The sequence below is a fragment of the Tripterygium wilfordii genome, chromosome 16 (assembly GCF_013401445.1).
Source record: "Tripterygium wilfordii isolate XIE 37 chromosome 16, ASM1340144v1, whole genome shotgun sequence".
NCBI classification, from domain to species: domain Eukaryota; kingdom Viridiplantae; phylum Streptophyta; class Magnoliopsida; order Celastrales; family Celastraceae; genus Tripterygium; species Tripterygium wilfordii.
This window is the reverse complement of record NC_052247.1, coordinates 2,454,645-2,573,514: the sequence shown is the minus strand read 5'-3', so window position 1 is coordinate 2,573,514 and position 118,870 is coordinate 2,454,645. Positions and strand designations below refer to the sequence as shown.

The following is a 118,870-nucleotide window of genomic DNA, read 5'->3' as shown; positions in this document are numbered from 1 at the left end:
CATTGTTCCACTATTGAGATGACAAAAAGAAAACATTATAAAAATAAATAATAAAACAAAAAAGAAATAATGGTAATACGTTAAACATTCCAACAACCAAAACGAAATAAAGGGGATAAAACAAACTTTGAAAGTTATAGCATCATGAGTTGGTCATAATGGACCTGAATATAAGATTAAACACAATATTCCGAGGCAAGTCCAAATTATCTACCTCACGGACTCCTCCATCTTCCTCAATACAAAAAACTCAAAGAAAACATCAAAGAACTCCAATTCACAACCCTTCACAAGTGTCAATCATCACAGACTAAACATCTATCATATCCACTTTAGCATCCTAGGCTCCTAGCCCATCTATACTACCATTTAAAAGCAAAAGATTTTAGAGCTTATACTTTGAGCCATGTGGCACCAAATAAAAAACGAAACAATAAAAAAGGAAAAAAACATTAAAAGTAAAGTTCAATTAGAATTCTATAACCTTAATAATAATTAAAAACCAATAATAATTTGTTAGAGCTACATTACTCAAAATATTACCCCAATATTTAATTTGATTATGCTATTTCACTTATAAAACAAGAAAATAATAAAAAAATTTAATAATAACAATTCACTTAGAATTCTACCTATTAATAATACTAAAGAAAGTAAAAAATTCATAGTAGTTCTATTTAGTTAAATTTTGTTAGTTTATTTGTATATATTTTTTGATTATATATACAATAATTATCTATTTAAAGCTATTTCTCTGAAAAAATTATGCCTAATAGATTCGTGTTTACAAAATAAACTTTTTTATTCATTATCAGCTAGAATTTCAGAATTTATATTTGCAAGTCCATCCTGCATATTGTGCGAACTCCCAACTAATCTTAATCTCAATAGAATATAATTTCAAGAAATTCCAAAGGTACTTTCCAAACATATTAAAAGCCCACATATATCAACATGATTTTAATGCATGAGCATGTGTAGCACTTAAAAAAATAAACATGTAACTCACAATTTGAAGAGAGCCTGTCCTAATTGCCTTTTATTTATCATCTTTCCAAAGCTATTGCCTAAAAATTTGCTGTGTGGTCATGAAAGCATTTATGCAGTAGCACTAAAATTTTAAGACCAAAATAACAAACATATTCACAGATGTAGATGCTTAGTTCTTCATTACATACTATCCAATAATTCGTACTCCATTCGTGGAGGGAATGCATTCTGCAGGAGCTCTGTGACAGATGGACGCTCAGAAGAACTAGATGACATTAAACGCTGCAACAGCAATGCTTGTTCCGGAAACTCGGCAACCCAAGTCTGAGGAAGTTCCCCTTTCTGTTTCAAATCAGATAGAACGATATGTCTCTCCATTGCAGTAGCAAAAGGGTGCCAAAGCTCAAAGAATACAACTCCTAAGCTGTACATGTCAGCCTGAATTATAAGACGAATCAGAAATCACACCAAGATAAGCAATGAATGGAGGTAAAAGCATAAATACCTGACAAGAAATCTACCTTTTCATTAATCTTCGGCCAGCCCTGTTCTATTTCAGGAGCAGTGTAAAAGTAGGTACCTACTTGACCAGTAACCCCAGCACCATCACCAGAAACTCCGGCTGTATCGGTAGGAAACCCCGAATCCTGATCCAGCTGCTCTAGTTTCAAGAACTTAGCTGAAAAACAAAAATCCAAAACATGAAGTGTGATATACCTGATCATCTGCATGACCTCAAATCACTTTCAGGTTAACAAGGTAAATATCAATTCATTTCCTGATTAACAAAATTTCATATTACAGGGAAAAAAATACAATCTTGAAACAAATTAGTAAAAAGTCCTCTGTGTCAACTCATTCTCTTTTCCACAGCAAGATCTAGCACGGGTTCAAAATAGTCTATGATGATTAAAAACTGCACTGGAAGTTCAAGTTGAAAGCCATGATTTATGAAATCACGAATATTAATCATTCCAAGACAGAGCATGTGAAAATCAAAAAATTGTAAAGGCGATGATATCCCTTATACAAGTAGACAAATAACACTCATAACATCCCTCTGTATTGCTTTTGGGTGGCCCACGGTGCCCTGCAATGAAACTCTTCATTCAAAAAAGTAACACTCATGACATCACTATAATATAACACAACTGCACAGTACGGGTAAACTAAACCAAATCGATGAAGTTTTCTTCTCAAATATCTTGTTCAGTTTGTTTTAATATATGTACGAAAGACTTTTTTTTTCTAACTTTTGGTCCTTTTAAGGTTCCAAAATATGATCAAACCAAAGAGAACAATTTGTTACACGAAATGTGATCGACATACTTAAACACAGATATATGATTGTACATATCCATTAAAAAATATATTATACCATGTCATCTATATCATCATATCTGCAGTACGCATGCTTTCTTGCGTAGGATAAACATTCCAACATGCTTAAGACATTTGGCTTTGTTAGAATACGTATAAGTGATGTAACTAATCTTAACAAGGAATTGGAGTGGGAGGTCTTGGGTTCAAACCCTAGCTTCCGCAATTTAAACCCTCATTTCTTGTTGCCCCAAGTGTGGGTCTTTGTTTGTGTTTGTTGTTGCCCCAAGTGTGGGCCTTGTATGAGAGTAGCACTAGTGTTGAGCCTCATTTCTTGTGCATGTGTTGGGCTGTCGGATTACTCAGCCCACACGTGAGAGGGAGGGTTAGAATAAGTATAAATGATGTGAAATTCTACAACACAACAAGTTAACTTATGGGGTTGAATGACAAAGTAACTAATTTTAACAAGCCTAAACCGACTTCCAACCAAACAGATCCAACAATAATTTTTTTTTGGTATGGAAAATAATTTATTATAGGCACACAGGAGGTGCACAAGAAAATTCACTGAGGCTCGATAAATTGCCTCATGCAAATTGTCACGAGAATGGGAAAACCGAATCTTTTAAGTAGCAAAGAGGTTATCAGCATGAAATTGAATTGAAGAACCAATGTTATCAAAGGGTTGAAGGTCCCTCTACTTCCATATGGTCCAGAGACTAGCCAGGTAATTCAAAGCTACTAATTCATCTTCCACAGAAAAGTGGTTAACCAATTAATACCAACAAGGTTACAGAAAATATTCCATATGTTTTGAGACCAGGGACAGTTCCACAGGATGTGATCTATAAAATCAGAATTTGATCCAACAAAATCAACAATAGATGAATAAATAGTTTCTTCCCAAACCTAAATCATCAACTTGTCTGTTAGACCTCATGTAGAAAATTTATTCTTTCTCGCTTAAGATCTCAAATGCACCAATACACCTGTTATATATTTACCCATGGTAGAAACTTGGAAAGGAAATCTTAAGGGGTCAGATATGCTTGCATCTTAATGTAAGTTCAAAGGAATTTGTTGAGACTTTAAGGGTATATAATGCCTCTTTAATCATAGCAATCCCAAAAAAAAATGATGGAACCTCAATCATAAGTTTTTCCCATGATACCTCCAATCTCGTAACAGAAAATTATATGCAAGATGTGCAGACACTTTCTATATTTTCTTGACTTCCTTGAATAATTTATGTAATTTGCACTAAGTTTCAAACCTTATTTTACCAACCTAACCAAACTTGAAACAGTACACCTTAAACCTCAGCTCTTTCATCTGTGTTTCATTAACATAAACAAATGGGTCCAGCTGTTCTCTGCTACTGTTCAACAAATGGTTTTTACTCATTTCTCTTCAATATGTACCATACCTTGATAAAATTCCTAAGCCCACACATATTATCCTCCCTCTACATCCATCAATGTGCCCGTTAAACAACCTTAGTAAATAAATTTCAGTGACAGAGTATCCTCAAGGAGTAACTCTTTGTTGTTAGCAACTAGATAGCTGTTATAGTCACAACCTTCCCTCCCAAATCATTCCAGAACCTATATCAATCCTTAACCCAATAGCCATTAAAGTTACAATAGTTGTGGAGTCTTAACATGCCATGTCACTAAGTGTAGAAGCAAGACCTAACTAAGGGTGGAAGCAAGGTAGATAATAGAGTATTGAAATGAAATAGAAACACCCCTTGATGTATTCCTAGATTACAGGTTTTGCACTTCGAAATGTTGTTTGAAAGGCTTCCACCGCCTTCCTGCCACTTAATTTTTTTTTTTCTATACAACCGAAAAAAGGTATTTAACAAACTTGGCAGCTGAACAACATAGAAAATATTAAATAAGAATATATCGTACAACAAAAACAGTATGGATTGCATATCTTGTGTGCTCAGGCATAGATGTATTGCATATCCCATATGCTCAGGCATAAACGTAAGGGAAAAAGTAACAGAAAAATCATGTTAGAAAATCTGGATCTTACCAAGACCGAAATCCCCAATTTTGATATCATTGCGAGCATCAAAAAAGATATTACTTGGGGTTAAGTCCCGATGAATGATTCCTTGACCATGTATATGAGCCAAACCTTCTACTATTTGCCGAAACCAATGCCAAGCTAATTCTTTGTCAAAATGATCATATGATTCAAAAACCTGGCGAAGAGTCCTTCAAACCATTCATATAAACCAAATTAATAAAGTACAGTAGAAGAAACCATGACAACAAAAAAATCTCCAAAAAGAATGTGTAAATTTTAATATTCATGGAAATAAGCTGGAGCATTGAAGCGGCAAAACTATTCATAAGTTTGAAAATAATTTGCAGATGCAGAAACTTTAGCAATAATGACTTTTTGTTGACTTTTAAGTCTTGGGAATTATCAAGAAGCGAACAGTTTTTTAGAATATCTTGGGAATTATCTTAGCATCTATTAATAGTTTGACTGTCTTTTGGACTTTTAGTTTCTATATATAAGTTTGTTCTTCCATATCTTAGCATTCAATCTTGACATGTTTCAATTTCAAATCATTAACAAATTATTGAGAATGCTCATGAACCACCTTCTTCAAATTCTTTTATTTTTCTTTTTTGGAAGTTAAAACAAACCTAGATTGAATCTCTATTATAAAAGGACAATATGGAACTTACACCAACAGATAATGTGCAGCTGCATAAAGTCAATAAAACATTCAATTTGATAAAAATCTAAAATGAAACAATTTTATTTATCTTAATATCCACTGGTCTTCCCCAAAGACGAACGTGTGGTCCAATGGTAGAGTTGTGAGGGTGCAAGCTAGAGGTCATAGGTTCAATTCCAAGAAATAACTTGATGTAGTTTTTAAAACTAGTGATGTAGGATCTATTTAGGATTGAGCAAGCCAAAAACTCTTAACCGCCAAATTAATCCCAAAAATCAAGAACCCTAGAACAAAAATTTCCCAATTCCTCGGTTTTTAAAACTGAAAACAGAGTATCACACTGAATCTCTCAGGTTGGATCAGATAAACTCACATTCCCCTCTAAATCTCTCACCAAGTGTGTATCAGTCTCTCACTGAACATGTAAAGAATCTCTCCTATTGTTACTTTGTATAAAAACTCTCAATATTATTCTTTCATCTTTGATAAATTACATCCATATATATAGACTCCTAATAATCCTAATTATACAAAAACTTCCTTCAAATAGTACTAGGATTCGTAAAGGTAAACTAATACAACTCTATTATACCTATGACTTGACTTGGGACGATAATCTAATGAAAGACTAATAGAAATATTTTAAACATCAAAATTCCAATACACCTGGAAATCCCGACGATACCCTTACTAAGAAAACTAAAAGTAACTTAGTTAAAATAGACCCAATAAAAAACTAACTTATGAAAACATAAAATTAGGTAAATATTAGTTAGAATTAATGACTTCTAGCTTCCTACCTCACAATCTCCCCACATATTATGTGGGGGGTAAGGTCTGTGGTATCCTTGAAGCCGCCCACTACGGAAGCCTTATGTATGAGAGTTGTTTACCTTATCTTTTGGTCATCACTATACGTCAAAGACCTTACACTCAGCTAATAATTCTTTACATTTCAAAAGCCCGTGCTTTGTTAAATATATATATGTGCAACACTTTGCCGCTGGCTCTATGAGAGCTTTATACTTAAGTGCATGTAGAGCTGCAAACAGTACACACTTTATAAAACCTTCATTCATTGCTAATGTACAAAGTGAGATGAGAAAAAAAAAATGTAAGCTAGGGAAGAAGGATAAAGGAGCATAAATAGAAGAGTAAAAAAACACAACAGAAACATATAATTGTTTTACCTTGGGCAATATTCCATTTGAATATACAGATACGTTGACTCAGATTTATTTTCCTGCCCGGGGTTATCTGACACGCTAGAGTCCCTGAAGCTGAATGTGGAGCTCACAGCAGTTATTGAACCCCGAGCGGTGTCACCGAAAGGACCAGTAATTCCAGTTTCAAACCATGCCTAGAAGAGACTTGTAATGATTACAACCATAATAGCCACCCAAGTATAAGCAAAAGAATTTTTCGATGTTTTAGCCTCAAAAAAGATAAATAAATTTAATGTCATTACTTATTACAGCATTCTCTACAAGTAAATGCTGTAAGTACGACAAGAGAAAACAAAAAACCTTCCAAGAAGCAAAAGCCATAACTGAATGAGTTAGCAAACCATTAGATGAAAACCTAAAATATCAATTACCTGATAGTAACGGACCACATGGTGGTGCTGTAACCTTGAAAGTGTGGCTACTTCTCTGTTTAACTCGCAATAGTTGATAGAAACAACGTTAAAAATGGCATCAAATCCCAAAATCAAAGGTCGCAAATTATAAAGCAATGGTTAAGAAGATTATGACATAACAAAATAGGTTTTACACTCAAATGAAGATGTTTCAATGACGCAAATCACAAACAGCTGAACCATCATACGCACATAGAGGCATAATGGAATTAACTGTTCAGGGTAACAAAAACTGAAGATCAAGCAACAAGATAACAAGTAATTTTATATGAACAATAAAAAAAGAAGCACAAAGCAATGACATGAAGTTAGAAGCTGTAGTAGTAGCTACCAACTATCTTCAGAAGCAACATGTAATGCTAACAACAAGACAGGAAAATAAAAGTGGGAAGGAAGACGTAAAATCTACCAGAAAAGTGTGGGGCAGAAAAGCCACAAAAGGTCAAAGGGGAGAATAAATACAAGATCTTATTTCAAATTCTAACATGCAAAGACCATCATTATCAGCCTTTTGTGGCAGAAAAGCCACAAAAGGACAAAGGTCAGAAAAATACAAGATCTTATTTCAAATTCTAACATGCAAACACCATCATTATCAGCCTTAATCCCAATGCTCTAGCATCCCCAGATCTTCCACAAAATTGTTACACTTGATCAAAAAAGCACCATATTCAATTAGACAATTATTCATCAGAAAAAGGTGCATAGGAAAGACAGTCATTAAAAAATTATTTTAAAAAAAAAAAGCAATTTCCACTTGCTGGGAAAATGGGTTAAAACTTCACTGGTTTTGCAAGAGGTGTAGAATTCCACCAAATCCTTTAAGTCATAGTTGATCAGGTATAACTTCGGAAAAAAATTGGAAACTTTACACTTTTCCAATTCCCTTAAAAGGTTTAGAAATAATATACCTCAATATTCGTTCATTAACTGGTAAATTTTTGTCCTTAAGACGGATTTTCTTCACAGCATACTGCCTTCCATCCAGCTTATTCTTGCACAATACAACATGGCCGAAACCCCCGTGGCCTATCACAAAGAGAAAGGAAGACCTTTAGTAGAGTATAAGTATGAAGAAATACAACCTATGAATATTGATAAGTCATGTTCTTTTCATTATTATTATTACAAGCGTGAGAGGATACTGTACCTTGTCATCCTGGTTCAAGTCCTAAGGATATATATAAAATTAAGTACATATACATGTATATATATATATAATTATATATATATCTCATATTGAGTAAACCAACTAAATACTAAACCTTTCCAGCTTCAAATACCAAATGGAATAACAACGTCATAAGAAATGGTTGCATCCAAACTTTTTAAGGAAATTCAAAATTTAAGAATTTTCTACCTTACCTCAAAAAAATATCAAATATCCTAATTCCTAAAGTATGAACACATTTGCTTTACCCTCTTATGTGCAAAATTTCAATGAAATTTTCATAGTATCAGCAATATTTTTAACTGAATTATTATTAAAACAACACAAAATTAAGTGTAAAGATATAATTGAACTTATTCAGTTAATTTTATACTAGAGAAATAAATACCAAGGGAATGCAGCTCCTCAAAGTCGCTAAGATATCGAGAGCTTGGGAGAGATGTATTTGGCCCTTCAGAATCAGTTACAGGTTTCCAAAATTGAGATACTCCAGATGAAACCTTTATAAAAAAACAAGAAAACATATAGCAAATCAATCAAAATCTAAAGTCAAAACTCAAGAGAGAGACTTGAAGTGACTAACAAATAACTAACCATATGCTTGTGGAAAACTTGATCAAAGGTTTTGCTAAAGAGTGAAGATGGCTTAGAAGCTAAGTCCCGCACCCATTCTGAAAAAAACTGAACCAAGTAATCAGAGAACAGTTCAATCGAGATAATATTATGAGTGAACTTTTTAGAATATTGAAGAAAAAGACTAAAACTTCTTCATGTTGAGAAACAGAATGGTTCAAATTGCATACACCGAGATCGCATAGTTCAGAGGCTATTTGTGGCAAAGCATCAGCAAATGGACTTTTAGAAGCACATGCAAGGCGAAGCAGGTGAACCTGAAGTAGAGGGATACAAAACACAGTCTATTACTAGGATTAAATAGAACATTTATCATAGGGATGATAGCAATGGAATAAAAATTACCAGTAATAAATCCCTTTCAACATTCTCAGATGTTTGACCATAACCTAAGGAAGCAGGAGACAATGACAGTGAACACTCACTTTCTGAATCACCATCATCCTCTGTCCTATGCTCCTGCAGAGAATCATGCTATGAAATCAAGGATGTTCTTTCTTTTTTATGAGATGTAAAGGTAAACAACACCCATGCACATGGCTCCTGCAATGGGCGGGGTCAGGGACATACAAGATGTACATAGACCTTTACCCCAAATAAAATGTAAACAATAATTTTATTGATAGGGGCAGCTTATATGCAATATTAGGTTTGATAATCGTACATTCATCTATGGCACCATTTCTACCATACCAAATCTTTATAGACTTTAACCAACTATACAAATGATTTATGAAGTGGAATAGTCACAAGCATAACTACTACAGATGTGGTGAAAATGAAATTAGAATGACTTTTCTGGCAAGCAGTTAGGCAAAAGAGTCACGGGAATTTTTTTTCTTTATTTCGATGATCTAACGCTTCTCTTTATTGATTTGTTAAAACATGACATCCCCATATTACAGAAATTTACCAATTTATAGATCAACATGAGAATTTGCTCAACCTGAAAATTGCAGAGATTAAATGAAGCAAGTGTATTTATCATCTTTGTCGCTCTATTTCAATCATTAGCTACAGCTAAAGTTCTGATACGGAGACCCATTAATTGTCAAATGCGGGATACCACAAGAAAAATCAAAAGTTACAAAGATGTACCAAAAGATTTATCAAGATTACCCAGATAAGGAATCAAAGAAAAATTGCATCATTATCTCATCAAAGAAAAAATTATGTTAAGTGCCTTCCATAAATTCTCCTTATTTCCATTCAACTCAGTGCTATTGCTCACCTAGTCTCCACTAATCCTATCTCATCCATCCTTCTTTATCACTTCCACCCATATCTTTTCAGCCTCCCACTTCTATACTTCGCATATCATAATTTTCTCTCTCTCACGTATTGGAGCGCTCCTATATTTGCGCTACACATTCCAGAGCCAATTTACACTATTCTCTCTTACCTTCAATCAAAGCAATCTCTACCTTAGATAGAATAATGTTAATTGAGATCCTGTATTTGCTTATGTTGCTGCAGATCTAGCAACATTCTTATCATAGCTACATTTATTTTCTAGGCATGTTACCTGCTAACAAAAAAAAACGGTGAATACTTCCCCTTTATCTAGCCAACTTTCATCCTATGAGATGCATGCTCTTCAGTCACTATGTCATTTTGAACTATTAATTAAGATCCTGCACATTTGAACACCTTTTCCATTCATTTTACCATCTCCTCTTCTCCTCTCCTATCTATATTCAATTTGCGCATTCTATGACATGTTCAAGTCCTGTTCAGTCTAATAAACCTAGATTCCAAGACATGCCTCTATGTTACAACTTTTAACTAAATTCTGGATATAATCGCAACCAGAAAGACTCGGTCATATGCAAACAACAAACAACGAAGGACTTCATCCAGAGAATACTTTCTGCTAATCGAGAAAAATATATTTATAATCTAAAACTTCAAAAAAGAAAACTGTTTGTACAAGATAAAATAATTTTCATGCTTTGAGCAGCCTATGGCATGCAATATCATAATAATGCAATTTGAATTAATTACCTCTTTCTCTTCTTTTGCAGAATTCCATACAGGTTCCTCGATCAGAGATCTACATGAATTAGAAGATGAAATGCTTGTATCGTCCTCTTCATTATCTTCTTCAAGTGTATCTAGTTTTGAAATAGGAGGTTGCACCGGACCCTGCTTTGTATCTTGCACTTTCAATGGCTGTGCATTCTTATCAAGCTTGTTTGCATGAGAATCATCATAACCAACTTTTGAATCATTTAGGACCTGAGATTGTACAGTAGAAGCAGCCACCTTATTTTCATCCATTTTAATACTCCAATGCCATGACTCTCCTGAGCCACTGAAGAGGTCTAGAAAACCAAAAACAAAAGGACCCCTAGCATAGCCACTCTTGTTACTTGAAATTGTAATGTCATCTTGAACAAATTGGTCACCGCACTTTGCAATGGAGCTTGGAACCTGCCAAATGTGAAGACAAGCCAAGCGAAAGTGACAACAGAGGAAAGAAACCGAAAAAAAAAAAAAAAAAAAAAAAAAAAGAACATTGCTTGTGTCCGCATGCACGAAAAGGTTAATATATTTATATTCTGTGTAATATCTATACCCAAAAAGACAAATGAACACCAAAAAAATGCTTACAGCTATAGATAGAGCGTTCACACACTCAAGCACCCGACCACAGACTACTAATTTATTCTCATGTTTTATGAGTTATTTTGTGGGGATGGGGGGAGTTGGAGAGAGGGAGGGGAATAGTAGGCAAATTACAGATTCACAAAAGAATCACCGAATTGTTTTTCCGGTTTAACCTAAGAAGAATAACCGGATTATTTGTTGTCAAGCCTACTCAACTGTTAGATATTTGAGCCAAATTCCAAAGATAGAAATGATCATAACCTAAATGGAAGCATCAGCAAGAAGATAAAATAGCATGAAGTTATGGAAAAATGTATGTGAAATTATAATCCCTCGAAATATTCCCTTGCAAGTTAATTACGCCATAGATGCACATTGCACAAAGCAAGCAAATAAAGTACTCCATGCCTGTGAAAAGGGAACTACTGCTTAGTGCTTACAAGTTTTTGAAGACCCAATCGTTTAGTAAATGCATCATGGCAGAATGCACTAACAAGGACTTTAAGCACAAGACAGGAAATGCCTTACATTATGTCCTAGTTCACTATCAAATGAAGAAAAGAAATCTGTTGACTCTGGTGCAATCAAACCAAGCAAAATTAAACTGCAAATAATTACCCTTTTAAGCCTTCCCTCAATTTTCTATCAAAAAGGTCCCCCGACAGTAAAATAAATTTTATCCAAGAAAAATTGCAACGTATCTCTTTAGCATTGAGAACTTGAAAACGAAAGGTGTCATAAAAAGCACATAAAGAAAATTTGACAATCCCTATATTTTTTCACAATAAAAAGAAACTATGAAACCTTTAAGATGTTAAATGTAATGACGAAAATGGTGTCATAATTATATGAAATCAGCACCTAACTACAAACCCTATTCAACAAAAATGAAATAAATTGCCAAGCAACCAAACAATGTAAAAAGAATAATGTCTGGTACAAATACAATGAAAAATAATCCAACGCCGTAGTTCAGATTGAGGGAAGGGCTTACAGTATCATTTGACTGACCCAGTCGAACAACTTCAGAGAGGAATTCTTGGGCAGCCTCTACCAAATTGAAGATCATTACCCGACCTTCTCGAGAATTAGAATTTGCCTAAAAAGATATAAAAGAACTATCATATCACAGAATAAGATGTTTGAAGAAGAAGCAGTACCAATAGCATGAAACCATCTTACCATCACCAAATAAGAGACAATTCATCGAAATAAACTAAGTGTGCATGTGTCAATTTATGCATACACACATATGCAAAGTATATGTGCTAAATCCATTGCTCGGTAACAATGGGAAATGTGGCCCTTTTACTCAAAGCAGCTAAATGGTGAAAGATTTTGATTATCAACAATCTTTGGTATAGAGGAATCGCCTTGACCTGTAAATATTAACTATGCAAAGAATGGAAGAATCAATTAACAACGACTTCATCGTAAATGGGTAAGAAAGTTGAGAAGATGATTTAAGAATAAATGTGGGTAATATTTGGGTCATTAGTCATTACAAATGGAGCTTTATTCTTGGACTTCCAATAGTGAAGCACAACAAAAGGCCAGAAAAGGCATTGAAGATATAGTCCCATGATCTGTCTTTGATTCATTTGAGGAAGAGGAAAAAGACGATCTCTGAAGTGAAAGAAATCCCAATAAGGGTGGTCAAGAATCGTTGGTTGAATACTCTTTATTTTTGGTTTAGTGTTAATATATCCTATTCTTTGTAATTTCTCTCTCATGAAGGGTGGTACTCTCTTGCTGCATTTCTTAATAATAATATATAATTATTGTTCAAATTGAGACAATGAACGAAAAGTTATCCAAGTGAAACGCAGGGATTTTACAGCTTGACGGTTAACCCAAAAAAGTGTTAAGAAAATGAACGTCCTTATTTATTTGCATTGCATGTATATGGGTGCAGGTACCATGGAAGTCAAAAGGATCAATTTCATGCATCACCAAACGAATTTAGTTAACGACAACAACACCTGCTCGTGAAGAAGGGATAGCAGTTTATCAACATCACTTTTTGTCACACCTTTCTCTGGAGTAACCAGCAACTTTGGGCACTTGTAAGGATACCCTGGCAAGCACCTGAGAAAAGAAATAAAATAGAAATAGAATGCAATGACGAGGTATGCGTAGACAGAATATGGAAGTCACAATAGGTGCAACAACACTAACCTCACTGAAAGAATAGCAGAAACATCAAGATCCTCGTAGCCCATATCCTTCGAGTGTGGCCTGTTCAAATTACCAATATTGAAAACTTCACAGAAAAAGAAGCTTATTATGGAATATCAGGCAATACAAAAGTTATAAGAACCTGAGCTTAATAATAACTTGAGGAGCCAATCCCATTACAACTGTGCAGTCATCTTGAAATATTGCAGACCTAAAATTGTGCAAAGGCATCCAAAAAATGAAAAATCATATGCTGCACAGGCCTGTACACTAGTGGCAACTTCTATGAGAGGCAAATGCACCGCCTTATCCCTACATTGTAGAGGAGCTAGGTCCAAGATCTAAACTGTTCTAATAATGCAATTTTACAGGGAATTTAAAGCAACAAATATGACCATAGATGCAAAAGATCAAGTGTTTTACTTTAAGTCCTCGTGAATAAATAAAAACTTTAAGGAAACATGAGATAAATAGGACATTACGAAAACTAGAAGCACATGTCCGATGCTTCAATAAGGGCATCAAATTTCTAGATAATACAGGTCATATGCAGAAAGAAGAAATAATACCACGTTTTGGGACACCCCAAATGCACCTAAATGCTGTAAGAAATGCAAGAATGAGTATAAAAGTTTATGCCCTAACTCAAATTGTCACTCTAAATCAATACAATAAGATGTTAGTCAGCCACTCCACATAACTTTTTTTTTTTCTTTCTTGTTTGATAAGTCATTTTGTTTTATTGTTGTTATCATTATTATAGGCTGAGAGGGGACACTCAGCTTAACGCATTAAACTCATTTCATTACAAATTCAAGGTTGGAATATACTTCTAACCAGATATCAAGTAAACTGATGAAATAGCATAAGAACTGCCTCTCCCAGTTGATGAGATCAAACAATCGATGCCTTTAAAATGCTATAGTCTTACCCACATCACCTACACCAATACTTTAGTTGTTATGAACCTGGCATTAAAATCTTTCATTCTTAAGCTGTACAATCATGGTCAATTAATTCAATCCTACATGTAAGCCATGGACTGAAAATGAACCCAGATTGAAAATCAAACTCAATTCCAGACAAAAGAGTTCAAGCTTCCAATTTGAAGTGTGAAAACAATAAATCACTTACAAGGCAGTGATCTCGTCAGCAAGAAGCTCGTTATCTTCATCGGCATGAAAAGCGTGATCCTTTCCCTTGCTTCTCCTCCCACTCCCACTCCCACTCCCACTCCCCCCTCCCTTCTTCTTCTTCCTTGAACTATGCCCCATTTTTCCACATACCCACAAACCCTACACCCCCTTTTTCTGTGTCTGCGTGCCCCTAAACCACAATTCAAGATCTCGCTGGATGAAAACGTAATGCGCACGTCGGGTCTTCAAAACCCGTAAAACCTCAATTCAATTAATCCCCAAAATCACTCAAATCACTTTTTCGCCGCCTTTAATGGCAAGCCATAAAAACAGAGAAGTCAATCGTTACTGTTCATAAATTGTATTAAACATAAAAGAGGGATAATCCATAAACCCTACAAGCAACAGTAGCCTCCGTTTGGTTTGGAATGTTTTTTTTTTTTTCTATTTTCAAGTAATTTTATTTTCCTCTTTTTTTGACATTATTTTCTGTTTTTCGAAAAATAAAAATATAAGAATATGAAACAAATATACCAAACAGATAGCATCGCATAAATCCAGATTAAATATATTGTTCCAAAAAGATTGTTGTGGATGATAACGAATAATGAGAAAATTAAGAAAAAGCAAAAAATTATAGAATTTGGCTGATTTAATTCAAATTTTATGAGGAAAAAAACAAGTCTTAATAAAGAGAAAAGTAATATATATAACGAGAGAAACTGAAAAAAATAAAAAATATTATTATTATTAATTGTAATGCAAAATTGAAAATTAGTTTGAGATATTTTATTTGCATACTATCAAAAATTTGAGCAAATTATCACACAAATAGCACGTGGATAACAACTACAGACACCCACAAATGCTATGTAACAAAGATTTGACCGACTTTGTTAGATAAATTATCACAAACACATACCGAAAATTAGATATACAGTTTTAAGGAAATTTTCAAACAAAAAAAGGACTTGTTTTCACTCGATAGTAGTTAGTAGTGGGTTGAAACGCCAAACTAGTATAGTTAGTAATGGGTTGAAATGCCTATTTTACAAGGGTTGAAATGCCCTTTTTTGAAACGGTAAGGCACTAAGGGTTGTGGGTTTTGTTTATGTGTATAAACTTTACAATTTTCAATCTAATATTTTATAATTAAAAGTCATTTTGGTTTATTCATTTTTGGTATAAAATTATAAAATCTTGGTGTAAACTAATAAGATTGGATTAATTGGTATAAACTTAATATTTGAATGGTGTGTAAATAAAATTCCTCAATTTGTTTAAAGGAAACTAAAACCATTATTGTAATTATCCTTTTATAAAACAAATTAATAGAGAAAGGGGGAGGGGGCATTGATTTCGAGAGTTACAATTCAATTTGAATTTTAAATCTCCTCTTCTTTTCCTTTTTTTGTCCCCATGGTTTCCAATTAGCATTACGGGAAGGCAAAAGTGGAACTAAACTAGGCACTTTTCCCTGATTTTACAGTGCCTCAACTCAATGGTGGAAAATATGGACTATGGAGACGAACAATTATTGCTATTGTATATGCAGATACATGATCTTAAAAGGAAAGTTTACAAACCAAAAACTTGTCTACAGAACTCTTTTTCCTTGTAAGGTGTTAACAAATCAAGGGAAAAAGTCCTAGCCTTAGATGGCAAGGTCCCTTGCCTTGAAAGCCGCATGGGTTCTAGTCCTCCTGCCTTAAGGGCCACGCGACAATGAAGTCAAGCTCCCAAAATTTACTGGGTCACCTAGTGCGGAAATCCTCATGGCATTTTCCTGCAAAATAAATCAGGGAATAAAAAGAATTGAGTGTGAATGAATAACTTCTGGTAGAAGGTTTGTTTTCCATCTGAAGGCCAAATAGCACGTAATTCAAAACTTCATTGGACCCTAATGCATCCATGGTAAGCTACATTGAAGTAATAGCAGCTTCACCAGAGCAGTTCAGTAGCCGAAATATCAGTGACGTCCAATAAGCACACTCAAGCCACAAAGAGACGTTAAAATCTCCATGCATGCTACAATGTTTAGTTTGGAAGAGAACATATGATGCACTTCTTTGTTTTTCCTTGGCATTGATGAAAGTTACAAATTACAAGTAATGCACAACAAGGTCCAAAAGAGAAGAAAAGGTAATGAAAGATAAAGGTAAATGAAGTCAAATTTGAAGTGACAAGTAAAATAAAAGCCTAAACCATAAGTTTCTTCTGGGAACTACAGCTTACCAAATAGACCCCTATGCACAGGGACAGAGTCTCTTGGTATGACGATGCGAACCATCACAAGAAAGCACTGAATGGGTCTGAGTATATAAGCATGCTCCTGGATTCTGAAAAGTGCAAAGGTGATATATAATAAGAATTCTTCCAAAGAAAAACTAATCTCAACAAAAGGGGTTTCATCCTTTTTATCAACAATTTAATTTATTAAAGAGAAACAGACCATAAAACGTGCTTGCTTGAGATCTTGAAGTAATTAAGAATCACTAAGAAAGATTAAATGGACATGGTTGCATTTTCTCATCTTCCAATGAAAGGAACTGGAAAACTTTTTTCCAGAATAGGATAAAGCTACTACACTCCCAAATACAAACACCAAACACCCAAACTCTGGATAATACCTTGAATAAATTCAGAAATTTCCTGACTAACATCCCAATTCTATTAAAAGAAAAACAGTAGCAACTTTGCATCAATTTGATATAGCCGAACCATCAGTAGATTACACTTGGGCGTGCCTTGGGAGTTGGGTGCACATACCAAATGTTTCGGAGCATCATCAACAACTTCAGCAGGCTGGTCCACTCCAACGCTTGCTAAACATGCGCTTTTGCAACCCAAAAATTTCTGCATCCTACAACAACCAAAAAGGTCAAATGAAATTGTTTTTTATATCTTCGTTTGTTCTGGAAATTGCAATTTTATTGGAAAACAGAAATCAATAAAATGAACTAATTCAGATATGCAAATCAAATCCATAGAAATGTCCCAACCACGCGCACCCAAAAGATCAAGTAATAACTAATGGATCATGTGTATCGTTTATGTTCAACTTGATCTTAGCAACAAAAATACAAAATACAGGCATTCTAATGTGGTAAGAAAATTGAAGTAACCACGCATCAAGCATATCCTTTACATTCAACTTGATATTCAAAACTTACAAAATATGAGATGAAGGCATTCTAATGCGGTAAGAAAAATTGAAGAAATAAACCAGGCATATCCTTTACATATTCAACTTGACTTCAGCTACAAAAATTGCAAAATATATAGGCATTCTAAAAATTGATGTACTTACATATCACACTGATTAAGTACCAAAAGCTTGTTTAGGACACATGATTGTCCATTTGACTTGCAAACTGAATCACACGATTCGCCTTGCCTGTTTATCATTTGATAAGAAATTTAGTTAATAAGATCCAGTTAAATATTGCATGTACTAACCGAAACAGGGAAAACTGCACTCACTTTCCAACAATTACATTGATACCAGCTAGTCTTGCGTCAATGTTCATGATAGCTGCCCCTGTTGCAGTAAAAAGTTGAAACAGATGAAATAGGGTTAGAGACAACTGCTATTTTATCATTACAAAAGTAAAATTTTAAACCAACCTGAAGAATTTGAAGGCTGAGAAAAGCAATGGTGGAAATCGCTAAGATAAGCATTCTCATGGACCTGAGAAATATGAAACAGTACACATCTAGAATCATGACTTCAAAAAGACAACAAATGTTTATTTAGTAATTTAAGCGGGATAGCATAGATACAAAGTCACGCACCTACGACAATGTTTAATGAAGTGAAAAAAATGATAGAAAAGGAGAAATGATGGTCCCCTAGGACAATGGTAAACAAATGAGGCTTAGTGACTCAAAATAAAATGATTAATGACTAGAAAACAATTCAAATATAAATAATAAATAAAAACTTTCGATTGTTCGTTTTCCTTTCTGAAGAATCTTTTTCCACATTTGAACTAGCACTACTTATGCATGATCTCATAATGATGCCAAAGTTCACTACATGTTTAAGTCAAAAGGATTTTCCAATAAAATTAGTAATACCCACTCAGTTCTCTTTGCAAATTCTTGCAACTAGGAAAAACAAAGATGACCAATATTCCATAATTGTACAGTATGAGATGTGGTGGGACCACTCCTAGGATATATAAAATCAGCTCATTTCAGATCTCATGATAACAGCAGATACATGCCAAAATCACCACCTCAACAGCAGCTTATGTCGTTTAAAATCATAACTTCAAGAGAAACAACAGAACAAAGAGTAGTACTAACCAGACTTTCAGAATTATGACGGCACCTTGCAGTACAGAAATCAAATACACCAGCATAAGTTGCTGCCAGAAACCAATATAAATATTTATCATGCTTAGAAGTCCTAATTAATCCATTTCAATTATATAAAAGCATTTCATAAATGGCATTTCACTGGAATATGTCCTGAAAAAGACTACAAGATATAACTGCTTAATTATTGGACGAGCAACTGCATTAACCAAAGACTTCCGATAGAAATATATTTTTATCCATGACATGGTATAATTTACCTGCAGTGGCCGGTTTAGCTATCTTCACCTTCAATATTTGTTCCCTTCTTGTCTGCAGAGTAGATACAAGCTATAAGTGTCATTTTGCAGATTACATGAATTTAAGGGGTAAAAAGGAAACTGAATGAGCAAACGAGAAAAATACCCGTGCAGGATTCAGGCAGCACGTAACACAAAACTCATAAGAATTGCAACACCGTGAGATAAGATTGCAACCACTGTGGACAAGAACAAAAGTCTCATAAGTTTGCCTAGTACTTGCACTTCAGGTAAAACAAAACTCAAAACCAGCTCTGCAAACTCACTGACAAGAGAATTTCTCTCCCCTTTGAGGACAGCAGCGGGATGAGGGATCCACTGATAAAGCATCACATACATGGCCTATGGTACACATGGAAACCATGAAACTAAGCAGGTAAAAATAATCAAAGCAACAAAGTGGGCTTTTACACTGAGCAATTCAGACTTAAAATGTAGTGTATCTAAAATGAAAACCAATAGCAATGGTATTAGATGTGCTGATAAAAGCCATAAGTCATCAAAAGTAGATGACCACAAAATTAAGGAGCAAAAAGTTATGTGAAATTACTCCGGCAACAAGGATTTGGACACATCTTTATGACAATTATACCACATTATTATCGCACTCGTGAAGTAAGATAGAGACCCATACTCGAAACATTTATGGAGATGAACATAAAACTACAAAGAAAGGACGGAACTAGGAGATAATGAAAGGAGGAGAAAAGGAAGAAGATGGATGGATGTTACAACAAAGAATATGAGCTCTATAGATTAATGAAGATTATAGCTCTAGATAGCAATAAATGGCGAAAGAGAATCCACGTAGTAGATTTAAACTGGTTTCTCCTAAGGATTCATGTATCTAGTTGAGGGTGAAACCTTGGCCAAGTGCTACTGTCGCTTCACCGCCACAGGTCACGGATTCCATTCGTAAAAAATCATCTCTGCTACGTAGGGTAAGGATTTGTGTATTTGACCCTTTCCTGAGGCAAGCTCCACTATGGTCCCTTGTGTAGGGGATTTGTTAACTTATTCCATTCATGTAGCAAGCCTCAAACTGCTATTTGGAATAACGACCAAAGTGATTACGATGATCATGGAATTCTATTGGAGGCTCTAATATTAGCAAGAGACCTGAAGATTATAACCTTTTGACCATTAAAAAGATAATAAACGTCAATTACAGTAAGCGAATGAAAACCTCACAAAATAGAGCACTCACCATTATCGTCAGATAGCAAATATCTTCCTTGAATTGTAGTTCTACAAATTCGCTTATCTTGCAATCCAATATCCTTCCTGCAATGTAAATTACAAATGATAATTAAAGAAAGCCCTTAATTCAACTGAACTTTTGATAGAATGAGTTTAATAGGGCCGAAAGAGAATCCATAACGCAATAACTTCCAAGCAAGTATCTTCTATGCAAATAGAATCTATCAACATGAATAAAGAACTTAAAGTCCTGACAGAATATGAGTTTCTTGTAAACAAAAGGCACAACAAAATTACAGAGTGAGCATACAAAAGAAACATCCAAAAGAAGAAAGATATTGAAAAGAGAAAAAAAAAAAACTATACATTCCAAGAAGCAAAGAATACAAGTTTACGGAATGGAACATCAGAAATTCGAATGAGACTGATGCATAAGAGTCATAAAGAAACAAATATAGTCAGGCTCAACAATTATCATTGTCTAGTGTTCAGTGACGCTCAAGAGTAGCGAAGGAACCCTGAAATCTTCTGCTATTTCTCTAACCAAAAATCAACAAAAAGGAAGCAGACACTATTCCAGGCATCTTCTTATTCCTCTGCTCTCTCCACACCCGGACAGTACCACAGCTCCTTAACAAACCAAGGCAACTTCTGAACCAATCGAAAATGATTCATAGCGTTCCCAACCCTTTTGCATATATAATATCGCAATCACGACTTTACCCTTTCTAGTTAGAATTTCTACCACAAATAGGGTGAAGTATTGCTATAAAGGCAAAAATGGTGGCGATCTATATATATAGTTCACAGATATCAAAATTAACAGAAGATTGCAGTACCTGATTGCTGAAATTGTGGTAAAACAATGGAGGAAAACGAATTGAAAGAATATCCAAGACCACCTCATCGAAGATTTGGACATTAACAAGGAGCACAATCTAAAATTCTCTAAGCACATCAACTCGTCGCCTTAGTTAATGGCTGTGCCGGAGACGAGCACATTCATGTATATTCAAAAATTTGTGGGACTCTACGATTGCTGTGATCTCCGAGGACGTTCCGATCTGAGAGAGGGGAAGGAGACGAGAGAGGACAGCTCTCATGAATTTCGTGAAAATCAGAATTTTGGAAAGAATATAATCTATAAAATTCCGGATCTTAAGTACGGGCGGTAAAAAGATCGGTTACGGGTAAGATCCGGATTAGACTATCATAGAGTTGATGGGTGGTAGACCGTACACGTACGCCTCATTTTTTAAAGTGATGCGCGAAACAGCTTTTTCCGTTATAACTCACCTCACAGCATCGCACATTATCTCACAACAGTTGACAGCACTCTCAAACATGCCCTATGTTTCGTCTATCCCATTACCACATTGATTCCACGGAGATGGAATATTTCCGCGGTTGTTCTTGTTCCCTCTGCATTTGTGTTTGTGCTATAGAGGAATGGCATTTCTCTTGAAGACCAAAACAATAAGGTAAACAATACATATACCAATGACAGAGAAGGAATGGCATTTTTTTTTTATCTAAAAAGTTGCATTTTCAGATAATGAAAGAGTTGGGACATGATGGTTCAGGTACTTCCACAACTCCTTTAAGCATATGTAATACCCTTCTCATGGTTGGCCTTAGAGAAGAGTCTTCTTGAATACACCATATGGCAATCATGACAAACCTCTTCAGCTTCTCCATCTCATTCATGGCCTCTGCGTCATCTTCATCAACACGCACTGTTATTTGACCTATCTTTTAAAAAAAAAAAAAAATGACAATGGGTGTACTCAGAAACATATGAATTTTTAATGGATTTTTTAGTAATGGGGTGTAAATGGGAAAATGATGGGTACATCTAACCCCGTCCAAAGAGTTTTATGAAATATTTACGTAATTGATCAAATTTGGATTTATTTATTTTAATTTCATTTATTTTTTGCGATATAATATTGGATGAATGGACATACTTTTTTTCTTAAATAAAATTTTAATTAATTGGATTTTTTTTTGGTACATTGAATGGGGAGGGGGATCGAACCCTAGACCTAATATTTAGGTGTGGGAATGTATTATGAGCTAAGCTGGAGGTTGTTCGTTAATTGGAATAATTATAAAACCTTACATAAAGTAAAATTCAAAATAAATATGGATATAGTTATAGTTATAGTGACAAATACAAACACAAGTTAACACTTAATAATGATACAAGAAGTCTTTTTGGTAGAGCGGTTTGATTGATTTTCAATGCTAGCGGAAAAGCTGTGGAAAAAAGGTTGAGCTTAAAGCTCTTAAATATGCTGTGAGGTGTTTGGTGAACTAAAAACTGACACTAGCAAAAAAATTGTTGAGTAAAAGTATTATCTTAAATTTAATAATAATTTTTTAATCATTTTATTAATAAATTTAAGCTAATACATATAATTTATTATTAAAATTAATTATAAAGTGTTTTTATATCAAAACTGAAAATGTTAATTAGTAAAAGAAATAAAATAATAAAATATAATGTTGTAAATATTAATACAAATTGTTAATAAAAAATGGTTAAGTAAAATAATAATGTAAATATTTTTTTAAATAAAATTAACAAAGAAATGTTCAAATGTTAAGCCAAACAGATGTTAAGTAAAAAATAGTAGAGTATAAATTGTGTTTTTCAGTAATGTTAACAGGCATGTGGGCCCAACCTTTATTAAAAAGTAACAAATTGTAATAATTATTGTGGGATCCATAAAAAAATATGAAAAAAAATAAAACCAAAGCTCCTATCTGGAGTTTCTGGGATGACAGCAGATCTGTTGTCCGCTGCACCTCGCTTGGTGCAACGAAAGTCGAAAGTGGTTCCGTCAGCGCCTCAGCGAATCCACTTTGACTTCCACTGTACCAAACAGGCGGAACATTCAAGTTGAGAAGAAAAAAATTTATAATAAATCAATAACATCAAATAATCTCAAAATTAGTTTGTCCCGTACAATTACTATATATTATCAATCATATCTCTTGATGAAGATACATTAGTTATATATGCGAAATTTGAATCCGCGATTAAACGAGACAAGCCTTTTGTGTTTGGACTCTTTACCCAATTTTAAATTTGATAAAATTTATGTGTTTATACCTGAATTTCGATATATTATTGTTGTTCAAATTTGATTTAATTTGAATCAAACAAATTGAGTCATCCGGACAGAGGTAATTTTGCTGCTTTTGCCACCCCCTTCTTAAGGTTAATTCAAGTCGATGCCTCAATGGTTGAGATTAAAGTATTTGATCCAACGGGTAAATAGGACAAAGATGGGACAAAATGGGCGTGGGCCTGTCGTCACCAATCTCTCAGTCTGTAAAATGCCAACTAACCACCACCTTCATATGCTCCGACTAGTGCTCTCATGCCGAAAGGTCACGGCCCAAGTCACAGACCCGGCAACTTCCACCATCGTCGCTATGGCTTCCTCCACCGAGCCCGAATTCCTTCCTGAGTTTCGCGCCAAGCAGGAACGGTTTCCACGGCTCCGCTTCTTATGGGATGCCAGGACGGCCACCCGGGTTGGGGAGAAGCTTGCCTTTCGCTTGAGAGAGATTGGCATTCCCGGCGTCCACATCGACGCCGATGAGGAGATTCTGAGGCCTGTACACTACAGGAAGAAGGCGTTGCCGTTCTTTGATTCGGTTAGGCGCGCCGGAGTGGAGATTCATGGAGCCGAGAGGCTAGGAGAGATTGGGCCCGTGACTGTCAAGGTTTGAAGACAAAAGGGTGCGTTTAAGAATCTGGAAATTCATCGATTACCTCTATATTTTTCTACTCTATTTAAATTATTTGTACGAATTTTATTTTAGACTCCCAGCTAATATACTCCATTGATGATAAACTATGCTTTTCTCTTGATACGACACTTTGTGTACTAAATTTGTGATAAAAGATCATACTTATTAGTGAAAACCATATTTACTGAAGATTCAGAATACTTTTGCTTACCGGTGTGATTGATTTACTTGCTATAGAGATCAAATATAATTGTGAACCTTACTGGAAATATTTTTGCCTTGGCTTGCCATGAGCCTATGCAATTTCTGGGATTGCATGTTACTAAATTTTGAAGCTTTTGCTTATGTGCTTGATGTTCTTGCAATGTTGATACAAGGCTTAAAGTGATTTACTTAGCTGGTCCTATATCACAGAGTTTAGGTGTAAAAGCCTAGAAGGATAAACAAGGATTTAATTACTTTCAGAAAGCAAAAATCACTATAAAACAAAATATTGTATTTTTTTTTGGAAAGATTTTTTTTTTCTTAATGGCACCAAGGGGGTGCAACCCAAGAGCGAACTTGATTACACAATTTTGATATAATCGAAAATATTAGAACAAGTCCTAATCGACCAGTGCTTAAGCTTTGAAAGTCAATTATCCAAAAAAATCCCCATCGAACACTCCTTCTTGAGGAAAATTCTAGAGTTCCGCTCCTTCCAGATTAACCAACAGGTGCCCTGAAAAACCATAAGCAGATACTTGGCTTTGGATTTACAAGAGGTGAGGAGCTGCCAAGCTTCCATTTCCAAGCTCAAATTACTACAGGGGACCCAATTGACTCCCATAAGACTCCACACCATGCTCCAAACTTTAGAAACCCAAGGACAATGCAACAAGAGATGAGAGATTGTTTCTTCCTCTTGCTTACAAAGGACACATCTGTTAGGGCCTCTTTTCTGTAAGTTGTCAATGGTGAGAATTCTACCCCATAAAGCCTCCCAAAAGAAGAAAGATACCTTAGGGGGACAAGGGCTATGCCAAACACAACTCCAACGCAAACTAGGAGGCTTCACAATATGATTAGAATAAATAAGGTGAGTGTAGTAGGATTTAACCGATAAAGCTAAATCGGGTGAGAGAGACCAACACATCTTATCTTCCCCAGTGAGAAAGCTTGGCAAACAATCATATAGAGTCTTCCGGAAAGAAATAAAAAGGTCAATCTCCCAATCTTGAGCCTCCCTAGAGAAACACAAGGACCAAGAGCCTCCATCAATAAGATCACCACTTGCTCTTGCACTGGGCAGGGTCAGGAGATGCAGGATGTATGCAAACTTTATTCCCATGTAATAAGTGGAGTGACAGTTTTCAGGAGTTGAACTTGTGTACTTTAGGTTGCAATTACACCCCTACACATAATTTCGGTATGCTAATAGTTTTGATCTAAGAGAAGTGAATCTTCTGAGGATAGTTTGGAACATGTGAATATCCAAGTTATCATGGTTATGGCAGTTTTGGAGGCTTGACAACTCGATGGTTGGAGTTGTTTTTTGTATGGTTAGCTGTCAAATTACTGCATGGGATGGTGTTATTCTCTAATCTCTACATAATACTAGAAAAGTGATTGAAGTTTGGAGTTCTCGTATTATATGGTCAGGATTAAGTATTTGAAGAAGGGAGGTGGAGGTGATTTCATGACTGGCTTTGCTTTTCTTGACCTCTCTTCTACCCTGTCTTAAGGGGAATCTGTGAAGGTGGGTGACTAACTGACTATTGATGTTGGTGTAGAAGATGCATATTCCCTCTTTATCTCTATTTTCTTCTGTCCCTTCTTCCTTCCGTCTTCTTGGTACTCTTCCTCTGTCTCCTTTCCTTTAATCCAGAATAGTCTTAATTAATTTATTTTCCTCGTCTCCCCTAACAAGTCTTCAGATCACTAAACTTTGGAAGACAATAAAATTTCAAGAGAGTACTTATATTGGAATGCTATTTTTGTTTTTTTCTCTAAGGTTTGATTGGTTGAGTGAAAAAAAAAATGAGAGTGAGGATGGACAATAAAATGAATGATGATAGAAGTGAATAAAAAAGGGGAGCTATATTATGCTTTTGGGGTTGGCGTTTCAGGCTCTAGTGTTTGTGGTGTCTTTTTGGGAAGTTTAGGAGTTTTCCAAAATGTTGATCAATGAAATCTGGTGGAGCAACGTTACTTCAAAAGAATGGGTATAATAGAATACTATAGATATAGAAGAAAAAGAAGAAGAGATCAGTGGGGCAATAAGAAAGAGTGCGAAGGGAGAGGAGAAAAGAAATACAAAAAATCAGAATATTCAGAATAGTCATCGTGTGACAAAGAAAAGGGGAAACTCAACTTCTTTTGCATTTCATGGTGATTCTTTGTCTTGGTTGCACCTTGACAGGTCGTCTGTTGGGATTCGTGAGGTTTAAGGAGCGAGTGGTTTGATGTAGTAAAGAGTGAAAAAAAGTGAAGAAAAGTAAAAAAAAAAAAAAAAAGGGTGCAAAAAGAAAGGGAGAGATAGAGAGTAAGGAGGCTGTAGCATACTTTCCCTTTCAGTTGTTTTTGCTTCTCTGTTGTTTTCCTTGTTCTTCCCTGTACTCTTTCTCTGAGCGGCACTGTCTTTTTGCCCCTGGATTAAAATTACCTTTTGCACCCAAAAAAATATAAAAACTAAAATAGTAGTGTGGTGGTTCAAATTTACTGTTCATTGAAATTTGCTTTTTGCAGCTGTTGATGGCAACAAGGGTGTACCTTTCTTCCATGATTTGAGTTCATGTGGTGGTTCAATTTATCTGCTTATGGCTGCAGCTTCTGTTTTTTTTTTTTTTTTTTTTTTTTTTTTTCAATCGTGGAGCATATGCACATTGTTGGTAAATGTTGTTTTACATGGGATTATAGGCTTATAGCTTAGGCTGATGCAGCTTTTAGTACCATATCAAACTATGATTTTCTTGATGTGATTTCTAGGTAGGATTGTCTTTCACTCTTTTGGATATATCAATAAACTTGGTGATTGTCAAACATATGTTGTAGAATTTCATACATTTTATTTTCATTACTGAATTTAACACATAAGGGGGGAGAATTTCATACATTTTATTTTCATTACTGAATAATATAACACATAAGGGGAGAAAAAGAAGAGAAACAGAGAAGGATTTTATTTGCATCTGCTTCCATATTACTGAGCAACAAATAAAGTATTGACTTTGCGTTTACGGTATGATTTTCATTTCCTTCAATCTTTCCACCCAAACTGGTATATTCTTTAGAGTGTTAGCAAACCCAAAGAACCCGAATTCACGACTCTTGTTCATGCTACTAACATGCTGAAACTCAAAGTTCAAGACTGTAGAGAGAGCATCAAAGCAAGTGATTTCTTCCATCGTATTCTTTTGCAGCCCGTGCTTCTCCACAATCTCATCCCACACTTTTCCTTTATCCTTGATCATTGCAGCAATGTCAAACTTTTCCGTTCCATCAAAATCCACAAATGGGACACCAAAGATCTCACAAAACACCTTCCATAAGCTTTTCCATGTAAAAAAATCACCATTAGTGCAGTTGAAGGCTTGATTCTTCGCCTTTCCGGTAACAGCTGCCCATATATGCTGCTCTGCTAGTACCCGCGAATCAGTCATATCGCAGAAGTGCTCCCAGGTGTACCGATTGCCAAAATATCGAAACGGCAACCCCTGGTGCTGGCATATAGTGGCGTACACAGATAATGTCAGCAGTGTGTTATGGATGCTTCTTGTGGATGCACCCATGATTATCGACGAACGATGCACAGAATAGGTGAACGATGACTCTGAAGCGACTAGGTCTTCTAAGGCATAGTAGAAGTTGGGGTAAGGCAATCTAGGAACATCTTCTTGGAAAGGTGATTCATGATGAACTAACTGGTTTGCCAGTGAAGGATCAAATATAGGTCCCATATAATGTTTAGTACCTGTTTGCAGAGTCAGGTGCCTTAGCCGTGAAGGTACCGCTGATTTGAGCACTTGAAGTACATTTGTGAGCATCATTAAATTCATACTTATGTTAACCTCCTCGCTTTCTCGGAGCTGGTAGGGTACCCAAAATACATGGGTGACTTCATGCGCAATTGGAGAGAGTTCCTTGGATGTGTTTTCATAGTTGAGGACATCGAAGGTTATGTAACGATCAAGCAAAGAGGAGGGAAACCCATCCGGCATAGGCCTCCTTGCAGCACCGTAAACCTTCCACGGGCGATGAAGGGCTGTCGGGTTCTTTAGTGCTTCAACGAGGCTCAAGCCTGTCAGTCCTGTGACACCAACAATTAGTGCAACTGATGTATCAGGTCTTGCTTGTTCCATGGCTTGAAAATACTTGCACAACAGATAGATTTTGTTTAAAGCTTGTGACTTGTGCTGCAAATGTAAGCTAGTGGATCATATGTAAGCTGACCTTATCCTGAATTCTGATATTTTACAGCCGTATCATTTGTCTTTATCTTTCAAGCAGACAAAGAAGAACCATTAACAAATGAAAGCTACCGGCATCGTAGTAGACAAGCATTAAGCAGTCATTCTCATGACTTTGTCTAACAATACTGATTATTTTACAGGTTAGAAGATGACTTAATGGACGGCAAAGATACTTCTTCATATTGATGGGACATTTTTAAATAAGAACGTATATGCCTCGCCAAGGGTATAATTAGCCATCTTCCTATGTAGCTGAATTATACATACTTTTTTTTTTGATAAACATATATACATACATCTAACAATATGCAAACAACACTTCACACATACCACCCGTGAGTATTACATCACAGGTAAAAAGGCATGTGGAAGTAGAAGCTTATATATTGAAAGACACACACACATCCGATGTGGGATTTGTTTACAGACAAACCCACATCACTCAACACTTTTTTTTGATAAACATATATACATACATCTAACAATATGCAAACAACACTTCACACATACCACCCGTGTGTTAAAAACTTAAAATTTTTTGTTTATGTAATAATATTAATCATGTGGATGCTCACATTACATTATTAGTGGTAGTTAGTAGGAGGCTAATTAAAGTAGTTAGTACTTTAATCACAATATCTTTTTTTATTCCTAACCCGTGTAACACGACTAGGGATGGCAACGGGGTGGGGCAGGGGTCGCCTCGCCCCCGCACCTCCAGGTGGTGCCCTGCGCCCTGGCCCGCCCTACCCCGCCCCTATTCAACACTTTGAAAATTGCAAAATTAAATTTGCATATCCTAGGATTACCTGAGACTTCTAGGTGGGAGAGTAATGAACTAACCAACAAGCCAAAACTACTTTCATATTACATTTGTCAACTAATTAAATTATTATCTTTACATACCATCTATTATATTTTTAACACAATTAAATAATTTTAGTTTTTACTTAATGGGTATTGATTTTAAATTTTATATTATACACATCTATAGTTTTAAATTGTTTAATTTTATACTTTATTTTATAAAATCTTAGGGTCTTAAGATTTTATCAATATTTATGAGTAGAGAGTCATGTTATGGCTTTAGGGTTTAGTGCTTAGGTTTAGGGTCCAAGGCCTTAAGGGTTTAGGGTTTAGGGTCTTTAGGGATTTGGGGTTTAGGGTTTAGGGCCTTTAGGGTTTTGGAGATTAGGATTTAGGAGTATAGGGTCATATTTAACTTAAGATTTAGGGTCATATATTTTTATCAATATCAATTCAATTGACTTAGGAATAGAGACTAGAGAGTTAAATAGCTTTTATTAATATTTATTCAATATAATTAAGAGTATGATAATATTATATTTAGGGACTTAAGGTTTTAGGTGTTACTTTGATTTTAATAATAATATCAAATTAAAATATGTTTAGACAAATAAATATTTTTCTATATATATATATATATATATATGAATATCTATAGCGGGGCGGGGGATCGGGTCGGGAGGCATACCCGCCCCGCCCTGCAGCGGGTTGAGATTTTTTGCCCCGTTCCCGCCCCGCACAAGCCTCGGGTCGGGGAAAATCCGGGCGGGGCGGGGCGGGTTGGGGACAAATTGTCATCCCTAAACACGACGGTGTTGGGTGGCCTCCTTTTGGCTTGGGACACTCCGATACTTAATTCAGTAGTTTATAGTGATAGAAAGTATGAATTGAGAAAGATATGTTTTACTTTTGACCCTTTGGGGTCCTTTTTAAAGTTATATGATTCAACGGTTTCCTCACTTTGAATTTGAGTAGTGAATTGAAACTTGAATGAGTGGATCAGCCTTAACAAACTGGATTCATGGATCAGCCTTAACAAACTGGATTCCCAGCATCTGTTTCTTGAAGGCCTGGTCTCTCTTTTTGGGTGTCTGACGTGTCTGTTTGACTGCCTCGTGTGGGCTTTGACTGTCAATCAGTCTAGTTGGATAATTCAAGTTGGGCATTTTCTATAAATAAATAAATCAACATCGTTCGAAAATGGAATAAAAAATATCCGGAGGCTAAAGGACTGCTTAACCCCTGTTATCCACAATCCAAAGCTACAAGTATCCAGGCTTTCGTGCTCACTCCACAGACTGCTGGTCACCCTCATCCATTTATCTCACCTGAAAAGAATAAACAAACGAAAAAGATGGGACGAGCAAAATGCTAAGAGGGGTGGACAACTATAAATCAGATGATAAGAGAACAATCTTTAAGACTTGCGGAAATTGTAGACTTCTTGCTTCAAAACCACAATCAGCATTAAATCTCTACTTATCAGGTGCATTTTTCCTGGTACCATCTACACTTATCAGGTGCATTTTTAAGGAATGGAAGACAGAAAGTTTTTGTCAATGCACTTTCCCCGAATTAAAATTACTTATAATCTGCATTCGTCTAATTAACCTTTGCTGTTTGTGTATTCATGCTTTTAGCAATATCCTTTATTTATTTTTCTACTTCTACAGACTCTGCATGATTTTTGCTATATAACCTTTTCGATATTTTTTTTTGCTGATTATATGCATGGTTTTGTGTCTGTGATTCGCAGTTTTAAGCAGCAACAAGAAGTGATAGCAGTACTTCCTTTTAGTGAAAGCTGAAAGTGAAAGCAAAGACCCCTCTTCGCCAAACAGGGTGAGTTTTTTTTTTTTTTTTTTTTTTAAATATATTTCTACGTCTCTGATTGTCTTGCTATGTCACTGGTATCAGTTTCATCTGGATTAAAATTACCTTTTGCACTCAAAAAATATATTAAAAAAAAACTAAAAGCATAGTGTGGTGGTTCATTTCTTTTTCTTCTGATACTGCTCTGTTCGTTGAAATTTGCCTTTTGCCACTGTTGATGGCGACAAGGGTGTACTTTTCATCCATGATTTGAATTCATGTGGTGGTTCGATTTATCAGCTTTCGGCTGGAGCTGCTGTTGTTGTGTTTTTCTTTTTCCAATCATGGAGCTTTGTGCTGATTGTTGGTAAATGTTGTTTTACATGGAGTTATAGCTTAGGCAGATGCAGCTGTTAGTAATCAAACTATGATTTGCTTGATGTGATTTTTAGGTATGATTGTCTTCTGGATATACATTTTATTTTCATCACTGAATAGAGATTAAAGAGACAAAGAAGGATTTCCATTTGCATCTCCTTCCATATTACTGAGCAACAAATAAAGTATTGACTTTGTGTTTAGGGTATCATTTTCATTTCCCTCAATCTTTCCACCCAAACTGGTATTTTCTTTAGAGTGTTAGCAAACCCAAAGAACCCGAATTCGCGGCTCTTATTCATGCTACAAACATGCTGAAACTCAAAGTTCAGGACTGTAGTGAGGGCATCAAAGCAAGTGACTTCTTCTATCTTAGTCTTTTGCAGCCCATGCTTCCCCACAATCTCATCCCACACTTTTCCTTTATCCTTGATCATTGCAGCAATGTCAAACTTTTCCGTTTCATCGAAATCCACAAATGGGACATCAAAGATCTCAGACAACACTTTCCATAAGCTTTTCCATGTAAAAAAATCACCATTAGTGCAGTTGAAGGCTTGATTCTTTGCCTTTCTGCTAACAGCTGCCCATACATGCTGCTCTGCTAGTACCTGTGAATCAGTCATATCGCAGAAGTGCTCCCAGGTGTACCGATTGCCAGGATATCGAAACGGCAACCCCTGGTGCCGGCATATAATGGCATACACAGATAATGTCAGCAGTCCGTTATGGATGCTTCTTGAGGATGCACCCATGATTATCGACGAGCGATGCACAGAATAGGTGAACGATGACTGTGAAGCAACTAGGTCTTCCAATGCATAGTAGAAGTTGGGGTAAGGCAATCTAGGAACATCTTCTTGGAAAGGTGATTCATGATGAACTAACTGGTTTGCTAGTGAAGGATCAAATATAGGTCCCATATAATGTTTAGTACCTGTTTGCAGGGTCAGGTGCCTTAGCCGGGAAGGTACTGCTGATCTGAGCACCTGAAGTACATTTGTCAGCATCATTGAATTCAAATTGATGTTAACCTCCTCGCTTTCTTGGAGCTGGAAGGCTACCCAGAATACATGGGTGATTTCATGGGCGATCGGAGAGAGTTCCTTAAACGTATTTTCATAGTCGAGGGCATCAAAGGTTAAGTAACGATCAAGCAAAGAAGAGGGAAACCTGTCCGGCATAGGCCTCCTTGCAGCACCGTAAACCTTCCACGGGCGATCAAGGGCTGTCGGGTTCTTTAGCCCTTCAACGAGGCTCAAACCTGTCATTCCTGTTACACCAACAATCAGTGCAACTGATGTATCAGGTGTTGCTTGTTCCATGGCTTGAAAATACTTGCACAGCAGATTTTGTTTAAAGCTTGTGAGTTGTGCTGCAAGTGTAAGCTATTGGCATCATATATAACCAGTCCTGGTCATGGATTCTAATATTTTACAGGTTTAACAGCTGTATTATTTGTGTTTTATCTTTCAAGCAAACAAAGAACGACATCTATGCATTGACAATGGACGCTAATGGCATTGTATATTATTATAATTTTTCAGTCCATACACATCAACAATATTATCCATTTTGGGTTGTTCGGTTCTCGAACGATACATCAGACCCACACGGCTTTGTCTTCCTAGGGGGTCACCCATCCCAATAGTGTTCTCGCACAAGCATGCTTACCTGCTGAGTTACTACAAGATGTTCTCTTCCAAAAATGCTCTCGCAGAAGCATGACTACAGGATGTTCTCTCCAAAAAAAACGCGTTGTTGATGGTTAGGAACTCTCACATAAGGGGGTATGTTTACACCATTGATTTGAAACATGTGAGACCCAAAGTAGTGGACCCCACTTGTTATCTCATTCATCCACACCTTTAAAAAGTCACCCTTATTTTACACCCTTACATTAGACCCTCATGTGAGAAATCCTTATATATATATATATACAGTTTTTCTCCCATGTGGACCAAGTTTGTGGACCAAATTTACAGCCATTAGATCTGCTGAACGGTTGCAGATGAAAGCCAAGTTTTAACCCGAAACCCATAACGGGTAACCCAACTTTAACGCGTCATCTTCCCAAATCAATCGAGAAATCGAAAAACCCATTCCTTCTTCTTCGATTGTTAGTCCCCCACATCGCCACGGTCCGATCTCGTTAACGCAGCTGGATTTAGCGATGGCGAAGACCAACTTGAGCTCGAAAAACCCATTCCTTCTTCTTTGATTGTTAGCCCCCCACATCGACACAGTCCGATCTCGTTAACGCAGCTGGATTTAGCGATGGCGATGACCAACTTGAGCTCGAAAAACCCATTCCTTCTTCTTCGATTGTTAGTCCCCCACATCGACACAGTCCGATCTCGTTAACGCAGCTGGATTTAGCGATGGCGATGACCAATGTGAGATAGCGAGGTCTTGGAGCGATATTGTCGGGTAAGATGATTGTAGTTTGTCTGATTAGATTAGTTTGATTCTTGTTCCAAATGCTGGTGGAGTAGTTTGTTTAATTTCTTTTTTTCCGATTATTGTTTGTGAATGAAAACACGAAAGTCATGTCCAAAATTCACAAACAATAATCGAAAAAAAAGAAATTAAACAAACTACTCCACCAGCATTTGGAACAAGAATCGAACTAATCTAATCAGACAAACTACAATCATCTTACCCGACAATATCGCTCCAAGACCTCGCTAGCTCACATTGGTCATCGCCATCGCTAAATCCAGCTGCGTTAACGAGATCGGACTGTGTCGATGTGGGGGACTAACAATCGAAGAAGAAAGAATGGGTTTTTCGATTTCTCGATTGATTTGGGAAGATGACGCGTTAAAGTTGGGTTACCCGTTATGGGTTTCGGGTTAAAACTTGGCTTTCATCTGCAATCGTTCAGCAGATCTAATGGTTGTAAATTTGGTCCACAAACTTGGTCCACATGGGAGAAAAACTTATATATATATATATATATATATATGTTAACATATATAACCAGTCATTCTCATGACTTTGTCTAGTAATACTGATTATTTTACAGGTTTTACAGATGCCTTCATGGACGGCAAGGTTACTTGTTCATATTCATATACAAATTTTTTTTTTAATACCAATGAGCCAGGTGGTGCTTCCCTATATTCATAGGCAAATAACAACATATATGCCTCGACAAGAGTATAATTAGGCCATAACTTCATATGTAGCTGAATTATACCGTACTTGTCTTGTCGTTAAAATTCTTTTCACTGGAGCCCGTAGTTCCCTACTAGTAACATTTTGTTCGTATTGAACTAGTTCACACTGTCTCGCACGACTTTGTTTTCCCAAGCCCAGCGCCCTTCTCTACTAGTAACATTTTGCCCGCTTTGAGCTAGTCCATACTGGCTCGCACGACTTTGTCTTCCCAAATCCAACATCAACACATACTAGTTCAAAAAAAAAAATTGTTATTAGTTTGGAAGTTTAGCCTATTATATTATGCACTTCACTTCTTCCACTAGAAAATGTGAGATTTAAAGCACCGAGTCCCTTCGCCACTCGAGACATTTTTTGCATTTGCATATTATTTAAAACTCACACATGGGGTTAAACATATTTATTATTTATACAAACAAATGCATTTTTCTTAGGGTTGTCCAAAAGAACTGTGTCAAATCGAATCGATCGATTGGTCGATTATTGTCTTATATATGTTAGTGAGAATTGATCGAAAAAACAACTTTGTGCTGAAATATCACTAATTTTAAAAATTATAAGTTTCAACACCTAGAAATATTGGTTGAAAAATCACTAATTGATAACTAATTTTTTGGGACTCTAAAATGAAAATATTTTTGATATAGGCAACTGAGCCCTAATTTTCAGTGGGCTCTTTTTGTTTTTTTCCTTGGGCCTATATTGACTTGTTAGGCCTTCTATTAAAAAAAACTTTGGGCCGGGTTTATAACAAATAAAACATATAAAAAAGCCCATGTATTTTAACTGAATACGGAGAACAAACATTGTTTGGGTCAAGAAAGTAACAAGCACGAAGCTGGGCGACTTCTTCTGCTGTGCGCTGCCGGTGCCCTAGAGAGGAACATCCGTGGAACGGTGGTGGTAACTGGAAGATGATTGCGGAAGATTTCAGAGACTGATCAGGTACTCCTTCAAACTCCTCTCGTCGCTTCTTTTTCTTTGTTTCTATTGTCTTTTCCTCCGAATCTGCAAATTCTTCTCCACTTTGTCTGAAACTTAGTCTTTTATTTTGATGGAATATGGAGCCTTGTGTGGGACTGTTGCGATATTTGTCATAGTTTGCGAGCACTCGAAGAACATCTCTGCTTCATGGCTCTAGTTGCATATTTGTGCCCTGGGGAGGCCCTTTAGTGATGGTAGTGTCATGCATACTGCTTTTGAAAGAAGAAAAATGAGTATAATCATGTATGGATAGCACGGGACTTGGAAAATGAACGAGTGGATTTATTGGTTGTTTGATCTTATGCATGTGATTGGTCCGTTGAGACATGAGAGACGAGACATAAACATGCATGGATAGCATGGGCCTTGGGTAAATGGACGAGTGTATTTGTTGGTTGTTTGATCTTATGCTCATTGGAATCCATGAAATAAAACTACATAAAATTTAAACTATTTTTTGCAAATGAACACACCAGTGACAAATTGACGACTAAAATTAGAGGTAAAGCACGTATGAAAGACTGACTTGGGATTCATTTTCCTAATCATAGTTGGAGTATGAGAGAATAAGTATGTCTTGTTTATTCATTTAATGAATTGAATGGTCAAGTTAAACTTTAATTGATTCATTCCTTAGGATGACAGAAACTTTTTGGGGGGTTTATTATGAGGTTCAATTACTTAGGTGTATGTTAATACATGTTGTGTTGGCTTTCAGGTTGGAAACTTGCATTAGTTGACCATTGAGGGTGTTGTTAAGGTAATGGGAGAGCATAATTGTTGAAGCTAGTGTGTGCCTATGTATTCAAAACGGACTGGGCAAATGGATGAGCCTGGTTCTGGGCCCATACGCACAAGTGATCGGCTTAGGAGAAGGCCAAAAGTGTATGGTCGTACATACTTATATAACTATTATTCTCCAAAAATTATTCGTCCTAGGAAAACCAAAACTAAGACAAGGACAGCAGCTTCTCGGATTGCACAGTTATTGCGTCCAGGGAATCGGCCAGTGCGGAGCTCAAATGCTAATAATGTAAGTCTTTACATTTTTATTTCAAATATTGCTGTCCAATGGTTATTTGCGATTAATAACATTTGTTATTACTCTTGTAATTGAATGTGCATGGATCCGAAATGTTGCTGGTTTTTATATTGTAATTTCTCTCCCCCCCCCCCCCCCTAGTTTTTAGGTTTCTCAGTACAGGAGCTCTGGTAGTTATCCTGATGCATTTGTCTATGCAGTTAATGTGCACATCTATGCCAATATGAAGCATCCAATAGCAAACATGGCATAAATTATGGATTCTTGCATAACCGTTATCGGATGCTATTGGCAGAGGTAGGTTGCTTGTTTGGATAGATATGTTTGGGTACTGTTCTAGAACAATGGTGACCCACCTTAACTGATATTTAAAACACGATTTCACTTTTGAGCCTTCCAACTTTTCTTTATTCTAGGTTACTATTAATTGAGTTTAATCAATCTCCTCTTATTGTGAATGCATAAATTTTTCCTACCTATGCTCCCTTTTTCTTGGTTATCTGTGATGAATTGGCTGTTTTATAGGCCTTCAGTGGCCTTCATGCTTAGGTGCATCCAAATAAAGTTAGTTATTCTTGCCTTAATGCAATTTACTACTTAACTTAATGGCTATGATTCTATGAAGTACAAATTGCATTCTGTAGTAATGTAGTATAATTGCGTTTTGGCTGAAGTACCTTGTGAACCCCAAACTAGGCATACTTTTGCCTTTCTGCTTAGAGTTTCTATGTTTACGCCTGTGGTTGTTGGATCGCTTAGGCAAGAAGGCCGTTGCCATAACTCCATTAATCAGTTCTCGGTATGACTTTTAGTTCTCTGATTAAAATCACTACCTTGATGATTAATGTTTATAAAAGAATAATACTATTCTTTCCATTCAAAAAAAAGTTTCTATGTTTACGCCTGTGGTTGTTGGATCGCTTAGGCAAGAAGGCCGTTGCCATAACTCCATTAATCAGTTCTCGGTATGACTTTTAGTTCTCTGATTAAAATCACTACCTTGATGATTAATGTTTATAAAAGAATAATACTATTACTTTGAAAGGAAGAATAATACTATTATGAAACCAGAGCTTCTGACATGGAGTAGTATGTTAAAGGTTTTTAAGTTTGTATAGTTGAATTTTTTGGTCAAATCTAATCATCATTGAAGTGCGGTCAACCCATTTAACCCTCTTTGTCCAAGTCAATCCATTCTTGTTCTTGAACGTTCTTGCTCTCTTTACTAAGAGAAAAATCAATGTGGCACATAACAACCTTGGCATGTTGATATTTTTTTTTATTCGTTTACTGATTTTGCCACCGAAGTTTACATAGAATCCCCATTGTGATCATGCTTGAACATGGGTTTATTTGCTAATTTTTGGTAATCTGTAGTTGAATACCACTTCTTTGACCGCACAACCAAACACATTTTTTCCGTCCAAAGAATTAGATGGACCGAACTGCAATCAGACTAAGACCAATTACCTATAGTTTTTAAGATGTTTTGTAAATTAAATCTTTTGGTGCAAATGACTTAAGGGGAACTTTATTTGCATTAACTTCTTTTTTTAAAAAATAAATTTTTTTACTTGTATTCTCTTGACAATCAAACCAACTATGAACACAGAGCACAAAAGGAAAAAACAAAATAAATTCTAGAGAGTATGTTAAGTGAACCTCGAGCAACTTAAACAGTTGTTTGAGCTTTGGAGGCGAAGCTGAACTTGAGGCCTTGAGTAAGTTGGGTTACTGTGCCATTTAAGTAAACCACCACCTTGCCTCTCCGGCCATGCTGCGCTGGATCCTTCTGTATTTTTTAGAATTTCGGTGAACTGGGCAAGTATTATAGCTTGAACTACATATGCTGAAAGTGCAAATGTTCTTTATCACAGGTAACTAGTGTGTAGACTGTAGTGTATAGTGTGTAGTGTATAGTGTCCACACACCCACGCACACCCTACCAGTAGGGAAAAATGGCAGTCTTATTGTTTCACGGGCATATCTTTAATTTCTAAACTGGTCTGTTCGCAGTTTCATCTCCTTGATGCTGTTAATAAGATTTTCTGTTCAAAAAAAAATCTTTAATTTCTAAATAGCCTATCCAAGGCTAACTTAAATTTGAACAGCCCTTCAAGAGTTATTTTTTTTCTTATAGGTTTTGCTTTTGGTTTTTCTTTGGGCATCGGATGATGCTCCCCAGCTGCTGTTTAAAAGACTATGGGAGGCTCATTTCCTCGCTAAACATCTATGATTTTTCACTGGCTGTTTACTTTTTTTTTTTTGTATGCAGCAATTGTTTCTCACTGATTGTTTTTGTGTATTACATACCTAATAATCTCGAAATTTTATTGATGTGTCTGTATACACATTGTAGGCACATCTGTCCCACAGGGGATTGGATGAAAATGTAGATCATCTTTTCAATGCTTACAGACAGTTTAGTATCAGTGATCTATCTTGTTCGAACTTTGTTTGTAGTCAGCTTCAACCAACCTTCGGCGTTCCACCAGAAAGAGGAGGATTAACACTAATCTTGAAGATTACACTGATAGTTCTGGATCAGATGACGAAGACCTAATGGTAAAGATGTAGAACCATTATTATGCAGTTTTCTTGGTGACTAGCAAAATTTTGTTTTGTTCAACTCTTCACTCACTTAGTTAATCTTTTTTAATTATAAGTTTCAGTGAAATCATCTTTTGATATTATCATATGGAATTCTTTCTCAGAGACCCACACACCGACATATGCGGAACCGGTTGGGGAATAATACAAGCCAAGATGAGTTATTGTCTCCCAAGCGTAAAAAAATTGTGGAGACTAGACCAACACCTCGGCGTGAAGGGCTACGACCACGTCGCTCAACAACAGTTGCTAGGGTAAGATTGAATTTGGAATCTGGGGATGAACAAGATATTTTAGAAGAGAAGGTTGGTCATGATGAAACTGAAAATGGAAACGATGATATCGATGAAAACGATGTGGATGATGACCAGAATGAGATTGATGGTGAGGCAGAAGATGATGATGAGGATGAGGAAGATGATGAAGACATTGAAGAAGAGCAGGATGGTAGGAGGCGATATGATCTCCGGAATCGTGCGGAGGTTCGTAGTCTCTCGGCAGAAGAAGGCAAGCAAAGGCCACGATCTCCTCGACAAGTGTTGCAGCAGGGAATAGGGACCAAGGTGAGCGGTTCAGTAAGAAAGGGTGGATCACGGGTCCATAAGCGTCATCGTTTTTCAAGAGTTGAAGAATCTGATGACTCCCTTCTCGTGGATGAGCTAGACCGGGGCCCTGCAATTCCCTGGGGCCGAGGTGGCAGCAGACCAGGACCACCGTGGCTCTTTGGTGGGCTAGATATGCATGGGACAACTGCATTGGGCTTAAATGTTGCTGCCTCTGGATGGGGTCATCAGGGTGATACTCTTGGTACATTAACTTCTGGGGTTCAAACTGCTGGGCCTAGCTCAAAGGGAGGAGCTGATATTCAACCTTTACAGGTTGACGAGACTGTAAGTTTTGATGACATAGGTGGGCTCTCAGAATATATTGACGCTTTGAAGGAAATGGTTTTCTTCCCCTTATTATATCCTGATTTTTTTGAGAGTTATCACATCACCCCACCAAGGGGAGTGTTGTTATGTGGTCCTCCAGGTACTGGTAAAACTTTGATTGCCAGAGCATTAGCGTGTGCTGCTTCAAAGGCTGGCCAAAAAGTCAGCTTTTACATGCGTAAGGGTGCTGATGTTCTAAGCAAATGGGTTGGTGAGGCTGAAAGACAATTGAAACTGCTTTTCGAGGAAGCACAAAGGAATCAGCCGTCCATCATATTCTTTGATGAAATAGATGGTCTTGCTCCTGTGCGATCTAGCAAACAAGAACAGATTCATAATTCCATTGTGTCCACTTTGCTTGCCTTGATGGATGGTCTTGATTCGCGTGGGCAAGTTGTCTTGATTGGAGCAACCAATCGGATTGATGCCATCGATGGAGCCTTACGTCGTCCTGGTCGATTTGATCGTGAATTCAATTTTCCTTTACCAGGTTGCAAGGCCCGTGCTGAGATATTGGACATTCACACTCGCAAATGGAAGCAGCCTCCTACTGGAGAACTGAAATTGGAACTTGCAGCTAGTTGTGTTGGATATTGTGGTGCTGATTTGAAGGCTTTGTGCACTGAAGCTGCTATTCGTGCTTTCCGTGAAAAATATCCTCAAGTTTACACAAGTGACGACAAGTTTCTGATAGATGTTGATTCAGTTAAGGTTGATAAATATCACTTCATAGAAGCCATGTCTACAATCACTCCTGCTGCTCACAGGGGCTCCATTGTACACTCCAGACCATTGTCATTAGTAGTTGCACCATGTCTTCAGCGACATCTCCGAAAAGCCATGAACTATATATCTGATATCTTTCCTCCACTGTCATCTGAGCTGACAAAGCTTTCCATGTTGTCGTATGGGTCTGCAGTTCCTCTTGTGTACAGGCCTCGGCTTTTGCTGTGCGGAAGTGAAGGCTGTGGGCTGGTATTTATTTTGGAACCTGTTGATTTTGACAAGTTGGTCATTTGGACCGCAAACTAAAGATACTGATTTCGTTTACAGGATCATCTTGGACCTGCAATTTTACATCAACTGGAAAAATTTCCTGTCTACTCACTTGGACTGCCATCACTTCTTTCTGATCCAAGTGCAAAGACACCTGAGGAGGCGTTAGTGCACATATTTGGTGAAGCAAGGAGGACAACTCCGTCAATACTTTACATTTCTCAATTCAACCTTTGGTGGGATAATGTGAGTTCATTTTTTTCTCTCAATTTTTTTCATGCTGATGCAAAAACTATTATCTATGTTTGATATTTCATTATTTGGTTGATGAGAGTGAAATAATGTATTAATGTACTATGTTCCACATTGTATTATCTGGGCTCTGATAAATTTAATTTTCCAGGCAGATGAGCAGCTCAGGGCTGTTCTACGGACTTTGCTCGAAGAATTGCCATCTGACTTGCCCATATTATTTATTGGAACATCCTTAGTTCCACTTGCTGAAATTGAAGGGGCACCATTTTCAGTGTTTACACTCCAATCTGTGTAGGTCTCACATATCTTGCATGCAGCCATTTTTTGTTACTCATGGCACTGCTGTTTTTAATTTGTTCTTCTTACATTTTTGAGCCACTGGAATCAGGTTTCCATATTTGAATTGGCCATTGCAATTGTAAACATTATAGTTTGAATTAATTTGAACAATTTTTTTTCCTTTTAACATTATATTGTTATGACATTTCTATACTTTAACGGTGTATTGGATTCTTACTTTATTTAATTGTTGTTTCCCACCCTTTGTTTTTCTTTTGAAACTCAAAACTAAAACCAAGGGATATAGGTATCGAATGCATCAATGCAGCTGGAATTAGGTGACTTTTGTTACCTACAAAGCCTTTTTGTATAGTTATTTTTTTAGATGTTTCATTTGAAGCATGTTATCTGTGTCTGGTACCATAAATCCAAGGCTGAACAAAATTATGTTCCTATTTTCCTCCATGCTCGTTCTACACAACTCTTGATAGTTGATACTGCCTAATGTTATACGTGGTGTGCATTCAAAAATATTATACATAGGAAATGGAATTTTATTTTTATTCTCTTCCATCATTCCTTAAGTCTGTAAATTTAAGTTGGAAGTTCTTTCTAGTTAAGTCATTCATACATTTAGGAAGTATTTTTATGGTTAAGCATTTTACTTTAGTCATATGTTTGCCTTTCAATGTCAGATGTCAGGTTGATGACCCATCGATAGAAGATAGATCATTGTTTTTCGATCGTTTAATTGAAGCTGCTTTGTCTGTTTCTTTGGAGAGTGTGACCAAAAGATCCCAGGATGTGCAATCCCCACATGAACTTCCCAAGGCTCCAAAAGTGGCAAGTGGCCCCAAGGCCTCAGAGTTAAAAACCAAGGTGGAAGCTGAGCAGCACGCTCTTCGTCGATTGCGGATGTGCCTCAGAGATATTTGCAACCGGTAGGGTGGTCTTTACTTTGTTCTATTTCTTGAAGCTTTATGTACTATCTACTTGGTCACTGTCATGGTTGAGCTTGATTCTTACTAAACTTGAGGTAAGGCTTAGTTAGTTAGTTATATGGTGAGAAAAAAATTGTGCAACATCATCTTTTGATGATCCTGCCTTAGCAGGTGCTGAGAGAAGTGATGATGTGTTCTTAACATCCAACATATTCCCCAAAAAGGCAGTGCTCATTGATAGTGATTGGCTGAGCATTCAGAAAAGAAAAATAGAACATAGATTGCATTAACTGTGGCACTTTATACCTAATTCTTCCCAACTCAATGGTTTTTCTTCCTCTACTACAGGATATTGTATGATAAACGGTTTAGCGCCTTTCATTATCCAGTCACTGATGAGGATGCTCCCAACTATCGCTCAATAATCCAGAATCCTATGGACATGGCCACTCTGTTGCAGCATGTTGACTCTGGCCAGTACATTACAAGTACAGCATTCCTGCAAGATCTCGATCTCATTGTGACCAATGCAAAGGTTTGCTTGCCGATATTTGCTATTGCTCATAACAGTGACGTTTGACTTCAAAGTACTCCTTTTAATTATTGTTTTTGTGTATTCCAAAATAGATTCGTGGACAGTTACTGATTGCATTTATGCTAATATGCTTGGAGTGTAGATGCTGTGTATTTAGGTGAAAATGTTCTTAAGTGCTAAACATAGCCTCTTTGTAGTCTTGATTGCACCATCTTGGTGCTGTAGTAAAATTATTTCCCTCTGGGATAGAGAAAAAGAAATGGTTGGTTGGGGTTTTTTTTTTTTTTTTGGAAAAAGGGCGGGGGGGGGGGGGGGGGAGCAAAAAAATTTGAAGGAGACAAGTGGTGACATGCTGAACATGTGTATGATAACAGATATTGTTGGTTTATGTTGCTTCGGAAGTAATGCCTGTTAACAATTATTATATTCTGTTTGCGTTTAAGATGATTTTGGGTTCTTTTTTTTTTATCTCCTTTTTTTTTTTTTTTTTTTAGATTTGCTGAGGAAATTTTTTCTGTCATCAATCATTTACTGTCACTGATCTTGTAATGTCATCAACCAACATAGAAAACCAACTGTTGATTATCAAGACCTCCTGTTGCTTGTGTAATTTTTTGAGTGTGCTTGAACTCTCAATCCTACTCTTTAAATTGCTTCTAAAATGGATTATTTTCCTTTCAGGTTTTAGTTTTAGCATTAATTATTTAACTATTCTTTTATGTTCAATGGTCAAGTTTCAGAGGTGCAAGGTCACATGTTCAAGCTTGGAAACAGCCTCTCCGCATAATATGCGTTGAGAAGGCTGCATACAAGGGTTATTGCATAGGATTTTTGTCAACAGGGTATGTTCTAGGGCTGTGAACGGTGCTTGAACATTTACTTTTTGGAAAAATAGGGAATTTAGGAATTTAGGCTAAGGATTATTTCTACTCTTGAAGCAATAAATTTAGGGCTTGAAACAGTGAAGAATATTTGTGAAACTGTTTAGAAAAGATAAGAGTAAACAAGAAGAAATAAGACAGATGCATCATACTTAGGGTCTTTGCCATCACACCTAAGAAAAATTGCCTCACTAAATCAAAAAGACAATCACTTGGTAGAAAATCATCCCAAATACTATTCATTCATTCATCATCATCATAATTATAGAGAGCTCTTACATCCATTTATTTAGATTTCATATTAATCCTAATTCTACAGTGACTTTCCTCCTAAAGACACTATAACTCCTAAAATAAGCTAATGCGATCCATCTCTAAAAAGTCTTGACTAAACAAAATAACATATAGAAGGCTAAAGACATTTTGTGACACTAATAAAACAGCTTTTATCCTAATAATTTCTGAAATTCCAGAAAACCTGTAAATTCCAAAAATAACCACACACTGTCCTTGGACTTCAAAAGTCTGGGGAATTGCTCTGTTGATGATGGGTATTTGCTGGGTCTCAAATTCTACAGTAGACAAAGAACTGATAGCTTGGAGTTTGTTGGGCAGGGGCAAGCAGCAAAAAAAGTTCATTCAGATTATCCCCATGTCAGTGATGTGGTTGATCTGGTTTCATTCATAAATGGTTTGACTGCATTGAATTTTGGCGCATGTCTTTTTCTGGGAATGTTTTTGATCATATTAACATTTCAGCCTTGTAGTTGATGGGTTTGCACTCCCTTAGTGCTCTTAAAAAAAAATTCCATTAAAAAAAATTAAAATTAATGAGAACTCAATAAAAACTGATCCAATAATTAACAAAATTAAGTAAACCTAAAATATGACTTAAAATTTAGCAGAAAGGACTATAACGTCCAAAAAGACATGATTCTAAGTTTCTTTAATATTTGGCTTTCTGTCTTCTTGACCTTTTTGTCTTCTGCATCAGTATATGTCCATTTGTGCTCACAAGCAGTGGACTCGGAGACATGTTATCATGCTAAGATAACCCTAGTTGGGGGAAGTCTGATAAAGTTGGATATTAAATTTCATGAAACAAGGGATTAATTTTTGTTATAGATTGAGTACTGACTGCTCACCCAAAAAAGAACAAAAAAACAAGGAAAGGAAGAAAGAAATAAGAAAACTGACCTTCTGAAGTTTTTCATATAATCTAGCATGTGACTATTCCGTCAATTATGATAGATGTTTCCTTGTAGGTCACCAGCTTCTATGTTCTATTTCTGTGTTTAATTAGATGGAGAAACTCATATGCATAGGATAAATTTTTTATGCTGAATTTTGATAGAGGAAAACCAACACCAGAGATCTTATCAGCAGTAGAGAATCTGATGTTGATGTCATATGATCTAAGAGAGAGAATATTTGATACTGAAAGTGTCCTTGCAAAATAGTTCTCCGTTAAATCCACAATACTAATGTGATCTATACTTTGGCAATAATATTGCAAATGAGTAACTGGCCATCTTTGAGAATGTCACTGTTTTCAGAATGTTAGTATTTTGTGTGTCAGTGGAATCTGTGAATTATTATAATTACTAGCTGTTATATTTTCAGGTTTATAATGGAGATGATTATAACGGTGCCAGGATAGTTAGTAGAGCTTACGAGCTTCGTGATGCTGTGAGTTCCTTCTTTTCCTTCCTTTTGTCTTTTTCTCCTTTTTTATCATTAGTCTTTGGGTGCTTGCTCCATTTGTTGAAATACTGTTTTTCACATAATTTTCAGGTGCATGGTATGCTTTCACAAATGGATCCTACACTAGTTGCCTATTGTGACAAAATAGCTGCCCAAGGGGGTCCAGCGCATATTCCCGATGATATAGGGGGGTATATTTTTCCATCAACTCCAGTTGCACAGTTGGGAGCTGTTACTAGAGCGAGTGCCCGACTTCGTAATGTCCCACCTGAGGTTAATCTGAACCAAAGTTATGAGGCTCTGAAAAGACCAAAGAAGAATGCTGATGTTGTCCATGCAGCAGGTATTGTTGCATTTATTGTGGCCAGATATATATTTATTTATTGAATGGTAAAATTTTATTGAAGCACCAAGAAGGTGCAGGCAAACTACTAGGAGGCTAAACTGAGAGCCTCATATAAGTTGTTACGCGAGATTGGAAGCCCTAACTTCATCCCACTAATATGCCTATCAACAAAAATGTCCCCTATTGTTGAGTATTCTATTAGTTTGTTCTTTCTACAAAAGCCACATAATTGCCAGAGGAATAGACTGGTGAAATTTCTTCTTCACTTTATTAGTCTCAAGAGCCCCAGTCCTTGAGCTCATCTGCTACAGTACTACTGATGGCCCAGTTTACACCCATGATCTTCCACCTATCGCTCCAGATTTTCCTTGACCAGGTACAATGATGAAGAACGTGGTCAATTGACTCCAAATCCTCCATGAACGGGGAATATCTGTTCACCATTTGGTAACCCTTTTCTGCAAATTATGAATGGTCAAGAATCAAGATTCTAACCCAATTAGTTTCCCAGTAGAAAAATGCAATTCTAGGTGGAATTTTAGGCTTCGATATACACTGCAAGGCGAAGGGAGGGTTGCCAAAGCAGTGATAGTCTTTAAGGAGCTCCTTGTAGAAAGATCTGACTGTGAACTGATTATCCTTGGTGTGCTCCCAACAAATTCTATCATCCACAGTATTGTCCAGTCTTGTATTATAAATAAATCCCAAGAAATTACTAAAAGCATCCATTTCCTTGTCTTGAGCTGCCATACTGAAGTTGATGTTCCAACATAAGCCAGGAGGCGTAAGCTATTTAAGTCTTTAAAGACAGACTCTTTTTGTACTGACATCCTTTATAAGTTAGGAAAGATGAAGTATCTATATCCTGAAAACAATCTTGCCCTCATTACCAGCCTTACGGAATGTAAGATTTTGCTGCTCTTCCCAGCCTTTTTTGATGGGTCTCCAAAAGACTAGTACCATAACCTTCCTGTCGGATATCAGAGATCCAACCATAGAATGCCATGTCTTGCCACAACCAGCTTTCTCCAGAATTCATCTTTATCATAGCAAAATCTCCATAGCCACTTGGCAATTATTCAAGTAAAGCTTTGTTGAAGAGCCAAAGAGATGTGATTCCAAGACCTACTATTGAGAACTGTATGATTGAAGCAATTAAGCCCTACCTAGCCTGTATGATTTTGAAGTTGAATGATTGAATTTTATGGTCGGCTAACATTTTGGAATTTATTTGTTGTTTTTCTTTCTTAGAAAGTAATTGTTCCTTGTTTTTCTCTTATCCTCATTTGAATATGCTGCTTTTGGTTTTTCTGAAACGATTAATTGCTAGATGAACTATGTGTCTTTCCTGAATGACATTCTACTTCCTGACAATCAGCTTCGAGTGCGGAAGCCAAATCACAATATCAAGATTCAACGCAACCAATGCAAACTGAAGAAGTTGAGATAAATGAGAAAATTCTTGAAAGGCCCGAACCCTCCTTTGTTGAGGGTAGCCCACGCGAAACTCCTGGAGAGGAGGCTACTGCTGATGCTGGTGAGAGTAGATCTGAAGATGTTGCGATGTCAGACGGTGAGATTTCAAGTCAAGTGGAGTCTGTCAAGCAGCTGTTTGTGAAATGCACTGAAAACTACTGTATTCCTCAGCTTGAAAGGCTCTATACTCGTATTATGAAGGGTGTTTTTGTAGCTAAAGGAGTAGAAGACAATACCAAGCACTCAATTTTGAGGTTTTTATTCAAATTTGCTGAAGACGAGGCAAACTTTTCATGCTGATACCTTTTTTCCCCTGAGAAAAAAATTGAAAAAAAGAAGGTAGTTTAGTTGATGTAAATTCGGGATTTTTCTTTCTATGCAAAATTGAGTGAGCAATTTCTGTCCAGCCTATGTGTACAATTCAAAGCATATGTATACATAACATAGGCTCATCAAGCTGGCATGTCTTAACATGGATTTAGCTTGTACATCAATTCTTGTACGGTTGTATTGGGGTTGTAAAGCTTGAGAATTCAGCCACCCTGGACTGTGAATCTCCCCGACTCTTAGACACGGTCCATGCTCATGCTTATGAACGGCTGAACGGTCTTTGAATTAGATTTGGAGGCCCTGCAATTTCCTTGGAATTGTTTAGTCTGAAATTATCATCGAATGGCAATCCAATGATCCTTGTCGTGAATCTACAAATAAAACTTGAAAATATCTGCAAATAAAACTAGAAAATAAAAAAAAAGGTCAAAAAGGCTAAGCTTGGGTATGCAAATGTCTCACGTAAAGCATATCTGCTTTATTGCAAGTATCCAACGCATGGGTATTGATCGTTGGATAGAACTTTAAGAGTCTAAACTTTCAGGGGGATTTGAGAGCCTTCAGATCCCTCTGAAGGATGTAGTAATCAAGCCAATGACTAACTAAAACTACTAACTAAAACTGAATGAGGATCGAATCGAGAACTGACTCGACAACATTTTTCCTACATTACAATCGTCTTTACGATATAATTCACTCAAATTCCAACCCCACATACGAATTGAGTTTTCACAACCACAATCGCATCCAACAATCCATAACCTCAACTTCCATCTAATATCCAACAATCCATAACCTCATCCTCCATCTAATAAGAGTGTCATCTTAATCCAAATATGGCATGTATAATAACAGTGAGTGTTAACTTGGGTACTCACTTTTCCATCACCAAGAGGTCATGAGGTTTAATGGAGAAGCAGGGATTAGATCTTGAAATAAATACGTGAGGGCAGTGGCGGACCCAGGAATTGAAGTTACCGGGGGCACAAAAATGACTCGGGGGTCAGGGGGCAGCGCCCCCGGAATTTTTTTTTGGGTTCTTTATGTAATCGACTTACAAATATAAACGATAAATATAAAAACACATTAATAATATTTTAAACACATAAGAAACTACATTATAATTTATTACAATTGTTCTCTACGAGTTTTCATATTTTGAAAGTGCGATATTAGAACATCATTAGTAATAGTTCCGAGCAACTCCTTTTCTATGTAACATACTAGATAGTCATTCATAAATTGATCACTGATCCGGTTGCGCAAATCTGTCTTGACAATGTTCATTCCAGAAAAGCATCTTTCAACACTTGCTATTGTTATAGGCAAAACCAATGCTAACTTCAGAAGTCGATACACCAAAGAATACGAAATATGTTTCTTTGTAGACACTAGCAGTCGAGAATGAGGGTTTTGATTTTTGGGATTTTTCTATTTGGGTTGAATGAGGGTTGGGTTGGGTTGGGTCTTAGTTAATGGGCTAAGTGTGTGAATGAGAGTTGGGTTGGGTCTTAGTTAGTGGGTTAAGTGTGTGTAATGGGGGCCTTTTATTTTTTTGTTGGGGGCCTTAGTGTCAAATTGTTAAGAATGTAGGGTATATTTAGTGAAAAAAATTTTAACTGACTGGGGGCCCGTGCCCCCAGTGACTATGCAGTGGGTACGCCACTGCGTGAGGGCTTAGACCCAAAACACACAACACCTTGGGTGCAGCGGTAGGAATAGGCCCAAAAAATTCCCCACATAAACCATTTCCAAAAAAAATAAAAATCACATTTCATGCCTTTTAATAAGTATATAGAAATTCCTTATGCATTCATATATAAGAAAAATCTATAAATATATATTAACCGCATTAAAAGATTTGGTAGCAAGTGAGAAAGCATTAGAAAAAAAGAGAGAATGATTGATTTGGTTGAAAAATCATTAGTGTTATAAGACGTACAACATAATGAGTTGGTTGGGTGTTTGATGGAGGCCTAATAATATAAGTTAGGTGGGAACTGGGGGCAGGCATTATTCCCTGCTGAGATCCCGGATCAAGAGTTGTTTAGCTTGTTGGAAGCCCACAGGCCACATCTTACATATATGGCCAAGGATTTTGGATTTGAAGGGTGCATAATATATAGACATCCCACATGTTCGATGACACACATTTACATATCTACGAACAATACTACAGATCCCAATTTATATCTCCTCCAACACCAAAGAGGAGGTTATAATTCTCCTCGAAGTTATGTTTTATACACACTTTAAAATGTGTTATTGAGTATCTCGGTAAGAATATAGTAGATTTAAAAAATAATAAATTAAACACTAAATATTTTATCGTGACTTTTTCTTAGGTCAGTAAGTTTTATGTAAAGAAAATAAGTTATGGTACAAAATATGAGGGGCATATATTAAGAAGGCAAGGCGAAAGTCAAGTATCTAAATACTAAAATCTAAATCTTAAATCAATTTTTTTTAATATTTTGTAGCCGAGAATTTCTCAATCCAATATGCTCGTCGGACAGTTGAACCAATTCTAAATTCAAATCGACAACCCAACCCGCTCCATGCTAGTGTCAAAAAAGACCGAAGCCACGTGAGAGTTGAACTCCATCATCCCAACCAAGACTTCTTTGTTCCTAAAGCTTAAACCTTAAACATTAAAAGCTAAATTCTAAATTATATGAAGACTTATTCATAATTCATAAAGCGTCATATGTTATTTTAAAAAATGGAGCACATAAATTAAAGCATTTCAGACATTTTTTTTTTCTTATATTATCGACATTGACAGCCCAATAATTGTAAGTCAAGTCTTCTGAGTCGTGAGAGAGTTGGCAGAAAACGGTTCAAAACGTTTGGTGATGTTCACACATTTCGCACAGTCGCACGTGGTGAGCCCCACCCACCCCCTACCCAACACATCATCTACATACAGCTGTCTCCATCTACCCATCGCCCTGTATCTATCTATCTATATCTATATGTGTATATATATATATGCACCATGCATCCATCCATTCGATGATGATGAGATGTACTTGAATCATCACATGACTAAACACGTCATCGAGCTCGGAGGGATTCCAATTTTTTATTTTTTATTTTTTATATTTATAGCTATAATTCTCTTCCAAAAACCATGTTAAGTTCTCGTTTTGCTCGTTTAAAAACAACGTATTAGAATTTTTAAGGGTTAGGAATTAATGTTTATGATTTAGGGATTAGAATTTAAAATTTAGGGGTTAGATTTTGAATTTTAGAATTAATTTTTTTTTCAAAATTTACTATATTCTAAATTAAGAGCTGACATCAAGGTTTCTGTCAATGTGAACTCTTGGGGAAGATCAACTTGTTATCTCTGGAGTAACTCCGTTGAGCTATGACTCTTCCACTCTGACACTATCGAATCATTTTTCTTAAAACGGAGAGGAGGGATTCGAACATGATCACCTCAAGGTGATACACACCATCTTTATCACTTTAATTAGTAGACTCGGATGTCGCCATTGAATCACTTAAATACTAAAATATTCAAAAAAATATTTTTAATTAAGCTAATTTTTGGGGAGATTGTGAAAAAAATTGGATCTCCTATCCTCACATCATCATATATTATCATATATGTATATGTAGACAGACTGGACGCATATATATATACATAGCTTTCTTTCATTGAAATCACAATCTCTTACAGCTCAACAAGCACTGTAGAGAGAGAGATGGGTGCGATTTCTTGCCAACGGGATCCTGATTGGGTTGTTTCTTCGACCGAATCAATCCTACAGAACGATAATCAGACGACTGTAGAATTGGAAGACGAAGAAGAAAGAATGAGACTTTTCAGTGGCTTTAATCGGACCCAGGAGAGGAAGATGGAGGAGAAGACGAAGAACAAGAAGACGAAGACGAAGAAGAAGAAGAACCAGGTGTTGCTGGAAGGGTACGTGGAGGTGCCGAGTGAGGATGATTTGAAGAGGACCAAGAGCTTGACTGACGAGGACCTTGATGAGCTTAAAGGGTGCTTGGATCTCGGGTTTGGTTTCAGCTACGATGAGATCCCTGAGCTCTGCAACACCTTGCCCGCTCTCGAGCTTTGCTACTCCATGAGCCAACGATTTCATGATGAACACCACAAGTCCCCTGAAACCTCCGGTGTATCTGAGCCAAGCTCGAGCCCGGTCCCCAATTGGAAGATCTCTAGTCCTGGTGAGTTGCTTTGATTCTGGTGTTGTCTATTGAGGCATTTAAGGTTTTGTTTTGTGATTGATCTGTGCCTTTACTGTTAATTGTAATTAAGCAATTGAGCTGTAGTAGTTAAATCTGAAGGTAATTGGGTTTATCTCTGGCGTTCATAGATTAAACCACCCGGTGAGTCCTAATTTTGTCATGTTTGTGTGGTTGAAATGATAAATTAAGTTTTTTCTTGGTGAATGGGAGCATTCTATTTGAAATATTTATGAACAGTTTGTGAACTTACATTGTAGGTTCTATAATCTACATCCACAGCTTTTTATTTTTGATCTTTTGCATATGAATCTCATTAGTGTTGTAAATTCACACAATGCACTAGTTTTTAAGGATGATTTAACTTTTAAATACTTGATTGTATTGTTGTTTGTTATGTTAGCTAAACCGATAACCATAGGACAATTTCTTAATCTTCTGTGAGTTTTGAGTTAGCAAATGGGGATCAAGCATCTTGTTCTTAATTTCTTACTTTCTCCATGTTGTATTGTTTCTTATTCAGGTGATCATCCAGAAGAAGTTAAAGCAAGGCTCAAATATTGGGCACAGGCCGTGGCATGTACTGTTAAATTATGCAGCTGATAAGCAATTGTTTTGGGTGTAAAATATTCATATTCAGAGTGAACGGCAGTTGAAATTTGCATCCGGGTTTGGAAGTCACAGCCTGGGCATTCATCTACTTTGTCCACTCCATGGGAACTTTTTGGACGAATGAGAGAGTTCCTGCCATTCTTTAGCTGGTTTGGACCAGCTCGACCCTGTCCATGATGGATCAACCTTAAAGATGCGGAGAAACAAGAGGAAGAGGACGAGGATGAAGAATGTTTCAGGTTTGAGATTAACTCAATCCTGTGTGGGTATTTGACTTCAATTCTGCGGAAAATATTATGTATTCTTACTCTGTTCACTGCAAATAATTGTTATATGAATAAAACATTAGTTGTTCTTCATCTTGTTGATATTATTGATAATTAGCTTGTGATGTTTTTACAAAGTCCAACATGCCGTGTGGGTTTCTATGCAGTAGTGCTGAGAGCCTGCATTATAAACTTCGCCTGCTAGTCTATTCACCTCTGCGTATGCTGAGGTAACTGATCTCATCTAACTGGATTGACTGCACCATTTTTCTTGTTTTAGCTATCAATCTCCATGTTTCAAACTTCCAATGACTGCTACTAACAACGATTGATTGTCTAACATCTCACTGACTCCTGTTTATCCATCCAATGGATAGATGAAATGACCCATCTGGCTGGTACTGCCGAGGGCGAGCGAGGAGTAGAGAAATACCAGTGATGCTGTGTATGTGCATATATCTCTGGATCACTATAGTCATAGCTCTCGCCGTGACTGAGTATAATGAACAATTATCTATGCGGGAAAGACAAGTTCCCTCCTTGTTTTGATCATGTTTACTGGAAACTTGACATTTTTTTAGTTTTGGTCCGTCTTCTCGACTGCAAAAGGCATATGAAGATGGGCTAAATTGCAGTTTTTTTGAAGCTCAATCCTGTATAGATAGATGTGTTTATTCCAGCCATGTTGAGATTGTTTTGAAAGGAAGGTGGCATCACCTTCCACTTGTGGATAAGGAAGGGATATTCTTTCTTGGTTCAAAATTCCTTATATTCGCAGCCTTTGAATCATTGGATGAGAAGCTGAAAGAGAATTTTCATAAGACTGTTGCGTGCATTATTTCTCTTCTTGTTCAAGTTTCTTGTTGCCTGCACGTCTTGCCCATTTGTTGCGTGTCAGTTCTATATAAGCAGTTTATGCTCGGTTCAACGGTAGTGCTAGGTATCCCAACTCTATGTATCCCAGTTGACCATGCCAAACTTTGGATGGGTTGGGATACTTACGGGTATTTGTTGCGTGTCGGTACTCAGTTGTTGTATATAAACAGTTCATGCTTGGATCGGATCAACGGTAGTGCTAGGTATCCCAACTCTATGTATCCGAATTGACCATGCCAAACTTTGGATGGGTCGGGATACTTGAGAGTTGGGATACATATCATTTTCGTCGGATCAATGGGATCATTCATCATCCTCATAAGTTTTTGTACGTCAAAATTTAAAAGTCCTCAGGGGGTTGGAAGTCTACAAATTCAATTGGATGTTTGGAATTTTTTTGCTTTCTTTCCATTCTTTTCACGTGTAAATGACTGATCAAACCCAAATTCTTGTACAGAGAAACAATGGGAAAATTCTTTTTGTTGATGGTAATTGAATTGTAGGTCAATATTGTTAGTGTTGTGTATTCATAGTCGAGCTTCTTCATAAAGAAGTTTTGCTATGGTTCATTAATTGATTGATCGGGATAACTCTTAGTGCAAGTGAGATATCAGTATATCACGAGTTCAAATCTCATGGGTGTTTTCATTATCGCAATATACGAGTCATTATTCAACTCAATATGTGCGAATGTCATCATACTTTGTCTTCTTGTACTAAGTCTTGATGTAGGCATCAACTGGTCTATGGTGATTACGGAGTCTTCCTTGTGATTAGGATTTATCAATCAATTATGCATTGGGTAGTTGAGTGAGTTTCATGTTATTAAAAAAGAATGAATGATTGATGTATGCATGACTGCATGAGGCCAAATTCATATTTAGTTTCTTAGAGCAACAATATAGTTACGATAAATTCATACGAGACGGTAATTTGTGAAAAATGTACTTTTACTATAAATTTGGAGAATCTCTTAAGAATATCCGCTTTTGCGTCGGATGGTCTTACCATTTCATATTAAATTAGATAATTTTAGTAAAATTAAATTATAAAATTCCAAAAATAAACAAACAAAACATCAATTAAAGGAAGAGACAATAAAAATAAAAAAGAAAGGAAGAGACAATAAAAACGTTGTCGTATTTAATATTTGTAGATGAATTTACCGAAATTTTAGTCGATATGCAAAACGTTGCGTTTTGACCCATCTCCTTCCGTTCCCTCTTAGTACTTCTGAATTTCTCTCTGCAGACCTAAAATTCCGATCATTATTTCAGGGGAATTTTTCTTCAATACAGAAAGATGGTATTAGTCACGGCCGCACGGGATTACGTTAACCGGATGTTACAGGACATCACCGGCATGAAGGTTCTTATCCTCGATTCTCAAACGGTAACTTCCTACCTGCAAGCAAGCATTTGGAATTCTTTGATCGTAGATGGTTTTAGTTTGTTTTGATTTTGTTTAATTTCATGCTTTCAATGTGTGGAATTCACTGAACCACATTGTTCTACATGTCACTGATTTTGTTTCTTCATGAATTGGTGTAATCAGTCATTGAAAAGGGGAAAGAAATGGAAAGAGAGAAGGAAACATTGTTAAATTTGGTATTGGTGAGGGTATCTCATGTTGGATAATTGAATTGCAGGTCAGTATTGTAAGTGTTGTGTATTCCCAGTCGGAGCTTCTTCAGAAAGAAGTTTTTTTGGTGGAATTAGTAGATTCCATTTCCATGTCTAAAGAATCCATGTCTCATCTCAAAGCAGTTTACTTCCTACGGCCGACGTCGCAGAATATTCAGCACTTGCGACGGCAGCTGGCTAATCCTAGATTTGGAGAGTATCACTTGTGTAAGTTCTTTAATGTTGGTGAGATACTACTATACTAGAGACATTACATATTTTGCCTTTTCCGATATCATGCTCAATTTTTGCAGTCTTCTCAAATATGTTAAAGGATACACAGATCCATATCTTAGCTGATTCTGATGAACAAGAAGTTGTCAACCAAGTTCAGGTGCTCCCTTGTTCTCCAACATTGTTTTGTTTAACTAGTGTTTTTGTTGTCTTTACATTTCCCTGTTCATATCCAATCATTTATCATCTATTTCTGCTTCTGATACATAATAATAAAATTCTTTCTATATGGTATTTTTTTTGGTATGGAATCTTTTATAAAAGTACATATTTTTCTTATGAAATTCTGTGGGACACTGTTGTGATTGACATAGTTATGATTTGATTACGTAGATCTAGATGGATGAATAAAAAAATGAAGGTCAATTGTATTTGTTATCTTGGTCTTGCAGGAATTTTATGCTGACTTTGTTGCGGTTGATCCTTACCATTTCACCTTGAATATCCCCTCAAATTGCTCATATATGATCCCAGCAGTTGTAGATCCTTCAGGTTTGCAACGCTTTTGTGACTGCGTTGTTTATGGCATTGCAGCAGTTTTTTTGGCTTTGAAACGGAGGCCCGTCATACGATATCAAAGGACCTCTGATGTTGCAAAAAGAATAGCACATGAAACATCAGTAAGTAAAATTGCAAAGTACAAGACAATGTTTAGTACTGTATTAGCTATACTATTACTAGTTAGGAATTGGAATACAGTTTTGAAAAAGCCGTGTTATAGCTTTTCACCAGATTCATATGTGGAATTATGTATCGTATATATGCATATTGATCACATTTTCTTAAATGAATTTTAATTTTGTTCCTTTGTTAGAGGCTCCAATTTGTTTGTAGGAATTTTAGTATTCTATGGAAGCTCGTTTGTTTCCATGAATTTAGTGTTCCAGAAAAGATAATATGTTATTGTCTTTGTATATGGACAGAAGCTGATGTACCAGCAGGAAAGCAGTCTTTTTGATTTTAGACGCGTGGAAGTTTCTCCATTGTTGCTGATAGTTGATAGAAGGGATGACCCTGTGACTCCTTTGCTGAATCAATGGACGTATCAGGTACATATATTTTGACTATCACTTCTTGTATGATCTTATTACTTTTATATTTCATGATAAGGACATCTCAGTGATTTGATAAGAGGTTTTATTTTTTTGATAGGCTATGGTTCATGAATTGATTGATATTGAAGACAACAAAGTGGATTTAAGAAGCATTGGAAAATCCACCAAAGACCAACAGGTTGATCTGCACTAGCCTTTCAGCCAAGCAGTGCAACTCAAGTTACTTCTGGTGCTGAGTTATGATATTTGTGCTACTTATGCTTGCAGGAGGTTGTCCTATCGTCAGCGCAAGATGCCTTCTTCAAAGCTAACATGTATGAGAATTTTGGAGATATTGGAATGAACATAAAGCAGATGGTGGATGACTTTCAGCAAATTGCTAAAAGTAACCAAAATATCCAGACCATAGGTACACATGAGGTGAATTTAGATTTATATGCATGTTTGAAAATTTTCTCTTTTCTCTTACCATGATTGAAGTCTACCATTTCATCATATGGTAATTTAGTTTTGCAGAAGACATGGCCAAATTTGTTGACAACTACCCTGAGTACAGAAAAATGCATGGCAATGTCTCAAAACATGTGACATTGGTTACAGAAATGAGCAAGATAGTTGACGAGAGAAAGCTCATGTTAGTGTCACAAACGGAGCAAGAATTGGCATGTAATGGTGGGCAAGTGGCAGCGTTTGAGGTTGTACATATATAAGTCCATTGTGATTTCATATGATATTACATTTTTACTTTTTCATTTTTACGATTGTTGCATGGGAATGGGGATCGGAAGCTCTACACTCAGAGCAATTTGTCGAAGAGCCAACCGCTAAATCAGTGGTGTTTCTCATGATTATGTATGCTGCATATCGCAAGTGTTGATCCATAACTCTTTTTTTAATAACTTTCTTCCAGGCAGTTACGGATCTCTTAAACAATGAAAACATTTCTGATATTGACCGTTTACGGCTAGTGATGTTGTATGCCTTGCGCTATGAGAAGGAGAGTCCAGTTCAATTGATGCAGCTTTTCAACAAGCTGGCTTCTCGGTCTGCCAAGTACAAGCTCGGGGTAATGTAGCCAAACTATTACAGTCTTTTGTTCTTTAAACTTTGTGTGTTCAGGTGTGTATTACCCTGAGTTTCGTTTTTAAATACAACTTCCTTGTCTCTTCAACATTATATTTTCCCTATTGATAGTCTGTCTAGGAGGCTGCAACAGACAACAATTATGTTGATGATACTTGATACAAGTACCCTTGAACTGGCTACAATGAGATATGGGTTCTAAATCTTCTATATGTGGAATTGCAGCTTGTCCAGTTCCTCTTGAAGCAAGCGGGTGTTGATAAGCGAACTGGTGATCTCTTTGGAAATCGAGATCTTTTGAATATTGCTCGTAACATGGCACGTGGACTGCAGGTTTGTCTGGATAATTATACTTTCTTCTTCTATTTATAATTTATATCCAGATGATTCAATATAGCCTTCCCACCTTGTTGTAGGGGGTTGAGAATGTCTACACCCAGCACCGGCCTCTTCTGTTCCAAACTATGGAAAGCATAACCAAGGGCCGTCTAAGAGATGTGGACTACCCATATGTTGGAGATCATTTTCAGCAGGCCAGGTTTGTTTATTGAATTAAAATTCTTTGCACTAAAAAAAAGCATTTTCCTGAAAGATCGTCTTGAAAGTTTCATCTATAAACTCATTTTCTGGTTCGCCATGTCATCGTTTATCCCTGTGTTGTGACAAGATAAGTCATCTATAGTGGAGTAGAATGTACTTTAGCATATTTTGTAAAGAGAGTTGAACATAATGCAAAAGATTTGGCTAGAATATCTTACTGACACAAGCTTTATCTTTGAGCAGACCCCAGGATGTAGTTATTTTTGTTGTTGGTGGGACGACATATGAAGAGGCACGTTCTGTTGCTCTGCAGAATGCCAGCAATTCTGGAATTCGTTTCATACTTGGTGGATCTGTAGTACTCAATTCTAAAAGGTACCTTTTCACAACAAATGAATTTTTAACTAAAAAGTACTAATAATAAAAAGATTGGGCATGGTGTAAGCAATCTTGTGATTTTCTTTGAGATTCTTGTATTTCAGAAGGCGGTTTTTGTGGTTAGAACCTGTGTCTCGTAGGTTACAAGTGAGCATAAAAGCAAGGAGTGAATATTAAAGCTATGTCGTAGGATCGGGATATGGTTAGGAAGATGGTTAACATAGGTAACAAAGGACTGGAAGTGACAGCTAACAAAATTGGTGGTGAAGTATACTATGATTTTAATTATGCACGGAACTTTCCTTCTGTTTAATCTTCATTTGGATTGGAAATGCAGATTTATTAAGGACTTGGAAGAGGCCCAGAGGATTATCAAATCCAGCACGAGCGTCATCTGAGGAGGCTCTGAGGATAACTAAATCAAATACTAGTGTGATCTGAAGCTCAATCTCTTCCTATTTAGAAACTCCAGAGCCATATCTAGTCACCTGTGGTAGGCCTAAAAACCCATCAAATTCTACTTAGGTGATGATGTCTCGAGAAAAATGCAATGCAAGACTCAACCAAATACCAGATGGGGTTGGAATTCAAGATGCAGAAATCAACGCCCAGGAGTGGAACAAGTGCAGACGAAACTTACAATTTGTTGGTTACTCGGACCGCTTTTGATCTGGAGACTTTGTTCATCGAAGTACTGTTACTTAGAGATTACTTTTGGGGAGAATCATGTAAAAAAAGTACAAACGAAAGCCAGAATTTGATGAGGGATTTGCTTTGTTTGGATTCCAACAAGGAAAATGCTTGAGATCCCCAATATAGTTGGTTGTATGGGGTGCGATTTTTGACATGATATGGGAGTAACTCGATCCAGTTGGACGTAGCTTATACTCCACTTGTTGGGTCTAGTATAACCGATTTCACAAGTACGAAGAAGTTTTAAGAACATAAAATCCCACGTTACTTGGACTAATATCTATCGACTAGTTTATATGGGTGATCCCACTCCCCTACAATTAACAATGTCTTTTTCCTAGACTCAATGGGTTGGACTTCGGCCAGTTGTTGGATTTGGGAGGAACAAACCTGTGAGGATAATCTGATGTATCCATGGGAATTGGAATCCCAAAACGGACTATATGGTTTGTTCAATGATACTTTTTCATGGGCTTAAATACCATTAAGTGAGATAACCCAGAAAAAAAAATCATGCAGGTCCAATGTATCTACATGAACCAGTAAACTTAAAGCGGACAATATCGTTGATATAAGTAGGGTTGGGGTTTTCAACACGGCGGACAATATGGTTGGTTCAATGAGACCTTTTCCAGGGCCCTTGGGCCTGAGTACCATTAAATGAGACGACTCAGGAAAAAAAATCATGCGGGTCCAATGTATCCGCGTGAACCGATAAATGTAAAGCGGACAATATCGTTGATATAAATAGAGTTGAGATTTTCAACACGACGGACAATATGATTGGTTCAATGAGACCTTTTCTTTGGCATAAGTACCATTAAGTGGGACAATCCAGCAAAAACAAAGTCATGCGGGTTCGATGTATGCGCATGAACCGGTAAATTGAAAGCGGACAATATCACAAGTAGGGTTGGGATTTTTTATTTTCAACACAGTTCATTTACACCCGTACACAAACTGGAACCAACAGAATATTTTTAACACAATAGCTTTGGATTGCACAAACATTAACAACATACAACCATAACAGACAAGCTCATGCATTGGTATTTCCGTTAAGGCCTCTCTCATGTCTTGTTTGTTATTGTGTTGTGGAGTTGTTGCTTGTAATTAGGCTGTATCTTCTTCTTTTTCAATCCTAATCAACTATGCCAGAGTCCAGCGTCCCTGCTTCTGATATACAACTTGTCAATGTAATGTTTGTTCATACAATACCCGAGACCGGGAGGCTACTTCCTTCCGCGAGCCAATGGAACGCCATAGAGCTCGACTTCAATCTCCTCCCTCGATCATCTTCATCGTCAAACTCCCATGATTATTCCATCCCTTCACCGTATTCTAAGTCCTATGATTATGATATTGTAATAGCTGATAAGAAGCATTTCAAGCGATTTCTTTATGGATTAGTCGCTCTAATTTTAGTTATTATAGCAATTGTCCTGTTAGTGAATCTCTTGCCTCATAAACAGAAGCACCGTGGGCCTTCAAAGAACCTCAGTCTTGCAATAAACCAGGCTTTGATGTTCTTTGATGCTCAAAAGTGTAATCTCCTTTGTCACTCTCAGTTTTCATATTGTATATATATATATTTACATATATGTCATATAATTTTGTCATTGTAGTAATCTATGGAAACATTTTTTCTCTGCAGCTGGTCTGTATCCAAGAAATAGTCCTGTAAAATTCAGAGGAGATTCAGGAATTCAAGACGGGAGCTCAAGCAATCCACCGGTTAATCTTGTTGGCGGGTTTTATGATTCTGGCAACAACGTAAAGTTCACTTTCACAACAGCTTACACTATTACACTCCTCAGTTGGAGTGTGATTGAGTATCAAGAAAAGTTTGCTTACATAGATGAGCTTGATCATGTCAAAAATATCATCAAATGGGGTACTGATTACTTACTCAAAGCCTTTGTTTATTCAAATCCGACTTCTTCGACAGTTCTCTATTCGCAGGCAAGTCAATAGCAGTTTAACATTATTGTCCACATTTCTGTACGTGCCAGCGATCGATAAGTATGTTTTTTTATATTTCAGGTTGGAAGTACTGGTAGCGATATAAGTTGCTGGCAGAGACCTGAAGACATGAACAATCCAAGACCAGTTTCTGTTTGTAGTAGCATGGATTCTGATCTAGCAGGGGAAATCATTGCAGCATTATCAGCAGCATCAATAGTATTCAAAGAAGATAATTCGTACTCGAAATCTTTAGTTGAAGCTGCTGAGAAGTTGTTTCAGGCCGTGTCTGTAGACGATCCAGGACACAGGCCAAGAACTTATACTGCAGATCATGTTTGTGGTGGAGGAGCTGCAAAGTTCTATAACTCTTCAGGTTATCAAGATGAATTGGTTTGGGGAGGAACTTGGCTGTCTTTTGCTACTGGAAACACAACTTATCTTGCCTACGCCACGAACAGGTTTCGGGAAGCTGATCAAGATCAAATAATATCAGAAAAAGGACTGTTCTATTGGAACAACAAGATTGCTGCTACTGCGGTAACTTCACCGGATTTCCTCATTTTCAATATATGATTTGTGTACTGAAGCTATGAATGTTAAGAGTAATATCTAACTACACCATTTAGGTTCTGATGACAAGACTTCGATTCTTCAAAGACCCCGGTTACCCCTATGAAGCTGCGTTGGGAAATTCGTCGAAGAATACAGATTTTCTCATGTGCTCTTACCTTTCTGATAAAACATTCAAAAAGACACCAGGTAACTTTGAAGCAATCCAATTCTATAGATATATAGCAATCTATATATGCATATATACAAAGTGATTGAATTATAAAGGTTACTATTCTACAACTTTTTAATGTAGGTGGCTTGATCATCTTGAGGCCTGAGTATGGCCAGCAACTCCAGTTTGCAGCAACAGCATCTTTTCTGAGCAAATTATACAGTGATTACCTTAAACTTCTGCGTAAAACCGGCTCAAGTTGTGACACTCAAGGCTTTTCTCTGCAAATGTTGCAGAAATTCTCTCTGTCTCAGGCAAGAAAGCGCAATAAGTACTACTACAAGCTCTATCAGTGCATAAGATGTAATCTAACTGCAGGAACTTCAATACTTTTTCAGGTAAATTACATTCTAGGAGATAATCCAATGAAGATGAGCTATGTTGTCGGGTTCGGAGACCATTATCCTACCAAAGTTCATCACAGGAGTGCATCAATCCCTTGGGATGGTCAGTATCACTCTTGTCCAGAAGGGGATAGATGGCTTTACTCTAAAGACCCTAATCCAAATGTTCTCTTGGGAGCCATGGTAGGAGGACCAGACCAATCCGACAATTTCTTCGATGACCGGAACAAACCAGAGTTCACTGAGCCAACCATATCAAGCAATGCTGGCTTAGTTGCAGCCCTGATCGGACATTATGAGCTCCCGGATTCACTTGATTTGGGAATAAACCAAACCGGTATCTTCGACAAGATTATCTTGACAGCTTCAACACCATGAAAATGTTTTCTAGTTCATACTTGCATGTAATGAAGTCATCAAAGAATGAAAGAATAAAACAGTGGAAGACTAATGTATTTCTTCACTAAATTCTTTGCAATGTCTTTCTTCTCATTGTTGTTAAAGAAACTGATATAAACCATAAATTGGTTTCGGTTTCAACAACTCTATTGCACAAGGCTCCCGTAGTGAACGCAAGGCCAAGACAGATGTACGCAGCCTTACCTCCGCAAGTGGAGTCACAATGAAGCAAGTCTACCACTAGTACTAAAGCTACAAGAAAAGATGGAGCTAGACTGATAATCCTTTTAACTCAGACAAAGAAGAGCTGTCAAGAACATAGAAGAAGTAGGATGGATTACAGAGGGCTGCTGTAAAAAAACTAGCCATTATTGTAGCTCCATTATAAGACTCAAAAAACTTAAATTTGATAAATTATTTGTATTTTAATCGGTTCTACGAATCTAACGATATATTTTTCATGTTGAATTCCATACAAAAACTTTCTTCCATATTATTTAATTTATTTCAGTAAATGTATTTAAATATTTCTATGCCATGATATGTTTCTGTCATGGAAATGTAAAAGAAAAATACATAAGATAGCAAATCCAGTATCCCATATGAGTCGAGCCAAGAGATTTCTGGTGCACGGGTTCTGAATATTATAAGTTCCAAATCTATGACCAATTTAAAAGGGTAGTGTTCTGATTGTCTAACATTGGCAGATTAAAGGAACTCCAACCATCACTGATCAAATCTGCAGGAATCTTCAAGTACTGATCATGATCGGGAAAAACTGCATCAAATTCCGGCGATTGTTCGGTCGATTGCCATGTAAATTGGGGCAAAGTGATTGCATGATCATCAGACCACAATGCATCCTGAGACACTTCTTCAACTACTCCAAGTAATCCAAAACCATGATTCTCTGCCAAAATTTCCTGATGAGGCAATGCTTTTTCAATCGAATTCGGTTCCCCAATTAAACCCGACGCCGGATAATCCTGACATTCGATCGCCACATGATTCTCCGATGACCTATTGTGATCCTGGTTCAGAGAGTAGGAAGAACCAGAAGTTTCAGTCGTCTCGTCTCGCAATTCTTCTCCAGAGGAAGAATCCTGATTCAAATACTTAGCGAAAACAAGCGCCATGTCGATTTCTTCGCACCCATTAGAGTGAATTTTACCAGAGTCTGAATTAGGCCTCCCAAACGACTCATAATTCTGTCGATCACTGGAATGGAGATTAGTCCGGTCAATCGTCCGGCGGGCAGCCTTGGCGCGACGATGTTTGCGACAACCGCCACCGACCGGAACATTTCTGAGCGAGCCGCCTTTAGTCCAGTACCTCCGACAGCCCTTGCAAAAGTACCGAGGCTGCGAGAGACTGTAATTGTTGTAATAACAAAACTTGGTGTTTGGAGAGGCACAGCGGGGGCAATTAGGAGCAACCTCGCCGGCAACATTGGAAGGATTCCAGTACTTATTCTCCACCATTGGAGGGCAATGAAACAACATTGGGTCACTGAAATTCGCCATAGTTGCAGAATTACAGAGTTGGGAGAGATGATTTATGGTGTAATGTTGATGGGTTTGTGTAAGATTTCTGGTTGATTATAAATGTGGGGTGGTCGGTTGGGGAGCCGTTAGGACGAAGAAAATCATGTGCCTAGTGATTTTGATGGGAATGTGTAATTATTGTAGGCTACTCAACTGTACAGTAGCCGGATTGTTGGCTGACTCTGTTGCCTCACGTGGCCTTTGTTCATTGGTCACATCAAGAAAGTGATTTTTAGGTTGATAAGTCAAAGTACCTTGGTTGTCATTAATTGCTGTGGTTGCTTATTCTATGAAAAGACCATGATGCCCTTTTGATGAATTGGTATAGAATTTTGTCAACTCAATCTTTGCTCTCTTTTTTTTTTTTGTAAGCGAGAATTCCTTGGCCCAAAATATCTTGATACACATTAAATATTTGAGTCAACTCTAAACTCGAGCTGTCAATTCAGCTCGCTCTACATTGGCGATAGGTAAGAACTGGACGGAAGCCTATGTGGAGAAAACTAGGTGAATGCCCACAAAGGAAATAATGCTGAAACTGTTGGTTAAGGGAGTTGACTTGTGAGTTGTGACCTCCCATATCTGCATGGAGTTACCAACTTCTTCATCCCAACCAAAGCTCACTCGGTTTTGCCAAATCAGCAAATAGTGTACTCTAACTCTGTTTGAGTTAGGGTTTCAATTTCTAACTTTTGGAATTTGTAGAACTATTTATACATGTATTCATAAGGTCTACACAGGTTTGTCTTTTAAAAGACTCCTCAAGTGTTTGAGGTCAGACTCATACATATAAATCACATCGTTGGCTTCCACCAAACAGCTATGGAACTTTTTACAAGTTTAACACTACTGCATATGCGGGGTCAATTATGCGAGGTCTAACAAGTAGACTATAGGGGAGGTAAAATCGAGTCTATGCACTCATATCATGTTATATTTTGAAGAGATTGAGAGAGATGAGAGAGAGGCTTTGCCCAACTTACTTTAAGTATTACTCGCTCTTGGTCTGAGGTCCGTACGAGTTTGTCTTTTAAAAGTGCCTAAAGAGTTTGAGGTTGGACTCACACATACAAATCATATAATTGACATACATCAAACTGATGTGAGACTTTTTTACAAGTTTGACATAAGCTTTTCAAACTAGTCATTTCTCAAAATGAATTTTACTTACAAAAATGATAAAGATCCCAAAAGGTATCATCCCAAAATTATTATAATGAAGGGTGACACTCATTGATTGTGTGGGATTTTCAATGGAGTCATTTGTCATGATGTCACCACACTCAATGAATGAATACAACACACTACGAGATTGAAGGATTCCAATTTCGGGCTCCAATTCCATCTTCAATTCTTCCCCAAAATTATGCTAAATCATAAATTAAAATATGTGATTAAGTATTTTTGGTGTTCATAATGTTAGAAAATAGTAGATTTTGGGAAAAAAAAATTTAAATACTAAATTCTAAACCCTAAATATTAAAAATTAAAATTAAACCCTAAATCCTAAACCTTAAAACTTTTTTTTTGGTAAGTACCTAAACTCTAAACCCTAAAGACTAATTTCTAACTCCTAAACTCTAATATGTCATTTTTTTTAAAAAAAAATTCATTATTTAACATGATTTTTGAGAGATAATTAGACTAAAAAATTGAAACCCCTCTCATTTCCATACACTATTGGGATACTTTTTGGATGATAACTATTGGAATGGATCTTGACTTACTTAATTCGAGGATGGGTAGTTTTGTAATTTCATAAGGAGGCGCAACGAACGAAATGTCGGCATGTTAGTTAGGAGGTGAATACAGTGAACTGTTCACATAGGGATCACCAAAGAAATAATTTCACGCAAGTAGAGAATTTAACGGGATTGGTAACGTCGGGGTGCATGTGGATTTGCACGTGCACAATGTGTTACGTGGCATTTCTTCCATCCTTTCAGTTTCCTTATATTTTCAAATTTCAAGTTCTGTGACTTGAACTTGATTATTGAATTAATTAATCAGCAATTAAAGTAAGCAAAGCAAGATCTCAGGTCACGGATGGTGCTGCCCACACGTCTACCTCGGTATTTGTTAAAAAATATCCCTGATTTTCATGGTCAAAGTAAGGTGGGCCAAAGGTTAATGGGTAGCTGCAAGTAGGAGTGGCAAAACTCTGTTCGACCCGAAATAAATCAAGTTTAGACATAAGTTATATGTCCGAATTCTACGTTCAAACTCAAAATTTTTGTCCGATTTAAAATCGGGTCCAGGTCCAAACACAACAGTTTACTTGTTCGGAGCCTGACCTAATAACTCGAATTAGATTATTGTTCGATTTATTTGTTCGGATTTAAATCAATCCGGTTTTGGTCAATTAAGTACGTCCGAAATCCAATTCGGGTTAGGGTCTGGATATGTAAATATTTCGTAAATACGTAATATTGTTCAACATTAAACTGAATTTTGACCACCCCTAGCTGCAAGGGTATTACTCTCAGTGGAAATCGAATACGATTTTGCTCAAGAGATAATGAGATATTCATCACTATGCTATTAGCGAAGAGGCTGGTTAATGCTTCCCCTCATTAACATTCCCACACTGCAAATATCTCGTGTTCAAACCTACTAATATGTGTTATGTGTGTATATATATATATGTATAATCGTATTCGATTTCCACTGAGAGTAATACCCTTGAGATTAGGGGTGGCCAAAATTCAGTTTAATGTCGAACAGCTATATATATATTTTGGTTTTCTTCTTTCAACTAGGGTTTCGAGATAGTTGAGGGTGTAATCGAGTCGAGTCAAGTCAAAACCTTTGCATGTTCTAGCTCAGCTCGACCAACTTGTAAAGATATGAGCTCGAGCTGAATTAGATTCGAATATTCGACCTTTATTCTAACGAAGGCTCGAGTTTCATTTGATTAGACAAATTCTTGTATTTGAGTTTGTTTTACGTATATATTATGTGTGCACTAATTAGTTTGATAAATCAAATGTACTTTTTTTTTTTGATAAATCAGAATTTATTAGAAAGAATAGAAATTTCATGATAAAATTATGTATTCTTGAATTTATGTGTTAGTAGTTAATCAGAGTAATATTTTTGTGATCACGCGTTAGATTTTAATTCAACTTATCTTGTCGTTGGGTGCGAAACTTATATACCTCAGATCGGATGGCCGGCTTTTAGACTCATATCGGATATCCAAACAACAAACTTACCAAAGAAAAGTTTTAGTAATAGTTCATGGAGCTGAATTTCATATTCGTTTCAGCTCAAATCTAAGGGTGCGAGTGCTTTCTTTCTTTCATCATGGACCGTCCATAGAAAGTGATTCCAAGAGAATGCTTGGATCACGTGGGGGGTTTGGTGTTGCTTTCAACAAAGATACGAACGAAGCAGAGGATCCCATAGCTTCCACGTCTCGTACTCTTCTTTATTTCGTCTATGATAATAACAAGACAAAAATACAGTGCTTGTTAGTTCTCACACTCACCACCACAAAAGAAGAAAACATCCATGCATGCATGCTCAATGTGTTGCAATTACAAGTCTCAAACAAAACAACACATGGGAAAGTTGTGCTGTAATAATTGGATCCCACTTCAAATTTTGCGGTGCACAATATCTTGGGGACCCAAAAATTGGAGTTGGGAGATCTCCAAATTTTTAGCTACAATTTTTTCTGAAAAGAAAGTTAAATTATTATATTGTATTTTTGAATATGACATATTAGAGTTTAAAGATTAGAAATTAGTGTTTAAGGTTTAGAGTTCAAGATTTATGATTTAGAATTTAGAGTTTAGGGTTTAGATAATAAAGGGTCATTGGTTGAGATGATGAACTTGATCGCTGTAACTCTTAGCGCAAGTGGAAGATTGTGAGTTAAAGTCTCATGGCATCGTTCCATGTCTCAGCTGGTCCATGAGGGTTGCGAGGTCTTTCATGATGTGACCTAAGATTTATCAGTGGGCAGCTGAGTAAGTAACACGTTACCCAAAAAGTTTAGAGTTTAAATTTCGAATGTAGAAATTTTTTACAAAATAATTTATTTTCTAATATTATGAATATCAAAAATACTCAATAACACGTTTTAAAACATGAGTTAACATAGGTTCGAATTAGAGTTGTACCTAAAATTGTAGTTAAGAATTGGAGTCCTGTATCCCAAAAACTATCGAGGTTCACCAATACTCGTGAGTTTTTACTACAATGGAAGGAGTTAGAATTAGCCATTTATTGGGTGTGGATTCTCATTAAAAAAGATTTCATTCCTCCATTTACATGATGAGATTACTGAAATTTAAACGTTGAGCACTCACAACTTCGACATGGTTTTGGTTTCTTGTTGTGTGATATAGCAACTCATTCTGTTATTAATGTAGTTCGGATTGGATTAAATTAGTTCTAATATCTTTCACTGCCACTGCCACTGCCACTGCCAGTATCCTCAGATGGGCCTGCTTCAGGCCCTCATTCAGTTCAATAATGGGTTGCTCTGATTTGGGCTTCCTTGATATTACAACCAAGAGAGGTCTAGTGGGTTTGCCCCTGTATCAAACTCTTGTACAGGTGGGCCTTGACGATAAGAATATGGGAGGTGACGAAGCAGACGTTAGCAAAGGAGTAGAGTCTAGAGTGAGAGGCGGTGGTGGTGGGGAAGGTCGACGGTGATTTCGGGGATGTCGAGGTCTGGGAGGAGGTGGTGAAGATGGGATTTGAAGAGGGAAAGGTTTGGGGGTTGAAGGAGGAGTGTTCCTTATGATGGGTCATGTAATAGGAGGAGCGAAGAGAGGCGTTTCGGAAGGGAGGGCCCATATGAGAGTATCACCAGGGCCCCCATCGGATCGTCGATCCAAACAAAACCTTAAACCAGATTGAGAATAACCCGAGTTGGAAAAGCGATCCGCATCCGGCTTGAAATCCGGGTGAGAAGCGTTAATTGGCCAAATAACGTCACGAGGCAATGACTAACCAACCAAACAAATATATAAAATACGTGTTTCTCAGACGGCTTTCTCCATACACATTTCTCTGCTCTTAACCTCTTACCTTCTATCATTCTCTGCATCACTGCGTCTCAGGTACCCTCCCCCTCCCCCTCCCCCTCTATGTCTCTCCCTCTCCGTCTCTCTGTGTGTGTTCAATGCTGTTCCGTTGTTGAGAAATCGTAGAAAACTGAAGGAGATGATATTAGGGCTTAGATTTTCTTGCTTTGGCATGCGATTGCTCTTTTGATTCAATAACTGAAGGGGATGATATTAGGGCTTAGATTTTCTTGCTTTGGCATTCGTTTGCTTTTTTGATTCTCTTTAGCTTACTGATTTCAATATATGCAATCCTATTTTGTCCTAGTAGGTTGTTTCTGTAACGTCTTTACCGCCAAATCGAGTTCGTTCTGGTTTCTCGCCCGATATTTGTCTAGGTATGATGTTCTCCGCGTGGATCTTCGAATTTGAATTCCAATTCGTTCTTTAACCTTTTTTGTGTGTGTTTATTTCTTACGTTCATTGTGTTGTGATGCAGCGAATCTGACAAGTACCTGAAGATCAAAACAATGGTTTCCTTTGAAATGAATGACCGGAAGAGTGAGTGATTTCCTTCTGTTGTTTTAGATGTGTGGATTTTTTTAAGGCTTATAATAGTTTTGTAGACGTAAATCGCATGTTATTCTCTGAGAATGAACTGTTGGAGACAAGAAACGGATAGGTGTGAAATTATAATGACGCAATCTTTAACTTGAATTTAGAGTCCTGAAGTCTTACCCTATTTGACAGAACTAAGAATCCCATGGAGACGTACCTAATTTAATTTAGATTAATGCTTCTTCCAAATATAATTGGTAGATGAATAAATAAGAAATCATTTGTCACTGCCAATACGATTGGTGGAATTAAAAATTTAGAAATAATTTTGTTACTTATAATTCGCCCCTTTTACATTCACTAGTTGGTGTATTGTGAACTATATGAAGAATCCTTGGCTTTGGTAGCTTGAGTGTTTTGTTCTTTGGAGTTGTGAATGGTAATAATCTTTTGTCTGTTATTTGGGGAAGGATTTGGAAATGACAGTAGCAGGCCATTCTATTTTAATGACGAATATTGGTACTGAAATTTGGGCATATTCTAATATAGATTTGTTTGAGAAACAGTCATCAACTTTTAGAGCATACAGATTCATTTTGAGAAAAGATCATCAATAATTAATGATTTTCTTCTTTATTGACTCCTTATAATTTCAGCTTAAATTTATACATACATGGAAGCTTTTTGTGAACTTGCTTTTTTTCCTTTTATTTTTTTTTAAAAAAAATCTCCATTCCATTCTTTTTTCCAAAGGAAATATAACTCAGCTTATTTGCTTGTCCGCATTGAGTCGACCTTATGTTGTAATTTCAATTAACTCGCAAGCGCACGAATATAATTATAGCATAGGTATGCAAGAGCAAGGTCGATCACGGAGATTTGTCCAGTAATCTCAACGACTACTCAATTAGAATGTCTCGAAATAGACAAAAATAAAATTAAATTGTTCTGGAAATTAAAGAGAAGTTTTATGGATTTCGAAATCAAGAAAGTGCAAGAATATTAGCAAGAAAGATTCAGGGTATTTTAAATCAGGAGAATGCAAACTAGGACTTCGATTTCACCATAGGAATCCAATTCTGTCTTATTTGATTAAGATTCAATTCTTGTTTCTAAGGTTCGTTCTTATCTAAAATATGAAATGCTATTGATTGTGGTCGAGATCAACTATTCTTAGATAGCTCTCTAGCCATTTTTTTGTGGTCGAGGTTACAAACAAGAATGCATTAAGTGTAAGAAGAACCAAGAGTGTCTACGTATGGATCGTGCTTCAACAACATCTCATTCATTCACAAGAGCTATATCAAGTTTACCCATTGATCGTTGTGTAGCCTTGTCTCAAACATGTGTCTAAATAATGGTGATCAATCATTAAATCAACACATAATATATAATATATGAAGCACAATGAATAAAACTAGAAACTGGAATTGGTAATAAATTAATTAACACATAGAATAGTCATGCCAGGCTACATCGAATCCCTAGTAAAAGAGTTTAGCTGCACATAATATATAGGAACATCAACAATTTAAACAAGAACAACATTAAGAACTTAAGAAAAAGAACAACCTCGACAAAGTAATCTTGGTGAAGAGGATTCCCCTCTTAAGGACTTTATTGCTTTCTTCTCTCATTTTGATGCTCTACAATCTCCTTATGTGATTTTGATTCTCCTCCCTTAGCTCTGTTGTGTCTCTTCTTCTTTATGCTAGTCTTCTTCTTTATGCTAGCCTCTTTTATATCATCCTTGGTAAGGTTAAAGTCACACTTTATGATAGGAAACCATATAATCCTAGTAGAATTAGAATCTCTTAGTTTCCTATTGAATCAAGATTTCCTCCAGCAAAATATGGAATCATAATAGTCAAAGATTCATTCAAATCACAAATTGAAGCCCTACTAGTTTCCTTCATAGGCTGGAACTGTCCATGGGTTTTCAAGAAGTCTCAAACCAATATTGCTAAGTCTGAGCCCGAATTACTGATTTTCTGGCCTGAGCAGTCCGTAGTCAAACTGTCATAACGTTGTCCACAAAATTCGGAATCACAAACTGTAAAATTCTTCAGAAACTAGATTTCCATATCTTTCCAACAGTATATGCCACATAACCCAGATCTTCTCGAAGAATATATGTCGGGCTTCACAAGTGGGCTGGACTGAACAGTGGCGGATTTCGTGGAAATTGCCAAGACTCGCATATAGATGTCCAAGAACATTGTTAAGGTTGCCATTGACACAAATTATCATCTAAGATTCAATTAACTGAAATGCAAACAAAAGAAACGTAAAACACACAAGTTTAACTTGAAAACAAAGCATAAGTTAAGAAAAAAAGGTACAAAATCGATGTAATTTTACAATTATCACCTTATGATCTGCAAGATACCGTGGTAACTACTCAAGAGTTAATGAAGTATGAAGTGTCATGTAGTTGTGAATTTTGATTAATGTCGCTGGATAGCTAATCAGGTGGAGGCAGCCGTGAAGGAAGTTGATGTTGTCATTTGTGATTTTGAAGATCTTTTATTGAAACAATGCCCCTACTTGTGCTGGGTGATGTTGGTCCAATATCGAGCTGCCAATTTTTTTCAGCTAGTTTCTCTTGTTTCTTGTTCTTTTCGTTTTCGCAAGTTTGATAGTCTCTTTTGGCAGCCATTAGCCTTTATTTTGGATTTGTCACTGCCTTTTCTTTTAAAAAATACATTACCAATGGGGAAAAAAAAAGTCTCACGTTTGGTGCCACGTGCACCTGTTGTATTCCTTTTGCTTTATGCAGAAATTATACATGATCTAATCATGAGTGTGAATGTGTGAATATGAATATTAGTTCCGGGAACCAATTCATTACTGATTTTTTGAATGTTAGTTCCTGGAATCAATTCATTACTGGTTCTTGAGTTATCATATGCATGTTTCTGATAAGTCCTTAATACAATGTTCAAATGCTCTCGAATATTAGTCATAGTATCCTTTAGATATTTCAGTCTCAAATGCTCTTTGCTCAGTCTTAGATCTAACGTCTTTTGTGGCCTTTATATAATGGGGGCATATCCCAGTCTCTATAGAAATTGTTGAAACATTTGTTATGATTATTTATGACATGAAACAGAGATCGGACTGGGCTTGACGGGGTTCGGCATTCTGTTCACCTTTCTTGGAGTTATATTTTTCTTTGACAAGGGATTGCTTGCGATGGGGAATGTAAGCTTCTTATTCTTATCATTTATACTATAAACAGAAGGAAGCGTTAAGAGTCTTTTAAAATATAATATTTTTTGTTTATAATCACATTTTAAGTTATGCTTTCAGCCTCTGGAAAAAGATGTTGGTTCTGCCTATTGCTGATTTCACCTATTACTAATGCTCACTTATTTTCTGTGTTATTTATCAGATCCTTTTCTTCTCTGGTGTGGCTCTAACTATTGGATTGAAGTCTTCCATGCAATTTTTCATGAAACGTCAAAACTACAAGGTCTTGTTTCTTTGATGAATTGCCATAATTTACGTTTCATTCTTTGCAGCTAGCTCTGTGTTTTTTAAATTTTATGGTTTTACCTTCTCTATGTTTTTGTTTGCTGTGCTATAGGGAACTATATCTTTTGGTGTCGGGTTCTTCCTTGTTGTAATAGGATGGCCGATTCTGGGCATGATTTTGGAATCATATGGATTTATTGTTCTCTTCAGGTTGATTAGAATTTTAAGTTCTTGATTTCATTGTTATCTCATACCGTTTACTTTTGAGATTTCTGATTGAATTTTTGTGCAGTGGCTTCTGGCCAACACTGTCTGTTTTTCTGCAAAGGATTCCAATTCTTGGTTGGGTGTTTCAACAGCCATTTATCAGATCGGTACGTTCATTTTAAATACTTTCGAAATAAATAAATTTATTGATAAGAAGATATAAGAATGAAAGAAAAATATCTTCAGTTAGATTTATGCACTTTTAGAAGCGATCTTCATGTTGAGTGATTGGGGCTCATGCTTTGCATGAGTCATAAAATGAAGATTTTCTGGAAAAACATTCTTCCTGGAAGACAATGGGTTTCTTTGGAGTTGTGAGAGAATGAGAGAGAGAGAGAGAGACACACACACACATCATTTTGGTGTGTTTCGAATCTCTTTACTGTTCATTCTTGCAAGCATAATGAGCTATAACTTTGTTCTGTTTATTAATATTTCTTTTTCTTAACTGAACAAATGTGCAGCTTTTTGACCGGTATCGAGGGAAAAGGGTCCCCGTATAATGCAGATGTCAATAGGAAGTGAGACAACTATGACCAGCACACTTTGAATGTCCATGTAAAATACTGTTGGAGGAATATAATTTTTTGATGTTGTTCTGTCGAGGACAGTACATAAGAATTTGTTTCATAATGACCTTTTTGTCAAAACCTCAGATAGAAACTAGAAATGATTTGAGCTTAGTCTCTAATATCCTTCTATTATTTCACTTTTCCGATAGCATTAGCCAATGATATATTTCCTCAGAAGTGCGTGAGCATCCGATTGCAAAAGACAGCTTCGTGGTCATGGCATTCTGTTAGTTTTTATTTAGACATTTGCCTTGGTTATCTTTGTAATAGGTCCTCATCAGAAGAGTGTCCAGATACCTTGACTGGCCTTGAGTGTCCAGTTTCACTCTTTGTTTCCCTAGTTTTAAGAGGCACATTTCAAGCTTTCAAATGATTCTGTATTGTGGATGTTATTAAAATAGTGATGTTATGGATGAAGGTGTTCCTGAGTTTTGAGTTAATGTTTGCTTTGCCCTGTTGGTTTGTTATCCTTTCTTTTCCATTCATGGTGACTATGTTCGGGGGTGTGTATTGGATAAACCCGTAAATCAGCACAAATGATAATAGTCTGTTTGGTTTGTTTTCTATGCATTTTAGTTATCGCAGTTGTTGAGTTGGATGCATAGGATCCAACTCTTATCTGTTGAGTTGGATGCACAGGATTTAGCTGGACGCGCGTACAGGATTCAAGTGTTAACTGATGAGTTAGACGCACAAGATTGAATTCGTGAGTCCTACCAATGTTGCAAACCAACAAATACGAAAAAAATTCGATGTATGAGTTCCGTTTAAAAATTCATCCCACGACTTCCAAAAAAGATAAAACTCTCGGCAACTGTTATTTTAGGAGAAGATTGCAATATTCAAAGAAGTATACATACAAGGTCATAGTATATCAAAGGGGGCTAAATATACACAGTTTATGCGATTTATTAAGGTCACCGAAATATATATATTATCAAAAATATAGCATGTGGTATGCACAAAATAATTGATTTAAATCTTGTATTATGGTTTGATTTGAACTCATATTATGTAATGTAGGGGTGTCAAAAATTCGGTTTCGAGTCGGATAAAATCACGTGTTTACGAAATATTTATATGTCTGGACCACAATCCGGATTGGATTTCGGACGTACTTAATTGACCAAACCCATATTGGTTTAAATTCAGACAAGTAAATCGGACAATAATCTAATTCGGGTTAGGGTTCGGACAAGTAAATCATTGTGTTTGGACCCGGACTCGGTTTTAAACCGAACAAAAATTGTGTCTAAACTTAGTTTAATTCTGTCAACCGAACCAGACAAGGTCTTGCCACCCCTAATATTATGTAGAAGTGGAGACAAAATATAAGGGCCATGGGATCAGAAGAAAATGTATGTTTACATAGTTAATTTACATACTTGCATATAGATGGACAAGTCTTGGTTAACCCAAACACTTCCGGCCTGTTCCTATGATTTTTTCTTCATCAATCTAGTCATGCTTCTGGTGACTATTCTTCTTGGGGTAGCATCCAAGATATCAGCTTCATCTCTGCACTTCTGGGTAGCCTTAGCTTTGTTACGAGTCAGTGGAGTTTCATACAAGGTTCCATCTTCATCTCTGCACTTCTGGGTAGTCTTACTTCTGTTATGAGCTTGTGGAGTTTCATTCTGCACAAAATTAGCAGTGTTGACATGACTCACACTTTCCGGGTTTGAAGTTAGTGAAATTTCAGCACATCCGGAAACAATGCTGCCCAACTTTCCCAATATGTGATTAAAGAGGGTCCTTCTTTCACATTCTTGAAGGGGGGACATTAAGAAGTCGCGTGCCTTCGTCACTGGAAGATCGTCAAAAGCAGCTGGCAGCAAAGTACACCAACTGTTGGCCGAGGAACCAGACTCTGCAGATGGACAACTTCTGTCAACGGCTTCTTCACTACTAGGTTGTGTAGCATACTCCTCCCAGTTATATGGAAATCCAAGCATGAAATTGTGGCAAATCTGTAGAAAAAAGGAGAAATTGAGATTCAGAACACAAAAATCTTCACCAAAGTATTTTCTTGAAGCATGTCCGACTGACATTCAGCTGTAGAAGTTTCACGCTATTAGAAAATATACTAAGAAATTTGTATCCATAATGCTATCTAAGAGAAGAGAGGAGCAGTGGGTGATTACGACCTTCATACAAATTAGAGTGTGTTATAATATAACAATGCAACTATAAACTGCAATAACAGCAGGTCACAGGAAAATAACATCAAAATGTTGAGCCACTCAGCCACATACTAGTCAGAACAAAATTACGAACCTAGAACGGGGATACTACAGCTAATAGAAAATGATGACCAACCAAAGGAAGAATGTACCTCCAATGGAAAGCCGTTTGAATGTGTATGAGACCTATTTATGAAGCCACTGATTGTGACTGTGATCCTAGTCAGAACAAAATTACGAACCTAGAACAGGGATACTACAGCTAATAGAAAATGATGACCAACCAAAGGAAGAACATACCTCCAATGGAAAGCCGTTTGAATGTGTACGAGACCTATTTATGAAGCCACTGATTGTGACCGTGATCCCATCCATTGTCTCAAGTGTGGTGGTATCATGTCTCTTGGAAATCTCCGCAGAGCAGAAGACTCTTGCTTCTTGTCTCCTGCAACACGGAATTTTGATATACAGGAACTCAATCAACTTGACTGATGCTCCTCATAAAAAAAAGACATCCATTATGAATTCCACTTTCGGGATATTTTTATTGCAATATTAGAGAAAATCATAGAAAAATCCTACATCATCACTGTTGAAAGCAGTCAAATCTCTTGATGATTCCACCATTAGTTTTAGCTTTGTAATTCCGAAAAACACGCAAAGTCGGATCTATTCAACCTCCACAGAACACTATAGACAGGAGGTTGATTCCTAAAGTAAACTATAATTCTTTGCACAAATTGAGATAAGTCCAGATAACTCTCAAGTACATGGAGAAATAAAACAATCCTTGATATCTTCAATGAAATCACAAAAAACATTGAAAAAGAAGAAGAAGTTGAAATATACGAGAATCATCAATTTCACAATATTTCTATGTGTTGTAATCACCATTATCATCAATATGCCAAATTTTCTCTACAAATTCTCAAAATTCCTTAATGGGTTTCACACATGAAGTATATACAAGTCGAAAATCTTCACCATAAAGGTTGCTATCCACATGCATTGCACCAAATCAAAGAAACCATAAGAGAGGAAACCATGGAACTCACCCTCTGGAAGCAAACCCTCCAACGGCCAAGCCCCTGTTCTTGTTGCCCTTAGGCTTCATCAGCCACCAATCATACAGAAACACCTGCGCAACCCACACCATAAATACGCAAGCCACTCTCTGTTTATTCAAAATAAAGACTTCCGTACCGATTTGATGGAAAGGGCGGAGACCGCAGTCGGTGGAGACTTGAGAAATTGGGCATCTGGGTTCGGATCCGCTTGAGATTTTGGACCCGTTGGTGTTGAAGCAACAAATGATGGTGGTCGTTGCGGTAGCGGCGGTGTCTGTTCCGGCGGCGGAAGTGATTTCCCGCTTCTTGTTGACACCATCTGAAAGAAGTTTTTGTGCTTGGGTCTGCGCGGGTATTGTTCACTTTAAAAGTGTCTTTTTTGGAAATTGTAGGTAGTAATGTTAGCCTCTGCTTATTTAAGAAGTCTAACCGTCTAAGAGTCGGGTTTGGGATGAAGAGGTCCGAACTCGATATCTCTATAACATATCACACATGAATTATCATCTGAGCTACATATGATTCTCATTTTCAATATGTTATTACCCCTCAATTCAGATATTTGTGAGATAAAAGTAGAAATTGTTTCGTATTTCCTAAATCATCTCATTAACCCACATCTCTTACCGTTCATTAACTCTCATTCGCTCTGCCCTCAATCCAAGAAAGGGTGAATGAAGGTAGCCTTACTGTTCATTAACTCTCATTCGCTCTACCCTCAATCCAAGAAAGGGTGAATGAAGGTAGCCGCCTTCCCTAACTCTCCCTCACATGACTCTTCTTCCATTAACTCTACTCTACTATCATTTTTCAATCAAAACAAGCCCCGAATTTGAATCTCCCAACTCTGCTTCACAAAAGGAAAAGAAAAAAAGAGGCTATCCACCCATGTGTGAGAGACCATTTATTGTAGAAGGTTCACTTGATAAGTATAAAGACCAACATTAAAGAAAAACATTAATCAATTGACAAATATAAACACCTCGAACAAACCCAATCTCAATTTTTAAACTCAAGACATGAGTACATCCATCCTGGTACAACACCAGCAACTGCAACATTAAACAGCTCAATCCAATCCAATTCTAAACATCTCATCCCACATACGAAAAGATTTAAAAAAATATATGAGAGAACTGATGAAATCGCTGGCCAGACGTATCAAACTCTGCACAATTTCCTGAGATCCCAACACAATTCAGTAACCGCGTATAGCAGGCACTAAATCTCGGAAGCTGCAGTCGGAGCTGGAGCTGGAGCCGGAGCCTTCAGAAGCGGTTGCAGAGCCTTGACAACAATGCTCATATTTGGCCGGAACTCAGCTTCATACTGCACGCATAATGCTGCCACCGCTGCCAACTGGACAACCAAAAATAAATCAAATCACGTTAGCAATAGTTCTATTAGGTGAGAGGCATGCGACCACCCCTGAAATATGCTTGGTCTGGAAATGATTGCACGTGTGCGTGTGTAATAAATAACTAATAAGGGATGTGTGTGCGAGCACGAGTGAATGTTGGGAGGTAGAAACCTTGGCAACTCCTTTAGGAGGATATTCTCCCTTTAGCTTTGGATCTACACACTGCTTAACTTTGTCTTCACTCAGTCTTGGAGTAGCCTATCAAAACAGCAAGCCAATGTCAGACCACATGAATTTTCAGAGTGAAATAGTAGGACAAGGAGACCCTATAGACCAAAAAATAATAATAGCCAAAGACAAGGTATAAGAATCTCAACTTACCCAGGTAACAAGACTCTGTTGCCCACGAGGCATGGTATGATCAACAGGTTTTCTCCCAGTTAGAAGTTCCAGCAGAACCACCCCAAAGCTGTACACATCACTCTTCTGGGTCAGCTGTCCGGTCATTGCATACCTGCAAAATAATTAAACAAGCCCCAGATCAACTACATTGCTCTGTGATCAATAATGCTTCTACATGAAGAGGACGAGGATACTGTGATGACAGGGGAATAAATGGTATTAAGCACAAGGCTTGACTATTGTATTTGTAATAATAAATTCTTAAGACACACACCAATCATAAAAAAAAACAGGGGAATAAATGGTAAAGGATCATTACTCTGGAGCATGATAACCAAAGGTTCCCAAAACTCGAGTGGAATGAAGACGAGCAGCCATGTCAGGAGTCTGATTTGAAAGGTTGAAATCTGCAATCTTGCCTTTAAAGTCTTCAAAGAGAAGCACATTGCTCGATCTAATGTCCCTGTGTATAACCGGTGGCTGAGCCTTCTCATGCAAGTATTCCAACCCTCTTGCTGCATCAACTGCGATTCTTACACGATGCATCCAATCAAGTGTTGGACCCGGTTGTGCCCCTTGAACTCCCTTTCTACCTGCATTTACAAAGTAATTCAAATGAGTACAAGAAATTTGCATTCGGTGCGCCTCAAATTAAGATTAGCAAAAATGGCTCTGCATACCATGCAATATGTCATGTAGAGATCCCATTCTTGCAAACTCGTATGCAAGCACACGGAGATTCCCCTCAACACAGTAACCAAGCAACTCCACAATATTGTCATTCTTCAATCTCGAGACCATGGAGACCTAAAAGATAAGAAAATGTTATGTTAATAAAAAAAAATCATTAAGAGAAATCATACATACCAATAGATATTAGTCAAACCATGTTCATTGAATTATCGATTACCAGACAAATTATAGATTACATACAATGATATATTATGAAATTTCCATTTTAACATGATTTCACACACACCTGAGTCAAGAACTCAACATTTGATTCTGGCTCAGATGAAACATCAAGCTTTTTTACAGCTACAGCTTTTCCATTATCGAGGTTTGCATAATACACCCTCCCATAAGATCCTTCACCAATCAAAGCCTTTGATCCAAAATTCTCAGTCTTCTCTTTCAGTTCCTCCAAAGACAATGCAGGCACTTCAATGATAGGTACTGCCTTTTGCACTTCAGGTTTGACAGGAGCTGACACCTTTGAGCCTTTCGGATATCCTAAAATGCACACAAAGCATAAAACTTGTATGTGAGAAGGCTATATCAAAATATTTGCTCCACTCCTAACATATGGAAGAGTATGAAATCATTAAAAAAAAAAGACGGAACACCTTTTTTGTTTCAAAACAACGGAAAGTAACAGTTATCAAAATTATATAAGATTCCTCTACGGCGTTTAAAAACATCATCATCATCCGAGCCTTTGTCCTAAAAGGTTGGGATCGGTTACACGAGTATATGACAAAAATCAACAAGAATCCACTGCATATATTTATATCCGCCATTCCTTTTTATCTAGGATCATAGTTTCATCAACTCCTATTGAATTTATACCATTACTTAGTACTACTTCAAGCCATATCTTTTTAGGTCTTCTGTTTAGCTTCCTACTCTCCTATACAAAATCCCTCAATTCTCCTCACTGCTGCACCTTTATCCCTATGTTGAACATGCCCATACCATCTTAAATAGTATTCTTGCAATTTATTTTCAATTGGTGTTACTCCAACCTTAAATCTAATAATCTCATTTCTTATTCTATCTCTTCTCGTTTGACCACACATCCGATAAAACATTCACATTTCTGCCACATGCATTTTTTGGATATGTTTTCTCTTAATAGCCCAACACTTATAACTATACACTATTGCGGGTCGTATAGCTAACTTATAGAATTTCCTCGTCAACGTCAGAGGAATCCTTATGTCTCATAAGTCATAAAACATCAGATGCACTCCTTCACTTTATTCACCCGTTTTTAATCCTATAAACTACATTTTCCCCAATGTTTCTGTCATCTTTGAAAATCGAGCCAAGATATCTAAAAACCTAACTTTTTGTAACTTCTGTACCATGCATTCGATCATTTGTTCGTTCTCTTGTCTAGTCTTACTAAACTTACATTTCATATATTTTATTTTAGTCATACTTAATCTAAATCCTTCTATAGGGCTTCCCTCCATATCCCAAGTTTTGAGTTAACTCCCAATGTTGCCTCATCCTCTAGAGTTATATCATCCGTAAATAACATGCACCAAGGTACCTCACCTTGAATATGTCGTGTGAGTTCACCTATCACTATGACAACTAGGAACGAGCTTAGTGCCAACTTTATGCATAAGTTTTTAATCCTATGAAAGTTGTCAGAATTAGAAATAGGAACAACCCCACTCCTTAAACCCTTCAACCTCTTTAGTTTAAAATCGCACGTCGAAAAAGTTCCAGGACAAGTAACAACAAATCTCAACAAATATTAATCACCCAACTCAATTTTTGGTAAAACCCATTACCAATTCCCACAATTCAAAAAAGTAATAAAATCAATTTTAAAGACCTCAATTATTTCACTTAGTGCGTTTCATCAAGGATAATTCACAACAAAATTCAATAATCCCAGAATCCACTACTAAAATCCAAAATGATAGAAAGGGTCAAAATTAGATACAAGCCTTGGAAATAGTGAATGAAATATAACCATAAGTGTTATGTAAATGTCAATCAAAACTGACAAACCATTAAAAAAACCTTTTAAGCATACGTATCAAGAAGCAACTTAGCAAGCAACTAGTAAGAAACTGAGAATCAGCAAAATACCATCTGTATGATTATTTGGGCTCTTCAGGTGTTCATTTTCATTTGACGGATAAGACTCTTCTACTTGACATGTACAGCACAGCCACTTACGCATCCTGACTCTCTTCCTCAGATATAAATCGTCTTGAGCACTTGGTTTCTCCAGACGTACAAATACACGAGGAGATGGTGCATGTGCCTGCAGTTAAAATAGCAATAGTTGGTTTAGTTCGACCTCAATACCTGATATACAATTACCTGATGCACGATCTAAAATTTGACAATCTCTTGGACAAAACTATTCAACAGAAAAAGTAGAAGAGAACGCCAACCACAAATCACTAGACTAAGAAGTTACAAAACTGCAAGTGTAAGGCTGTCAAACATCTAATATGGCAAAACATTATGGCATGGAACCAACAGGTGTCAAGATGACAACAAATTCAAAAGAACTAAAAATGCAGGTAGAACACTATGAATTGTTCATTTCCAATAAAAATAGCATTGGACAAAAAGGAGTCGGGAAGTATTATCATAATGGACAAACAATTTAGGGAAAAAGTAGGGTTTTGTTTATCAAGCGATCAAACATCTGCAGAATAATTCAGGAGTTCGTTAGATAAGGATGGCAATATGAAATGTAGCATTGTAAAGCCCTTCACAAAGCAATTGAAAAATAAACAAATCAGTAAAACTGCACGTGAGATCAATAAATAGCATCCAAAGTTGCCATTTTACTCGTTGATTTGTCCATATCAAAAGAATTTAACCGAAAAATTCCACCAACAATAACCCATCAGCAGAAAATTTTCACCCCTCTACCAAACATAATTAACCAAATAAACCCAAAAAAAAGATGTGCAATCTAACTGCACATCATATACAGTATTCAATTCTTCCCCTAATCCAATCAATTATCAACCCGAATTCAGCTCGAAATTACCATTCCAATGGAAATTCATTCGCACAAAACCAAACTAAAGGAAGAAAACAAGAAAGAGAAAGACCCATTGACTCTCTTACCCCCAAACTATGTCGATGATGTCCCTGTTCCATGATAGTGAGAGAAAAAAAAAGAAGAAAAAAAACCCAACAAATCAAGGATCAAAAAAAAGAGACAACACTAAAATCTCTGCAATCAAGCAATTCAAATCAAAACCCAACAAACAGATAGAGAAAATGAAATGGAAGAAGGTGAAAATGAAGGAAGGCGAATTAAAAAGAATAAAGCTAAATTTGACATATAAGCCAAAATCAAGAATAGCCACTAGATCCAAACCGAAATTACAGGATCACAATTGAAAAATCAAGAACATATTACCTGCTCTTCGTCTTCTTCTTCTCCCTCTTTATTAGGTTTGCTATGTTTGTTGAAGAGACAATTGGGTTTTTCTTTTGTTGAGCTTTCCTTCGGTGCGTTTGCCTTTTTAGATGGAATCGGCAGCAGAGAAAAACTGAAAAGACAGAGAGGCAACGCGGTCTATTTCTCTCTCTATCTAAAAATATTCTTAAAACAAAATCTTTTTTTATAGAAATTTTTTTTCAACGTTCAAATATGTTTACCAGGTGTTATTTGCTTTGAGAATTGAGTGCTTTCTTTTACTTTCATTATTTTTGGAAGGAAGGGTCACTTGAGCTCCTATGCTTTTTTCGAACCAAATCGGTCCCTCAATTTTAAACAATCGTTCAAAGAAACCGTAAGTCCATTTTTACATCTGAACAGTGATGACGTAGTTGTTAACAAGTGACGTGTTTTTAAAAATAATGGTTCGATTGACCCAATTTGTTAAAATAGAGGGACTTAATTGATCCATAACCAAAAGAATAAGGGCTTCGAAGGTTAAAAAAGAGGCAAGTACTCAGTACAAAAACTGACTAAGCTCGGCAACTATCCCTAAATTGACAAATGACACGTGTCATTATATAATTGCCAATTATCACATGGAATATGATTGAAAAATCCAGATATACTTGAAAACGAGGAGGGTTGACTCATCAACAACCAAATAACGACATGTTTTCAAATTCCAAGCAGATGACACCACCATGTATCTAAACTCCAAATAAGCAACCAGATAAACAATCTATTCTCAACTAGACAATGACCATAATAATAAGGTTATCACAATCAACATCAGGATACAAATTCAACACAAAAATTCAAAGTCCAAAAGGAAAACACTACTCCTTTTAGACCATTACCTGTCAAATCTAATAGTATACTCTTTCTAACCCTTTTGCACGGACTCAGATTAACATCTAACTGCAATATTCTCTCCATAAAAAGTTTCAAATACCTAATTTTGATATCTGGATGAGCAGCAACTAGGTCATAGAAACTAAAAACTCTTTAAGTAGAGAGACCATTTATTGTAGAAGAAGGTTCACTTGATAAGCAGAGAGACCAACATTAAAGAAAAACATTAATCAATTGACAAACACAAACACCTCCAACAAACCCAATCCCAATCTCAATTTTTAAACTCAAGACATGAGTACATCCATCCTGGTACAACACCAGCAACTGCAACATTAAACAGCCCAGTCCAATCCAATTCTAAACATCTCACATCATATACGAAAAGATTTAAAAAATATATATGACAGAGCTGATGAAATCGCTGGCCAGACGTATCAAACTCTGCACAATTTACTGAGATCCCAACGCAATTCAGTAACCGCGTATTGCAGGCACTAAGTCTCGGGGGCTGGAGTCGGAGCAGGAGCAGGAGGCTTCAGGAGCGGTTGCAGAGCCTTGACAACAATGCTCATATTTGGCCGGAACTCGGCTTCATACTGCACGCATAGTGCTGCCACAGCTGCCAACTGGACAACCAAAAATAAATCAAATCATGTTAGCAATAGAGCTATTAGGTGAAAGGCATGCGACCACCCCTGAAATATGCTTGGTCACGCGCATGTGTAATAAGGTATGTGTGTGCGAGCACGAGTGAATGTAGGGAGGTAGAAACCTTGGCAACTCCTTTAGGAGGATATTCTCCCTTTAGCTTTGGATCTACACACTGCTTAACTTTGTCTTCACTCAGTCTTGGAGTAGCCTATCAAAACAGCAAGCCAATGTCAGACCATATGAATTTTCAGAGTTAAATAGTTGGACAAGGAGACCCTAGAGAGCAAAAATAAGAGTAATAGCCAAAAACAAGTTATAAGAATCTCAACTTACCCAGGTAACAAGACTCTGTTGCCCACGAGGCATGGTATGATCAACAGGTTTTCTCCCAGTTAGAAGTTCCAGCAGAACCACCCCAAAGCTGTACACATCACTCTTCTGGGTCAGCTGTCCGGTCATTGCATACCTGCAAAATAATCAAACAAGCCCCAGATCAACTACATTGCTCTGTGATCAATAATGCTTCGACATGAAGAAAAGATACTGTGATAACAGTCAATAAAAGGAGCTATCCTTGTAGCTCAATAATAATTTCATATGGGTGTGTGAAGTCTAGCCAAACACCACATTTCAACACCATTGCATGATATCATAACAATAGATGTAATTGGGCTCATTGTCTTTTTACAAATCCCACATCACACGGACATGTGAGAAAAGAATAAATAAAATACGTGTTTTGCAAGAAATCTATAAATGCACAAATTCTTGGTTCTATTAATCCTTTCCAGTAGATACAGGATGAATAAATCAGCACAAAAGAATTAGGGATATAATTGTGAAGCTCATTCATATCTTTGATTGTTTCCGTGCATAGGTGTGACACTGACACAGCTCACTTCTGCAGTAACTTTCATTCTTCAAATGTGAATAAATTTTAGATACTTCCAGACAAGACAAAATTTATGTGCCAATAATTTTAGTTGCAAAAGCTTTCACCTAGAAATCAGCAGACCGAGTAATCGAAAAATTAAAAAATCAAAGGTCTACAAGATCCGTTAAGGCATGGACACAATCAATTCAAAATGCACCAAATCGACGACAACCAAAACCTCCTCTTTTTCCTTTCTAATAAAATACAAAAGACCACTTTCTTGACACATCGGTATTAATCACAGGCCAAGCCATTACAATCAGAAACTGGAACAAGAGAATCATAAAAAGAACGTCCAATGTTGCTTAAATTTGAAACTGATAATGTCGCTGAATTTTGATAGTTCATAAAATATTAAGCACAAGCTTGACTATTGTATTTCAAAGAAATAAATTCTTAGGACTCAAATTAATCATAAAAACAGGGGAATAAATGGTAAAGGATCATTACTCTGGAGCATGATAACCAAAGGTTCCCAAAACTCGAGTGGAATGAAGACGAGCAGCCATATCAGGAGCCTGATTTGAAAGGTTGAAATCTGCAATCTTGGCTTTAAAGTCTTCAAAGAGAAGCACATTGCTCGATCTAATGTCCCTGTGTATAACCGGTGGCTGAGCCTTCTCATGCAAGTATTCCAACCCTCTTGCTGCATCAACTGCGATTCTTACACGATGCATCCAATCAAGAGTTGGACCTGGTTGTGCGCCTTGAACTCCCTTTCTACCTGCAGTTACAAAGTAATTCAAATGAGTACCAGAAATTTGCATTTGGTGCGCCTCACATTAAGATTAGCAAAAATGGCCCTGCATACCATGCAATATGTCATGTAGAGATCCCATTCTTGCAAACTCGTATGCAAGCACACGGAGATTCCCCTCAACACAGTAACCAAGCAACTCCACAATATTGTCATGCTTCAATCTCGAGACCATGGAGACCTAAAAGATAAGAAAATGTTATGTTAATTAAAAACCTTATTAAGTGAAATCATACATATCAATAGATATTAGACAAACTATGTTCACTGAATTATCGATTACCAGACAAATTATAGATTACATACAATGATCTATTATGAAATTTTCATTTTACCATGATTTCACACACACCTGAGTCAAGAACTCAACATTTGATTCTGGCTCAGATGAAACATCAAGCTTTTTTACAGCTACAGCTTTTTCATTATCGAGGTTTGCATAATACACCCTCCCATAAGATCCTTCACCAATCAAAGCCTTTGATCCAAAATTCTCAGTCTTCTCTTTCAGTTCCTCCAAAGACAATGCAGGCACTTCAATGATAGGTACTGCCTTTTGCACTTCAGGTTTGACAGGAGCTGACACCTTTGAGCCTTTCGGATACCCTAAAATGCACACAAAGGAATGATAAACTTATATGTGATAAGGCTATATTAAAATATTTGCTACACTCCTAACTTTATGCATAAATTCTCAATCCTATGAAAGTTGTCAGAAACAGGAACAACCCCCCTCCTTAAACCCTCCAACCTCTTTAGTTTAAAATCGCATGTCGAAAAAGTTCCAGGACAAGTAACAACAAACCTCAACAAATATTAATCACCCAACTCAAATTTTGGTAAAACCCATCACCAATTCCCACAATTCAAAAAAGTAATAAAATCAGTTTCAAGACCTCAATTCTTTCACTTAGTGTGTTTCATTGAGAATAATTCACAACAAAAGTTCAATAATCCTAGAATCCATCACTAAAATCCAAAATGATAGAAAGGGTCAAAATTAGATACGAGCCTTCGAGATAGTGAATGAAATAACACCATTAAGTGCTATGTACATGTCAATCAAAACCAGATTGTAATAACCATTACAAAGAACCTTTTAAGCATATGTATCAAGAAGCAACCTTGCAAGCATCTAGTAAGAAACTGAGCATCAGCAAAATACCATCTATATGATTATTTGGGCTCTTCAGGTGTTCATTTTCATTTGACGGGTAAGACTCTTCCACTTGACATGTACAGCACAACCACTTACGCATCCTGACTCTCTTCCTCAGATATAAATCGTCTTGCGCACTTGGTTTTTCCAGACGTACAAAAACACGAGGAGATGGTTCATGTGCCTGCAGTTAAAATAGCAATAGTTGTTTTAGTTCAACCTCAATACCTGATATACAATTACCTGATGCATGATCTAAAATTTAACATATTCTCTTGGACAAAACGATTCAGAAGAAAAAGTCGAATATGACACTGACCACAAATCACTAGACTAAGAAGTTGGTACAAAACTGCAAGTCCAAAGCTATCAAACATCTAATATGACAAAACTATATGACATGGAAACAAAACAATGTGTCAAAATGACAACAAATTCAAAAGAACTAAAAAAATTCAGGCAGAACTCCATGAATTGTTCATTTCCAATAAAATTTAGGGTAACAGTAGGGTTTTGTTCACTTGATGAACAAAAAGGAAAACGATCAAACATCTGCAGAATAATTCAGGAGTTAGATAAGTATGGCAACATGTAATATAGCATTGTAAAGCCCTTAACACGGCAATTGAAAAATACACAAATCAGTAAAACTGCATGTGAGATCAAGAAATAGCATCCAAAGTTGCCATTTTACTCGTTGATTTGTCCAAATCAAAAGAATCTAACCGAAAATTTCCGCCAAAAATACCCAATCAGCAGAAAATGTTCACCCCTCTACCAAACATAATTAACCAAATAAACCCAAAAAAGATGTGCAATCTAATTGAACATCATATACAGCATTCAATTCTTCAGGTAATGCAATCAATTATAACTCGAATTGAGCTCGAAATTACCGTTCCAGTGAAAATTCATTCGCCAAAAAAAAAACCAAACCAAAGGAAGAAAACAAGAAAGAGAAAGACCCATTGACTCTCTTACCCCCAAACTGTGTCGATGATGTCCATGTTCCATGATAGGAATAAAAACCCAACAAATCAGGGATCAAAAAGAAGACACAACACAAAAATCTCTGCAATCAAGCAATCCAAAGCAAAACCCAACAAACGGAGGGAAAGAATGAAATGGAGGAAGATGAAAATGAAGGAAGGAGAAATTAAAAAAGACAATCCAAATTTGACATATAAGCCAAAATAAAGAATAACCGCCAGATCCAAACCGAAATTACAGGATCAGAATTGACAGATTAAGAACAGATTACCTGCTCTTCTTCTATCTCTTTATTAGGGTTGGTTTGTTTGTTGAAGATTGGGTTTTCTTTTGTTGAGCTTCCTTCGCTGGGTTTGCCTTTTTAGATGGAATCGGAAGGAGAGAGAAACCCAAGACAGAGAGGCAACGCGGTCTCTTTTTAGTTTTTCTCTCTCCATCTAAAATATTTCTTCAAACAAATCTTCTTCTTTTTTTTTTTATAATATTTTTTGTTGGATTTTTATGATTGTATTCGGTGAGTGAATAACTTTCATCTTGAGAATAAGAGGTAGTTTGATTGGTTAGGTTGGCTGTCTAGTACCTTAAGATTCAGGGTTCTATTCTCAATAGAAGGAGTTGAGATATGGATAGTTTCCATCTATTGTGATAGCCTTTATGTTCCTCGGGCATGGCTTAACTTGTTTATGACCTATGGGTCTTTAAAAAAAAAAAAACTTTCATCTTTATTTCTAAAATTTTTAACTTGTCATTATTGGAATACAACTCATTTAACATCTAAAAATTATTGGAATACAACTCTTTTAACATCTAAAAATGTTAGGGATGTCAGTAAAAAACATTTCATTCACTTGATTGATGTAAGTGTAGGGGCCCATAAAATCTTATTATTGAACCAGAAAGTGACACATCCATTATTGGGATGATTGAAATATTTTTTACTGGATCCCTATCACTTCTGTCAACATCTTGTCTTTTTGACGAGTCAATAGATGTTAAGTGAATCTAAATATGTGTTTATAGTCAATGACTATTTCACACGTCACACAAATTTGGAGTTAAGACGACGGTCGCATTTTAAGGTTTATAGCATTACTCTTGTTTTTTCTTATGACAAGACAACCTTTGACATGTGTTTAAGTGAGAGTGGGTTCAAAGACACAACCCCCACCACATTTTCAGAATCATGGCAATTTTGAGAGGTGCGTGAATCCTAAAATAAACCCTATCTAAACCACATTCCATAATCATCATTAGCAATGTAAACCACCACTTGGTAAAGCCTACCTAGATTCACTCTTGGCATGCCCCAAAATAATAATCATGCTTTTTCAATGGTTTAGTGGAGTTTTAGAGAGAGACGAAAGCGAAAGCCTATGTGGGGGTCATACCCCCCTTAGAACAACGTTTCCTTTCAACCAACCGATACGACTCCTGAGAGCAACTTTTTCAACCAATTGATACAACGAGGGCATATGGTACAAGTGACTACTTGCCAAGACTTGAAAGAAATACCAACTTCTTTACCCAACAAGCAAGCAACTAAGCACATGTATGGTCAACAAATTGATCCTTTCCTTTTCAACTATTCCAACACATTCAACCATTGTTGTCCGAACACAACTCCGAACACACTAAACCCAGAAAAAATGTTTTGCATGCAAAATAAGTAGGGAGTTTTATTGTTCATTAAGCAACTATAATACAGTTCATACACCAGTGTAACAAAAAAAATATACATACGTATAAGGGAAATTGCAAAGTATAACAATAGCATCTGAAAGTTTATCTCCAACTCCTCACAAATACACTTACTTCACAACAGGTGAAATCAGCAAAAACCTTAAAGAATTTCCCAAAGAAATGACAGGGTAAGTGAGACAGCACAATGTCTCAGACCAGGCCACTTCCAAAAGATAGCAAGCTACTACAAAAAATACAGTTTTCAGAAACAAAGACGGGACTTTCTGCATCATGGAACAAACATGGGGCTTTCGGCATCATAGAGTTCGTTATGCCATAATTTTTTACCTCGTAAGGGTAACTGGTATGCATTTCCTTCCGTACTACAGTCTAGTAGCTACATTTCATCTGTAGCCACCGCCATATGGTTGTTGAGGATAACCACCAGGGCCCATCATTGGGTTATACCCACCAGTGCCCATCATAGGGTTATAACCACTGGGCATGGTTGAACCGGGTGGGAAGCCAGTTTGCGGTTGCATATTGACTCCTTGCCCCATATTCATTCCCATGCCCATGTTCATACCCATGCCCATGGGTCGATTCATGACAGGATAGCCACCCATGCCCATACCTGCACCAGGACCTCCACCCATGCCCATACCTGCACCAGGACCTCCACCCATGCCCATTCCCATGCCAGGACTCACCATAGGATTTGATGGAGGCCTAAGAGCACCAGCACCTGTTCGGCCCATTCCCGAACCAGATCCCATAGCTTTACCCATGGAGATAGTAGATATGACGGGAGTGGCACTGGTTTTCTCCATCCTCTTCTCCTTACGGTTGATTGAATCAAAATCAACTCCAATATCTGCCAATGGATTAATTTTAGCTGCAAAAAAGAAAACCGACATCATTTTCAGACACATTCAAACCTTAAAAAGAATAATAACACATTCTGCTCGTTTCAACATAAAAGATCTGAGCACTCACGTCCAGATATATTCAAATTGACCAGCCCTCTACTCAATGTATCATTCCAAACTGCCGACTTAGTTTCAAACTTGTCCTTGGACTGAGGAGCTATGGCAAGTGATCCTGTAGAAGATATGCTCGCAGGCTGTGAAGTTATGGGAGTGTTTGGGCCTTGAGCAAACATGTTACCTAAAAAATCATTGTTATGATGTACAGCTGGTCCAGCTGTAGTTTGAGGAGCAATTTGTGAAGTAGCAGGGGCTCCAGAAAACTGCTGTGGAGTGAAGTTTCCATTGTTAAAATGTGCAGGTGGTGCACCAGGGGCATGATGAGCAGTTTGTGGAGGAGGTGAGGCGGCATAAACCTGTTGGGGAAGGAAGCTTCCATTGGTATACTGGGTACCAAGTCCATTTGTGGTCTGATGAGTATATTCTAGAGAAATAGGGGCCGCAGAACCATGTGTAAGATGCTGTGCAGGAGGTCCAGATTGAATTTGTAGAGGCATGTATGATGCAGCAGGAGCTGTAGGTCCTCCATGCGAAACGAAACCCCCACCATTGAATTGGGTAATTAGTCCTGAAGGAGCCTGAGGACCCATGTTTGCAGCCACTGGAGCCAAAGAACCGGCCTCCTGTTGGAAATTCCTTTGCACATCAGCATTTGGTTGAGGTTGGTCAGCGGGACCTGAAAAGGCTCCGTGCAAAGCTACTGGAAGTGGTGGACGACCAGCTGGTGGGAGAATATCTGCCAAGATATCAGTTTCTTGATGCACAGCAGACAGTTCTTCAGGCAAAAACTGTGAGTTCTCTGAAGGCTGTTGAGCGCCAGGGGCACTAGATGTAGGGTAAGTTATGGCAGAAAAGGAGTCTGCAAAGTCAAAATTAGTGACTGCACCAGCATTTGTCACAGATGGCTGGGGCATTTCAGCATTTTGATCCATGGCAAGCTGAAAAGGAGCTGCGGAACCCGAACTTTGTTGTGCTGGAGGAGCAGAGTCTGCAGAAGGGATGGCTTTGAAAGGAGAGTCACCAAAAGGGTCTTCAAAAGACTGAACAAAGGGCACATAAAAAAGTATCTCAGCAATCTTCTAAAACAATCCTTGCCGAAAGTGTGGACAACAGAACATAAGGGTTGCAATAAGTACGGAAAATCACATTAAGGAAACTACATGGAGAACAAAAGCTCTCTTCATCTGAATTCAACAGCCTAGACAACATTAACTAATTTAATAAATCAACATTCAGTAACAACTTAATATCCTTTCTGGTATATGAGGTTCAATTCAAGATTCAATCCATGACATTATTCTTATATTCATCCACATCCTAGAATATAAAGTCAAGCCTCTTCTCCGTGTACAAGCCTCCACGTAAAAATCACTCAATGACACCATGAGTTGTTTTTTTTATAAAGTATCATACGTTACAATGAAGCAAATACACGTGATCACCCATAACGCAAAGAAACCATTTTTGGAACAAGAATAATGCTGGAGACCCCAAAAAAGTGCCCCCAAAAGACCCCCATTTGATGTGGAGTGTTGGATGTGAAGTGGGCCCTATATGTGTGTTTTTAATCAATGGCTATTTTAATGCCACATAGATTTGAGGGACTTTTGGGGGTCAAATTTTGAGGGTCTCTAGCATTGTCCTCTGGAACAATAAGGCTTTGTATCTACTACTCTGCAAGACTAAATATAAAAGATGATACCTGATTAATGACCGTGGATGCAGGCAGCGTGGTATCAAGTGTGGATCCTGAAATCATCTTAGCCTGCCCGACAGTTTCAGAGGCCGTGGCTGCAGATGCAGCTGGCATGACGGCCAATGGGTTTGGAGGGAATGAATCTGAAAGGGAACCAAGTAAGTCAACTTCCCTATTATTTGTGCCAGTTGGAGTTGCAGCACTGCTTGAGGTAAAGGGGGCACTATTTTGAGTGGGGGAAGCTGCATCAAGAACAACAGAGAGGTGAAGAGAAGCTAATTATTGAGGCTGTTTAGGACTTCCATAAAATACACACACACACACACATATATATCTGTTTGGAAATCATGCTAAATCATATCTACATATAAGAAAAAAAATTATAGGCATGGGATAAGAGATTGAAGAAATCATCGGAAATGTGGGGCCTGTGGGCCAATATCGAATTTGGGACAATTCATTTTACAGGGGTTAATTTCAAGAAATACAAGCAAAAGAAATTGTCCGCGGATCACAATAACTACTTGAACTGTTGGACAATTTTCGAATTTACTCAGGGTCTTAAATAAGCTGCAAGACAATAAGATCGAGAAATTTCTAGTAATCAACTTCATATTGAACTGAGACGCATCGTCTAATCATCCGGGTACATATCCAAAATTAAATGAACATGAAACAACTACAGTCATCCACTAAAAAATCACTACTTAAGAAAGACACCAGGACACAGGAACCCTTAGCTGCCACAGATCGCCCCTTAACCAAAGATTTATAAGAGACATCTCAAAACAATTGCAATAAGAAAAAATTGGATTTAAAACATGTGAAAGAAAGAACACTTGCATTTAAACCATAATTTAAACTCTAAAGAACTCCCAAAAGCAAATTACTGAAAGGGAGAACAAAAATTGGAATTCAGATTTCCAACCCCCATACAACAACTAAATAGCATGTAATCAAAATTCAGAAACTATGAAATATTTTACTCGAAATTCATAACACTGTAATTATGTATACCAACAAAAGAGTTCCCAGAATTTATTCTAGTTCTTTTAAGCACATCCTGACATATCCAACAAGTAGTTATCATGAACAACAACGATATGCAATCATTTAAGTATAAGAAACACCCTAGAATGGAGCCATTCCCAGTGTGGTTTACACATGAACACATGTAGTGTGGACTTTCAGTACCTGAAACAGAACCACGCGGATCAAATTCATCGAATGCCTCAACTTTCTGGCTTTCAGGAGATTCAGAAGTCCCAACGCCAACATTTGCTTGGCTAAGATTATTTGCCGCAGGAGGAGAAGAAGCCCTGGGAACAGATGACGCTGACGCTTCTCCATCCCTATCATCAAAAGATTACCACAATTAAATGAACTAGTAATATTCATGATCAGGCACTTAACCCATGTTTCTTGGGAGACACAGAAGAAAAGATGATTGTTCTTTTCCAGCCAAGGGGAGGAAAACATGGAGCAAGAGGAAATCATATACTTCAAGAGGATACGTGTGAAGAGAACGAATGCAGGAGCAATAATCTCCCCCTAAACCCAACCAAAGTGGATGAACTGGAGGAATGAGAAGTAACTCCGACAATGAAAAGAAATCACCAACATTCTTCCCCATGCATACTTCCTTTGGCTCTATACCAGACAAACAACAGAATAGGAAGCCACCTTAATCTTTTGATCATTCAACCCCCCCCCCTTTTGTTTTACTTTCCAATCTATCCTACCAAACAAAACCTTACTGCAAGCCTAACATACAAAAGAATACCTTTCACCATAAATGGGGCTCCTAGATTCACCAATAGCTTCCTCATAGCTAGGAGGAGCACCAGTATTTTGCTCAGGCCGCCTGACAATACTAACAGTTGTGAAAGGATCAATTATTGTACAAATTAAAAGAAGATAACCACTATTAAATAATACCAAAAGTCAACAACGTTGAGCATTTACCTTCCATCTTGATGTTGGTCGTCAGCTTTGGCACCACTGCCACTGCAGAAGAAGGCAGGGCATAATAGATATTAGAGGAGTCCCGGGAAAAAAAAATAGAAATTTTTATTATGCATGTCTTCATGATGTTTAGTGATGAACGGTTGCACAGTTGTGATATTTTTGGAGCCAACGTTATTGGGTGGTGATTGAAGTAGGATTGGTGATTCCTCTTTGTTGAGAAAACGAGGAAAATGGGAAGGGTACTTCTGACGGTTTTAAATGTGAAATGATTTTATAGCCGAAAATTTATTAATTTCATAAAAATAGTTCACGGTTTCCTTTGCTTGAACATATTTATAGTTTCTTCTTGCATCAGTTTTCATCATGTGCAATGTTCCGAACTAGATTACATTATTTGCATCCTTATTCACCTTGTGTATCATCCATGGAGCATCTTCATTACTGCATTATATTTCATCTTTTTTTTCTCATTTGATTTTTCAATCTTCTACAGAAAGGATTTGATTCTTGATTGCATCTTCCTAGCTATTATATTGTTATTGTATAAGTTCAATGAACATAATGAACATCTACTCATCCAACAAATTTAAAACTCACAAGGCCAATGTTAGAATAAGAGTAAAGAGATCGAAATTTATGTGCGGAAGACAGACAGTTTTTTTTTTTAAAGAAAAGAGCATAGTGTTTGCAAATAGGTGGTCGATAGGAAAAAAGAGGAGACAAAGTGATTAATACCCTCACTGTGACTGGACAAAGAAAAAAGGACATATACAGCCTTTTGTCATGGTTGTACCTATACAGCAAGAGAGCTTAGGGTTCAGGATGCAAACAATGGTGGAAAAGATGGTAAGGCAGTGACGCTTTTTATCCCTTCTATTCGGTGGATAGTGTGGAAAGAAAGAAACAACAGCACCTTCTAAGTAGAGTAAAGGTTAAATTCTAATTTATGCGATATAGTTTTAAAACAATCTTCATAAAAAAAACATACCGGGATGAAGATTGGCCATCATCATCAAAAGCATGATCTCTATCAGAGCTCCTGCTTCTTGATTCATACTGGTAATCATCAACACTACGACTTCTTCCCCTGTCATCCCTGAACCCATCTCTGCTGTAGCGTTCATCATAATCTCTTCCATAACGATCTCCATCACGACTGGATGAGTCCCCATATCTGCCATCATCCTTATAACTGTAATCTCTTTCCCTTCCATAATCATTCCGATCATCATCCCTGCTTCCATAACGACCTTCATTATGATCATCTTCGTATCTATCACCATATCCTCCTCCACTTGAATATGAACTAGGCCTATACATTCCACCAGCTGATGTGTTTCGAAACCTGTGGAAACACCATTTTATATCTTATAAACTATAACCTCCACCAACAATATACTAGAGAAGTGACCTGTCGTCCATTTCAGTTATATGATTCTTTTGTTTCCTCATTCGATGAAACCCAGAAAGAATTTCAAGATTTCAGTTGCAACAATGATATTACCAATATCATTACTTGACTGGATATCAGAGATGAAATCTTCAAAATATGATTTAATAGACACTAATAACCACAAGAAAAAATAAGAAATTGTTTGAGAGTACGTGGACAACTTAGACAGGGTAAAGAAATTAAAACTAGCGTAAATTAACAGGGGAAACCATGCAATAGTATTAGTAGTACAATTTAGAAGCATCATTTTCCCCTCCTATCTGATGTAGGACACACTGCTGCAAAGTGAAAAACAGATACTAGCGGTCGCCTGCAAACCACTTCAAAGTTTACAACTGGTCCAAAGGCCCAGTCATCTATGGTTTAAGAGAGGCTATGACTGTTCGACAGAATGGGCAAGAAAATGTTATGAAGCTTCACACATCTGAGTATACTGCTGGTCCAAAGGCCCATTCCCATGCCATTGAGCTACTCAGTTCAGGTGTGGGTTAGAACCCAATAAGTCAACAATTTCGAAGTCATTGCCACCATCTTGGCTAAATAATATCAAGGTAGATGGAGGAGGCAACAGCCAAATTCAAAGTAACGGATGGAAGATAAAGGACCCAATAAAAGACTTCTGAAGCAAAAAATACCACGATACAGTACTTTCATATCAAGGAATGTATTGCTAACCTCATCAGATACCATAAAAAAAATTTTAATCTCTCAGTGAATGAGGATCATCATCATCATCATCCGAGCCTTTATCCCAAAAGTTTGGGATTGGCTACACGAATCTATGAGAACGTCACCGGGAATCCATCACATGTATTTGTTTTCTCCATTCATTTCTATCATGAATCATACATTCATTCACTCCTATTAAATTTATATAATTTCTTATTACTTCAAGCCATTTCTTTTTAGGTCTACCTCACCGCCTCGGCGCCTCCTACTCTCTCCTATACAAATTCTCTCAATCCTCCTCACCGCGGCACCGCTATAACTACGTTGAACATGTTCATACCATCTTAAACGATTTTCTATTAACTTATCTTCAATAGGTGCTACTCCTACCTTTAAATCTAATAATCTCATTTCTTATCCTATCTTTCCTAGTGTGACCACACGTCCAATGAAGCATTCGCATTTCTGCTACATGCATTTTTGGATATGTTGTCTCTTGATAGCCCAACACTGTGAACCATACATCATTGCAGATCGAATAGCTGACCTATAAAAGTTTCCCTCCAACCTTAAGGAAATTCTTTGGTTGCATAAAATCCCGGATTCACTCTTCCACTTATTCCACCCGTTTTTAATCCTATTAACTACATCATCACTTATATGTCCATCTTCTTGAAAAATCGATGCAAGATATTTAAAAGCCTTACTTTTTGTTACTTCTCTACCATCTAGTTCAATTGCTTGTTCGTTCCCTTGCCTACACTTACTAAACTTACATTTCATATATTCTGTGTTAGTCTAAATCCTTTAGACTCTAATGCTTACCTCCATATTTCAAGTTTTGAGTTAACTCCCTATAAAAAAATTTAAATCTCTCAATGAATATTTTTTAAAAAAAATGGAATTCTTTTTTATAGAAATAAGCAGCTGAAAATATAATGAGGTGCAAGCACCGACTCTTGAGATATCCATAAGTACTTCATCAATTAAGTCAATTACTACACCTGCAACTAAAGATATCACACAGAAAATAAGTCGCCAAACATTTTAAAATTAATACAGAATATATGCCAACAAAATAATATATCATGAACAGCTAAAACATGAAAATGGATGTTCCGTAAGAAAAAAGCTAACAGGCGACAACTTTCCGGAGAACCAAGTTTCAAAGATACCAAATCCTGATTTGAAAATTAGTCATGCAAATACATTGATAAGAATTATCCATGAGATTAAGTACAATCTCAATTCAAAGTATATCAAAAAAAAAATCAAATTCATATTTGAAAATTTTAAAAGAGGCCAAAAAGATTGTGGATTCACTTGTGCAGTCAATAGGACCCGTCATATAATTTACAGGTGGAAAAATACAATACCACTTAGGACTTCAACCAGCAATAAACGAATGCTTATAATGCATGTCATTGACAGTATACACAGAGCATGAAATGAAAAATAAAGACCTACAAAAGTAAGCATTCTAGACAACTTTTATTGAAAGTTAACTCACTTGTCCCTGTTAACAGAGGCCTTCTGTCTAACTTCAATTATTTTCTCTTTATCATTTACCAGGACCACAAGACTTTGAGATTTCTTCCTGACATTGTTTCCCTGGTCTCTTCCACTGGAATCAATATATCGGAAATCTGACAATGTCTGCGACAAGGGAGATGAATATAAATATATCGACTAAATCATTTAATGATAAATCATATTTGCGAAAAAGAACAATGGATAACATAAGGATGTTGCTTAGCAGCCACTAATGAAATGGAGAATTACCGATGTTTGATATGCGTGTTCTCTAATTTCCTCAATTACACGCTCTGAACCATGGGCAACTAGGTATTCCAAAACAATCAAGGCCTGAAGTGCAACACAAGAAATATCAAAATAATTTGTGCAGACAAAATGTTGAAAACAACATGGTATCAATTTCTTCTTTTTTTTAAGAAGCAAAAAATAACTACTATCGTCTATGGTCCACCAGAAAAATGAATAATTACTATAATAACTAAGTAATACAGTTAATTTATCAAAAGAAATGCAGACCTTGTACACATGCCGCCAGTTCTTGCCAATATCGTTAATCCTTTTCCATAATACTGCCATGATCATCTGGTATTCATGACTGTATGAATATTGGAATATGAGCCCCTCAATATCAAATTAGTAACCAAAAGATTCCAAAAGAAGTTAGGTCAAACTTACTAATTTTTGGAAGCCTGAGCAATATCTGAGAGAAGTGATCCATGAGGACCCCAGGACTCATTGTTTGTCGCATCAAGAACCTGAAAGAAAAACAAATCAAGACTATGTTTCATAACCTTGAACATTAAGAATATAAGACCACATAATAATGCGTTGGAAAATGATTTTCAAAGCCATGAGCTATTGCCTAAAATAAGCATCACTGGCAAAGAGCTTCCAATATTTACGGTCAAATCAATTAGAAAAACTTCAAGAAGATTTTGTGGAGTCACTCTTATAACAGGAAAACCGCCAACAACTAGACATAATATCAGTAAATTAACCAGGCAGAGAACTAGAGCACAATATTTTACCTTCTGCTCGATTCCAGGAACTTTGAGCACTTTTTTATTGACCTCTCTCTTTCTGCATAAAGAACACGGTAAAGAGAAACATTTGAGCACAATTGACTCATAAAAATTGGTAGAACATAGTACAATAGATGGACATTTAAGAAAAATCATGAGATAAAACTAGTTCTAAATTTATCCAGTTTAATCAGCAAACTGGCCCAAAAGGTACGTACAAACTCACTTTATATAACAACGGGATTCCTAGGATACTCACTACATAATGAATAAAATATTTGAACTTACAAGTCCCTAACAGTTTGACCAAAGGCTTTCTTCATTCTTGCTCAGGAACCCGTGTCAACAGAAATCTTTACCAGCAGTTTTTGCCCTGTGTGAAAAGAACCCGTTTAGATTTTGACTATAACGGGGGGAGGGGAATGAACACATAACATAGGAAGATCTTGAAACATTAAGACTAACTACAACAAGACCCTTCGTGCAATTATTCACTTTTGTACAAAAAAAATCCATATAGCAGTAAGTAAGGTGTCATAACTTAGAGCTACACAGTGTTAAAACCATAATTCCAACAAAGTCTCCAACCAAATTAGACTGAGACATGGAAAGCAAGACCAACATAACATATAAAAAAATCAAGTTGCCATGCTGAGGAAGATAATTATGATCTTTATGAAAGAAACAAAAAATTGCAGACTCCAGCCATAACCTCAAGGGGAATTAGAAAGCTTCGTGAAGCTTTCAACCCCATGACGTACAATAAATGGAATGAGATCTGCAAAGTACACCTAACATCTGATTCATCAAAATACATCCAAAAAGACCAAAACCCAGATAGGGAAAAAAGCGCATGATAGCATAAATTACCGTTCGGATATGATCCATGAAACCCAATACTTTATCACCATTGTAATCAAATCGATATAGGAATTAAGCCAAAAAGGAAAGAACAATTAGCAATAATAATAAAAAAAAATACATAATTCAGGTAAAAACTAGCTGAAACAACGAGAGTGACATTGACACAGTACATCAAATTACATATCAGATCTGAAACGCCTAAAAAAGAAATAAAATTTGAAAAACCCAGATCATAGTAAAAGAGGAGGAGATCGAACCTGATCGAAGCAAAGCCAATACAGCCGGATCTGAACGCCCAATTGCTCAATTCGAGATAAGAGAAAATTTGAAAGCGAAAAAGCAACAAATCACCCAATCAATCTCAACTAACAAAATAACATAACACAGACGAACAGAGAGGGACAGATGGAGGGAGGCAGGAAGAAGCGGAAATTGCGAAGAGCCTCCCCGAAAGAATTTCTAGGAATAATGCCAGAAAGAGGGAGCGAGAGGTTGTGTTTGTTCGGTTTGCTATTTAATTTTCTATATTAATTAATTAAGAAATTCTGGAATTATACGGTTAGTGAGAATAATAAAAATTTATAAATAAAAAAAAAAAGCGCATATTTTTATTTTTTTTAAACAGAGATTTGGAGGGTGATAGAATTCCAATCTATGATTTCTTAATGGGATGGGTGATCCCTTGCATGCATTGATATTGTTATTATCGTTCAACCAACGGTTCATTTACGAGACAGCACACCTTACGCGCATAGAATCAAGTTTTTTTTTTCTTTAGTTCTTATCCCTTCTTTTATGGTACACATAAAAAATCGCCGTAAAATGGTAGGAAAGCTTTATTTTGATTTTCAAGGGATGGTTTTTTAGGTCGAATATTGCTTTCAACCAAATTTTTTATATGTATCTATGAAAACGAGTATTTAATTATATTTGTTCATTTTAAATTGAGTACTAATTTTACTTCTTCTACTACTGCTTTGGAAATCTTATGTACGACTGAGTATTTAGATTTTCAAAATAGTGTGTGTGATGTAAAAAAGAAAATGTTTCGGACTCATTGTCATTTTTGACTTGGACCTAATTAGATCTGAAACTATAGCGACGAATTGAGTTGTAGTATGTACGAAAGCGTCAAGACTCCGCAAACCCTCTTGAATTAGACAGCTTCTAGATGATACAACCACAACCATAATATATATATATATATATATGTTTTTTTTGATAGGCAATACAGCAAAAAATATATAGATAACCAGAAACCAAGTACAAAAGGGTTTAAGGGCATCCGAGGATGGTATATTTTATATTTCTTGCTTCGCGCGATCCAATGTCATATAAATAATTTCTTCTACATTAATAGAACCTTACTTAAGTATTCCATAAAAATTGATGTTATTTTCTATGACTTCGTTGAAGATATGGTCGATTTTTTTTTTCTTAAATTTTTTGACATAAATTTAACCGAACCAATCCTCTGTTTTTAGTGGTTATTTCGGACATCGATGGTGGATTCTATTAAAATATGTAAAAAAATTTTGAAAATAATCGATCGATCGATTCGACTATCAGTCAATTCTTGTCAGCCTACTTGAACTTCCTCTCCCACTCTCATTCTCCCGCAAGAAGCAATCACCGCTTCCTCCGCCCTCGCCCAGATCTTTTCCTCCTCCTTTGCCCTTACCAGATCTCCTCTCCTTCTCCACCTGCAGCAAACTACTTATGCAGATTGACAGCTCCTCCTCTTTAAAGAGGATAAACCAAGGCCCAGTTCAATAGGGCCCAAAGCTGAATTCAGCACAAAAGCCCAATAGTCTCTTAGTATTTATATTTGAACTTAAGCCCAATTGTCTCAACAGACACACAGAAGGTACAGACATATCCCTTGAAAGCAACGAATACATGCTTGAGCTCGCACGATTTTGTTTTTTTTGAATTGTCGCCTATGATACTTAAGCTCGGAAAAGATATTGATTGTGTGAGTGGAAAAGGTTATTGGTTGTTTGAGAGGGAATGCACCTTTGCTTATAAACTATTCGGCTGACGATCCACCCTTTTTTAATATTTTGTTACGACTGATTATTATTATTATTATTATTATTTTAATGTATTTTTTGGATTGTTTGTTTGGGCTGAATGAAGAATTTGGGCTTTCTAAATCAGGCCCACTAATGTTACGGAAACTCTTGTTTGGGCCTCGGCCTTTACCAAGAATTCCACGTTTATTAAATTAGAAAGAAAATGTTAATAGCAAAGAACAATCAAACAATTTATTGAAGGAATTGACACAAAGATAAGAAAATGTGAAGGGAGGAAAAATCCTCCTTAATTTATTATTACCAATCTCAGTGCACAAGAAGGTCCAAGAAAACAAATATGCCCACAAATAAATAGAATCCCAATCAAATTGGGGTCCTATTCTGTACACATATAACAACAATAATTTATTAAAAAAAACCCTATGAATCAACAAAATGAAAAACACCCACAAACAATTCCCAATCCTAACAACATTAATTGATCTCACTACTTGTCCAAGTAAAGTTTTTTCAGACCAGTTGAAGATAATATGAGCACAATGTGCAAGATGGCCACCTTAGCAATGGAATCCTTTTGGATTGAATTATTGATCAGATTGTGTTTCTGAAATCCAATGATCAAATCCTTATTCAATGATGATGTGCTTGGACAAGAAGCTTGATCTCCACATCTTTCACTCTTGGAGCCTTCCTTTATTATTACATTCTTGAAACTAAAATCTGCAATCAAGAATTTATGTTTAGATTAATTGTTCACTTCTTCAAGACAATTGAAATATATGTATGCCTTGTGGATGTTGATAACTTACTTGATTGATGCTGGTGAGAGGCTAAGCTGCTTGAGCTTAGTAGATAGTTGGTGGAGGTGGAGATGCATAAATGTAGGCTGGAGGTGGAGGTGATTTCACCGGTGGAGGTGGGGACTGGTAGAGGTAGGGAGGAGGGGGAGACGGAGAAGGTGGTGGTGGAGAGGTATAGTGGTAGGGTGGTGGTGGTGATGGAGAAGGTGGGGGTGGGGAGCTGTAGTGGTAGGGAGGAGGAGGAGATGGCGATGGTGGTGGTGGAGAGGTGTAGTGGTAAGGTGGTGGTGGTGATGGAGATGGTGGTGGTGGGGACTTGTAGTAGTACGGTGGAGGAGGAGAGTGCATTGGGGGTGGGGGTGATTTGTAGTAGTATGGAGGAGGAGGAGATTTCTCCGGTGGTGGTGGTGACTTGTAATAGTATGGTGGAGGAGGAGAGTGCACTGGCGGTGGGGGTGATTTGTAGTAGTATGGAGGAGGTGGAGATTTCTCTGGTGGTGGTGGGGACTTGTAGTAGTAGGGTGGAGGAGGAGAGTGCACTGGCGGTGGGGGTGACTTGTAGTGGTATGGAGGAGGTGGAGATTCCTCCGGTGGTGGTGGTGACTTGTAGTAATATGGTGGAGGAGGAGAGTGCACTGGCGGTGGGGGTGACTTGTAGTAGTATGGAGGAGGTGGAGATTCCTCCGGTGGTGGTGGTGACTTGTAGTAGTATGGAGGAGGTGGAGATTTCTCCGGTGGTGGTGGTGACTTGTAGTAGTAGGGTGGAGGAGGCGAGTGCACTGGCGGTGGGGGTGACTTGTAGTAGTATGGAGGAGGCGGTGATTTCTCCGGTGGTGGGGGTGACTTGTAGTAGTAGGGTGGAGGGGGTGAGTGCACTGGTGGCGGGGGTGACTTGTAGTAGTAGGGTGGAGGGGGTGAGTGCACTGGTGGCGGGGGTGACTTGTAGTAGTATGGAGGAGGCAAAGATTTTTCTGGTGGTGGTGGTGGTGACTTGTAGTAGTAGGGTGGAGGAGGCGAGTGCACTGGTGGTGGGGGTGACTTGTAGTAATAGGGAGGTGGTGGAGATTTCACTGGTGGTGGTGGTGACTTGTAGTAGTATGGTGGAGGAGGAGAGTGGACAGGTGGTGGAGGTGACTTGTAATAGTATGGAGGAGGTGGAGATTTCTCTGGTGGTGGTGGGGACTTATAATAGTAAGGTGGAGGTGGTGATGGCGATGGAGGAGGTGGAGACTTGTAGTAGTATGGTGGAGGAGGAGAATGCACCGGTGGTGGGGGTGATTTGTAGTAATATGGAGGTGGAGAGTACACTGGTGGTGGAGGAGATTTATAGTAGTAAGGTGGTGGAGGAGAATGTACTGGCGGTGGTGGAGATTTATAGTAATAAGGTGGAGGAGAGTGTACTGGTGGTGGTGGTGACTTGTAAATGTAAGGAGGAGGTGGAGGTGACTTATAAATATACGTTGGTGGTGGTGGAGGTGGTGACTTGTACATGTAAGGAGGTGGTGGGGGTGACTTATAGATATACTTTGGTGGAGGTGGTGGTGGTGACTTGTACACGTAAGGAGGTGGTGGGGGTGACTTATAGATATACTTTGGTGGAGGTGGTGGTGGAGACTTGTACACGTAAGGTGGAGGAGGAGGTGACTTGTAGATGTATGTCGGTGGTGGTGGAGGCGGTGACTTGTAAATGTAAGGTGGAGGCGGTGGTGACTTATAGATATACTTTGGGGGAGGTGGTGGTGGAGACTTGTACACGTAAGGTGGAGGAGGCGGTGACTTGTAAACATAAGTTGGAGGCGGTGGTGACTTGTAAACGTAAGTGGGAGGAGGAGGAGGTGGGGAAGTGTAGTAGTAAGGAGAAGGACTAGGCTTGGGCTTTTCACATCCCTTGTAAGGTGTCTTAGGAGCATAAGCAAATGGCTTAGCTTTAAAGACCACCTCATATTTGTTGCCTGACTTCACCTTGAGAGTGGCACCCTTGTTGCCCCAATGAAGGCTTGTAGGGACGTTACATGGTGAATCCTTTGGTGGCGCGTGGAGCTTGGCCTTGCATGCCTCCACTCCGTACTTCTTGTAGTCAAATCCCTCCACCGTGATGCTGTATTTGCCGTTGTCCTTGGTCTTGCCGTACGCGGTGGTCGTCTTGTCGCCGACCTTGCATGTCACCTCCACGACAGCACCTGCCAATAAAAGACAAAGCTAATTATGTCAGCATCAATTGATGTCCAAGTCAACTAAGAAAACATAGGAATATAGGATAGGTTGGGTTGTTACCAACTACATTAACTAATCTTATCATGGCCATAATTATTTTTAAAAAATTATTAACGTGCCTAATTAATATTTAATTTCTCTTTTACATCTATTATGATCTGTACATCCACATGGTTCACTGTACTTTGTAAATTTAATTTATATAAATTCTAATTTAATTAACCAATTGCATCAATTTTTGCCAAACATAAGAATCCAAATTCAAGCAATTTTTAATGCATAATTGGATGAATTTTGAAAGAGATCTCTGTCAAAAATGTAGACTTTCATTTACGAAAAAGTGGAAAGTACGAACCTGTGAGGTGTTTCTTGTTGTGTGACTTCACTGGATAAGTCCAGTCATAGCATCTATAGCAGTAAACTTTGCCAACAACCTTCACTACAAATGGATGGGGGTGGGGGTGGGGGTGGGGATACGGTGCCGGTGGTGGAGGAGAAGTGTAGTAGTATGGTGGTGGAGGAGATTTGTAATAGTACGGGGACGGTGGAGGATGTGAAGGTGGTGGTGGGGACTTATAGTAGTAAGGTGGTGGAGGAGAGTGGACTGGTGGTGGAGGTGATTTGTAATAGTAAGGTGGTGGTGGTGATTTTTCAGGAGGAGGTGGAGACTTGTAGTAGTAAGGTGGTGGAGGAGAGTGGACTGGTGGTGGAGGTGATTTGTAATAGTAAGGTGGTGGTGGTGATTTTTCAGGAGGAGGTGGAGACTTGTAGTAGTAAGGTGGTGGAGGAGAGTGGACCGGTGGTGGAGGTGACTTGTAGTAGTATGGAGGAGGTGGGGATTTCTCTGGCGGTGGTGGTGACTTGTAGTAGTACGGTGGCGGAGGAGAATGGACCGGTGGTGGTGGTGACTTGTAGTAATATGGTGGGGGTGGAGATTTCTCTGGCGGTGGTGGTGACTTGTAGTAATATGGAGGAGGTGGGGATTTCTCTGGCGGTGGTGGTGACTTGTAGTAATATGGTGGGGGTGGAGATTTCTCCGGCGGTGGTGGTGACTTGTAGTAGTATGGAGGAGGTGGGGATTTCTCTGGCGGTGGTGGTGATTTGTAGTAGTATGGTGGAGGAGGAGAATGCTCCGGTGGTGGTGGGGATTTGTAAAAGTAAGGTGGAGGAGGAGAATGCTCCGGTGGTGGTGGCGATTTATAGTAGTAAGGTGGAGGTGGTGATGGAGATGGTGGAGGAGGTGACTTGTAGTAGTATGGTGGAGGAGGAGAATGCTTTGGTGGTGGTGGTGACTTATATTCATAAGGTGGTGGTGGAGATGAAGACGGAGGTGGTGGAGACTTGTACTCATACGGTGGTGGCGGAGACGGTGACGGTGGTGGTGGAGATTTGTACTCATACGGTGGTGGTGGAGAAGAGTACAGGTACTTATCATCCGCCGAGACTGAGCCTACATTGCTCAATGCCACAAACAGCACAGCAATTGCCAAGACACATTGAGGCCAAAAACGGCCCCCGTTGGGGCCGCGGCCGGAAATCCTCATCGCCGGTAAGTAGAAGAGTACTTCAATAGTGTGTCTAATTTTCTCTCAAAGAATTGCAGAATTGGAGAAGAATTTGATGGAGAAAGGAGAAGAATACAGAGAGAGATTGGTTCTGTGTTTGTGTTGAAACAAAGTGTGGATTTATAGTGATAATAGTCGTTGAGAGAGAGCTGTACTTGAGGGACTAATTCAATAGCTTATTTAGAAAAATGAAGCAAATGGGGTTTCTCTAGCTGTCCACAAAACAATTTTTTAAAGACTTTGGATCCATCCATGGGGAATCAATACCTACTCTAAATTAATAAACATTTGCAGTAATACTGGTTTAGGTATATCTTGTATATTAGTTTTTTATTTCTTTATATTTCCACTTCTCTACTCTATTCCATTTGTCCATGTTACCTTAGCCAAGGTTTTGCATCATAATTGTAGAGATGTCGGCATAATTTTTTTTAAAAAAAATCTGTAATGCTTTGTTTCTCACTGAAAATAATTTAGTTAACTCTATAGCACCCGGCTAGAGTGGACGGGGTTACAAGTCTAGCTCTGTAATGTAAGTTTAGTGGTGTTGGGCGAACTACCTAGTGGCGAAGGAGTTAAGTCTCTTCTTTCACATTGTTCAAAGAAAGATGTGAAATACAATATATAAAAAACGTTTTTCTTACGCTCAAACTAGTATGGGCTGGTTACTAGATCTGTGAGGATAAAGTCGTGCTGACCCGAAGCGTACAAAGTGTTACTAGTACGGACGAACATATTGTTACAAAGTACAAACACAATTAAAAAATAACAAAACCATACTAATTCAGCACAAATTATATTGTGAAATAGTACTGGTCATAGCTGTTGGATCATGCAGACACATAGAAGTGGTCTTTATTTTTTTTTTAAATTTCAATAATAAATGTATAAGTTTGAACAAATGCAAGCTCCTTCATGCTTCCTAAAGGTCATGTGTCCTAGAATAGTTCTTTAATTTTGCTATATATGTATGTCCACTTAAAGACAGAACTAAATGTGAGAAGGAGCAACAATTTTTAAGTGCAAAAACACAGGCTGTCTGCCTATTTTTCATGACAAAGAAACAAACTACATTTTGTGAAGAAATTAAGACCAAGTTGCAATTCCAACTAATCTGTCCTATCTTTTTACTTATTATTTAAAGGCCATGTCAAGTTCACTATTTCTTTTGACTTTTCTTTGGCATGTGATTGTGATTTCTCAATAATTAGAATGGCATGTGAATTCATCGTCTCAAGTGGCAATTGCAGGTCTTAATTTGATCTACAAAAAAAAAAAAAAAAATCTACGAAAATGTAAGTTGAATTTCGAGAAACACGAGTAGTTCGGATATTACCACTCATGTGTGTGATATCTCATAGAGGTCTCGAGTTCGACCCTCCTCCATCCCCTTTCCCTTGAACTCAAAAAAAAAATGTACGTTGAATTTCATTTCGTGCAAGAAATAATAATGGATGGTTTCTTCAAATATGAATGAACATGTCCCCACTTAACTATATATCTCTCTTCAAACTTGAATATAATTGTACGATAGTGTTTATTTTAACAAGGGCTAAAATATTATATATATCATTGGACTTTCACATTTTTCTCGATTATGTCCTTAAACTATTTTTTTTCTTCATTCTATCCTCAAACTATTGTTTTTCACATCGTTTATATCCTGAGTCAGCTCTCCGGGGTTGACTCCGGCGAAAACGCTGACGTGGCATCAAGAAAGCTGACTCGGGATTGGATTTTTTATAATTTTTTTGAGAATTTCCACCTCAATTATACACGTGTTAATTGAATTTCTTTATAAAAAAAAAAAAGTGGGTGCCACGTCAGCGTTTTCGTCGGAGTCAACCCCGGAAAGCTGACTCGGGATATAAACGATATGAAAAACAATAGTTTGAGGATAGAATCAAAAAAAAAATAGTTTAAAGACATAATCGAGAAAAATGTGAAAGTCCAAGGATATATATAATATTTTAGCCTTTTAACAAGTGCAAGTCTAAATCTAACCCATCACAGGATTTTCAAGACTTTTCAAAGCTTATTGTTTTAATACGTGTCGTATTAAGTCAAAGAAATTCATGAATTTATAACATATCCATCAAATCTTTATTTTAATGACGTGAGATTTTTTTCCTCAAACACGAGCATCTACTACGGGTGGCAGGGGTCTGCTGTAATAAAATTACAACAAGCCCCGCTGTAATGGCACTTTTAGACAAAAAAATTTTTTATTTTATTTTAAAAAAATTATAGATGTGTAGTTTATGATCTAACGAATCCAACGGTATATTTTTTGTTCGAAACAAAAATCAAATTCATCGTGATCCAGACACCGAAATGTTTTGAGTTTATATCCGACGGTCTAAAATTGTTAAGCATTTTTCATATAGCATATGATTTTTGTTTTGAACAAAAAATATACCGTTGGATTCGTTAGACCATAAATTACACATCTATAATTTTTTCAAAATAAAATAAAATTTTTTTTTATCACAAACTGTCATTACAGCGGGGTCTGTTGTAATTTTATTACAGCAGAGCCCCGGCACCCATCTACTACAGATCTAAATCATTTAATTGTACTGAAACTGAAAGCATTAATTAATTGGAAGACTTTATTTTTCATTTCTAAAATTTTTTTGGGGACATTTTCACGTACAATTTAACTAACATGTCCTCTCTATTAATGAAGATTTTAATTATATCTAATAGTTGTTGGCACATGATGGTGTAACATTATTATTGTTTATTGTTATCCTTCCCATCATAGGCGGCCAGTCTCTTTGCTTGAAAGTCAACATGTTAGAATAGTCATGCACTGCTCGCAAATTAACTTGTACATAAAGATACTCTGAAAATAATATGTTTTGGTTTCACTAATATACAATATCCCAACCAACAAGAGTTGGATTGGGTGACAATCGATTGCGTTATATATATATATGTTTAAAATCTAATTTCAACGGTAAATATAATTCTATGTGATATTTTTTTAAAAAAATACACAATATTCAATAGTAATTATTTTCACAAAAAGCAGAAAATTATGGATTCAAAACTTTGTTCTAACATTATTATTTTTTTTGGGGGGCCACCTCTAGGGTTCTTAGACTTGGTAATAATTAGGTGGGTGGGACAAGAGTGTATGTCCTAACAAAAATAGGTGGGGCAAAGTCTCGAACACCATGATCAGAAAAAAAATACACAGTATCCAATAATATCATGTCAGTTATGATAGGCATCCCAAAACTGTATATCTAAGTTATCTCAATTATTGAATTATAAGCACAAAATTTAATGCAGATCGCGTAAAATATGTGGAGTCTATGAATTAACTAAAATCATGTGCATCCTATCAATAATTGGGATAATTAGGATACCAATAACTGAGATCTTAGTTATTTTCAATATCATATTATATGTTAGAATTGTTAACATGTAACAGAAGATAGTGAAAATGAGCAACCCTCTTGTGTGGCCGTACCTTTTGACTCAATTTATCATATCATCAGGTGAAAAATCTATATACACACGAGTCTCTAATGTTACGAGTTTAAGTCTAGATATCCAAATGATCACAAACTTGTAGAATGCCGTTCTGAATTAAACAAAAATAAAAAAAAGGGAGCGAAACATAAATTAATTTTACAAGATTGGCAAGTTGTTGATGTCCTCGATAGCAAATGATTGATTTGACTATTAATCAAACATTAGGCTTACATCTTTACAACACTAACTTGTATTAATTATATCATGAGTCACTCCAACATGGTATTATTTTTTTTACTTTGTGTAAGAAAAATCAATGTTAATTTTGTCAAACCATTCAACGTAAGTAGGCAAAGAATGTCAAAAGTTAACTTTAGTATTTGTCAAAAGAAAGAAATATTATTCATGAATAATTGTACTTGCAGGAACCCTAAGAACATTATTGATTTAGCTTAGAGGCAGCCTATGTAAGCAGTCAATGTGTCGTGTAATAACACAACTCTATATAAAGTCTTGTTAGAGTATTGGAAATTTCTTGAGAGTAGTTATGGAAACACATGCATATCCATTAATGATCTGGTTTTTCCAAGTATTGTTAGCAATTTTTTTGTTGGGAGAAGGTGGAAAAGAGAGACAGGACATGCTAGTGGAGGACAATGAACATCTATGTCAATCAATACTCATGAATTTAAAGAAAGCTAGAGGACGAAAAACAGTGAGATCATGGTGTGATTGAGAGGCAATAATATATTTTAGCTAATTTGGATAGAGTGTCTAGATTCATGTCAAAGCCATCAAAACACTCATAGCCATCAATCTTTTATATTATAAATGTGAAGATTTGTATATACATTTGTGACTATGCGCTCAGTTTTTACCTAAATTATCCTGTTGTCAAGTGAAAAATTTATATGTGTACAGATCTCACCACTCGAATTTAATCTCATATTAGATGTTGAAGGAAAAACTTATGATTCTCGGTCACCATAAAAAGAAGAACATATTTATACAACTACTTAAAAAGCAAGAGAATTTAAAGCTCATACGCCATGGCATCACATAAAAAATAATAAAAAGTAATTCAATTAGAATTATATTGTGAATCACGAGTAACTCGGATGACACTAGTTCATATGTGTGGTATCTCATAAAGGTCTCGAGTTTGACACTTAATATTACCTTAAATTATATTACTCTAAATATTACTATATGTATATAATTATGCTACGTGACACATAATAAAACGAAATAACAAAAATTAATAATAATTCAATTAGAATGAGCGATTGGTGGATGGAGACATATGCTTCTACGATTATTTATCTTTATTTTTTTCTACAATTATGACTGATTACGTGGAAGATTATGATTTTGGAATCAAAGTTGTCGGTGAAATTTTTACTAATTTTTCAATCCCATATTTTAATCACAACAATTAACTATTTGTCTATATAATAAAAGTAAATATTTTTCTTTATTTCTCATGAGAATATTAGGATATACCCAGAATATATACTATAATAAATCAGGTTTCTCAGTCTTCGACTTATCATTAATTATATGCTCATATATATATATATATATATATATATATATATGAGATCTTGTTTTTCTCTGCACGTTATTGTTGAGAAGATCAGATTCCAACCAGCTGTCATGATGTAATTCACTCCAAATCCAAATGGGATGAGATTTCATTTCATTTACGTTAATTTCGTTTTAGGCTGCAAAAAGAAAAGTCATATAATAGTGTATATAAAATGTTTTTGTACACCCGAGTCACTAGTTAGAGTGATAAATATAATGTGTAACATTTTGATGATTAGGGTTTGAATCATCCTCCTCCGTTTTAAAAAATAAATAAATTGTGCAAATAAGAGGGTAATGAGACAAATAATAAACTAACGAGAAAATAAAGATAAGAAACACACATGATAATACAAGTAACTTCCAGAAACTATACTCATAGTCATTTTCATCACATTTAGCAACTGCCTCCCATAAGCGTCTCGGCTGTCTTGGTTCTAGCTAGTGTGGCTGATCATCTCTCGGACCAGGTATTGATTATCGTCTTGGTGAGCTATTACCTCATCAACTAGTTAATCAGACGCGGACCCCTCGTCGAGCGGATTCCTCCTTTCGCTTCTAATTTCTACTTGAGTGATTTCAAAAAAAGTACGATCTCTTCCCAAACAAAATATAATGAACTTTTTTCAGGTTTTTGCAAGACAACAATAAGAGTATTTTATGCTTTTAATTTGCATAGCGCACACAATTCTCCACTTCTTGCCTATCAAAAAAAAAAAAATTCATCACTTCTTATTGAAGTTTCTTAAATGTATTTTTTTTCTTCAAATCTTTTCTGTTTTTGTTGTTTATATTTTATAAGTTATGAAAAGTTACTAATTATTGTGCGTTAGAGTTCATCATATATTTCAATAATTATATGGCTTGATTGTTGAATGTAGGGTTTTCAATTTTACAGCTAATTATGTGGGAAATTAGGAATTCCTAGAATTTGACATTTTGGGACTGATCATATGTATATAATTTTTTCAAATTAGGGATTTTATATTTTTTAATTTATAACTAATTGTGTGTTATGGATTATATTTTTTTTGAAATACCGTTGGGAAATATGCTTTTCATTATAATCGAATCTTGGACACATACATGTTTAACCCAATCGATTGTCAATCGAACCATCTTTCATTGATTATGGATTATATTCTTGAATTAATATATGTATTTTAAATTATACTTTTTTTGAATTAGAGACCAATGATTAACTTGAGTATGTTGTTTGAAAACTTTCTACAACCGGTGGCCATACTTTACTTTTTATTGTGGTCCAACGGGCGTCCGCCACCAGCCGGTAGCCGCCTTGGTCTTTTCTCTTGCTGTACAACAACTATATACCTGCTGTCCTTATCATTGGGAAAAATCATGGCGTTTTCTGAAAACCAATGTTGTTCTTCTTTGTGATGTCCGCCTGACAATTTTGTTGTTTGTCTCTTTCTCTTCACCATATTGCAATTATTAACAAAAAATTAGGTTTAATTAGTAGTTTGTTAATTTGGTCTACATCCTCAGCTAATTTGGCATATCATGATTATTACTAAGGTATTTGGGAAGAGTGGAGCTATCTAAATACCCCAATATTGTTGAGTGAAGCTATCCTCTCATAAGTGTTAAGAATGTTTTTTTTTTCTTTTGGAGTTCGAGAACAATTTGATAGTCCACTAAACTCAACGGGTCAGGTTAAACACGAGCAAATTCGTATGACAGTTTAATTGGGGTAAAGCGCAACGCAAACTACCTAGAAATAGATGCGTCGGTTTAGAATCAAGTCCTCAACCTTGGGTGAGATTATTTATGCCTTAAGACTCCGGAAGATAAGAAGTCAGACTATCGTGAAGTGTAGGGGAGACCACTATCGATTTTTTCAGGTTTTTTGATATAAATTTAACCGACCGATCGATTCGGTTATGATCAGTAATTTTGGACAACCCTAGTGAAGTGGCTATTAAAAAGGTACGACCTACTTTGATGACACTTGCATAAAATTGCCAACGGACTTTTCCTTTGCGTTTAATGTGAAGCTTGTAGGGATAATTACACGAAAACCCATCCTTAATTGAAATTGGTTAGTAATGGGATTATCATCTTAAAACTAGATTATTAGTAGGGGAATCTTACAATGAGAGTGACTTTTTAACTAACACATTGATTATCATGCATGCTTATTTATGAAATTTATATGTATAAATCTATTTATTTGAAAATTTTTGAAAAAGGTACACTCATCAAGGCACGACCTACTTTGATGACACTAGCATAAAATTGCCAACCGACTTTTCCTTTGCTCTTAATGTGAAGCTTGTAGGGATAATTACACGAAACCCATCCTTAATTGAAATTGGTTAGTAATTGGATTACCATTTAAACTAGATTAATGATAAATTAGTAGGGGAATCCTACGAAGAGAGTGACTTTTTAACTAACACATTGATTATCATGCATGCTTATTTATCAAATTTATATGTATAAATCTATTTATTTGCAAATTTTTGAAAAACCAACAACCCTTGAAGCAATAAATAATAATGAAAATGATGCTTGAGTGAAAAAAATGTTGACATGTGTTCAAAATAATTTATACTGTGTCACTCTCAAACCTTCTTATTCATTCTACGTTTTCCAATAGCCGTTACCAACCTTATCCTTAATTCGATCTACTTAAAAGTCTATATGATTGAAAATGTGTCATTTTTGTACTTAGCCGGTGCAACACAGTCAAGCTAATATGATTTCCTATGAACTTTGTTGAAACAAGCGACACAATCGAAACTCGGGCCGACTAGGCACGAACAACTCTCATATGATAGGTTAGTTAGGCCAAATTTCATCGCAAAACCATTTGAAAATAGTTGCATCAGTTTATAATCGAACTCTCGATCTCAAACAAAATTCTTTGTGCACTAATTCTGAATATATAACCAGTTAGACTATCGTTAAGTGGACTAAACTTGGTGGGCTTGGTCATTTGAGAATCTGATTTTTGCAGTGTGAAAAAATAAATAAATATGGATATGTTATAAATCTTGAAGAATTAAACAAGAAGAGAAGAAAAAAGTAGAAGGAATCAGGTGAATGATCTTTTGGCATTAGAAATAAGGATGATAGCATGAGACAGAGCCCGTTTGGGGCACAATTTCAACCAAAAATTTATTGTCTTTCCACCATATATTGTTACGATCAATAAAAAAACCTAGACTTTTTTAAAACAATATATGGTCATTTCTCAAATTGTATCATTTGAGACAATTTTGAGACACTTTTGCAACATTTTTTCATTTATACCCTCATTTTTTATTGAACTGACCGATTGCCCATCTACTATTCCTCTCTCTCCTCTTCTTTCACATATTCTTTCTCCTCATCATTATCTCTCTGTCTCGTTGTACTTTCTCTCTCATACATTAAATCTTACAATTAATTAATTATTTTAATTTTAATTTATTTTTTTTATTTATTTTGATATGTTACACATACATAATACCATTGCACGTAATTTACACAACAATTTTAACACTATATATGCTATCAAAAAAGTACAACTAAACACCTATCAACATTTCAATCACTATATATGCTACTATTTATTGTCACAATTTATTATCTATAATATATGCTACTGTCAAAATTGTCTATCAAACGGACCCACAATTTAAATCCAATCCTGAACGAATATGTTCTTACATCCCACAAAGCCACAGAAGTCAGCCCACAAATGCGAGGTCCACAAACCCGCGAATCATATGCATAGTCCAACAACCAGCCCACAGCCCAGCAACAACCTCCAGGCCCAAAATAAATACAGTCCAGTAACAGGTCCCTATACCTGGCCCAATAGAACGAACCGGCCCAAATAAGTAAGCCTAGTTCATAGCCCAGAACGAAAACCCAGCTTACAACCCAAACACAAAAGAGAAGCCCGGAAGAAAAAACAGGCCAGATACCAGCCCAATAAAAGTAGTCGGTAGCCCACAGTAGAGCCCAAAGCCAAACCCAATAGCACTTAAATTGAACCCCTTAGCCGCCAAAATCCAGCTCCAGGGGACCAGGACAACCAATAACTAGCCCCAATCAAGCCTTCATTAAATAAATGAGTAGCAACAACCACAGGATTGGGATAAGCTACTAGTGGGGAAAAAAAATCCCCCATTTTCTTTATTTTTGAGGTATAAAATAACTTTAAAATTTTTCAAAAGATGAAAATAGAATTTATGTAAGATTTTGACTGTTGAATCGTATATTCAACTATTTGATCTCTTTTTTAAAAAAAATGAAAAGATAACACGTTACACATCAATCAGAAACAAAATATTCTTTCATCTCACAAAACCCTAAATCGAAGTTATAAAATGCTAAGTTTGAAAGTTAAGTGATGAGAAACTTTCCCCTTCCTTCACCCCACTTCTCTCTCCTATAAACCAAGTAAAGTGAAGTGACTACTCCCTCCTCAACTCTCCTCACTTTATTCTATCAAACATCAATCCAACCAGACCCTAAGAAAACCTAACGGAAACAAAGCAGAGTATATATATATATATATGAAAGAGGAGAGATATAAACATAGATGTATATAAGTATATATACATACAGCATGGGGAATTAACGTAGTTCCGTACAACCTATGCACGTCCTCACGGCGGCACAACAAAAGCGAAAACTAAAATGGTGGAATATTGTGAATTAGAAATTGAGTCAATGGTGCTTTTCCTCCCAAAGTCCGAGGGGCATTCAAAATAGTTGATCTCTGTTATTCTTTTATTCTCCCAACCCTTTTTGGTCGCCCCATGGAAGCTCCACCGTCCTCGCCAAAACCTTTTCCAGTGTCCATTTTGATTCTTTTGAATATTAAGATAATACCAACACTAGAGTACGTCGATGCTTCTGAAATAAATATATATATATATATAGATATATATATATATTAAGTCGCAATTTTAGTACTACTACTCATGAACACAGTTGTCTGGTGGCAGCCATGCACATGCAGTCTATTGTAGCTTCCAAGAAGCTAATATTCTTAATTTTTCTGAATCTATGATGGCTATTCATTAACCAATTCGATTAAAGACAATGAAGAAATAGACCCCCTTCACTAGTTCACTTGAACACAACCAACAAAAGTTTCATACATTTCTCTATGTTTTTATGTTTTGTTATCATTTGAAGAAATTGAGAGTGATGATGTGAAGGAGGTGAGAAGTAGAAGAACGAGGTGAGACATGTTGGGGTCAGTCTAGTTGTGATATTCTCCACACTCTGTACGTAAGACCCACTTGACTTTGTCCTACAAAAGACTTCTCAATTGTTTAAGGTTGAAGTACTCACTCACACTTATAAACAACATTGTTGAGCACTTACACCAAACTAATGTGGGACTTTTATAAGTCTTAACATTTCCTTACGTTTGTGGGCTCGATTATGCGAAATCCAAACAAGTTAACTATACAGGAGGTCATTAGGATCGAGTTTATGCTCCGATATCATGTTATAATATGAAAAAATTGAGAGGGATAAGAAGAAAGACGTTAGAAGCATAAGAAAGATGAATCAACTTGAGATATTGTTCACACTCTGAGCTTAAGAATCGCATGATTTTATCCTTCAAAAGATCTCTCACGTGTTTAAAGTGGAACTCAAACTTTCAAAAGGCGATGTATGTATATATTAGACATCAATTAGCCAAAAGAAAAAAAGCTAGCTAGGTAGGCAAGACGATGGGGTGATGTGGCAGTCAGAAGTAGACAACCATAAACTACACATATCATACTAATCAAATAGCCATATATATATATAGGCATATTAGTAAACGTGGCTATTATGTACTACCGTTGTTAGTTTTAGTTGTTAATTTAAGTTTTTCCACTTCAACTCACCGTGTTGAATTTAATTACACTCATTTCTCACGTTCCTCCATAATTTGATCATTTTGTAAAACTAATTAAGTTCATAACCCACTATATCCAATTTCGGACATAAAAGTAATTTCACATCCTATCTCTCTCTCTATCTCTTTTTTTAATATAAACAAATTAATCTGTACTTAGCTTATATAGTTAAACTTCTAAGGGATACAAGTTATGATCTAGATAGATAGATAGGGGATGAAATGCCCATGTTTAGAGGGAAAAGATTGCTCAAGCCCAATTTCAATTGGTATTAGAGCGGGTTCGAGTAACGATGTTGGGTGAGCTCAATTTCCACTTTGTGGATAATGACAACCCACAAATGGAGGGGATATCATTAGGGCGAAAATCTCACATCGCTAGTGCATGTAAACCTAAAGTGGTGAGTTATACATGTAAAAGAGTAACATTGACTAAGTAAGAGA

At 36.9% G+C, this 118,870-nt stretch overlaps 16 protein-coding genes across 27 annotated transcripts; 6 read left to right on the top strand and 10 right to left on the bottom strand.

The window, feature by feature from the left end:
- Window positions 1-1,008: 1,008 nt before the first annotated feature.
- LOC119980358 (eIF-2-alpha kinase GCN2-like) lies at window positions 1,009-14,665 on the bottom strand. Of its 2 annotated transcripts, XM_038823029.1 has the most exons (16): window positions 14,383-14,664; window positions 13,391-13,459; window positions 13,249-13,308; window positions 13,053-13,158; window positions 12,065-12,169; window positions 10,465-10,893; window positions 8,806-8,919; window positions 8,631-8,717; window positions 8,422-8,508; window positions 8,216-8,327; window positions 7,568-7,685; window positions 6,615-6,669; window positions 6,208-6,377; window positions 4,357-4,541; window positions 1,512-1,669; window positions 1,009-1,428 (listed from the first exon to the last, which is right to left on the bottom strand). In XM_038823029.1, exons 1-16 carry the CDS (start codon window positions 14,520-14,522, stop codon window positions 1,171-1,173), a joined length of 2,253 nt encoding a protein of 750 aa, XP_038678957.1. In that variant the 5' UTR covers window positions 14,523-14,664; the 3' UTR covers window positions 1,009-1,170. The 2 variants fall into 2 exon arrangements, with proteins under 2 accessions (XP_038678957.1, XP_038678959.1); XM_038823031.1 differs by lacking the exon at window positions 13,391-13,459 and having other exon boundaries at window positions 14,383-14,665.
- A 1,235-nt stretch (window positions 14,666-15,900) lies between these two features.
- On the bottom strand, window positions 15,901-21,331 carry LOC119980526. The gene is made up of 12 exons (XM_038823254.1): window positions 21,046-21,331; window positions 20,214-20,290; window positions 19,273-19,348; window positions 19,113-19,185; window positions 18,968-19,019; window positions 18,696-18,757; window positions 18,012-18,075; window positions 17,868-17,925; window positions 17,695-17,781; window positions 17,154-17,247; window positions 16,620-16,723; window positions 15,901-16,170 (listed from the first exon to the last, which is right to left on the bottom strand). The coding sequence occupies exons 1-11, from the start codon at window positions 21,162-21,164 to the stop codon at window positions 16,631-16,633; spliced, it is 855 nt and encodes a 284-aa protein (XP_038679182.1). The 5' UTR covers window positions 21,165-21,331; the 3' UTR covers window positions 15,901-16,170; window positions 16,620-16,630.
- Window positions 21,332-23,477: 2,146 nt separating this feature from the next.
- Window positions 23,478-28,704, top strand: LOC119981449. Of its 2 annotated transcripts, none has more exons than XM_038824569.1 (2): window positions 23,478-23,960; window positions 28,563-28,704. In XM_038824569.1, the coding sequence occupies exon 1, from the start codon at window positions 23,501-23,503 to the stop codon at window positions 23,948-23,950; it is 450 nt and encodes a 149-aa protein (XP_038680497.1). In that variant the 5' UTR covers window positions 23,478-23,500; the 3' UTR covers window positions 23,951-23,960; window positions 28,563-28,704. The 2 variants fall into 2 exon arrangements, with proteins under 2 accessions (XP_038680497.1, XP_038680496.1); XM_038824568.1 differs by lacking the exon at window positions 28,563-28,704 and adding an exon at window positions 26,699-26,992.
- LOC119981448 (3-oxo-Delta(4,5)-steroid 5-beta-reductase-like) lies at window positions 26,815-28,464 on the bottom strand. The gene has a single exon (XM_038824567.1). It carries the CDS (start codon window positions 28,309-28,311, stop codon window positions 27,187-27,189), a length of 1,125 nt encoding a protein of 374 aa, XP_038680495.1. The 5' UTR covers window positions 28,312-28,464; the 3' UTR covers window positions 26,815-27,186.
- A 2,859-nt stretch (window positions 28,705-31,563) lies between the features above and the next one.
- On the bottom strand, window positions 31,564-32,920 carry LOC119981484 (3-oxo-Delta(4,5)-steroid 5-beta-reductase-like). Its single transcript, XM_038824624.1, has one exon. It carries the CDS (start codon window positions 32,742-32,744, stop codon window positions 31,620-31,622), a length of 1,125 nt encoding a protein of 374 aa, XP_038680552.1. The 5' UTR covers window positions 32,745-32,920; the 3' UTR covers window positions 31,564-31,619.
- Window positions 32,921-35,412: 2,492 nt separating this feature from the next.
- On the top strand, window positions 35,413-48,077 carry LOC119980917 (ATPase family AAA domain-containing protein At1g05910-like). Of its 2 annotated transcripts, XM_038823757.1 has the most exons (11): window positions 35,413-35,547; window positions 36,305-36,619; window positions 39,092-39,193; window positions 39,343-41,145; window positions 41,224-41,412; window positions 41,570-41,712; window positions 42,396-42,641; window positions 42,990-43,176; window positions 45,681-45,746; window positions 45,852-46,104; window positions 47,486-48,077. In XM_038823757.1, exons 2-11 carry the CDS (start codon window positions 36,386-36,388, stop codon window positions 47,881-47,883), a joined length of 3,621 nt encoding a protein of 1,206 aa, XP_038679685.1. In that variant the 5' UTR covers window positions 35,413-35,547; window positions 36,305-36,385; the 3' UTR covers window positions 47,884-48,077. The 2 variants fall into 2 exon arrangements, with proteins under 2 accessions (XP_038679685.1, XP_038679686.1); XM_038823758.1 differs by lacking the exon at window positions 35,413-35,547 and having other exon boundaries at window positions 36,498-36,619; window positions 39,096-39,193.
- A 3,503-nt stretch (window positions 48,078-51,580) lies between these two features.
- On the top strand, window positions 51,581-53,778 carry LOC119981115. 3 transcript variants are annotated; one of them, XR_005464022.1, is made up of 4 exons: window positions 51,581-52,113; window positions 52,655-52,982; window positions 53,180-53,239; window positions 53,387-53,778. XR_005464022.1 is itself a non-coding variant. In XM_038824131.1 (2 exons), the coding sequence occupies exons 1-2, from the start codon at window positions 51,627-51,629 to the stop codon at window positions 52,732-52,734; spliced, it is 567 nt and encodes a 188-aa protein (XP_038680059.1). In that variant the 5' UTR covers window positions 51,581-51,626; the 3' UTR covers window positions 52,735-53,111. The 3 variants fall into 3 exon arrangements, 1 of the variants encoding a protein (XP_038680059.1); XR_005464021.1 differs by having other exon boundaries at window positions 53,177-53,239; XM_038824131.1 differs by lacking the exons at window positions 53,180-53,239; window positions 53,387-53,778 and having other exon boundaries at window positions 52,655-53,111.
- Window positions 52,925-59,768, top strand: LOC119981114 (vacuolar protein sorting-associated protein 45 homolog). 2 transcript variants are annotated; one of them, XM_038824128.1, is made up of 15 exons: window positions 52,925-52,982; window positions 53,177-53,239; window positions 55,163-55,277; window positions 55,534-55,735; window positions 55,822-55,901; window positions 56,194-56,421; window positions 56,725-56,850; window positions 56,954-57,034; window positions 57,124-57,265; window positions 57,373-57,551; window positions 57,767-57,922; window positions 58,165-58,272; window positions 58,356-58,477; window positions 58,723-58,854; window positions 59,195-59,768. In XM_038824128.1, exons 2-15 carry the CDS (start codon window positions 53,232-53,234, stop codon window positions 59,253-59,255), a joined length of 1,740 nt encoding a protein of 579 aa, XP_038680056.1. In that variant the 5' UTR covers window positions 52,925-52,982; window positions 53,177-53,231; the 3' UTR covers window positions 59,256-59,768. The 2 variants fall into 2 exon arrangements, with proteins under 2 accessions (XP_038680056.1, XP_038680058.1); XM_038824130.1 differs by lacking the exon at window positions 59,195-59,768 and adding an exon at window positions 58,982-59,165.
- A 968-nt stretch (window positions 59,769-60,736) lies between these two features.
- LOC119981216 (endoglucanase 10-like) lies at window positions 60,737-63,372 on the top strand. The gene is made up of 6 exons (XM_038824274.1): window positions 60,737-61,125; window positions 61,190-61,512; window positions 61,594-62,052; window positions 62,142-62,274; window positions 62,381-62,553; window positions 62,638-63,372. The coding sequence occupies exons 1-6, from the start codon at window positions 60,750-60,752 to the stop codon at window positions 63,019-63,021; spliced, it is 1,848 nt and encodes a 615-aa protein (XP_038680202.1). The 5' UTR covers window positions 60,737-60,749; the 3' UTR covers window positions 63,022-63,372.
- A 138-nt stretch (window positions 63,373-63,510) lies between these two features.
- Window positions 63,511-64,688, bottom strand: LOC119981217 (dof zinc finger protein DOF1.2-like). Its single transcript, XM_038824275.1, has one exon. It carries the CDS (start codon window positions 64,563-64,565, stop codon window positions 63,702-63,704), a length of 864 nt encoding a protein of 287 aa, XP_038680203.1. The 5' UTR covers window positions 64,566-64,688; the 3' UTR covers window positions 63,511-63,701.
- A 4,910-nt stretch (window positions 64,689-69,598) lies between these two features.
- Window positions 69,599-74,921, top strand: LOC119980516 (vesicle transport protein GOT1-like). 2 transcript variants are annotated; one of them, XM_038823241.1, is made up of 8 exons: window positions 69,599-69,664; window positions 69,939-70,005; window positions 70,107-70,168; window positions 73,278-73,369; window positions 73,560-73,640; window positions 73,755-73,852; window positions 73,935-74,016; window positions 74,374-74,921. In XM_038823241.1, the coding sequence occupies exons 3-8, from the start codon at window positions 70,138-70,140 to the stop codon at window positions 74,410-74,412; spliced, it is 423 nt and encodes a 140-aa protein (XP_038679169.1). In that variant the 5' UTR covers window positions 69,599-69,664; window positions 69,939-70,005; window positions 70,107-70,137; the 3' UTR covers window positions 74,413-74,921. The 2 variants fall into 2 exon arrangements, with proteins under 2 accessions (XP_038679169.1, XP_038679170.1); XM_038823242.1 differs by having other exon boundaries at window positions 69,632-69,664; window positions 69,936-70,005.
- An 887-nt stretch (window positions 74,922-75,808) lies between these two features.
- On the bottom strand, window positions 75,809-78,248 carry LOC119981477 (protein EMBRYO DEFECTIVE 1674-like). The gene is made up of 4 exons (XM_038824608.1): window positions 77,868-78,248; window positions 77,720-77,802; window positions 76,965-77,109; window positions 75,809-76,451 (listed from the first exon to the last, which is right to left on the bottom strand). Exons 1-4 carry the CDS (start codon window positions 78,048-78,050, stop codon window positions 75,918-75,920), a joined length of 945 nt encoding a protein of 314 aa, XP_038680536.1. The 5' UTR covers window positions 78,051-78,248; the 3' UTR covers window positions 75,809-75,917.
- A 424-nt stretch (window positions 78,249-78,672) lies between these two features.
- Window positions 78,673-83,775, bottom strand: LOC119981476 (PTI1-like tyrosine-protein kinase 1). The gene is made up of 8 exons (XM_038824607.1): window positions 83,620-83,775; window positions 82,320-82,497; window positions 80,470-80,723; window positions 80,171-80,297; window positions 79,810-80,083; window positions 79,470-79,602; window positions 79,260-79,346; window positions 78,673-79,087 (listed from the first exon to the last, which is right to left on the bottom strand). The coding sequence occupies exons 2-8, from the start codon at window positions 82,411-82,413 to the stop codon at window positions 78,950-78,952; spliced, it is 1,107 nt and encodes a 368-aa protein (XP_038680535.1). The 5' UTR covers window positions 82,414-82,497; window positions 83,620-83,775; the 3' UTR covers window positions 78,673-78,949.
- Window positions 83,776-84,708: 933 nt separating this feature from the next.
- Window positions 84,709-89,418, bottom strand: LOC119980535 (PTI1-like tyrosine-protein kinase 1). Its single transcript, XM_038823268.1, has 8 exons — window positions 89,261-89,418; window positions 88,006-88,183; window positions 87,193-87,446; window positions 86,895-87,021; window positions 86,534-86,807; window positions 85,483-85,615; window positions 85,271-85,357; window positions 84,709-85,124 (listed from the first exon to the last, which is right to left on the bottom strand). The coding sequence occupies exons 2-8, from the start codon at window positions 88,097-88,099 to the stop codon at window positions 84,993-84,995; spliced, it is 1,101 nt and encodes a 366-aa protein (XP_038679196.1). The 5' UTR covers window positions 88,100-88,183; window positions 89,261-89,418; the 3' UTR covers window positions 84,709-84,992.
- A 1,220-nt stretch (window positions 89,419-90,638) lies between these two features.
- On the bottom strand, window positions 90,639-101,388 carry LOC119980533 (clathrin interactor EPSIN 2-like). 5 transcript variants are annotated; one of them, XM_038823263.1, is made up of 14 exons: window positions 101,121-101,388; window positions 100,288-100,372; window positions 100,006-100,057; window positions 99,653-99,732; window positions 99,494-99,572; window positions 99,224-99,307; window positions 98,952-99,097; window positions 96,308-96,664; window positions 95,317-95,358; window positions 95,135-95,224; window positions 94,546-94,703; window positions 93,358-93,593; window positions 91,666-92,695; window positions 90,639-91,564 (listed from the first exon to the last, which is right to left on the bottom strand). In XM_038823263.1, exons 2-14 carry the CDS (start codon window positions 100,320-100,322, stop codon window positions 91,074-91,076), a joined length of 2,880 nt encoding a protein of 959 aa, XP_038679191.1. In that variant the 5' UTR covers window positions 100,323-100,372; window positions 101,121-101,388; the 3' UTR covers window positions 90,639-91,073. The 5 variants fall into 5 exon arrangements, with proteins under 5 accessions (XP_038679191.1, XP_038679193.1, XP_038679192.1 ...); XM_038823265.1 differs by having other exon boundaries at window positions 93,358-93,494; XM_038823264.1 differs by having other exon boundaries at window positions 95,135-95,215; window positions 101,121-101,387.
- A 1,766-nt stretch (window positions 101,389-103,154) lies between these two features.
- Window positions 103,155-107,457, bottom strand: LOC119980667 (extensin-2-like). Its single transcript, XM_038823467.1, has 3 exons — window positions 106,269-107,457; window positions 103,709-105,879; window positions 103,155-103,619 (listed from the first exon to the last, which is right to left on the bottom strand). The coding sequence occupies exons 1-2, from the start codon at window positions 107,455-107,457 to the stop codon at window positions 103,745-103,747; spliced, it is 3,324 nt and encodes a 1,107-aa protein (XP_038679395.1). The 3' UTR covers window positions 103,155-103,619; window positions 103,709-103,744.
- Window positions 107,458-118,870: the final 11,413 nt, after the last annotated feature.

Bases quoted from the DNA above. Each gene is read 5' to 3' on its own strand.
- LOC119980358 (XM_038823029.1), bottom strand. From the start codon at position 14,522: ATGGGGCATAGTTCAAGGAAGAAGAAGAAGGGAGGGGGGAGTGGGAGT. The intron at 6,378-6,614 runs GTAATTGATATT...AGTCTCTTCTAG, and splicing joins ATGTGGTCCGTTACTATCAG to GCATGGTTTGAAACTGGAAT. The intron at 4,542-6,207 runs GTAAAACAATTA...AATGGTTTGAAG, and splicing joins CAAATGGAATATTGCCCAAG to GACTCTTCGCCAGGTTTTTG.
- LOC119980526 (XM_038823254.1), bottom strand. From the start codon at position 21,164: ATGTGCTTAGAGAATTTTAGATTGTGCTCCTTGTTAATGTCCAAATCT. The intron at 19,186-19,272 runs GTGAGTTTGCAG...TCTTGTCCACAG, and splicing joins GGAGAGAAATTCTCTTGTCA to TGGTTGCAATCTTATCTCAC. The intron at 19,020-19,112 runs GTATTTTTCTCG...TCTACTCTGCAG, and splicing joins GCTGCCTGAATCCTGCACGG to ACAAGAAGGGAACAAATATT.
- LOC119981449 (XM_038824569.1), top strand. From the start codon at position 23,501: ATGGGACAAAATGGGCGTGGGCCTGTCGTCACCAATCTCTCAGTCTGT.
- LOC119981448 (XM_038824567.1), bottom strand. From the start codon at position 28,311: ATGGAACAAGCAAGACCTGATACATCAGTTGCACTAATTGTTGGTGTC.
- LOC119981484 (XM_038824624.1), bottom strand. From the start codon at position 32,744: ATGGAACAAGCAACACCTGATACATCAGTTGCACTGATTGTTGGTGTA.
- LOC119980917 (XM_038823757.1), top strand. From the start codon at position 36,386: ATGTATTCAAAACGGACTGGGCAAATGGATGAGCCTGGTTCTGGGCCC. The intron at 36,620-39,091 runs GTAAGTCTTTAC...CTTTGTTTGTAG, and splicing joins GGAGCTCAAATGCTAATAAT to TCAGCTTCAACCAACCTTCG. The intron at 43,177-45,680 runs GTTTGCTTGCCG...TTATATTTTCAG, and splicing joins TCATTGTGACCAATGCAAAG to GTTTATAATGGAGATGATTA.
- LOC119981115 (XM_038824131.1), top strand. From the start codon at position 51,627: ATGGGTGCGATTTCTTGCCAACGGGATCCTGATTGGGTTGTTTCTTCG. The intron at 52,114-52,654 runs GTGAGTTGCTTT...TTTCTTATTCAG, and splicing joins TTGGAAGATCTCTAGTCCTG to GTGATCATCCAGAAGAAGTT.
- LOC119981114 (XM_038824128.1), top strand. The intron at 57,266-57,372 runs GTACACATGAGG...TTAGTTTTGCAG, and splicing joins CCAAAATATCCAGACCATAG to AAGACATGGCCAAATTTGTT. The intron at 58,855-59,194 runs GTACCTTTTCAC...TTGGAAATGCAG, and splicing joins GTAGTACTCAATTCTAAAAG to ATTTATTAAGGACTTGGAAG.
- LOC119981216 (XM_038824274.1), top strand. From the start codon at position 60,750: ATGTTTGTTCATACAATACCCGAGACCGGGAGGCTACTTCCTTCCGCG. The intron at 61,126-61,189 runs ATTGTATATATA...ATCTATGGAAAC, and splicing joins TTGTCACTCTCAGTTTTCAT to ATTTTTTCTCTGCAGCTGGT. The intron at 62,275-62,380 runs GTAACTTTGAAG...TTTTTAATGTAG, and splicing joins AACATTCAAAAAGACACCAG to GTGGCTTGATCATCTTGAGG.
- LOC119981217 (XM_038824275.1), bottom strand. From the start codon at position 64,565: ATGGCGAATTTCAGTGACCCAATGTTGTTTCATTGCCCTCCAATGGTG.
- LOC119980516 (XM_038823241.1), top strand. From the start codon at position 70,138: ATGGTTTCCTTTGAAATGAATGACCGGAAGA. The intron at 73,370-73,559 runs GTAAGCTTCTTA...GTTATTTATCAG, and splicing joins GATTGCTTGCGATGGGGAAT to ATCCTTTTCTTCTCTGGTGT. The intron at 74,017-74,373 runs GTACGTTCATTT...ACAAATGTGCAG, and splicing joins AACAGCCATTTATCAGATCG to CTTTTTGACCGGTATCGAGG.
- LOC119981477 (XM_038824608.1), bottom strand. From the start codon at position 78,050: ATGGTGTCAACAAGAAGCGGGAAATCACTTCCGCCGCCGGAACAGACA. The intron at 77,110-77,719 runs GTGAGTTCCATG...TCCGTGTTGCAG, and splicing joins GGAGGGTTTGCTTCCAGAGG to GAGACAAGAAGCAAGAGTCT. The intron at 76,452-76,964 runs GTATGTTCTTCC...TTTTTTCTACAG, and splicing joins CAAACGGCTTTCCATTGGAG to ATTTGCCACAATTTCATGCT.
- LOC119981476 (XM_038824607.1), bottom strand. From the start codon at position 82,413: ATGCGTAAGTGGCTGTGCTGTACATGTCAAGTAGAAGAGTCTTATCCG. The intron at 80,724-82,319 runs GTATTTTGCTGA...TGTGCATTTTAG, and splicing joins CCCAAATAATCATACAGATG to GATATCCGAAAGGCTCAAAG. The intron at 80,084-80,170 runs GTATGCAGAGCC...TTGTAAATGCAG, and splicing joins TCTACATGACATATTGCATG to GTAGAAAGGGAGTTCAAGGG.
- LOC119980535 (XM_038823268.1), bottom strand. From the start codon at position 88,099: ATGCGTAAGTGGTTGTGCTGTACATGTCAAGTGGAAGAGTCTTACCCG. The intron at 85,616-86,533 runs GTAATGATCCTT...ATTATTTTGCAG, and splicing joins TTTGGTTATCATGCTCCAGA to GTATGCAATGACCGGACAGC. The intron at 85,125-85,270 runs GTTTCTACCTCC...TTGGTTGTCCAG, and splicing joins CTCCTAAAGGAGTTGCCAAG to TTGGCAGCTGTGGCAGCACT.
- LOC119980533 (XM_038823263.1), bottom strand. From the start codon at position 100,322: ATGAAGAAAGCCTTTGGTCAAACTGTTAGGGACTT. The intron at 99,098-99,223 runs GTAATTCTCCAT...CCCTTGTCGCAG, and splicing joins AACACGCATATCAAACATCG to ACATTGTCAGATTTCCGATA. The intron at 95,359-96,307 runs GTATGTTTTTTT...CTTCTTCTGCAG, and splicing joins GATGGCCAATCTTCATCCCG to TGGCAGTGGTGCCAAAGCTG.
- LOC119980667 (XM_038823467.1), bottom strand. From the start codon at position 107,457: ATGAGGATTTCCGGCCGCGGCCCCAACGGGGGCCGTTTTTGGCCTCAA. The intron at 105,880-106,268 runs GTTCGTACTTTC...TTTTATTGGCAG, and splicing joins CAACAAGAAACACCTCACAG to GTGCTGTCGTGGAGGTGACA.